This window comes from Hyperolius riggenbachi, chromosome 7 (genome assembly GCF_040937935.1).
Source record: "Hyperolius riggenbachi isolate aHypRig1 chromosome 7, aHypRig1.pri, whole genome shotgun sequence".
NCBI lineage: Eukaryota > Metazoa > Chordata > Amphibia > Anura > Hyperoliidae > Hyperolius > Hyperolius riggenbachi.
The window spans coordinates 245195619-245339797 of NC_090652.1; the positions used below are offsets into that span (position 1 = coordinate 245195619).

Consider the following 144179-nt stretch of genomic DNA (forward strand, 5'->3'; position numbering starts at 1 on the left):
TCGCCGCCGCTCCAGGAGGATGTTCGCCGCTGCCGTGGGACCGATGAGGACGGGGGAAGCCTAAATAGGCTTCCGAGGTGAGTACCCCCTAGGGGAGTTTTTTACGTTACAGCTTTTCTTTAAAAGAACAGGCAAATGTTTGTGATTTCATAGGGGCAGCCATCTTTTTCATGGAGGCATCCATCTTTTTGTTTGAAAGGAGGTGACAGGGAGCATGAGACACAGTTCCAACTGTCCTGTGTCCTGATCAATCCTCCCAGCTGCATGCATTAGGCTTCAAATCTCAAATTTAAAAAAAAATGCGGTAAAGCAGCAAAAGGAGAACATCAAAAATCCCATCATGCTTTGCACAGCATCAGGGGAAAAATGCCCGGGCAGTTTACTTCTGTGCAGCTAAAAATGAGGTTTGGGTAAGAAAAACAAAGTTCTGATGCTGTGAAACTGTTAAAGAAACACCAAGCCTTTTCAGTGCTGCTGAGTAGATTTTTAGTCTGGAGTTTCTCTTTAAAATATTCCTCACCCGTTCTCCTCGCTCGTTTCGCACCGGCACTTAAAAGGTTAAGAATTTGGGCGTGGCGCAGAAGTGGGGGCGACTCCTGGCTCCTCACGCCCACATCGTGATGTCTTGCGTAATCCCTGCGGGGCGTGATCCAGAGTGCTCTCGTCTTCCGATTGGCTGCGGTGGGGCAGTGACAGCTGACGGGGCGTGGTTCGGAGTGCTCTCGCCTTCCCATTGGCTGCGAGGGGCCAGTGACAGCTGACTCTCGCAGTGTTGCGCTGGACTTTCCCGTCAGATCGCTTAGGACGGTCCTGTGATCGGAAGGATAGTTGCCGGCCGGGGAACAGAAGCGGAACACGGGAGGATCGTCACACAGAGAATAGCAGACTGCGATCATTACAATCAGGGGACGCCCGGCCGGGTTCAGGGGCCACCATGATGGAAATAGAGTTACCACCACCCGCTAAACAGTCCCAGCAGGTGAGGGAGGGGGCGGGGCTGTGCTGTGCTGTTGGAGGGGGAGGGGTTCTGTCACCTATAGAATGTCATTGCTGAAGTTGTCCCTCAGACTGAGGATCACGTGATCTATGGCTTTTACATAGGGGGTGTGTGTGAGTTATTCTTTTCATGTCAGGTGCAAAGAAAACTGAAGCAGTTGCCTAGAGCAGCCAATAAGGTTTCCTCTGTTACCTCTGTTAATACAATAAGTCTGCTGCTCTGCTTCTTTTCCAGCTCTTGCGTCACCTGCCAATAGAAAAGTCAAGATATTGTACTGATGATAACTTTTACTAGTTAACTTTAAAAAGTTTCACAATGCAGGTTTTGGGTGAATTACTCCCTCTTTTGGACATTAGCTTACCTCTGAAAATAAGCCTTACAAATGGACCAGTTTTCTGAAAACCAGAACCCTGGAACTTTTTTCTTTTTAGCTGTTAAAAAGGTATCAGTTTTTTGTTTTTACCTATATAATTGTCTTTGCTCACTGGTTACATAAACCTGTTCCCCTGGCTTCTTATTGCTTGTCTTAAAGGGATACTGTAGGGGGGTCGAAAGAAAATTAGTTGAAGTTTCCCGGGTCTTCTAATGGTCCCCCGCTGGCATCCTGTGCCCGTGCAGCCACTCACCGATGCTCCGGCCCCGCCTCCGGTTCACTTCTGGAATTTCAGACTTTAAAGTCTGAAAACCACTGTGCCTGTGTTGCCGTGTCCTCGCTTCCCCTGATGTCACCAGAAGCGCACGGTGCAGGCACAGACCATACTGGGCATGCGCAGTACGCTCCTGGTGCCATCAGCGGGAGTGAGGACACGGCAATGCAGACGCAGTGGTTTTCAGACTTTAAAGTCTGAAATTCCAGAAGTGAACCGGAGGCGGCGTCGGAGCATTGGTGAGTGGCTGCGCGAGCACAGGACGTCTGAGGGGGACCATTAGAAGCCCCGGGTAACTTCAACTCATTTTCCCCCGACCCCCCCCCCCCCCCTACAGTGTCACTTTAATAAACTGGACCATGCTGGTGTTAAAACAGGATCTTATGATCTCTACATGACTGCCGGTCATACATTGGACAGACAGTCCATCCGACGACTCGCTCACAAAGTTTTGAAAATCCTTATTGTGCTAAATTTGTTTGAGTGCATTAATGAGCCAGTCTGGAAAACTTTAACAAAGCTGACTATTGTGTGATTTGCTGTGGTCTAGAGGCTAATGGACTCTGCTTAATATGGGCCTGGACAGTTAAATATGTTCTAGACATTGCAGTTGACAGTAGCTGGACCGTAGCGTATAAATGGAATTTGTTTAGAATTAAGAGTTTTAGGTCACTTGTTGTTGTCAGAGGATGACATTCTCCAAAGCTGCCAAGGTTTGAAAATCATCTTTTTCACTTTTTCCCAGTAACAGGAAAGAAAAAGTGCCACGTGCAAAACCTCTATGCATGAAAGTTAAAATTGTGGATTGCTGTCATTAAGGGACAAATATTGGTGAATGATTGGCTGTTGAGTTACATTTGTTAATACTTTTATGGTTCCAAACAGTATAGGTTTTTTTTTTCCATCTAACAAAAGATGTCAAGTTCACTTGGAGGAATTTTTTTAATTTTTTTTTTTTTTTACAATATGTAATTCCATATATAGTGCATTTTGTACAGGATATATTGACTACTGTACTGGTTCCTGCACTTCCAGCCACTTGGGAAGTAACAGCTGGAGGCAGCCATTTGGAAGGCCCTGAAGCTTAGCTGAATCTTTGGGGTTAGTAGGACATCTTGAGAACTTCTCGTTCCTGCTTTTGTAAGGCCTCATTAATGTGTCTGCAGGCTTTCGTTGTCTGACTATTTCTGTGCTGTGTGGAGAAACAAATTGTACTTTATGCTCTGTTTTATCATGTTGTGATCTTTCCAAGGTTAGTTTACTCCAAGCTGAGTGTTGAGCTCTTGGTTTATTCAGAAGTGTTCACCCAGTTAATTTTTTTTTATTTTTTGGGACCTTCAGTGTTTAGGTCATTGTACAAATTCCTCATATCTAGGAAAAGGCCCCATTCTCCTTGCCAGATTTTGAATGTATAATCTAGTACAGGCATGGGCAAACTTGGCCCTCCAGCTGTTAAGGAACTACAAGTCCCACAATGCATTGCAGGAGTCTGACACCACATGACTTATAAAGGCAAATGCATTGTGGGACTTGTAGTTCCGTAACAGCTGGAGGGCCAAGTTTGCCCATGCCTGGTCTAGTATGTAAAGTGTGCAAGGAGGGGTGAGGGTTACCCTAAATGGGCAGCAGTGGATGTTCGATTAATCTGTATGTTGTACATGCAGAATATGTGTTTTTAATTGAACAATCTCTCTGAGCTCAGTTAAACTGATTGAAATTCCCATCCACTTAGGAACTGTAACCGAGGATTGAACTTCATCCCAGTCAGTAGCTGATATACCCCCTTTCCCATGAGACATCTTTACCTTTTTCTCAAATAGATCATCAAGGACATCTGTGTGGCTTATATTGTGGTGAAACCCTTCCCACAGTGTGATGTCAGGGCCTAGGTCCTGACATCACACTGAGGGAACCTTGTTGCATTATGGGAAATAACAGCTGTTTCCAACTGCCAAGCAAACGGTTTATCTCTCTGTGCATATGTATATCTAGATAAAAAAAACAACCTTTCAGTCTATTGCATTGTTTGTGGGGGTGGTTATAAATAATGGCAGTTGGCGCTGGCTAGTTTTGTTTGTTTTTGTTTTTTTGTCGTGCAGGCGGAATATGGATCAAACAATTGGAACAAATTACACGGCAAATATCAATTATTTCTTGATTTCTTACTTTTTTTTTTTTTTTTAACTTCTTACTTTGAAATGTATTGATTTATTTTTTTTCCCCCTTTTCACTAAAGTTCCTCGTTTTTTTTTTTTTAAATAAAGAAAAACAATTTACAATCCTCTATATAGTTTCTTTTACCTACTAGTGTCACCATTTCTATGTCTGTGGCCACTATGGCCACCTGAGTTTACTGATTTTACTGGCTACAGTAGGAAAACACCCCCTCCTTTCCCCAGTACTCTGCAGGAGTTGATGGGATGTTACATCAGAAGGTTTCAGTTTGTTTCGCTGTTCATCTACTGCAATGGGCAACACCCACCTCCTCCAAAACACTGCAGCATTTAATAGGGCGTTCCATCACAAATAAGTAACTTAAGAACTTGTGAGCCAACTTCTCTCTGCCCCCACAACTTTACAGGTCACTTAGTAGAGTATTGGCAATGTCATTACCAGTACTTTGCAGTTTTATTTTTGTAAAGTTATTTCCATCAGTGTTTTGATACCCTTACTCCTGTCAATCTTCTAATCCCAAAATGCACTTCCCAATGCCTAAACCTAACCCCACCCCAAACAATCTCTCCCTGAATCCTAGCTGCAACCTTCTCCCTTTTTACCACTTTGTGACACTTTATTGCAGTATAGCTATCCCCAAACTCCCCAACCCCTCCCCCCTCTTCCACCTGTTAACATTTTCCTAACATTTAACTCCTTTCTGATACCTAAACCTACCTACCTAACCCAAAGCGCCTGCTTCCATACAGTGCCGGCATGAGTCTTGCGGGACACGACGCTGACACAGCTTGTGCGGCAAGACGCATCTGATCTGAGCATAATGAATAAAATTGCGTTTTTTCTTCAATATTCATCTATGGATTATTTAGCCAGGGTTTGTCCATTGTAAAATCTTCCCCCTCCCTGATTTACATTCTGAATTTTGCTACCGGTGGTGACCTCTTTAGTTCTGCCACGTGATCTGCACGGAATGTTCGTTACTGAGAGTTCTATGTACAGAAGGAGATATTGCTTGCTTGGCAGTTGGAAAAAGTCGTTTTTTCCCACAAAGTAACAAGGTTCACAGACAGCGAACGGTCAGGATCATGGTCATGACATCACGCTGTGGGAGGGGTTTCACCACGATATCAGCCATACATACCTCCTGATGATCTATTATATTAGTGAAAAGATAAAGATTTTTCATGGGAAAGGTGGTTTCAGCTACTGATTGGAATGAAGTTCAATCCTTAGTTAAAGTTCTCCTTTAAACTAACTTACCTTCTACCATCTTCACATACTTTTCACATCCACCAGTTTTGGATAGTGTAGCCACATCCAGAAATCTGGATCCCGACCAGCTGATGCAGAACTAGTGGAAATAGGCCCGAAGGTATTAGAATCTGTCCTGGATTTGTATTGCTTTCCTGTGTTCCCAGAATTTCTGTCACGTCCTGTCCTTACAGGAAATCTTTTCAAATGTAACACACGAGGAAACAAAGCACTTTTTCCCCTCAATTTTTAAATCCCTGACTAGTTTTAGGGCTCAAACTCACTAGAGCAATTTTCTGGGCATATAGGGAGCGATTCAGACTGCTAGCAATTTCCCTAAACGCTCAGCTGATAATGTATGGGCCAAATTCCACTGGAGCGATTGCGATTACCAAATCGCACAACACAGGACATGCAGCATTTTTCACATTAGCGTTAGTGTTTCTGCAATGTAAAGTTTATAAACACTGGCGTAATCGCTCATCAACACCTGCACAGAGTGATTTTGCTAGCGTTTTCAAGGCACTGCACACTGTAACAAAATTAAAATTAATTGAAAGGACCAATCAGAATTAAATCGCTAATCGCTACACAACCGCTGGCAAATTGAATACACTTTTTAAAATCGCTCCTGAAAATGCTCATGAAATCGCTTGCAAACCACTCATACAAAACGCTAGCGATTGCGATTAGCGATAGCATTTTGTAGTGGATTCCAGGCCTTAGTGTAGTACACGGTGGTGCTTTACAGCTTTTGCTAAATCCTAGGATAATGTAATGCCACTTTATTAAATAAGACCACTTGACACTAGAAGCCTGGACCTGGCTGGCTTTTTTGAGAATTCTGTGGTGCTGAAAAGTGATTTTGAGTTCCATAGGAGGACAGTGGAAAATGCCAGTGCCTTCCAGGGGTAGTGAAATCACCAGCAAGCACACCTCAGCACTTGCTAAACACCCAGGCAACCTCTGTGACGCACCGGTGGGCACTACGGCTTCCTATTGTGAAATTACACTTTATAATGCGAGTGGCAGTAATGTAATGCATGTGGTATCCCTGGAAGCCAATCAGATTGCAGTTTATTGAAGTTGGCTAAGTCAAAGGTGAATTTTGTTTGGTTGCAGTGCACTGTTGTCGTTTTCACACAGATCATCGTTAGTCCAGGACTGTGTTTTGTTGGTTTTCTTTTCTCTAAGTGATTTCCTAACAATTTCATATTTTTTTCATTTCTGGCCAGAGTATCCTGACTATGAGATTCCCTCAAGCCAGCATTTGTCTCTATACTGCTGCTATACTGGGCAGAGTTTGCATGCTCTCTCGCTCGCTCTCTCTCCTTGACAACTGAATGTGCACCGTCACCCAGGGGCTCTGTAGGGGGTTCAGGAAACCTGTCAAGGACTGCAGTTCCCATGTTATTTTATGGAGTAACACTGTAACCTATTTGTGTATGCAAAGTTTGTGTGTTTCTTAAAGCGAAACACTGCTTTTTGCTAAGAATAAAATCATTATTTCCGGATTGCCTTTGTGCTTCAGAAGGATTTTTAGAAAACTTCATTGCAGATTATCCGATTCTTATTTTGTAACTTTCTTATGGTGCATTCCTGACAAGAAGTGCTAAGTGGGAGGATCTGTCTGTTATATTCATATTGATCAGTACCAGTTTTGTAAACAGAACAAAAAGTTCAATCAACATCTCTCGTGGTCAGGATGCTGCATTTCTTAGTACAGTGGGATGCGAACGTTTTTTGGCAACCTTGTTAATCGGCATGATTTTCCTGTATAAATCCCTGATTGTGACGATAAAAAATGTCCGTTAAATATATCATATAGAAGGCACACACAGTGATATTTGAGAAGTGAAATGAAGTTTATTGGATTTACAGAAGGTATTTTGGACCATTCCCAAACTTTCGCATTCCCGATGTATTTCAGCATAGTGGGAAAGTCTATAGATGTTAATGAAAGCATTAAAAATTCTTCAAACGTTTTGCTTAATCCATGTGATGTTTTATGAAGCAATATGAATGAACAAACCTAAATGGCATTTTTTTCTTGCATGCTTATATGTGATTGTGGTTGGTTAAAGAGGAGTAGCTACAGTGCCATGGGCCCCAGTGCAAAATTTACACTGCCCTCCTTTCCACACACACTGTATTTGTAATAATTGCAGGCTATAGAGCATTAAAATCAGCTTTCAAAGAACAGAGGTGTAAGCACAGAAAAAAGATTGGGGTGTCAATGATTACCGCTGTTTAACGCACATATAGAGGTGATTAGTGATTGTCATGTCTAGGAGAACTCATGGAGGAGCATGTGATTTGTTTGATCAGCTGATAGATTTGCAAACCTCTGATTTGCTATAACATCCTGCACATGACCATGACTATCAAATCAGATACTTACATATCTATCACTTGACCAAACTGATCACATGCTTCTCCATTAGTCTTCCTAGACATGGCTATCGCGAAATTTGATCATCTCCACTATAGCACTACAGAGAACTAACGCTGCAACTGGAGCAGCTTTGGCATCCCATATTGCTACCCCACTGACCCTCCTTATGTGGGTGCTAAGATTTCCTCCCACATCTCCAAAACACACCCATGAGCTTCCTGGCTTCCTACCAAAATCTTCGACTATGTTAGGAAAATCTGGCTATGGTAAGGATTAGATTGTGACCTCCTCTGATGGACAGGTAGTGACACAACTCTATATTTTGTAAAAGGCACTGTAGAAAATGTCAGTACTAAATAAATGCATCGTAAAGTTTTGCAATAATTATTGTGGTAACATGTACGTTTAGAGAGGAAGTAAACTATAAAACCGCATTGAATATATTGCACAGACAGCATTAATGCTACTAAACCTCACCCACTGTTGAAAATGTCTGATAAATGGGTTGCTGCATCAAATTCAGATTACCACCATCTAACGCATGGGATTTTTCTGTGTTGTTTCCGGTAGCCTCCTGAACAGGTGTTCCCAGGAGCACTTGCGGTATTGCTAATCGGAACACTGTGCCGCTTTGAGAGATGGGGGAGAGGGTAAATTACCTACTAAGGTAATAGGGATAAAAAGAAACAAAATACTTTGACCATTAGTAGTGACCCCACATTTTATCTCGTATTCACTTTAAAGGAAATCCAAGGTAAACAACATAAGTGCAGCTTTACTTACAGGGACTTCTTCCGGCCCCTGGAAGTCTATCAGGTCCCAGTTCTGCTGTGCTCCAGGTTTCCGCTGTCCCCTCAAAAATGATCTGGAGCCGGGTTGTGGGCTCCTGTGCATGCGCGGACACGCCTCTCATGATCACTCTCCCGTGGCTGGGAGCATTCTGCACATGAGCAGTTCAAGTCAGACTGCATGCGCAGAAGCCATGATCTGGCCGGGGTCGGCGCTCTTATGGGGGGGACAGCGGCAGCCTGGCAGACAGTGGAACTGCGGCATGGGCGTGGGACTCGATAGACTTTGAGGGGCTGGAAGAAGCCCCAGGTAAGTAAAGCTACACTTGTGGTGTTTACCTTGGATTTCCTTTAGACATTAATTATGCTTTGTTATAATGCTGTTTAGCAGCTTTGTCAGTTTATAGTGTTTACCTTGGCAGTTAGTGGCATTCAGCTCTATACTGTACAGCTCCAGGGACTCGTGCTTATTATTTTATTATGTATTTATATAGTGCTGACATTTAGGAGTATATAGATGGTTACATCCTCTGCATAAAGGCTCCTTCATACTATGCCCTTTACTTGATTTGAGATTTTTAGCGCACGTTTCCCAGTGAATACAGTGGTGCTGTTTGTTAATTTTAGGCATAAAAACACAAATGTGTAGTGAGAACAAGCCCACAAAGAGCTCACAATCTAATCCGTACCATAGTTATAGTTTGATGTCCCTCCATAGTCTAAGTACAACTTTTTTGGGGACCAAATAGCTTATCAGCACGTTTTTCGAATGTGGGAGGTAACCACAGGGGCCAGAGGAAAGCCATGGAAATACAGGGAGAACTACTGTGCCACCCTATCTATAGTACTAGTCTAGAACTGTATTCTGTACTATAGGAATAGGACAAATCAATATTACCTACTGCTTTATAATTCTGAAGGCTATCCCATGAATATTGCATTCTACATGAAGGGAAACGGTTTTCATTTTCAGAGTTTGGTTCTCACTTTGAATTTATTGGACTGAGCGGAGGGAGCCATAGTGTTTTCGGTACTTCACAGGAAGGGCCATAACATTGAGTACTGTTTTCAAATAACATATGCTGAATCTTTAAGTGTATGGACAACAGTGACGTCACTAGGGGGTGCGGTAGCGGCGGACCGCACCAGGTGTCACCACCAGGCTAAGGTAGAGTGGAGTGGGCTATGTAAATACAGACCAGGCTAGTACCTGATGTAATTCTCCCTTCTGGCTGCTTAGTGTTGATCTGATCCACTTAACATCCCACCATAACAAGCAATGTTACTACCTGGTGAGGTTGGAGGTTCAGGGAGTTTCCGCACCGGGTGACACCAACCCTAGTGACACCTCTGATGGACAGGAAAGGAGATTGGCGGCACCTTCATCCAATCCCTGTTGTTGGGCAGCATACAGGCCATTTTATTACTGTGGTACTCTACAGTCTACACTTAGAACTGTTCTACACTTAGAACAGTTCTATCTGTTTTATGACTATACTTTCATACAATAATGAGGCTTACTGGTTCATGACCACTGTGGTACCCAGGATCTTTAGGAGTGCTAAAGCATCCAATTGGAGAGTGCGTGCTACACAACCTTATAATGTGGGTTGTCATTGGCTCGTAAGCCTTGATTTTGCCGTATTGGTGATCACATTAATCCATGAACATGAGAGCCACTGAACTGTGGATTCCATGATATCTCATGTTACACCTATGAACAGTTTCGATCTGTGAGTCCTGCTCTGATCTCATGTATATGGTTGATTTGGACTTTGGATTCTGTCTACTCTCAGCAGCAGCCTATTTGTTTCTTGGTGCTGATTTTAACTCTGTTCATTATATTATGTTTTAGCGCTTCCAAGTCACAGTTACTTGATATCAGCAGATTCAGAAAACAGCCGTGTGGCAGCGTACTCTTATATATGCTGCAGCTTGTTGTAGAATGTCAGTGTGGCTTGAGTCATCCCTGTGGATGGGGCTGCTGCACCATTGGCTCTCCATGCTGTTCAGACTGCAGAAAATGACCATTGGACAGGATCTTTTTGGACCATTATGCTGTCCATAGAATCTTGATTGTACAGCCTTGCCTAATTTTACCACTTTGAAATAATTGAAGAACAATTATTTCCAGTATATTGTTTCTTAGATGGGGTAAAATTGTATGGCCCGGTTCACATTGGCAGTAAAATTGGTCAGTTTAGCGGATCGTACTGGAATGGATCGTATGTTAATCAATAGGATCAGTTTGGCCTGTTACGCTGAAAGGACCGCAAGTTTGGGGAGGGAGCAATTTTTCCTGAATGGAAAAAACGATGCGCTATAAAAACGGATGCGTTTCACTTTCACATATCATTTTCTGATCTGTCCAGTGTGAACCGTCTCTATGAGATTGCTCGGCCAAGATTGTGTGGTGTATAAGCAACGTAATGGTGACCACTAATCGTCCAATCTTTTTCAGCCAATCTTACCATTTTTATGTAATATAAGGTAACTGCCTACATTATATATTCAATATATTCACTCAATTCACCCTTATACTAGATAGATTTGGTAAAATTGGATGACCAAGATTGGATCATTAGCGACCACCTTTAGAATAATTTGTTCTATTAATGACTACATGTACTGACGTGAAGATTTGTCATCCAAGTTGGTTTACATTGTCTTTGGGATGTGTGTTTTTTTTTTTTTTTTTTCTTTTGCTTGTTAAAAACTGTTTGTTGCTGCACTTTACGTTTTGTCTTGTTGCCTTTTTCACTGGAATGATCTGCTTAAAGTGTAGCAGAGCTGTTCTAAATAAAACTTTTTTATACATGCCTGGGGCTGCCTCCAGCTCCATCCGCCTGGATCGCTCCCACGCCGCCGTCCTCCGCTGCCTGCAGCTTCATGAACCGGGTCCCTGCACTTCAGTCAGTTGGAGCCAGTCTAACGTAAGTGAAGGGCGCTGGAGAGATACGTAGAGGGCGCACTTCTCCTGCGTAGACTGGCCCAAGTGACAGTGCGGGGACCTGGTATCTGATCTGCGAGAAGACTGAGGACGGCGGCGTGGGAGCGATCCGTGGGTGGGTGGCTGGAGGAAGCCCCAGGTATGTATAAAACATTTTATTTAGAACAGCTCTGGTTTCCTTTAAGTAATTCCTGGTTTAAAGGTAGTGAAAACCACCTTGGTGAGTCCCAGATTTCCTAAAGAACTTGTTTAACCAGAAATTGCACCAGTGCCAAGAGAAGCAGCAGAATAAAATTGTTTCCTCTTCAGAATTTGCATGTGTAAAACGGAATTCCTGGAAAATTGGCACACTCCCACTGTTATACAGCTTTATGTAAGGGGGTGTGTCCTGGACTGCTATGTTGCTGGTCTTTGCCTAGAGGTCTGGTTAAGAGGAACGGAAGTTATATTAATATGATGATTAGGCCTCAAATAAGGTGTTTGCAGACTTTGCTAAGTAGACACTGTTATAACATTGCAATATTTGGGTAAAGGGATGGATGCAAGCAGTTTGCTAAATTCCAACAATTGTGTTTTGTACTGGAAATCGTATATTTAACCCCCATTTGTAATCCCTCTGGTGATATATTGTGCATACTGCCTAAGGGCTGGGACCCACTAAGCACGCTTTGCCGACCATAAAATGGATTTGCCAGTGGATCCAAATGGGGTGGTCCAACTATCAGATTGCAAATGGCTGCAGTTTGGTAGCGTTCCCGCGTCAATCGCAACAGTGGCTACAGTAGCCAAATAGCACTTTGGAAAATTGTGGCACTTCTGCAATTATGCAAAGCACCTGCCATGAGAAGCAAGCAGACTTGTGCACCACATGTGTGGATCCTGGGTTACTTTTTGCCTAGAAACCACTAAACCATCAACTAATTTATGTAGGAGAAAGTAGGAACACCCATAGGTATCCCACATAGGTCAGTACCTAAATTCCATGATTAAGATAGCCTTTCATGTAACTGATTCCACAATGTCAGTGCTGGAATTGCAGATGTCAAGCTACAGGTGACAACCTAGTGTTTTGTCACCTGAAATGATCATTAGTGTGTTTACAGGAGTCCCCTTCTGTCCTATGAGAGAGCAAGTGGGAAAATCCTCTGCTGACATTATTTGATCTCACAACGATCCCTTCCTTTACCATAGTACAGAACAGGCTGCTCTGCAGATAACCCAGCAGCGTGTTTATATAGATCGGTAGTTAGTTTTGGTTGAAAAAAGACATCCGTCCAAGTTCAACCAGATAAAAAACAAAAACAATGACCTGTACAGATCTCTGTTGATCCAGGGATAGGTGAAAAACCTTACAAGGCCAGGGCCAATTAGCCTTAAAAGGGAAAAAATTCCTTCCCAACTCCAGATGGCACTCAGATTAATCCCTGGATCAACTCACCCGTGAATAACCTAATAATTATAGCCGCACATGTCTTTCAATGCAAGGAAAGCATCTAAGCCCTCTTTAAATGCAGATATAGGGTTTAGCATAACTACCGTACTTCCCGAGGTAAGATATTCCAGATTTTAACCACTTTTACCTCGATGGACCCTTTCTAAATAGATGGCAAAACCAGTTTTTCTTCATACGCAGATCATGTCCCCTTGTACTTTGTACAACCCTAGTGACAAAAAGCTCATCTGCCATGCTTTTGTATTGCCCTCTGATGTATTTATACATGGTAATCAGGTCACCTCTCAGTCACCCTTTCTTTTTTTTTTTTTTTTTTTTATACAAGCTAAATAAGCCCAGTTTGTCCAACCTTTCTTGCTAAGCGAGACCTTCCACCCCTCTAATTCATTTAGTTGCCTGTCTTTGTACCCGTTCTGGAAGATCAATGTCCTTTCTATAGTGTGGTGCCCAAAACTGTATCACATACTGCAGATGTGGCCTCACAATGATTCGTACAAAGGTTGTAGTATACTAGCATCTCGAGATTTTATTCAGGGCTGTGGAGTTGGAGTCTGAGCCATTTTGGGTACTTGGAGTCGGTGGTTTCATAAAATGAGGAGTCTGAGTCGGATGATTTTTGTACAAAATCCACAGCCCTGGTAAGTATTAGGCTAAGGAGTCGGAGTCGAGATACATTTTGCGGAGTCAGAGTTGGTGGTTTCATAAACTGAGGAGTTGGAGTCGGATGATTTTTGTATGGACTCCATAGCCCTGATTTTATTTCCTGTTTTATGCATCCCAGAATTTGCTTTAGCTACTGCTGCTTGTACAACAAGAGTTTTTAGCTCTCTCTCAAAATGATCAGGGACTATCGCTTTAATGATTATTCTAGGTGTGTTTGTAGCTTTAGAGATAGAATTTGTCAGTGTACAGATAATATATTGTTACCTTGTAAAGAAACGATAATTACAATACACTAAATGGTTCTCTCCCATTAGTAAACCAGACTAGGCTGAATTGTGGTGTTTGTGAATTGCAGGGTTTCTTGTAACCATAGTTCATGTTGTCCCCTTTTTTTTTTTTTTTTTTGCCTTATATTCCCTTAGTGGAAAGACTTAACTTAGATGACAGGATATAGGTTAATTAGTATACCTCCAAGAATTGAGTCACATGAGCAGCATTGTGTTGCTGTGGCAACTGATGGATCTATATACCACGGTTCGCTGTCACTTGCGTTGCTTAATTGGCCCTGGTAGCAGTGGAAAGTCAGGTGTGTAGCTGGAGACACCAGTGTGAATAGGCCAGCTGCTTTGATAGTCTCATTATCAGCCGGTGCTGTAAAAGAGAATTGGCCAAGGTAGAAAGGAGAGAGCTTGCTTTCCTAACTTGTTCTACAACAGATCAGATGAGTAGTTAGTGCTTTGCACACAGCAGAAGGCTTTACTGGGGGACACTGAGGCAGAGGTGAAGGGAATATGGAAGTTAAGCAGGCAGCACTACAGCAGTGCTCAGCGTACCCAGGGCTGGGCAGAGGCGAGAGAGGCTCCAGCCTCAGGGCACAGTGTAGGAGGGGGCACACAACTCACTCAGCTATCATTCCCCTATTGTGTTTGAAGCAGAGAGAAATAAGAAAAGGGGATACATGGCAGAGACTGCAAGCCAGATAACTAGAGATTAAGGTAATGGGGGCCCTGGGGCACCTTAATCTAATGGCAATCAGTGTGTGACAGCTGGGGTGGGATGGAGGGGCGCACCTTGGTGTCTGTCTTGGGTGCTGAAGGACCTTGTCCTGGCTTTGAGCGTACCTGTCTGTACAGAAGACTATTGAATGGTGGCTCATGTAAACGATATGCAGCCAGGGGACCGTCCGCCTGTCCCTCAACTTGGATTGCCCTCATTCCAAACTGCATACAACTTGTAATAAATGTTTATTCAGGCCAGACTGTGATGATCACCATTCTACTGACTATCTCTAGTAGCGGTCATGTGACCTTCTAAACGGAAGGAGTATGTGCAGTGTTATTGCTAATTAGTTTGAAATCTCGTACATGATGGAGGGAGGAATCAGTTTAATAAACCTTAATTTAAAAAATCTGAAACGGAACAGACACATCTGTCAGTTAGCTATGTTTACCCTCCAGGGCGATAGTGGATCTTCCATTTCAAGTAACGAACCAAGAGGCATGCACCTTCCATTGCTGAGGTTTTATTTGTGCCGTGGTAACCGATCACACGAGTTTAGAAAAATCAAGCTGATCATTTTCCTTGTATGTTACTAAAATAAAGGCAAGCTTAACCATTTAAAGACCAGCAGTCTCTGGGCACTTAAAGACCAGAGACCGCTCGTCCAATCCCGACGAATCGCCACACATACCCGCCGTCATCGCCGCTCGCTGAGACCCCCAGGACATAGACTCTGCCGTCTCTATGACGGCAGAGTCATGTGAGCAGGTCAGGAGCCGCTTTCATTGGCTCCTGACCCTGTTTTTCAATGTAAGCCAATGGGGACGGCTTACATTGAAAGACAGGGTCAGGAGCCAATGAAATCGGCTCCTGACCCGCTCACATGACTCTGCCGTCATAGAGACAGGCAGAGCCTGTGAGATGCGGCGAGAATCGTCGGGTTTGAGCGGCGCGATCGGCGTGGAGCAGCAGAAACGGCGGATGCGTGCTGCGGACAGTGATTGAGATCTACGCCCTGCCAGCCAGGAGCCCACCAATACAGGGCGTAGATCTCAATCACTGCGGTCCTTAAATGGTTAAGATCGTTATATCAACCAGCTCTGTGTTCTCCCCAGAAATTATTTCCAGCCGGGTGGCATGAAAAAGTAGCCGGGTGGGGCGAGATGAATGTAGGGCCGGTGCTTCTGTGCGCAACTCTGCTCACAGCATAGGAGGTGGTGAGCCGCTGACAGCCGGGTGCTAACCAAAACTTGCTGGGTGGAGCACCCGGCTAAAAGAGCCTGGGGAGAACACTGCAGCTTCAGCGTGTGCAAGGTACCATGAATGCTCTTCAGTACCAGGAGATATTGGATGAAAATGTGATGCAGTCCGTCACAAACCTGAGGCTTGGGCGACGCTGGACCTTTCAACAGGACAATGATCCCAAGCATACCTCCCAAGTCCACTAGACTAGAGCATGGTTGAAGATTAAAGGCTGGAACATTTTGGAGTGGCCATCGCAGTCACCAGGCTTAAATCTGATTGAGAACCTCTGGTGGGACTTAAAGAAAGCAGTTGCAGCGTGCAAGCCTAAGAATGTGACTGAACTGGAGGCTTTTGCCCATGAAGAATGGGCTAAGATACCCGTAGATCGCAGCAAGACACTTGTGTCAAGCTATGCTTCACGTTTAAAAGCTGTTATAACTGGAAAAGGATGTTGTACAAGAAGAATGACTGTCACTTGGGGGTTGAATAAAACTGATAATGATGTGAGCACAGAAAAGACATTTGTGATTATTTCATTATAAATGTTGTTATATTTGTCCGACTTGCCTCTATGATTTAATTGTAAACAAGATGACTGAAATGATCAAAATCAATGTCAAACTGGCCAAAACACTCAATTTCAGTGGTAGTTGAATAATTTTGAACACAACTGTAGCAGTGGCCGTGTTTATATGAATTGATACACATATAATTTATTACATATAAAGTTAACATTAAAAGTAATGTTTTAGGGCTCGTTTCCACTATCGCGAATCCGCATGCGTCCAACGCATGCGGATTCGCACATGGTATGCAAGTGAATGGGCCTGTTTCCACTGTTGCGTTGGTGATGTGCGTTTTTTTGAGCGGTGAAAAAACGCACAAAAGAGCCAACAAATTCGCCTGAGAGTGGAATGCATGCGAATCGCATGCAATGTATTTAATAAGGAAATCGCATGCGTTTTCCCCATGCGTTTTTTGCCGCGAATTCGCATGCGAATTCGCATAGGTACGGATGTAAATTCACACAGGCAGTGACATGGTTAAAATCGCATATACCCTCACCTATGCGAAATCGCATGCGAATTCGCGGCAAAAAACGCATGGGGAATTGCATCCGCATGCGATTTCATCAGCGGTGGAATCCAGGCGATTCCGCACCGCAATAGTGGAAACGAGCCCTAAACCTTTATCTGTTGCCTCCATTGAAACCCCTAATCTGTTTTTTTTCACTATGAATTAAGAAATGGCAAACATTGAGAGAAAAGATGATCTTTGGTTGACTTTATCAACACATTTCTACATGTGCCCAAAATGCTGAAGCTCCTGGGTGTGTGTTTGCTGGTTTTTGCTTGCTCTCTTCTAAAACCATATCACATAGGGAAGAAAAAAGTAAGTGAACTGATATTAAAAGGGAGATTTTAACTTTCCAAATCCGTGTTTTTTTTTTTTTTTGGTTTTGTTTTGTTTTGTTTGTTTTGTTTTAGAGTTCTGTTGGAACTGATTGGATATTTGACATAAAAGTAAACTAAATAAAAATGTATGCTCATTGCATCAGAGCTGAGCTAACTCCTGATAAAAGCTTCATGCATCACTGCCAATGCTCTCATCCTTTTGTGGGTCACTATCTATTTTTACTCCACCTGGTAATTTTTCAGTGAATGCACCTGACTGGGACAGGCTTCCCGCATCAGGCCAGAAAAGGTTGGACCATCATATTTTGGTAAACACGGTCAGAAACATTGTAAATAAAGCTTTCACTGTACATAATTAGCAGTGATCTGTGCCTTGCTTTCTTCAGGGGACTTGTGTGACTGATATTGTGGTGAAACCCCTGCCACAGTGTAGGCCATGCCACAGCTTCCTTGTGGGGAATAAAGCATGTTTCCAGCTGGTTAAGTGATCTGCCTCTGACTCAGGAGACCTGGGTTTACATCTTGGCTCTTCTTGTACCTATTTAGTATGGATGCCTTGGGCAAGACTCCCTAACACTGCTACTGAGTGCGCTCTAGTGGATGCGTCGCAAGCGCTTTGAGTCCGAGAGAAAAGCTGTATACAAATCCTGAGGGATTATTATCTATATCTATTTAAAAATAAAAAAAACCTTTAGCCTATCAAAGAGAGTGTGTGTGTGTGTGTGTGTGTGTGTGTGTGTGTGTGTGTGTGTGTGTGTGTGTGTGTGTGTGTGTGTGTGTGTGTGTGTGTCTCTTAATGGATAACAGTTGGTGCTGTCTGTTTTCTTTCTTGTCTGCCAGTAGTAAAGATGATGACCCTCATGATCATTGTGGATCAAACAACATGAACGAATTACATGGCAAATGTCAATAATTTCTTGATCTCTCTTCTATTAACTTCTCACTTTGCAGTGTTTTTTTTTGTTTTTTTTTAATTTTTTTTTTTACCCCTAATATTATTTTTCAGTAAGGTTCATCTTTAAGTCCCAGACTCCACAGCAGGCACTGCATGGACTTTAGAGCGCTGCAGATAAATAATCAATATGGCCAAGGCTTAAAGTGGATCCGAGATGAACTTTTACTCATTGCATAATTGTGTTCCTTACATATAGTTTATAGAGCATTCCTCAAGCCAACTACTGTTTTTGTTTTAATACTCTAATTCCCTATAAACTAAACAAGCCACACCCACAGGTTTTTAGAGAGCCAAGGCACTTTCAAACAGTAGCAAGGGCTCATGGGAGCTCAGTCTGGGTAGGAGGAGGGGGAGGTATTACTAGCCAGAGGTTTCAGAGGCAGAGGGGAGGGGGGAGGAGGAGAGAGGAGGAGGGGGAATTAGGTTTTTTTGCTCAAGATGCAGATAAGCCTGCCTCTGTGTAATGTTTACAAACAACATGGCTGCTGTCATTGTATCACAGGAAGAAAGAATCATATTCTATTAAAGCTGTTTGCAGCTAGATTTGCTGTGTAAACTATCTAAACTTTAGATAAGATATATAGACACGTTACTTGTTATAGTTAGTTTTTCATCTCAGATCAGCTTTAAATGGTTTAGAATTACCCTGTATCATTAATCTCAATATTGATAAACCTAGCAGAAAGGTGTTACTTCTAATCCTTTCCTCCTTTTCATTTACTTGATTCCTTCTATCAGACAAGATCTTGTTTGGATTTTGAGACTTTAGTGGCCACAAAAGTGGAAAACTAGGTGGCCCATGTCGGGTAGCAATGGTCATGTCTAGGAGAACTCATGGAGAAGCAATGGGATTGATTTGATAAGCTGCAAAGTTCTGATTTGCTGTGATCACATCCTGCTTTAGCACATGATCATTACTAGCAAATCAGAGACGTGCATATCGATCACCTGACCAAATTGATCACATGCTTCTCTGTGTTCTCCTAGACAGGACCATCATTAAAGAGACCCTGTAACATCAAAAACATCCCCTGGGGGGTACTCACCTCGGGTGGGAGAAGCCTCTGGATTCTAATGAGGCTTCCCACGCTGTCCTCTGTCCCACGGGGGTCTCGCTGCAGCCTTCCGAACAGCCGGCGACAGACCCGACTGTCAATTCAATATTTACCTTTGCAGGCTCCAGCGGGGGAGCTGTGGCTGCTTTCGGCTCCGAAGTAGACAGAAATACCCGATCTCAGTCGGGTCCGCTCTACTGCGCAGGCGCCGGAGACTTGTGCCTGCGCAGTAGAGCAGACCAGACGGCGATCGGGTATTTCCGCCTTTTTCGAAGCCGACAGCCGTCAGAGCGCCTGCGCAGGAGCCGGGAAGGTAAATATTGATGTCATCTTGTACGGAGGGCTGCAGCGAGACCCCTGAGGGACGGAGCATGGCGTGGGAAGCCTCATTAGGATCCTGAGGCTTCCCCCACCCGAGGTGAGTACCCCCCAGGGGACGTTCTGACATTACAGAGTCTCTTTAATGTCAAGGAAAACTATAATCCACATGTTCTTAGTGGTTCTTACACCCCCCCCCCCCTCCACCTTTTTCATCTGCCAGCAACTGTCTGCAGTATTGTATACTTAGTTCAGGGTTCCTGTTGGCCCCTTTCACGACGGAGGCTGAGGGTTATGAATTTACTGCCATTCAGCTGCTCCTGTGCACCGACTGGGTGCTTGGTTGTGGCTGAACTGCCTGACAAGTGCACAGATCAAGACTACCTCTTGAAGCTCATCAAGAGAATGCCAAGCGTGTGCAAAGCGGTAATCAAAGCAAAAGGTGGCTACTTTGAAGAACCTTGAATATGACATTTTCAGCTGTTTCACACTTTTTGGTTATGTACTATACTTCCACATGTGTTAATTCATAGTTTGGATGCCTTCAGTGTGAATCTACAATGTTCGTGGTCATAAAAATGAATAAAACTCTGTGAGTGAATGTGTGTGTGTGTGGATAGAGCTATATAAACTTATTTATTTTTTCTCCTTTTCAATTTGGACTTGTAGTTTTTGAGAAAATCTATTTTAAAAAAAATTCTAACAAAAAATGCCTTCCTTTTAAACTTGTGTAAGCGTGTACAGAGGGCAGAGGTGACACAGAGGGGGACACTGGAGGCACACGGGACAGAGATGGCACAATGTTCCGACTCATGAACACATTCAGGTTAAGAACGAACCTACAGTCCCTGTCTCGTTTGTTAAATACCAGTAGGTATGTATGTGTTTTTCATGTGAAACTTTTTTTTTTTCTTTAAATGCCAAAATTCCCTCAGGACTCTTTGTCATGAAGTGCTTCTGACACTCGTTATCTGTCAGATCTCTGCTGTCTGGAAAGCTGAGGAAGCGAGGCAGCGCGTGGCCTGTGTGTCGTTGCAGGTTGGCTGTCTGTAGTCCCCTTGAAGGCTCCCTGTTCCTGTGCGTGTGAGCTCTGGTACTCCCTGAGCACAGCGGGGAGTTGTTGGGACGGCTGAGGCTGTTGCGCAAGCAGCCTCTGCACTTCCCTTCCACTCCCTCCTCTTACAGACCAGTTTTTTTTTTTTTTTTCCTTCTCTACATCTGGCTTCTGCAACTTTCATAAAGCCTACCCACTGTTACGTTAAATAGAGATTGCATAACTTTTTCTTTTTAAGTAGATGGGATTGACGTTGACATGAGGAAACCACACTTGTGCTGAGCATAGACTGTGTGGTACAGCACTACGGTGACATCGAGGGCTTTGCAGAGCTCCCCCTATTACCCTCTGTTGCTGGTGCCTTCATGACTCTTCCTTCATGTGAAGAGACTCTGCCAAGAACTCCTTCGGTGTAGAAAGAGGCCTCCATAGTATCCATGTACAGCACTGTGACCACTCGTGTTGTGGGCGTGAAATGGAAACCTCTTCTGATTTGTCATAAAAGTGATTATTCCATTAAAGTAATAGCTGCAGCGTTTCCTGTCATTTCTGTGTTAATGCAGCAGTGTGCTGTGTCTAGTGTGAGAAGCTTTGAACTGTATGAAGCCTCATTGATTAAAGTGTGTGCAACATAGGAGAAAAGTAATTTATGGCTTATTTTACTCTGGAAGAAACGTACTTCTTATTTGTATATGCTTGCATCTGTTTTAAATTTTAAGATTTTTGTGACAGAGGTCCTTTAAGCTCTTTACTTTGATTCTATTGGCATAACAATCTGTAATCTAGTACTACTTACTACTTAAACAGGCTGTGATGGATATGTTAATTCATCTGAAAGTGAGAAGCATTCAGCTACACTCTCAAGAAAACTGCAAGGTGGGACAGCTGTAATATTGCCTCTGGCAGGTAAATGGAATGGTGGCCACTTGGGCCCCTTACTGGTTGTGTGTGTGTGTGTGTGTGTGTGTGTGTGTGTGTGTTCCCAAGTGGTTCATCTTGTGACGCCCACAAAAAAGACTTGATTATTAGATTCCATGGTAGAATATAGGAAGCCAGGTTTATTTCAAGTATTGGGAAAGTTAGAAACCAGGGGTGTGTACACACGATAGATGGAACATGGCCATTCATTGCTACCTCGGGTGAGAATCTAGCCAGTGTACAGAAGTCCACTGAACTTGTATAAAAATCTGGAACACTATCTTTTAAGAGTACCTGTGTGTTTAAAAAGAGAAAAAGTTAGATCCTCACCTTGCTGGAGGAAAGCCTGTGGATAAGGCTTCAGCATGAGGCTTCACTCATCACCCTTGAGCTCGCCGTTCCAGTGTGGGGATCCTCTGAGCCTATTTAACAAACATAGGTTCAAATGGCTGCTCTCCCATCTGTGAATGAGCACAACTGCACTGTGCGGGTGACCTGCGCAGCAGCGTGGAGTGGCTCATCCATGGCTTTTTCCTCTAATAATAATTATTGCAAATTCTTTCTGTTGTAAGAAAGCAAACTCTTGTGTTCCTTAGTATTTTAGTAAGGGGGCTTTTAGGACCATTGTAGCTCCTCACACACTCCAATGAGTTCTGGGTCACCATGAGCTTGCTGGTTAGTCTGTACCTCTTGGTACAATACTTTACTGCTCAGTTTGCCCAAGTTTAGGCCAAAATCATAATGTGGGTTCTTTTTCTTTGGATCAATTAAATTCAAAAGCATATATTTGCATAAAGTGTAATTCTCAATGCAGGTTCAATCTACTACTGCTGCATTGAGCGTCACTTAAGAAAACCAGGCGTTTGACTGTGTATATCAACCCATGAGGCACTTTAAATGTATATGATTGTAGGTAATGGAAGATGGTCCGCGTAATAAAGTCCTCATAAGACATGATTTAATGAGTACACTACAGTGTGGAATTAGCCTCTGAAGGCGTACATTAAAAAAGGGTGGTACTACATGTGGTCCTAGGGTGAAGCCAAAAGCCGGTTTACCCTGCTGTAGCAATTCTCCGACCTATTTTCTAAACTCTTCCCCCTACCAACTACATAATTTGTCAGTGTAGTCAGTGAGTGGCGTGATTCACTTTACGGCCTATGGTGGTGCCCGAATCCCAGCCGCAGCACTGCGCCAAAATTGGCTGTTTTACTTCTGAAGGAGCATCCTTGAGTAGTGAAACGTGCATCAGGCTTAAACAAAGTTGATGCATACATATGATATGCATGTTGTGTATATTTTAAGTGCTAAGATGTACCTATCTACCAATTATATGAGCAAAGGGACTTTTTAATTTTTAATTTTTTTTAAAGTTCAATTTTTATGCAAATGTGTGCATTTGAATATCGCTGCTGAAAAAAACCCCATGTAAATTCAGATCTGTTATAGTTTGGGGCGGAGGGAAAAGCTTTGTTGTATCATATGGTATTCATTGGTACTTTTCCACTGTTTTCTTAAGAATCTTACCTAAGAATATAGAAATTTTAGCATTTTCCGTGTTGTGTTTTCACTTCTGTACGCTGGAAGCCCATGACACGTCACTGGCCTGGTTTGAAGAAGGAAATTGCAGAACTCGAGCCCTGCCAGTTTCACAGATAGCCATAAACAAATCATAAAGCAGTCCGTCCATAGCACCGTGCTAGATAAGGAGCAGGATGACGCTGTGCATTGTGCTGGGAACTGATTGACGGGCAAGTTCTGAAACCATAATGATGCAATATCTCTGCCTGGTGTTATTAAAGATGGGGAGATGTCCTCTTTTGCTCCAGTGTTAGAATTGGGGACAGTACAGCCGGCACTGTGGCCATGTTAGAAATCCATTGTTTATACTGGATCCTGCAACTCATGTCCACAGTTACGGCCAGAACCCGTAGTGTGCGCAGCGGCCAATGTTAGAAATGTTATGTTTACGCCGTCTCGCTGCGGCCAAATTTATGACAACCTTGCTTAATTTAATTAAATATAGCCGGCGGCAATGTAATAGATGAAGCCGCCAGCTTTCGCACTGCCTCTCTCCTCCTCCCCCGCCTCTCTCCTCTCCCCGCCTCCCATACAATAAGTACAGCCGGCGGGGACATGCAGCCGGAGAGTCGTTCGTCGCGGCAGGGGCAGCAGAGCGGGGAGGCTGCAGACATTGCTTCTGCCAGCACCTGCTCTGCAGGAACGGCAGGATTCCCCTGTCGCGATGAACGACTCTCGGAGACATGCGTGTCCCCGCCGGCTGCTACTTATTGTATGGGAGGCGGGGAGAGGAGAGAGGCGGGGGGGGGGGGAGGAGAGAGGCAGTGCGAAAGCCGGGGGGCTTCACATTGCCGCCGGCTATATTTAATTCAATTAAGCAAGTTGTCATAAATTTGGCCGCAGCGAGACGGCATAAACATAACATTTGTAACATTGGCCGCTGCGCTGCGGCCACTTCGCACATTGGCCGGCCAGAACGCGAAGTGGCCACACTTCGGGTTCTGGCCGTAACATATATAAATATCTATAAAGATGCGCTATTAGTGTTGCCCAGAAAAAAATAGAAATTATTTTAAATGACAGTTTAAGAATGACCTCAGTACAGATGTTGCTTGGCTATAGCCGAACAGCCAATTCTATTCTTGGGCGGGGGGGGGAGTACATGGCGTCTTGGCGCCAGGCAGTTTGGTGCAGGAAGAGCGAGGTGGCGTTAAATAGTATTTCTCCTCCGAGTTGTCGCAACTTGGAGGGAGATGTAATTCTGGGTCTGGCAGCCACCAGAGCCTTGAATTACCGATAGGCGGTAGCATAGCATTGCGCCAAAATAACCTAATTCAGGAGGGGGGGGGCAGTGACAGAGGCAAAATGATGGTGCTTGTTTACTGGTTGTTTGGTGATCCGCACAATGGCAAGCTCACTTCCTGCAGTGTCTCCCTGCCTGTTAGCACAATAAGAACTTTGCCCTTGCCCTGGGGCCCCTAGACACTCACTAGGCCCCAGGCACCTGCTGTGGATGACCCTGGGGGTTTCAACGTAGGTATTTGGGCATTACTTATCCAACTAAACACCTTGGAAACTGTAAATATACTTTGTGAAAAAATGGGCAAGAGTCATGTGACCACTATATTCAAGCTAAAGATGTTTTTGAGCTCTTTTAACTTAGAAACATATGTACTACATACCTTATGTACACAGGGAGGGATGCGGATGTGTGACCTTTTTGAACTGTCTGTATCCATTGTAATGTCAGTCGCTAGTGAACTGATAATGGGGTGTGCTGGCTAAACCTGGAGGTTTGTTATCTCTGCTGGGTGTGAACATACTTTAAAAGTTTTTTTTCTTTGTTCTGTAACTCTGAAATTGTTCCAAAAGAATGTGTTTTTGTTGCTAATAGACAGTTTTTAGGCTTTCAACAAGGGGGGAGGGGGGGGGGGGGGGTAGAGATGGGAAGTTCGGATCTTTTCAATGATTCGAATGGATCATTGAAAAGATCCGGATCTTTGATCCGAATCTCGGATCATTTTACTAGGGAAGCATTCGGGGGTGAAATGACTAGCCAGACAGGACTTTCCCTGCAGTGGACAGAGAAGGGGAGGGGGGGGTGGACACACAGAGAAGGGGAGAAGATGGACAGAGGGCAGGGAGTGGACAGAGAAGGGAGGAGGGACGAGCAGAGATCAGAAATGTTTGTTTGCACACAATACCCACATGCTGCAATCATATGCTTTACATATATTTCACCTAGATTTTCATCTGTATACTTTGAATACAAACGTCGCACAGTGAAAGAAAGCATTCCCCAAAGCATTCCCAGAAGTGAAGTGCAGCTGTTTAGAGCAGTGCAGGAGGATCATCTTGCCCTGAAATCACAGTGCCTGCCCTTCTAGCCCAGCACGCTGTCTACAAAGTTACTGAGCTGTGCCAAAAGTTTCCAATTTGTTCAACGTGCACAACTACGGAACAGACAGCCTATAGTGAGCAGCACATTATAGCCAGTATGTGTGCGCTACACATATCTGGCAGTGGCACCCATGTCCCCTCTCTCCCATCTACCTGTCCCTGCAAGGCTGGCTCCCCTCCAATAGAGCGATCCATCTCTGCTCTGCTTCCAGGACCTCGCTGCCCTCTGAAAGGGGGGTGTGCCGCTCCTGGCCCCGCCCCCTTTGTGATCCGAATCACTCATTTTGATGATTCGGATGATTCGACTCACAAAAGAGATTCGGATCAAAGATCCGAATCGTTCATGATCCAGACAACACTAGAGGGGGGGAATGCAGAGAGAAGAATATGGTGTGTGTGTGTGTGTGTGTGTGTGTGTGTGTGTGTGTGTGTGTGTGTGTGTGTGTGTGTGTGTATATGTATGTGGGGGTGTTTTGGAGTTTGACAGCATGTGAGTGGCAGCGGCAACCGCAACTTCTGCGAATGCTGCCAGGGAATGGCATCATAGAATTTCCGTGGCATTCATAGTCCCCTCTTCTTGGAATGGCAGTAGTAGGCTGTGAAGACATATTTTCACTTCCCATTTTTTAACTTAAAGGGTTTTTCCAGACTCAACAGTGTGTAGTGCATGATATGTAAACAGATTGTAATGTCCTCCAGTAGGACGTGCAGCCTATGGACTGGATAAAGCATATTTAAATAATGCATTGTCTGCCATGATTCTGGTGGTAGGCAGCCATAGGAATGCATTGGCAGACTGGAAGCTGGCTTAGTGTGTGTGATATCAAGGTTGAGGCAGACAGTGCTTTACATACATTTAAAGCAAAACTAAATTCACTAGTATAAATGGATCCTGTAGTGACCCTAAATTTAAAGTGCACCTAAGGTGGCATCTTGACCTTTACTCAAAGTTTTTTTTTTTTTTTTTTTTTTTCCTCTGGGCGTAAAACAGATTATCCGGCTATGATTGGAAAAGTCAGAACACTTGACTGTTAGGCCCAGTGCACACCGAGCGGTTTTAGCAGCGATCCAACAACCGCATCCGCCCGTGAAAATGCTTAGCTAATGTATTTCAATGAGATGGTGCACACCAGCGGTTTGAGGTTTTTAGCAAACCGCAAACGTGCCTCCTGCTGCACATTTGCGGTTTGCAGAAGCGTTTCTGCCTCAGTGTAAAGTATAGGAAAAACGCAAACCGCTCTGGAAAACGCTACATCAGTGCGGTTTTCCAGGCATTTTTGTTACAGAAGCTGTTCAGTAACAGCTTTTTTTATAACAATACTTATAATCTGCTACACAAAAACTCTCCCAAAAACGCTAGGCATGTTTAGAAAAGTCTCTAAACATGCCATGAATCGCTCTGAAATCTGCTTCAAAAACCGCTAGCGTTTTGAGGATGTGCTAGCGGTTTTGATGTGCACTGGGCCTTATTCTTGCTCCTGGAGAATACTTTAGGAAGTAGTATTATAGCAGGAAAAGTTTTTTTTTTTTGTTTTTTTGTTTTTTTTCCTTAGGAGGTAGACATAATTCTGTACAGCACCACAGAAGATCATATTAGGGTTTGCTTTGCAATGATTATCCCCATGTCGGTACTGAAAATTGTGATCGGCATCACTGACACATGCATGGCATTGCGTTTTTCTTTTTATACTGCAGGCGAGGAAATGTTTCTGACACACTGAGATTATGCTGATTTCCAATGGAAAAAAAAAATTTGACCAAATTGCAAGCGCAGAGTATATGCTGAATTCAGTGCATGTGCAACTGGCCAAAAATCAAATCGCACCTGTGGAAAAATACAGGGCTGTGGAGTCGGAGTCGTGGAGTCGGGCAATTTTGGGTGCCTGGAGTCGGAGTCGGGAAAAAATGCACCGACTCCGACTCCTAATGAATTTGTAACTGTAATTAAAATAGAAAATATGATAAAATGTTCTATTTCTCAGATAATAGTCATTAAAAATAATGTATATATACAGTAATAGCTGTGCTTAGTCCACAAAAATGAAATAAACCAGTCAAAATTAGTTACTTGTGCTGCTTCAATAAAGCAGTACCCCGTATTTTTAAGGTCAGATATACATATCTGATTGTGACTGTATATATGATATGTACACAGGAATCTCTTATATATACTAAATAACATCTATGCTGTAAGAATAAAGCCAGATGTGTAGCTGTGTCACTAATAGAGATGGTCAACGAGATGGAAATAATTCTGCATTGATGCTGATTTATGCAAATGTATGCACTCCCTTTGCTGATGAAATCAAATAATGTGATATGTTATTAAAATTTGGTTTTGTGACTACAAATTAAAGGGTAACTGAAACGGATGAAAAGTAAAGTTTTATACATACCTGGGGCTTCCTCCAGCCCCCTTCAGGCTAATCAGTCCCTCGCTGTCCTCCACCACCCGGATCTTCTGCTATGAGTCCTGGTAATTCAGCCAGTCAGCGCTGTCCGGCCGCATGCCGCTCCCACAGCCAGGAACATTCTGCACCTGCGCAATAGTGCTGCACAGGTGTAGTATGCTCCTGGCGGCAGATTGTGTGCATGCGCACTACGCCTGACTGGCTCAAGTACCTGGACTCATAGCAGAAGATCCAGGTGGTGGAGGAGGACATACAGGGACTGATTATCCTGAAGGCGGCTGGAGGAAGCCCCAGGTATGTATAAAACTTTAATTTCATCTGTCTCAGGTTTACTTTGTTACACAGTAGTACTATACTCTACATATGCACTCCCCACAGAGCTGCAGGAATCCACTGAGAATGATGTCCACATTGAACACAGAGGTGTTGTCTGTTTACAATCTCCTCATTCCCCTGCAGAGTACCTGCACATCATTCTTACATGTACCCACACTTACATTGCCTAGGGCCTGATAGATGTTCTTTGTTCCGGTTTGTACCTTTTACAAGTACTCTTACCAAGGACTAGTTTTAGTCTAAAGGGAATAAATATAGTAGTCTATATATCCTTCTCACTTCAGTTGTCTTGTAAAATTCCTAAGCGTTGGCAGTTAAGAGACGAATTTCATGTTACATACTTTTAATCAACAAAATTGTAATATGCAAATTAGAGGAGTCGGAGTCGTGGAGTCGGAGTCGGTGGAATCCTAAACTGAGGAGTCGGAGTCGGTGGATTTTTGGACCGACTCCACAGCCCTGGAAAAATAGCATAGTGATTACTTTGTTAAACCTTGTACCCTAATGCTGGAAATACACCATGAGATATTTTGGCAGATAGATGGTTCAATAGATCATTTCTGACAGGTCCGATCTTATATTCGATCGTTTTTCTGATTGATTTCTCATAGAAGCGAATGGAAATTGATAAGAAAAACAATCGGAAAATCAATTGGACAGTAAATCTGTTGAAAAATCTCATTGTGTATTACCAGCATTACACTTGGCAAAATGTGTGCAATCTAAAAATCAGATCAAAACGCAGCCAGCGAAAAACAGTCCTCAGTATCTTCATATTTCTTACTGTCCTATACATGAAGTGTGGTGTGTGTGTGTGTGTGTGTGTGTGTGTGTGTGTGTGTGTGTGTGTGTGTGTGTGTGTGTGTGTGTGTGTGTGTGTGTGTGTGTGTGTGTGTGTGTGTGTGTGTGTGTGTGTGTGTGTGTGTGTGTGTGTGTGTGTGTGTGTGTGTGGTGTGTGTGTGGTGTGTGTGTGGGGTGTGTGTGGTGTGTGTAGTGTGTGTGTCAGACCAGGTTCATAATCTGTCAGTAAATTCTTTTATAGCTCTCTAGATCTCCTCCTATCTATTTCCACAACTGAATGTATACAAAGCAAACAGACATGAGAACATGTGTTTACTACAACTTGTATAAGAAACGTGGCGTTGGTTCCTTCTCTAATAACACAAGACTTTTTGTGCAGTTTAGTCCGGTTTGACCGGAGGAGGTTTCCTGCTTTGTGTGGCACTTCATCTTTTGTTTAAAACGGTAATATTTTTATTTTGTAGTTTGTGTAATTGGGGTGGTATTATGCTGAGAGGGGTTATCAACCATTAGCGTGTGACTGTGTGTGTGTTTAGCACAAGGGTGATCACGTGCGCGGGATGTAAGATAATGGCAATGCTACTTAGAATCTCCTGCTGCTTTAGGTTTAAACTTACGTGGCTTTAGTGCATTCCATAAGGTTCTCTGTCTCCTTGTAACTATTTCTACTCAAGGGTTTGAGTTTGACAAATTAACTTTAAGAATTCTGTCAGGAACTGTGCAGGTCATGAATTAAAGGGTGATTTACCCCCCTTGCCCCGCCCCCTAGAAAAAAAGGCATATTTCTGATTTTGGTAGATGTTTAGCCATAGTCTTCCACATGTTTCTTACAGCTTTTTGATATTTTCTTATATAGTGGCCCCTCTATACAAATAACTAGACTTGTAGAAACAAAGGGCCCGATCCAATTCACTTTTTCTCCTATAATTTCTCTGAGGTGATATTTTACAGCTTATCAATAAAAGGCTTTTTTTAAGCCACCAGCAAGCAAGAAAATATTCAGAGCATTTGTGACAGTATTTTTCCACCTACTTTTTGTTGCTTTTTCAATCGCAGAGTACTGAAAAGTTATTTTAAACAGAAGATGAAAATGACCTAGGAGAAAACTAAAGAGAAAAAGTTAATTGGATCAACGTGTTTGGACTTGTGTATTAGAGAGGGAAGGAAAATAGGACTGATTGCATTGGCTGTTTTGTGTGTTGCACATGCCGTCTGTCCTGTGGTGGAAAAGTGAAAGCTAGAAACTGATTGGCTGTTGTGGTCACACCGCAGCGTACGTTTATCTATTCCAAAGGCTCTTTGGTGTAAAGTCACAGTGATAAGGAAATATGTGGCTGCACATAAATTACATGTATAATTTTTATAGACTAGGGTCGTCCAGTCTTTTTGCAGAAGGGATTACTTTTGTGGTATAGCATTAGCGCTTGTGAAATGGGTGAAGACCATCTCTGTAGACAGCAAACCCATGACCACAACCCCTCCCACTAGTTTTACTTTCAAGCCCCTTTCACACTGGCACACTGCGTTACCATTTTGCAGTAGGGTTACGCTAAACCAATGCAAGTCTATGGGGCATTTCATACTTGGCGCAATGCACCGGTAGTCTTCAATTTGACAGGTGGGCAACAGCGCGTTAGGGGCCAGCATGTGCGGTGACATGCGGCAACCGGAAATCATGTAAGTTTATGGCGACACAGCTTTCTTTAAACTGTTCGGTGTTTGTGTTGCGGCACGCATGTGCGGAAGTGTATTTTTTCTAATTGTGGCCACAGGAAGTGAGCACTAGAGAGCCTCACTTCCTGCGTGGCTTGAAGAGAGGTTACCACGGTAATTGCCACGGTCATCTCTGAAGTCTATCTTTAACGCCAGTTAGTAGTCTGAAACCGGCCTCAGGCTGTTCAGAGTGCAGTTTATAGCTGCTGAATTTTCTGAAAAACAGCAGAACGGGTAACTGCTGCAGTGTTCTGAGTAGCTCAGTGGCTCCATTGCTATGTTACACCAGCATAGTACATCAGTTTATCTGTTACTTCTGCCATGTACAGGAAACTGAGTGTTGTAATTTTGGAGGAAACTGACTGGCCTAGCTCTCAAGTTTGGTTGAAACTTCCTCTGCTATATTGTAACAGGAAAATGTGAATTACTCATCTGCAATGTTATAGGATTCTGTAAGATCCCCAACTGCCATGTTCCAGTAGTGTGCGAGTGGGCAAGCTGCCATGTTTCTATGCTTCTGTAGTATGTGAGTTGCCAAGCTCCCATGTTACAGGAGTGTGTGAGTGGCAAATCTGCCAGGTTCCATTAGTGTGTGAGTGGCCAAGCTACCATGTTCCAGTATTCTGTGAGTGTATTAGCTGCCATGTTCCACTAGTGTGTGAGTGGTCAGGCTGCCATGTTACAGGAGTGTGTGAGTGGCCAAGCTGCCATGTTCCAGTATTCTGTGAGTGGCCAAGCTGCCATATTCCACTAGTGTGTGAGTGGCCAAGCTGCCATGCCCCACTAGTGTGTGAGTGGCCAAGCTGCCATGCCCCACTAGTGTGTGAGTGGCCAAGCTGCCATGCCCCACTAGTGTGTGTGAGTGGCCAAGCTGCCATGCCCCACTAGTGTGTGTGAGTGGCCAAGCTGCCATGCCCCACTAGTGTGTGTGAGTGGCCAAGCTGCCATGCCCCACTAGTGTGTGTGAGTGGCCAAGCTGCCATGCCCCACTAGTGTGTGTGAGTGGCCAAGCTGCCATGCCCCACTAGTGTGTGTGAGTGGCCAAGCTGCCATGCCCCACTAGTGTGTGTGAGTGGCCAAGCTGCCATGCCCCACTAGTGTGTGTGAGTGGCCAAGCTGCCATGCCCCACTAGTGTGTGTGAGTGGCCAAGCTGCCATGCCCCACTAGTGTGTGTGAGTGGCCAAGCTGCCATGCCCCACTAGTGTGTGTGAGTGGCCAAGCTGCCATGCCCCACTAGTGTGTGTGTGTGTGTGTGAGTGGCCAAGCTGCCATGCCCCACTAGTGTGTGTGTGTGTGAGTGGCCAAGCTGCCATGCCCCACTAGTGTGTGTGTGAGTGGCCAAGCTGCCATGCCCCACTAGTGTGTGTGTGTGTGTGTGAGTGGCCAAGCTGCCATGCCCCACTAGTGTGTGAGTGGCCAAGCTGCCATGTCCCACTAGTATGTGAGTGGTCAGTCTGCCATGTTACAGGAGGGTGTGAGTGGCCAAGCTGCCATGTTCCAGTATTCTGTGAGTGGATTAGCTGCCATGTTCCACTAGTGTGTGAGTGGGCAAGCTGCCATGCCCCACTAGTGTGTGAGTGGCCAAGCTGCCATGTTACAGGAGTGTGTGAGCAGGGCTGTGGAGTCGGTCCAAAAATCCACCAACTCCGACTCCTCAGTTTAGGATTCCACCGACTGACTCCTCTAATTTGCATATTACAATTTTGTTAATTAAAAGTTTGTAACGTGAAATTCGTCTCTAACTGCCAACGCTTAGGAATTTTACAAGACAACTGAAGTGAGAAGGATATGTAGACTACTATATTTATTTCCTTTAGACTAAAACTAGTCCTTGGTAAGAGTACTTGTAAAAGGTACAAACCAGAACAAAGAACATCTATCAGGCCCTAGGCAATGTAACTGTGGGTACATGTAAGAATGATGTGCAGGTACTCTGCAGGGGAATGAGGAGATTATTCCTCTATTACACATTCTTCATGCACAATCTGAACAAGGTTTATGGGTGACAGACAACACCTCTGTGTTTAATGTGCACAACATTCTCAGTGGATTCCCTGCAGCTCTGTGGAGAGTGCATATGTAGAGTATAGTACTACTGTGTAACAAAGTAAACCTGAGACAGATGAAATTAAAGTTTTATACATACCAGGGCTTCCTCCAGCCGCCTTCAGGATAATCAGTCCCTCGTTGTCCTCCTCCACCACCTGGATCTTCTGCTATGAGTCCAGGTACTTAAGCCAGTCGGGCGTAGTGCACATGAACACACTCCACCGCCAGGGCATACTACACCTCTGCAGCACTATTGCGCAGGTGCAGAATGTTCCTGGCTGTGGGAGCGGCACGTGGCTGGACTGCGCTGATTGGCTGAATTACCAGGACTCATAGCAGAAGATCCAGGTGGTGGAGGACAGCGAGGGACTGATTGGCCTGAAGGGGGCTGGAGGAAGCCCCAGGTATGTATAAAACTTTACTTTTCATCTGTCTCAGGTACCCTTTAATTTGTAGTCACCAAACCAAATTTTAACATATCAAATTATTTGATTTCATGAGCAAAGGGAGTGCATACATTTGCATAAATCGGCATCAATGCAGAATTATTTCCATTTCATTGACCATCTCCTATTAGTGACACAGCTACACATCAGGCTTTATTCTTACAGCATAGATGTTATTTAGTATATATAAGAGATTCCTGTGTACACATCATATATACTGTACAGTCACAATCAGATATGTATATCTGACCTTAAAAATACGGGGACTGCTTTAGTGAAGCAGCACAAGTAACTAATTTTGATTGGTTTATTTCATTTTTGTGGACTAAGCACAGCTATTACTGTATATATACTGTATATATACATTATTTTTAATGACTATTATCTGAGAAATAAAACATTTTATCATATTTTCTATTTTAATTACAGTTACAAATTCATTAGGAGTCGGAGTCGGTGCATTTTTTCCCGACTCCGACTCCAGGCACCCAAAATTGCCCCGACACCGACTCCACGACTTCGACTCCACAGCCCTGTGTGTGAGTGGCCAAGATGCCATGACCCACTAGTGTGTGAGTGGTCAGGCTGCCATGTTACAGGAGTGTGCGAGTGGCCAAGCTGCCATGTTCCAGTATTCTGTGAGTGGTCAGGCTGCCATGTTCCACTAGTGTGTGAGTGGCCAAGCTCTAACCTGCCATCTCTATTGGGACTGTTACCATGGTGATTGTCTTTTTATTCTGTTATCTGGTAACCAACTGTCTCAGTTGAATTCGCAGGATAATCTTCGCCATACTACTGTCTATAACTCTACCACAGATTGAGGCTGTTTTATTGGGGAGGAGAACTTATTGGTACATTTTTGGGGGGTGTATAGGCTCTGTATGATTTACAGTACTGAATACAAGCAGAGGAGTGAATAGTTGTTGGGTTTAGGTTCCTTGCTGTGTATCTGGTTGCTAAAATAAAACATTTCTATGTTCTGAACTTTCCATGATTACCATGTGATGTGACTGCTGGGTTGTGTGGGGAAAAACCTGAAATTGAGTGGAATTATTGATAAAAATGCTTTCAGGTAAGTCTCATATGGAGTCTGACCCTTTCAGGGGTCTTGGCAAGTGACTGTTGCATTTTGCATGTTCACTTATAGAACAAAAAAGTTACTGTAGATTGTGTACTGTGGGACAGAGAGGTCAGGAGGAGAGTGTCCTAGAATGTAATGGGCCAGCAGAATGGGGCATTATAGTCTCGCCACAACAGCATGTGAGGAGTCCCAGATAGATTTATCTGGGAAAGAACAATTCTTTCCAGTTGCAAACAAACTAGTCCATGTTGCACTAGCAGCCCTGATGGACGGCCTCTCAAGACAGCTGGATATGAGACTCACAACTTTAATAATGACTGTACATGAAGATGGCATGTTATCACTGCTTTCAATGGCTTTTTTTTTGGGTGCTTCTGACTTCCTCACAGAGGAAATAGATTAGGTTGTAGCCCAACTGCAGCTTAAATCTTAAAAACTAATTCAAAATCCATTGCATTTTTGTTACCATGCTGGGGAGAGATTTCCACATGGTCTGCACAGTAAGTGGGTATAATAGTCCATTTTTTTTTTTTTTTTTTTTTTTTTTTTTGTTATAATAGTTTTTTGTTTAAGGTTTAGAACATGTCCAATATTAAAGTTGACCTCCTAATCATGTATAAAGTTTGTTAGGTCCATTTTTATCCCCAGATGACAATGGGTGGAAAATGTGTATGGAGAAAAGGCGATTTTACCACCAGTGTAGAAAGGGATTTTTCACAATAAAACCTTGTACACAAATCCGATCTTGATTGGCCAATTTTACTGCCTCCATGTAGAATGAGAGCTTATCTACCCAATCTGTTTTTGGTATTCAGAATCTGTTTACACTCATACTACATGGAAGTTGTAAAATCGGCCAATCTAAATTGGGTATATGTATGCACCTTTAGAGTGGATAAGATGTGGAATACCTTACCCCAGGAAGTAAGAAGGGGGGAGGGTGATATGGCATGTAGAACAGTACTAACCTGGTAAGGCAACCAGGGTTCCAATATTGTCTCTTCCCGTTCAGTAAGCCTGCACCTATTCAGTGAAGTGACCTTGGATAAGACTACCGAACACTATAGATCGCATGGTGGCTGCAGCTCTGGTGATTTGAGTCCACCAGGAGAAAAGTGCAATATAAATGTTCTGTGTCTTGTCTTGTCTCTACCCTATAACTTTGCCTGAAGTTTAGTCTTCCTTTATGTTTGTGTGTCTCAGGGATTCAGTCGAACTACCTATAATTAAAATATTTTCCTAGAATTGGGCTTTAGTTACTCACGTGACCACATTTTTGTACAAGGATGTGATGTTGAGGAGAATCACCAGAACAGGAAGTGAGGGAACCTCCCCAGTAGGAATATGACCTTTTTAATCCTTACCCACTTCCACCTAAATTCTAAGAAGGCAAGTCTAGGCTGGAGTTACACTTTAAGTGATGCTACAGCGCTTATATTTACGCTGGTGAAATACAACTGAAACCTTGTACTGTAGTCTGCACAAAATGTCCTGAACGTATTGGAGAAGGCTCCTTGTAGGGTTAGTGTGCTAATGTATGTTTTGTTGAGCCTGACACTGGATATATAGGTTACTAGGAAGCCGCGTCTGTAGTGTTAGATCTCCTTACAGGCCACTGCCTTCTGTTTAATTACTCTCCGCTCTTCTGATGGGCAGCAGCTGCGGCTTTCATGTCTCTTATGTAATGTTAATGCTCTGCTGTAAAGTTGTTTACTTGGAATACTGTATCAGTTATCTGCTGTTATCTGCGCTGTGCAGGCTGAAATCTGGAGGTGTTCGGATCCAAAGGTGACCTTGTAAAGCAGTGGGAGGGAAACGGGATGTCTGCATAAACCACTCCCACAATATCTGATTTTCTTGTAAAGCTTTTTGCAGACATTGGACATTTTAACGAGGACTTTCTATTACGGCCAGGAAATGGTTGTTCGTAAAGATCTTACCAGGACCATACATGCTTAGATGGGCTGAGCATGTTCATTCATGCCTATGGAGGAGGGAGACTGACACTATAGAGATAAACACAGCCAGCTCTGACAAGCTGTTTGTCAGCAGCGTGGCTGTGATTTATGGGGGATTGCAGAGTGCAGGGGGACCTTAGGGGGGTTTGGGATAGCAACAGAGGCTGGGCTGTATAGGCAGATCCAGCCTCTGTATGCAGATAATATCCTTCAAACCCACCTCGGGTTCTCTTTAACACACCAATGTACCTTGTTAAATGCATCCTCCCGACACCCCCACCACTAATTGCAGTCTCCTGACACCCCATACCCCCTCTCCCCTGTGCGCACACCTCCAGAAATGCAACTTCCTAACACATTTCCATGTTTGTTTGTTTTTTGCTAGAGGGGGTAGTAGCCACAATGGGAGGCTGCGGTCACACCCCCACCCCCCCCTTGCTCACCTGGGTGCCCCCCATCCCCGCTCCCCCTCCAGCTCGCCCATAATGTAATAAACTGTACCTAAGGAAGTTCGGCGAGCCGGGCACTTCCGCCCACACCGCTCAAGTCACTTCCTGCAATGCCGCCCTCTGTATTTCAGTGGGCGGCATCGCAGAAAGTGACTCGAGCGGTGTGGGCGGAAGTGCCCGGCTCGCCGAACTTCCTTAGGTACAATTTATTACATTATGGGCGAGCTGGAGGGGGAGCGGGGACGGGGGGCACCCAGGTGAGCAAGAGGGGGGGGGGTGATTTCCCCCCCCCCCCCCCCCCCCCCGGCCGCCGCTTCGCCCGCAGCCCCCTGTCCTGGCTGCTACCCCCTCCAGCATGGCGGCCCCATCCTTCACCAAGGGACACTGGAAACTGATCCGTTTCCAGTGTCCCAAAATGTCAATGAAGAGGGAGGCCCGTTTCTCCATTGATTTTTCACTACCCGTACGTGTATACGGGTCCGTGAAAAATGCTGCAAGTCCGGACTCTGCGTTCCGGGTTTAAAAACGTATTCCGCGGATCGCACGTGGATACGTTTTTAACTTGTGTGTACTGTTCCTATTTTTAACATTGGTATCCGTGGCTCAGTTTTTTGTCCGGGACAAAAAACGTAGCTATGGATACGTTTTTAAAGCAAGTGTGAACCAGCCCTAAGTGTAAAAGGGACACTAAGGCTTCCCTGCACACTTCATGCGATTCTGATATCGGTTTTTACATCCGATTCATATTCCGATTTTTAATCTTTACTGCATGCTGTATTTTTTTATCAGTTTTTCTGTTGAATGTATTCAGGGAAAATCGGAAACGGAATTGGAAAACGGATTTGCAGGGAGCCTTAATTGTGCACATTGTTCCAGCAAAGACTGTGTGCGGACTCCTCTTTTGGATTACTGTATTGAGCAGCCTTGGAGTTCAGCACCAGCACCTATACAGCATGGCGTGCGGTTCTATCTTTTGAATATTCCCAGCATTAGACACATAGCTGAATATCAGCTAGACAAGCACAGCCTGTATCAGTTGTTTGCTCAGTAGTAATGCTGTTTATAGCACCATAATGGCTGCCTCTGCTAGCTGTGAACAGGTCTTGTAAAAACAACTGGAAACATCATGCAACTAACTTGCTATTCATTCTTAGCTTTGTCACAACAAGTTTCTAGATCTCCTTACATAAGAGACAGCTCTGTTTATTAGCAGTAGTTATCCTGTCACGGTAATGAAGTGTGCCTGTCATGTTCAGTACGAAAAGCACACTCCCTTTTCTGCCTTATGAGGCTCTGTACTCTTTGCAGTCTATAGATTTGGACATGGATGTTGAACTGATATTGTAGTCCTGTATGGTTGTGGTCATCACATCATAATGCTGCTATTTGTATGATCTGTATTTCTCCATCAAATATGGGATTGTGATACAAGAGTCCCTCTATGGGAAATATAAAACCACGTGGAAGGAATTTGTGTGTTGATCTCGCCTTTTACATTATTTGTGCTCCTGATTGCAGCATAATAAATGTCATCCTCTAATATTGGAGTGATGGCTCCACAAATGGACTCCTCTCACCTTAAAGGGGCACTATGGCGAAAAAAAATGTAAAATTTAAAATATGTGCAAACATAGACAAATCAGAAGTATGTTTGTTTTTTGCTAGAGTAAAATGAGCCATAAATGAATTTTTCTCCTGTGTTGCTGTCACTTTTATTCTTTATAAAGATTTTCCCTAAAAAGGATTTAAACAATGATGCTGGCCAGCCTCCCTGCTCGCTACACAGGTTTTTTGGCAGTTGGACAGAGCAACTGCCATTCACCAAGTGCTTTTGAAAATAAATAAATCCCTGAGAATCCCCTATGAAGAGATGGACTAGTCCAAAACCTGTCGCTTCTGTCAAATTTCTACTACCTGCTGTAAGTAACAGCAACATAGGAGAAAAGTAATTTATGGCTCATTTTACTCTGGAAAAAACGTACTTCTTATTTGTATATGTTTGCACATATTTTAAATGGTACAATTTTTCGCCATAGTGCCCCTTTAAGGTCTTCACCTACAGTTTATGCAAACATCAGCTGTCTGAAAGTCCATATTTGCATGGTTATTAGCATTCGGTGGGTGTAAAAAATTGCTTAGATAAAATGTATTCCTTTAAATTGTTAGATCAAGCATCGCTTACCAGTTTAGGCTATTATTAGGCTACTTAGAGATTAACATTAGAATTTGGTATAATTTCAAGGGGTAAGCTTAGGGAAAAGGGTGACTATTGGTGTTGGGCTTTGGGATAGGAAGAGAGGTTTGCTTTTTTTGGTTGTTGCATAGTGGTGTTAAAAATACTTATAAACATTTAGAAACGGATCTGGCTTCATAGTGCCCTTGGCCCTGGAACAAGCATGAGCTCATTAGCTGCGTCCCCCATTCTTAGATGATGATGATGATGATGCTAGAGCCTTGTCATAGATGCAGACACATTGAACATGGCTCTGCTTGACATGGAAGCTGTGAATGTTTTGAATGTCAGCAAGTCACAATGTACAAAACCTAACTGTGATAGGCAATGTACCCTTCCAGGCACAGGTCCAGTCAGAATGTAGGTGTTCTCTCGCAGTCCGAGCATTCTGTCAGCAGTCACAAGCAGGCAGAGCTCAGGTGCACCTGTGTGTAACGAGATACAGAATTGTGCAGTTGTGGAATCCAGTTGGGAATGCACACTGTCCGGTCCCCCCGAGCCCAGCCCACAGTATGTCTGTTTAGTCACTAACTACAGCAACATCTGAATGCTAACGAGCTTGTACAAGAAAATTGGTGCTGTGGTTTGGATAAAGCAGAAATGTGTTTTTTTTTTTTTTTTGTTTTTGTTTTTTTTATAACCACAAAATACTAGTTGCGTAATCTGAAGTCTACTTTCTTTAAGCAATGTATAGTACACACGACGCACCCTTTTCTCCTGAAGACATCTACACTGACTTCATTTCAATAAAACTTGTTCAGTATCACACATGCACTAGTAGTTTGGTAATTTACCAAAAAAATGGCTTCAATTCACTAAGACCTATTCGGTAAAAGTAGAATTCAGCCACTTTCAGCAGTGGCTGAATGGAGTAATGGTTAAGGGCTCTGCCTCTGACACAGGAGACCAGGGTTCGAATCTCAGCTCTGCCTGTTCAGTAAGCCAGCAGCTATTCAGTACCTTGGGCCAGTCTTCCTAACACTGCTACTGCCTATAGAGCGCGTCCTAGTGGCTGCAGCTCTGGCGCTTTGAGTCTGCCAGGAGAAAAGCGCGATATAAGTGTTCTGTGTTTGTTTGTTGTTAACCAACTGTGGAGTAGGTCTTTGCAGCAAGCTGTGTTCTGCTAGTGGTCTAGCACAACAAGTGGTCTGCCTTAGGCTCCCTGCACACTAGGGTTGCCGCGGTATACCGGTATGACGGTATACCACGGTTTCAAAATGCATGATAACCATACCATGCACTTTTTGAAAATACCGGTTTACCCAAGATGGCGCTGTAAGACATTTGCCCGGCACACAGAGCTCCAACCATTCTCCCCCGACGGCCTCACCGCATCTGTGGGAAAGATTCCCCCTGCCTCCAGGAATCCAGGGACGCTTTGCGGAGTGTCCAGGGACCCAGGGCTCGCTGCAGTCGGACTCCGGAAATCTTAACTACGTGGCCGCCCCAGCTCCATACACGCCGCTGCCGCCGTCACTTCCTGCTGATTAGCTTCCTACTGATCAGAGCTCCCCATGGCTGACCGTGCCGATCGCCCGCGCGCTAAGCCCCAGGACCACCACAGCTCTGCGGCCCCCACTTCTGGGTCTCACTGAGCAGCCGCCACTGATCGTCACTCCAGCCGCCTCTGCTTCCGGACCGCACGGCCACCCATGCAGGGGTGCCCTCTTCTTCCAAGCCGCCTCACATTGCCTGCCTTCCTCGCATCCACCACCACCAGGCACGGAAGACACCCCCAGCAAGAGGCCTCCACACCACCTGCAGATGCCGCTGCTCAAGTGACAGACTAGGCCACCCATGTAGAGGAGCACCTACTACATATGCTGCAGGCACCTATCCTGGCTACACCTATCCCTGGCTACCTGTGCTGCAGGAACCTATCCTGGCTACCTATGCTGCAGGCACCTATCCTGGCTACATCTATCCCTGGCTACACCTATTCCTAGCTACCTAAGCTGCAGGCACCTATCCCTGGCTACCTATGCTGCAGCCACCTACTGCTGGCTACACCTATCCCTTGCTACCTATGCTGCAGGTACCTATCCTGGCTACACCTATGCTGCAGGCACCTATCCCTGGCTACCTATGCTGCAGCCACCTACCCCTGGCTACCTATGCTGCAGCCACCTACTGCTGGCTACACCTATCCCTGGCTACCTATGCTGCAGGCACCTATCCCTGGCTACCTATGCTGCGGCCACCTATTACTGGCTACACCTATCTCTAACACCACCTGGACTTCTGCAGGAGCAGGGTAAGCCTTTTTTCAGTTTTACCTGGGGCCCCAAATCTCCCAGGGGCTTAATCATATATATACTGAAGGAGTAGCGCACCCCACACTGGGGTGGGGGTGGGGTGTAAGGGTGCTCAGGGTCCAAATAATTCTATTATAATTGTATTCAACCGTATACCGCAATACCGTCATACCGTGGTATTTTTTTTGACGGTTATCATACCGTGGAATTTCATACCGTTGCAACCCTACTGCACACTGCAAATCCGTTTTGCGATTCAGATTCCGATTGGCAATTCTAATTTTCCCTGAATACAACCAACAGAAAAAAGGAGGAAAAAACGCAGCATGCAGTAACGGTTAAAAATTGGACTCGGGTGTAAAAACCGATAAAAAAAAATCGGAATCGCGTGTAGGTAGCCTAAAACATGAGTTGTTCCTTTGCAAGTTACTGCTTCTGTCCTACATGAGTAAAAGCTATCCCCCGGCTTCCCTTTAGATCTACATGCCATTTCTAGTCCCTCTGATTCAATGTAGCACTACAGTATTTCTCTGTTCATGTCTAAAGTAGGGGAAACCTCTGTGAATGTGCCCTGTTCCTGCATATTGTGTTTTCTTTCTTTTCTGATGTCCCGCCCGGCAGTAAATCGGAACCAATGGAGTGAGTAGTTAGACAGGGTGGCTCCTCCTATTGGCTGTCTCCTTTGCCTTTCTATTTTACTGAATGGTTGTTCGTTACGTACCGCTCCAAGCTGGGGTACCAAACATCTCACCTGTTTTAATGCATGCTCTAATCTTTGTGAATTGACATTTTATTTAGGTATGACCACACAAAGTTAGTAGTTTACCTCACTGGTCTGTAATCTATGGCAGGAGTGGTGCCATCCATAGACCATAGAGCCGGTTTCATATTTAGAGACTAAATTCAAGGATCTCTATCATGGAAAATTTTAAAAGTTTCAAATACATGTACCGTATATGCATTCATATAAGATGTCCCTAGAGTAAAATCCACTATGAATTACTTTTTCCTATGTTGCTGCCGCTTTATACAAAAGAAGTAGTACAAATCTGACAGGTTTCAGACCATTTGACTTTTTCATGGGGGACTGTCAGTATTTACCTTATTCCTTGTGAAAGCACTCCATGAAAAGGATGTCAACAAAGATGTTGGGTAGCCTACTTACTGGTTAGATGCTATTTTGGCCTGTAACCCACTAGGAATGCTTTTCTGAGCGCTTTGTGATTTGAAAAGCTCTTGCTAATGTCATGCTATGGGTGTCATCCCACTAGGGATCTGATTTCATAAAAATCCCCCATAGCTTTGCATTAGCTAGAGATTTTCAAATCACTAGCGCTTAGAAAAGGCTGCTAGTGGGGTTGAGCCCTTTGGCTGTTACACTAAGCTACTGCCTTTTACTAAGTGCATTTAAAATGGAGAAAACCTGAGAATCCCACATGAGGCAAGTCCTAGTTCTGCCAGAGCTGTCAAATTTTTAGCTCTATGTGGAATAAAAAAAAAATTTGTTTTTGTTTTTTTATCCACCCCACCCCCCAAATAAAAACATTCAGGATCTGCCCAGGAGCCCTCTAAAGTGTACCTGAGATGAGAATTTTTTTTTTTTTTACACATACCTGGGGCTTCCTCCAGCCCCCTTCAGGCTAATCGGTCCCTCTCCATCTTCCCAGAGCATCGGAATCCTCTGCTAGCTGGCCCAGTAATTTTTCCAGTTTGGGCCAATCCGCATGTCTCCCCGGGCCGGCAGCGTTCTGCACCTGCGCAGTAGTATGAGTGCATATCTACAAAATCTACATTGTATTCACAATCTGCATTGTATTCACATTCTGTTGGCCCTCATACTACATGTAAAATTGACCAATTACATGTACAATTGGATGTGTGTACCAGCCTTCAGTCAATCTGGAAAGTGCTGATCATGCTGATTGCCCTTTGCCGAAATGTCAATCTCCACGTTTCGATGTCTTCTAAGAGGAGCAATCATTAAAGCTAATTGTTTGGTTATATAAAGCTATCCGTGGCTGGATAATGTACTGGATGAGGGCTCTGCCTCTGACACAGGAGACCAAGGTTTGAATCTCAGCTCTTCCTGTTCAGAAAGCCAACGCCTATTCAGTAGGAGACCTTGGGCAAGACTCCCTAACGTCTACTGCCTATGGAGCGCGCACTAGTGGCTGCAGCTCTGGCGCTTTGAGTCCGCCAGGAGAAAAGCACAATATAAATGTTCTGTGTCTCGTCTAATAAGGAGTTATTTTAGGTGTGTGTGTGTGTGTGTGTGTGTGTGTGTGTGTACATTCTTGCAGAGGACACAGACATAATGCAGGGGTAACACTTGCGCGGCCGCGGAAATACAGTGATCACCATCAGTTCTTGTAAGGCAGAGACAGCCCATTGTGTCCCTCGGAATATTATTGGACAGGAAATGAAATGAGCACAGTTCTCTATTGTTAGCGGATTCTCATGTGACCAGGCTTGTGACTGTAGCACACAAGGCAGAAAGATATTTTTTCCTGGCTGCCGAGACGAGATGCTGAGTATTTACTCCACATCAGTAGTGTGGAAATCGCTGCCAAAACATTTGCTTCATGGATGATCTGATTTATGTATACTTTACTGACATAATAAAATACAAATGCATAGATTAGTCTACGGCAGGCAGGCAGCCTTAGAATGAATGTATTCAAGCCCCACGTTCAGACACTGTGTTTTTATATACATTTATTAAAACCTTATTTTACATGAATTGTGCATAGACGAGTTTTGTATAATAATAAGTTTATGCACCAGTTTTATAGCCAATTTTCCCCTCCACAATTCCCAGCTGCCTGCTCACTCACCAGTACTAGAAAACGCCAACACGAAGGCCTCATTTACACTATATGGGGAAAAACTGATGCGTTTTAACGTTCCATAGCCGTGCATTGTGAAAAAGCTTTCAGTTAAAATGCGTATAGTGTGAACTGAGCCATGGGAAAACATGGACATTTGAAAAGAAGTTGCCCTTTCAGTTATAACGGAGAGCAACTGCAATATTGTAAAAGGACCCTTAGGGCTGATTCATGCTACAAGAGCTTTTCTAAGCGCTTGTGATTTGCAAAGTTCTTGCTAATGTAATGCTTTGTGTGTGTTCTCACTTGAGGGATGTGACTTTATAAAAATCACATGAAGCATTGCAATGTTAACCAGAGACCATTCAGTGTAAAATAAACTCTACCGATATCCTTCTTATGGCCCATACTCACGAGTGACATTTGTCGCCGCAACACGCGGCGCGCGCGTGTTGCGGCGACAGGTCGCCCGTGAGTATGGGCCGCCGCACGCGCGCGCACCCCGAACTGTCGCCCGTGGCTCATGTCGCCAGGCGATTGAAACTTTCAATCGCATGGCGACAGTCGCCGCTGCCCCCCTGCCGCAACTGTCGCTAGTCCGCGTGAGTACGCGGACTAGCGACAGCAACCTCCATGTAGGTACATGGAGCTTCCGGCGGGGGGAGGAGGAACGTCAGTGACAGCTTCCGCCTTGCCGCTGGTCCCTCTTCCGCGTGTGTACGCGGAGGGACCTGGCGAGAAGCTGTCGCCGGCCTGTCGCCCACACGCTCACGTGTGCTGGCGACAGGCCATATTTCTCGCCCGTGAGTATGGGCCTTTAGAGAGTGCCATGGAAGCGCCGCAGCATGTCTCTGAAAGGGGGCGGGGCTTTGTCTGGAAGCCGGCACACACGGGCTCGGAGTACATTAGGGGAAATGGACCTGGCAAGTGATTATAACTTTATCAGAGAAGATGGGTTTAATGTTTATTTGACACTCAATAGACTAGAGAGAAAATTTGTAACCGGAAAATTCTCACAGATTTTTAGTTGCCAGGAATGTTCACAAACATCAAAGACTGACCCAGCTTGATGCTTTTGTGTTATTGGTCACTCTTTTGGATAAAATCCATTCTATTGAGTAGCAGTATTTCAAGAAGGTGTCTGAGGACTGGACATCAAGGATGATGAAGAGACTCCTAATGGAACTAAGACAGTTAAGGGACCACTATTGCAAAAACAGTCACAGCAGGTAGTAAAAAGCTGACAGATCTGACAGGTTTTGGACTAATCCATCTCCTTAGGAGGATTCTCAGTATTCCCTTTATTCTTTACAAAAGCACTCTCTGAAAATCATCTATACAAAGCTGCAAGCCCGCTTCCCTACTCGATTGCACACTATTTTGAAAGTCGGACTGAGAAAGAAACTTCAGTTCAGCAAGTGCTTATGTAAAAAAGAAAACCCTGAGAATCTCCCAAGAGGAGATGGACTAGTCCATAACCTGACAGATCTGTCAAATTTTCACTGCCTACTGTAACTGACCTCAACATAGCAAAAAAGTAATATATAATCATTTTATTCTGGGAGAAATGTATGTATGTATGCATGCATGCATACATACATACATACATACATACATACATACATACATACATACATACATACATACATTTTAAATGTTACATTTCGCAATAGTTGTCCTTTAAAAATTGGAGAACTTAAAATTCTGAGAATGTAAGCATATCTCTTTGGCATCACCAGAGCTAAAAAAGCCAATTAAACCAGTGAAACCTCATTATGAAGTTTGGGTGTTTTTTGCTTACACATGATTTTTGAAGATTCACTAGAGCTAAGTATTTCGTTTTCATTGGACACCTCTTCACATCACCCCTGTTGTCTACATACATTATGAAGGATGAGAGTTGGTTGCCCTTAGAAGCAGCAGGTCCTCCTTCACATGGTTTTTATGGATGAAGCTTTGTGTTCTGTAAGTCATTTACTTCTGTTTTTCACCAATGCCATGTTATACGTTTTTGGTTCTCAGGACATGGACCTCATCGACATCCTGTGGAAACAAGACATTGATCTTGGTGTTGGGCGAGAAGTTTTTGATTATAACCAAAGACAGAAGGAGTATGAATTGGAGAAACAGAAGAAGCTCGAAAAAGAGCATCAGGAACAACTTCTGAAAGAACAGGAAAAAGCCTTCTACGCCCATCTGCAGCTAGATGAGGAGACAGGGGAATTCATCCCTGTTCAGCAGCCGCCACCTATGGAGGCCGCCGTTGTTGTCACACAGGCAAACACCAGCTCCTTTCAGGTAATTAGCCCAGGTCTTGTTTATTGAAGCAGTGTGTCACAGACCGCCTCTTCCCACGCCATAATGAGGATGTGTTTTCTCTCTTTCTAGAATAAGCAGGAGATGGTCCCGGGCCTGTCCTTCGATGAATGCATCAAAATTTTGTCTGATACATTCCAGTTTGAGGTAAATATTGGGAGAGTCGAACTTTTACAGATTGCACTAGTCTATTTCTTGCATGTATAATGATTATATAGTATAAAGCCTTATACACACATACAAGGTTTTTTTTTGGTCCACAGGGGCTAATTTGGGGTGACAGTTCAGGGACAAATTCTGTACAGAAGCGTCACTTGCCTGAAACTTCTGCTGCTATATGAAGAAGGGGAGGAGGGATAACAGCATGGCACATAACGGGGCTGGCGGGGTTAAAAAGGAGATCAATGCCCTCGGCCTGTGGTCAATCACTGCTATTCCAGCACAGGAGATTTGGGCGCAGCCGGCGCCTCCATAGGCTGTAATAGGAATTACGGCCATAGCTGCACAGTGAGTAACTTCGGTGACTTCAGAAGACGGAGCTGAAGTTCCTTTTTAAACACTATAATTCGGCCTCCAGCAATTGCTGGAAGCCAATTACATTATTCCCCCTCTATCCACGTGGACCTAGAGGGGGAATAGTATTTAACCTCGCCGGGAACTTGTGGAGAAGCAGGATAAGCCATACTGGCTGTATCCTGCGCCCAAGTCTCCCGGTAGCGATTCCTCTCGTACGCGTCTGTGGTTGGCCAAAATGATTCGACCAGGCTGATCTCTTACTGAAGCATCGAGGGGGACCATGGCTGATGTACACATGCTAGATTCTTAACAAGGGGGCCCCTAAACAGCCGCCGCGGTCAACAACCATCTAGTATGCGTACAAGGCTCAAAGGGAACCCGACAGACATTTGGAGGCTGACATATTTATACAATGCACCTTGCCCTGCTGTCCTGATGATCCTCTGCCTCCTAACACTTTTAGCAATAGATCCTGAACAAGAATGTAGATCAGATGTCTCTGACAAGATTAGCTGTGTATGCTTGTTCCTGTTGTGTGATTCAGACACTTGTGACAAGAAATGTCCACAGGACTGCCAGGCAACAGGTATTGTTTAAAAGTTTAAAAATAGATAAATATGGCACCTACCATATGTCTCTCACCTTGGATTCCTTTTAAGTGGGGGCTAACCAACATCCTCCTAGCTGTTCATAAACCACATATAACAGCATATCCACTTTCCGAGAGGAGAGGTGTAGCAGAAAATCTGTCTCGGTTTTCGGTGCTTAATGACATTACTGGGTAGGGCCATATGTCACCGTGGCTGCTCAACCAAGTTTGTCATAGCTTAGATATTTTCTTACTTGCTTTTATTTTCAAAATAGCAGGTGTACATTGAAGCGAGGCCTTGTCTTTTGACCTGGAGCTCTGTCATCCACAAACCAGTCTGAAGACTTTAGCCTGCCAAAACCTGCCTTATTGGTTTCTGGACAGTGGAAATGGATTGGACAGAGCTTCAGGTCAGGGCCGCGCTCATATGTGACATGATGCATTCTTTTGCTGCTTTGTAACCACACCGTGGGCTTGATCCACTAAACCGTGATAACTCAAATATCACACCTTATGAAAGATATCACAAAGTTAACACGCCTTATCAGAGTAGCATAGCGAGCGCTACGAACCCGCAGGGGCTCAGGGCAGGACGAGTGTCATTGCCAATTAGCAGGCATAAGTTCATAGCGCTCTCTATGCTACTCTGATAAGGCGTGTTAACTTTGATAAGGTGTGATATCTTTCATAAGGTGTGATAACTTTGATATGGTAAGGTGTGATATTTGAGTTATCACGGTTTAGTGAATCAAGCCCCATGTGTCAAATGCTGACACACAAGGATATACAAACACTGCCGGAACTCTGGGGTGTATGCACTAAACTGCGTTAAGCAGAATAACGGGTGTAAAGTCTTACGGCATGATACGTAGATCAGAATGCAATGCATTACGCTTTACTCATCGTACATAAGACCTGCAGACAGGAGGCTAAACTACCCGACAAGTGCATTGTTTAGCCTCTTATGTGAAAGAGGCCTAACTTTATTTTTTCTTCCCTGTGGTTAGGTTGCCTGCACCTCTGACTTTTGTCATTCATCCCGAATGAAAAATGTTTTATCATGAGGCCACTTTAGCTAATGTTTGATGGATTTCTTCCTCCTCCTACCAGATACATTCCCATCAAAACTCTGCTATATCCAAGCAGTATGTCTGTACAGTGATCATGCCCCAAAATGTCACCTTAAAGGATACCCGAAGTGACATGTCACATGATGGGATAAACATGAGTATGTACAGTGCCTAGCACACAAATAACTATGCTGTTCCTTTTTTTTTTCTTTCTCTGCCTGAAAGAGTTAAATATCAGGTATGTAAGTGGCTGACTCAGTCCTGACTCAGACAAGAAGTGACTACAATGTGACCCTCACTGATGAGAAATTCCCCTTCTTACCTCTTCCTTGCTCTCAGAAGCCATTTTCTGCTAGGAAAGTGTTTTATAGTTGGAATTTCTTATCAGTGAGGGTCACACTGTAGTCACTTCCAGTCAGCCACTTACATACCTGATATTTAACTCTTTCAGGCAGAGAAAGCAAAAAAGGAACACAGCATAGTTATTTGTGTGCTAGGCACTGTACATACCCATGTCTATCTTATCATGTCACATGTCACTTCGGGTATCCTTTAAAGGGAATCTAAAGCGAGGTTTGCATATTTATTTACTTTTAAGCAACACCAGTTGCCTGGCAGCCCTGCTGATCTCTTTTTCGCTGCAATAGTGTCTGAATTACACACCTGAAACAAGCATGACGCTAATGCAGGCTTTCTCAGGGTCTATGGCTAAAAGTAATAAAGGCAGAGGATCAGCAGGCCAGCCAGGCGATCTGCATTGTTTAAAAGGAAATAAGTATGGCAACCTCTTTATCCCTCTCGCTTTGGGTTCCCTTTAATGATCAAACAACTATAGTTAAGGGCAATAATTATTTATAGGAATGAACAATGAGTTGCAAATTCTGCATGCAAATCTTTGCAGCTTGAAAATGGACCAATAGTATATCGCCAAAGGTGGAAGAGTATAGCGCCAAGGTGGAAGAGTATAGCGCCAAGGTGGAAGAGTATAGCGCCAAGGTGGAAGAGTATAGCGCCAAGGTGGAAGAGTATAGCGCCAAGGTGGAAGAGTATAGCGCCAAGGTGGAAGAGTATAGCGCCAAGGTGGAAGAGTATAGCGCCAAGGTGGAAGAGTATAGCGCCAAGGTGGAAGAGTATAGCGCCAAGGTGGAAGAGTATAGCGCCAAGGTGGAAGAGTATAGCGCCAAGGTGGAAGAGTATAGCGCCAAGGTGGAAGAGTATAGCGCCAAGGTGGAAGAGTATAGCGCCAAGGTGGAAGAGTATAGCGCCAAGGTGGAAGAGTATAGCGCCAAGGTGGAAGAGTATAGCGCCAAGGTGGAAGAGTATAGCGCCAAGGTGGAAGAGTATAGCGCCAAGGTGGAAGAGTATAGCGCCAAGGTGGAAGAGTATAGCGCCAAGGTGGAAGAGTATAGCGCCAAGGTGGAAGAGTATAGCGCCAAGGTGGAATAGTTTGCATCTCATTGATCATCATTGCATGTATGTGGGGCTTAAAGCAAACTCCAGGGCGAGAGGGATATGGAGATTACCATTTTTATTTCCTTTTAAATAATGGTAGTTGCCTGGCTGTCCTGCTGATCCTGTGTCTCTAATACTTTTAGCCATCGACCCTGAACAAGCATGCAGATCAGGTGCTATGACTCAAGTCTGACTGGATTACCACATGCTTGATTCAGGGTTGTGGCTTAGACACTACTAATGCCAGAAGACCAACAGGAGATCCTTGGCAACTTGTATTGTTTAAAGGTAAATAAATATGGAAGCCTTAATATCGCTCTCACCTCGGGTTCACATTAACAGTGGTGATAATGTTATCCAATAGAGCTGCTGTTACTTCAGCTGCCATTTGAAGCTCCGTAGACTTGTGCATGTAGCAGGTGTAGTAGAATTTACAGTAGGAGTCTATGTAGATTCAAGTTGCTGATATGACATATTTAGCAGCCTATGTTGATGGATATTAGCAGATACTTTGGTAGATATTTTATAATGGATGTTCTGTACAAATGTCTGTGGTATAGTTTATCTCCCTCCGATGTGCTATTAAACATAATAATTTTGTTTCTTCTTCTGTTTTTGTCTAGGCTCCTGCGATGACCTATCAGATAGCAATGGCACCCAGTGCTCCAGTAGAGATCAGTCAGATCTTCTTCCCTGCAGAGCAGCTTCCTGCGGGAGACACTCTGCAGACCACAGCAACCAATGCAGATGCCATGCAGCAGGTGGAGCAGGCATGGGAGGAGCTATTGTCTCTCCCTGAACTACAGGTAGGTGGCATTCTGCTGTGACATTTGTCAGGCATCAAACAAGAGTGGTTCTGACATTGGCCTTTTTATAAATAGAAGCAGAAGTTGAAAGGCTTGTACAAACGTGCAGCTTTTCCACCCAACTATTGTCCAAACGTGTTGGGCGTGTGAACGTGCGACTGATAACAGGCTTTTTGCCCGATCCACGAGGCTGTCACACAACTGTTGGTATCGTGCAGTTGGCCGCGTGTGTACAAGTAGTTTGAATGACTGGTACTTGTTTTGAATGCGGCCATATCATGCAGTCCATTGTTCTCTTGTGTGCGCATTATGCAAACGAGTTGGTCTTTCAGTTGTTTATTATCCTGTATTTCAAAAGTTGGAAATGGGTCAAGTCCAATGCACTCCCTGCTGTTGTCTTTACAGAGGAACTGCAGTGAAAATAATGTAATGAAAAAAGTGCTTAGATTAAATAATTATTTATAAATGATTACTTCAGTGTTTGCCCATTGTAAAGTCTTTCGTCTCGCTGATTTAAATTCTGAAATGTATTACATGGGGACATTTTTACTGTTGGCAGGTTATGTCTGTGGAAGGAGATGCTGCTTTTTTGGCAGTTGGAAACCACTGTTATTTCCCACAATGCAGCAAGGTTCCCACAGAGTGATGTCAGTATCTAGGTGATGACATCACACTGTGGGAGAGGTTTCACCACGATATCAGCCATACAGACCCCCCTGATCTATTTGAGAAAAGGTAAAGATTTCTCCTGGGAAAGGAGGTATCAGCTACTGATTAGGATGAAGTTCAATCTTTGGCCACAGTTCCTCTTAACCTTTTCGGGACCGCATGCATTAGATTCTACGCCGCACTTGTGGCTGTTCTAGCCTGATGCGGCGTAGAATCTACGCCGGCCCGCAGTTTCCGCTCCCGACGCGATCGTGCGCACCCGGAGGGGGAGATTAAGCTGTCATATGACAGCCGACATCTCCCCCGAGTGATCAGCAGCCATCGCGTATGGCTGCTGATCACATGATCACTACGATCGCCGTCCGATCATAGTGATCAGTTTGACAGCTGCGGCGGCGGCAGGGGGGAAAAGAGGAGGATCCACTCACCTCCCTGCCGTTCCCGCGACGATCGGCGCCCCCCTTCGCTCTGGCCGGCATCTCCGCTCCGTCTGACGTCAGCCCTGGGTCCCGGCTTGACGTCATCAAGCCGCGACCCGGAACTGATCGTCAGACAGAATGGAGATGCCGGCCCGAGAAGAGGGTCCCGTGCGGCTCATCGCTGGAGCCTGGAAGGTGAGTGAAGGCTGCTTGCAGAAGGGGGGGCACAGGCCACTATGAGGGGGGACACAAATCCAGCCAGCCACAGACGGGATCCGGCCGCCTGACCCCCCCCCCCCCCAAACGTGCGCACCCCCCTCCCGCGCAAAATGCCTGGTCCTTAAGGGGGGGTAGGCGGCCGGTCCCGAAAAGGTTAAATTGACCCATTTCCAAGCTGTGCACAAATTTGCATGCAAGACTGAATTATTATGATCTCATTGACTGACTGTGCTTACTGATAACTTTAACCTCCTTAGCGGTAACCTCGAGTCAGGCTAGGGATGGAAAACTGCAGCTGGACCCATGGGAGGTGTGTACTGTGCAGGACTGCTTCAGGTCTATCTAGCAGTATGATTTTTAGGGTCTAAATGATTTGTGAAGAAATTGCACTGCTTTTAGACGATAAACTCTGGAAATAATCATACCGCTGGGGAGGTTAAAGGATCACGAAAAATCTGAATTTTCTTTTTTTAAGTGTACCCGAGGTGACATGTGACTTGATGAGAGAAACATGTGTATGTACAGTACTAAACATAGTAATAACCAGGGTGTTTTACTTGTTTTATTTTGCTGCCTGAAATAGTTAATTTTTAAGGCTGGAAATGACAGCTTCTGTCTTGTCAGAACCTTGTCAGGAACGTAGTAAACATCACTGATAAACAAATTACAACCACAAACGTTTTTTGTGGCAAAATACATTTTCTACATATTTCTGAGAGCAGATGGAGAGAGAAAGGGTCAATATAGTTCATGTATTTTCATTTAGGGACACTTAATAGACTGCAACTGAGCAGAGACAACAAAACATTCAATCTACTTTCTAAATGTTTAAATATAAAATAAAATCCTGGGATGTCTTTAAAAGTCATTTTTAGGAGTAGGAGGATAAATATAATTGTTTATCTCATCAGTTTATTTTCACCTCGGGTTCACTTTAAAGAGAATCTGTATTGTAGAATTCTTACAATAAAAAGCATACCATTCTATTCATTATGTTCTCCTGGACCCCTCTGTGCTGTTTCTGCCACTCCCTGCTGCAAACCTGGCTTGTAATTGCCAGTTTTAGGCAGTGTTTACAAACAAGACATAGCAAGTGATAGGCTGAGAGTAGCTCAGTGTGTGAGTCATACAGAGTGCACAGGGGGCCTGGAGAGGGTGTGTATAGCTTCGATCCAATCACAACCAGCACAGCACATTCCAGCCTGACTGCCTGAGCCTGACAGACCCGACAGAGGAGAGTAGATTAGATCATATAACAGAGATAATACAGCCACTGTGCAACTAGGAAAGGCTGCAGTTAGACAGACACATTAGAACAGGTATAGGAACTTGTAGGATAGAAGAAATAAGGATGAACATTTTGTTACAGAGTCTCTTTAAATACAGCGGAACCTTGGTTTACGAGCATAATCGGTTCCATGCTTGTGATGACATGATGAATGTAAAAGTTCTGTTTGTATATCAAGACATTGCTTGCTTATCAATGCAATTTTTTTTTTAAACATTTTTGCTGGTCTTGCAAGCCAAGTTTCTCTATATCCAAGGCTTTATTGCACATACATATAAAATGTACATTTCTCCCAGAGTAAAATGTATAATAAATTACTTTTTTTCCTATGGAGCGGTCACTTATAGTAGGCAGATTTTGGACTAATCTCCATGGGAGATTGTTTGTATTAACTTTTTATTTTCTACTAAAGCACTTCCTGGAAAGGATTTACTGTGTACAAAGATGTCAGCCAGCTTTCCTACTCACTTGCACACAATTTTGGACAACTACAGTACAGTAAGTGCTTTTGTTAGCAAAAAATAATGCTCCATCAGGAAATGGACTAGTCCGAACCCTGACAGATCTGTTAGATTTTCACTGCCTACTCTCACAGTGACCTAGGAAAAAAGACATTTATAGTACATTTTTTTTTTCTCTGGTGGGAATGTACATTTATGTGTGTATATTTTAAATTTTACAATGTTTCGCAATAGATGCCCTTTGTCAAACCACCATTTAAAGTACATGGTTGTCTGTCGTCCTCATCAGACACAGACTGATAATATGACTACAGTCCGAGAACAGGAAGTACCAGATGCCGAGGAATCCTGAACTGCCTGAAACCCCAAAATAGTAGAAACTCCATGTAGTGGCCACTGTGCTGACAAGTTGTCTATACATTTAAGTTTGGGGTTTGCACTCAGTGATACAGCTCCAAATGTTAACAGAAACTTGTAACTTCTGAAATACAGGATTACAGCAATGAAGTGTGTGTGCGTCGGGCTGCTGATTTTATTTTAAAAGCGAACCGGAACACAGAACTTCCTCTCTGCTCTAAAAGATACACAACAGTATATTAACCTTCAAAGAAAAACATTTCTTTGTTACAGCTGACACAATCCTACAATAAATCTGCATACTTTCTACTTCCTGCTTTCATGGAAGCAGACATGGGGTTAACACCCTGTGCTTTCAGATAAGCTTATCTGCCGTGGCAGTCAGGTGACACGGGGAGAGATCAAATGACCACTTGTGATTAGACACCAATGAGGGGATATTAGTCAGGCTAAACTCTCTAAAAACATACAGGGTGCATTTTTCTAGGCTTTCCTACTGTCCTGTGTAAGAGTTTAGGTCCATTTTAAAGACCCATTTTTTTTATTTTTTTTTATTTTCGGATTGAATAACGGAATTAATACTGAGATGTATTTGTAATTAAGTAATCTGTCATTTCTGAAATGGCTGATGAATCTTTCCTTTGAGGTGAAACTACCAGCCTTAACTACTTCAATGATCCCCAAATGCCACTAATCTTTGTCAAATCAATCGCTGGCTGCTTAAACCTAAGCTATTAAACCCTCACCAGTGTATTCCCTTCATATATATCTACTCAAAAACTTGTAACCAAAAAAAAAAATAACTCTGCACTTTGCACATAGACTTATCATCTGATCCACTGAAATCACCTTCTCACCCTCTCATATGCAGGATTTCTCATGATCCTCTCCCCTTCTCTGAATTCCCTTCCAAATCGCATTCATCACTCTTCAACTCCTAAAACTTCAGGACCTTTACGCTTAAAACATACCTCTTCTATTAAAGTTGCAATATAACCTAGAATTTTCATTTTATAAAGCAAATGCTGTTTTGAAGTCTGATGTCTAACTTGCACTTTCCCTTTTTTTTTTTTTTTATATGCAGTGTCTTGGCAACCAGATTGACAGTTTTGCTGACCTGAGCATGTATTCCAGTCCGGAACAGATGGCCGAGACTGCACACAATTATATATTCCCCACTCCTTTGCCAGTAATGGAAAAGCCAGTTGAAAATACTGCACCCATGTTCTCTAATGACTTTGCAGGTTCTTTTGCACCCAGTGTTCCAACAGCAAACGCAAATCCAACATTTAACGTGGAATCGTTTTGTGATGATATATTTACCCTTATTGACCCCAAAGTGACCAACGTGCCTTCAACAGACAATTCCGGCCAGTCTCTCACTGAACTTTTAAATGAATCTGCCGATATTACAGACTTATCAATGTGTAAAGCATTCAATGGGAACAATCCATCAGATTACAATGACTCTGATTCAGGAATTTCAGTGAACACAAGTCCTTGTGCTACATCGCCTGGGCAGTCTATGGGCTCCTCCATATATGGAGATACTCCATGTGGCTACAGTGACTCGGAAATCGAAGACATGGACAACACAACAGAAACCGTACAACAGCATCCCACAGAAAATGTTCCCATGTCATTCACAGAGGATGCATTCTTTTCACTTTCACCTTTTGTACCACTTGATGCATCCTTTGAAACAGAACCTCAGTCTCCCTCACCAAAGGAGCTGCCTGCTAGGCCAAGCCCAAGTAAGTCCCCATTCATGAAAGACAAATCCATAAGTCGACTGGAGGCTCGTTTCACTAGAGACGAGCAAAAAGCAAAAGCACTCAACTTGCCCTTTACTGTCGACAAAATTGTTAACCTCCCTGTGGATGATTTCAACGTTTTGATGTCCAAACATCAGTTTAATGATGCCCAGCTTGCTCTGGTCAGAGATATACGCAGGCGTGGGAAAAATAAGGTAGCGGCCCAAAATTGCCGCAAGAGGAAAATGGAGAACATTGTGGAGTTGGAGACTGATCTTGATAAGCTGAAGTATGAGAAAGAGAAGTTACTTGCTGAGAAGGGTGAATATAACCAAAACCTTCGTCTCCTGAAGGAGCAGCTTGGAAGCTTGTACATGGACATCTTCAGCAAGCTACGTGATGAGGATGGAAAACCATACTCACACCAAGAATATTCCCTTCAACACACAAAAGATGGGAGCATCTTCCTGGTACCTAAAGCCAAGAAAATTGAAATAAAGAAAGAACGGATCTAAAAGTCTAATCTCTGTGGTCTAACTTGTATGCTTCTGTAGAGTGGGTGGATGGGACTGTGCTTAAAGGGTAGCTTTACTAGAGCTAGTATTTTTGTACTGTAGAGCCTAAGCCCACAAAATAAAGAATATTAAATATATTTTTAAACTCTTGAGAACTTAGTTCACATGCTACTAAAAATCACTATGTATATCACATGCCTCAGGATTTAAGATAGCTTTTAAGGACTGTTTACTGACCAGGCATATATCTCCAGCCAAATATAAAAAGAAACTTATCTCCAGCTATCCTGATCTCTTCCAGGCCTGCTGTTCCCAATTTGCGTCTTATTTCGGCACCGGTCAGCTTGGCGCAGGGCGAGCCGAATGACGGCTTACCCAAAGTCTAAGGAACTTGGAGAAGTAATTCAGGGTCTGGCGATTACTGGAACCCCGAATTACCTGTGTGCTTGGGCCACAGTCTATAGCATTGCTGCTATAGCCGTGTCAAACTCTGGCGCTACGTGCCGAGAAGAGTTGTCCTGCCCATATCAGGTTAGTGAACTCTGGAGAAATTGTCTCTATTGAATGATGTATGAATCCTCAGACACCACTCTTGTGATTGTGTAGTAGCCCTGATAGTCAAAGCATTGTGATGCAGCAGAGTACCAGAAGAGCAGGGCTAGTGGCCATCTTGACTTCTGGCACTGAGGAAACTGCAGACCTGGAAGAGAAGAAAAGTAGTGGAGGCTGGAAATGCCTTTTCCGTGGAGGAAAGTGTCACCTTTTCTCCTCAAGGGTTAGTTTATCATCACTCAGAGTTCCACTTTAGAGAATAACTGGGCCAAGTGGTTGGTTGACAGAATGGCTGCCTGTGGCTTGTGTTGGTGAGAGCTTTGTTTTACTAATACTTGGAAAAACTATAAGCACAGTTTACTTAGTACATTTTTACCAACCCTCTGAAATAAATTGAGAATGCTTTGCAATATGTCCTCCATATTGCACAGGTGACAGTAAGCACCTCACTAGTCTTTGTGAACAGCCATAAAACCAGAACTTGCTGGGACTCCAGAATAGGTTTGGGAAAACACTGGCTCAAGCTTCCAAACAATTTGCCTGGTCCAGCTTAAACCAGAGATGGGCATTTTGAGAGAATTCTTGTTACTTTTTATTTTACTTTTCTGATCGTGTGTTCTTCATTTATATGTGAGTCTGCTCTTGTAATCTGATCTGATTTTTAGAAGATTTCACACCTGAAGGCTTTCTTTCTGATAGTAGACAATGGGTAGCATATGCTGAAGGTCACACCCTTGTGTGTCCTGTTTGTAAAGATGGCAGCTCTGTTGCTGGCTCGGCTAATGATGAAAGAGAGCAGAGCCAGCTGGGCAGCTTATTATAGAGGGGCTGGACTCCCATTTGACATAGAGATACAGGAGTTTCAGTGCATTGAAAGCAAAGCTTTCTTCAATAGATGCACCCACGTATTCCTTAATTTTTTAACTGTAAATACTGCAATACATCATATTTATATAAATATATAAAATGGCCTATTTTGTTTAACAAATATAGCTAAAGAAAACAATTTATTACACTAATCTTAATTAGTTCCAAGCCATATTTAATGCCTCGTCATCAACTTTTATTGAAATATCTTTTGACTTTACCTCTGCAAGGTTTACCGTAATTTGGATGTTTTTTTATATATGTTTTCATTAGGTAAGTCCAATGACCATCAATAAAACATTTAACATCTATTATGTTGATTTGTTTTCATTTGTAATTTGGCTTTGTTGTAGTGTAGTAGATCATCATCTTCCTCATTACTGCGGTAACGCAACATGAACTTGCTTTATTTAAAGGACCGCAAGCACTAAAATGTGTAAAATGTAAAGTACATGTAACACATAAAAATAAGTATGCTTCTTCCAGAGTCAAATGAACTTTAAATTACTTTTCTCCTAAGTTGCCGTCCCTTATAGTAGTTAGTAGAAATCTGTTTGGAACTGACAGGTTTTTGACTATTCCATCTCTTTATGGGGGTTCCTCGTGTTCTCATGATTTAATTTACTCTTTACAAACACAATCCCTTGAAAGAATCTATATAAAGATCCAGGCTGCCCCCCCCCCCCCCCCATCCCCACGCACACACAGCTGTTTGCACACTATTCTGGCAGTTGGACTGAGAAACTGCCGTTCACTGAGTGCTTTTAAATATAAAGAAAACCCCGGGAATCCCCCAGGAGATGGACCAGTCCAAAACCTGTCAGATTTATGCTACCTATTCTAGTTACAGCAACATAGGAGAAGAGTAATCTATAGCACATTTTACTTTGGGAGGAATGTATGTTTTCATTTGTATTTGTGTATTTAAATTTTTCGTGATAGTGGTCCTTTAAATATTACTTAATAGAGCTTTAAAGGATACCATGGCCTCAATTCACTAAGCTTTATCAAACGTTTGATAATTTACCTCATGGGTAAAATCTAATATTGAATTCACTAAGGTGTTATAAATTTATTGAATGTTTTATCAATAAAACGTTCAATAAATTTATAACACTTTAGTTAAAGGGGCACTACGGCGAAAAATTGTAAAATTTAAAATATGTGCAAACATCGACAAATAAGGACGTTTTTTCCAGAGTAAAATGAGCCATAAATTACTTTTCTCCTATGTTGCTGTCACTTACAGTAGGAAGTAGAAATCGAACATTACCGACAGGTTTTGGGTTAGTCCATCTCTTCATAGGGGATTCTCAGCAAGGCTTTTATTCTTTGTATAAATCATTTTTAGGGAATATCTTTATAAAGATGCTGGTCGACTTCCCTGCTCCCTACAGGTTTTTTTTTTTTTTGGCAGTTGGACAGAGCAACTGCCATTCACTAAGTGTTTTTGAAAATAAATATATCCCTGAGAATCTCCTATAAAGAGATGGACTAGTCCAAAACCTCTCACTTCTGTCAGATTTCTAATACCTACTGTAAGTGACAGCAACATAGGAGAAAAGTAATTTATGGCTCATTTTACTCTGGAAAAATGTACTTCTTATTTTTATGTTTGTACATATTTTAAATTTTAGTTTTTCACTGTAGTGCCCCTTTAATTCAAAATTAGATTTTACTCATGAGGTAAATTATCAAACGTTCGATAAAGTGTTTGATAAAGCTTAGTGAATTGAGGCACATATGTGAAATAACCTATAGAAATGGGGGGAGCAGGCATATACTGTTACCTGTCCTGATACCTACCGTTCCCCCCCCCCCTCCCCCTCTTCTCTCTGCCCCCACAGTCTACCTAAATGCCCCTCTGGCAGCCTATTCCTGGTTGCCGGAAGTCGGGCACTACTGCGCTGGCCGGGTTGCGCGCGTCGTATAGTGTGTGGCCGGGAGCGCACTGCGCATGACTAAAGGTGGCCATACACTCGTTAGATTAGCAGCAGATAGATCATCAGGTAGATTTCTGATCTATCTGATGTGTTTAGGGACATTTTTTACTAGGAACAGATTTCCCAAAAATTTTCAGTTTGAAATCTATTGAAAATCGATCTGATGGCATTTTTTTGCCATCAGATTTCAATTGGGGCCAATGCAAAATAAGCAATCTCAACAGATCGACCTAGATTTTCCACCCTGCCATATCGATTGAAATCGGCTACAAATCGATCGATTTGGGAATTTGAAAGAATCTATTTCTGATCGATCGATTCTATAGAATCGATTGATGGCTGAAATCGACCAGTGTATGGGCCCCTTTAGTGATGTCACGCATACATAGAGCTCAATCACCCAGGGGTGCATACTGTATGATGCGGCCAGCGCCTGCGCAGTATTGCCAGACTCCGGTGACCCAGAATAGCCTGCTGGAGGGGCATTTAGGTAGACTGCGTAGGCAGAGAGGAGAACGGGGGGGAGCGGTAGGCATCAGGACAGGTAACAGTATATGCCTGCGCCCCCCTCCCCAGATAACATCGGGTTATCACACACCTGAACTGAGAAAGATATGGAGGCTGCCATTTGTTTCCTTTTAAACAATGCAAATTGCCTGGCTGTCCTACTGAGCCCCATTTCTAATGCTCTTAGATAATATCAGTAAGGTCTGGTAGACGTACAACAGGCAAATCAAGCATGTGGCTGCAGCCCATGGCCATGCCACTTGATGCAATGTGAGGTTTTGATTGTGTGCGGACACCCTGCTCTAGCTGTTCTCTTGCCTAACTTTAAAACTATTCACCTTCTGATAACCTAACTTTTGTTACCTGCATAATTTGGGCTCAAGCCAACCCCACATACATGCTTGGGGCACTGCTTCTGACAGTTGTATGGCCAGTGATTTAACATGTGGTATTATTGCACAACACATCATGCATAGTGCAAACACAGCCCAAAGGTGCGTACACATCCCCAATCTTGATTGGCCAATTTTATGACTTCTATATAGTATGAGGGCTTACCTACACAATCTGCTCAAAGTATTCACCTACTGGCTCTCATTCTACTTTGAAGTGGTAAAATTGTCCAACCTCGATTGAATGTGTGTACACACCGTTACACTTGAGATTCTTGACTCTCCCTTTAAGCTGGCAAATTATGGTCTGATCAGAAGCTGGTCATCAGACTTATAGAAAGCTTAAGCCCCCCCCCCCCCCCTTAAAGGGCAAATGTCAGATATTATCATCCAATCCATCCATGACTAGTAGACCTGCAAATTCCACAAATTTTTTTTCACAACCTTTCTGAATTCTTGAAACCTTAGCATATTTCACATGGCATCTGGAAGTGTGTATGTGTTGATGATAAACTGTTTTAAAAAAATAAATAAACCAGGAAGCACTTGTAATGCAGTGAATTAGACATATAAGGAGAAATAGTTGTGAAATATGGGGTACTCACAAGACTGGGTCACCTGAAGTGCAACAACACTCTGAGCTGGTGGAGAAAGCTGTCCCCACTCCAGGCTCCTGGCCATAATGAGTGATACATCCCCTTATTTTGATAATTGGTACCCAAAAGTGAGCTCAACCTGCAGACATTACGTCAAAAACACTTAACCTCTCCAGGGGAGTCTCAGGGCCATAAACAATCTTTTAATGATGCCTAACAACTATAATAGACCAATGTCCCACGAACCCCTCCTAAAAACAAAAGTATGGCAGCCATAAGCACCAATGAACTGGATTGACCACACAGCTGACTGGTGAACACACACCCATCGTACAGCATATCACTCAATCCTACACCTCTCAATAAGTGAGGTGCATGATTGAGTGTTGTGCTGTACCATGGCTTTGTGTTCACCAGCTAGCTGTGGGGGTCAGTCCACTTCATTGATAGTTACACTGTAGCTGCCCCTGGCTAGTGGAAAACATTTCCCATATGTAATATCATTTGTATATGCCAATAGGTCTTCAAGATTAGGTTGAACAGCTAACATTTGCAACTCTACAGTGGGAAACTCAAGAAGACTCAACTAGAGGTCTACACAAGAGAAAAGAAAAGCCATGTCCCCAAACATTGGGAGAAGGTATAGTTACCTGCCATTGTGGGCTGCACTGCCTCTTCTTCTAGCCATCTTCACTTCCCTCTCATCAGTCTTAATTATGACAGGAATTCAGATAGTCAATGAGATGTGAATAATTCAGACTTGCATTGTTTTTAGCCCTTTTTTTAATGGTTGGATGCTGCAAAGGTCTTTCCACTTCTGAATTAAGCGGAGATGTAAATTGTGCCATTGTCCCAAAACAATATTATTTCCCTGGCTTGGACCTTTTCACACTCACATTTTTGTAGATTTTAAATAAAATCAAAAACCACAAACTCTGATAAACAGGCTTTAGTGAGGAATAAGTTACATTAGTAGTTTTAAAGCCTGCTTGGAGTCACAACCCACACAAAATTAGAAATCGGATGAAATCAACACATTTAAAGGACAACTGTAATGAGAAGGATATGGAGGCTGCCATATTTATTTCCTTTCAAACAATACCAGTTACCTGGCAGCCCTGCTGGTCTATTTGGCTTCAGTAGTGTCCGAATCACACCAGAAACAAGCATGCAGCTAATCCTGTCAAATCTGACAATGGCAGAAACGCATGATCTGCAGCATGCTTGCTCGGGGTCTATGGCTGAAGGCATTAGAGGCAAAGGATCAGCAGGATAGCCAGGCAACTGGTATTGTTTAAAAGGACAAATATGGCAGCCTCCATATTCCTAGATACACACAAAGGGAGGGTGCACCCATGAATAAAGGACATGTGGCGTGCCAATGCCTCAAGTCACCGTACCATGTAACCTACAAGCAGCAAAGGCAGGCACCACCGAGTAGAATATAGCTCTTTATTCAAAAATCTTCCATAAAAAATGGCCCCAGAACCAGCCTGCTGTTTCAAGCTTCCATGCTCTTTCTCAAGCCGTTTAAGCTTGAAACAACGGGCTGTCGCTGGGGCCATTTTTTAACGGAAGATTTTTGAATAAAGAGCTATATTTTATTTGGTGGTGTTTGCCTTTGTGGACTTTCCTCCATATCCCTCTCAATTCAGTTGTCCTTTAGAGCCCATTTCCTTGGGCTGTTGAACTGTGTGCTTAGCTAGAGAGGCTGTTCACTGCCTATCAAATGGCCATGGAAAAGGGCCATTTTCCCCTATCAACTGCTCGTGGAAAAGGGCCTTTTTGAACTCTCACAACTGCTTGCTGCTGCCTGGTAACTGCTCCCAGCTGCTTGATAACTGCTCACGGAGTGTGCAGTTCAGTCACCTGTGGAAAATGGCCATTATTGCTAGTAACAAGAAACATTTGAGAATACAATTGCTAAAACGATTCCATGATATGAGATCACGCCACGAATGCTGGCCTATCTCAGGTTGCGCTATTCAGAATGTGTAATGTTGACATGCACATTAGTAAGTGAATTCCAATGAAGGTGATTTTATAAATAGGCAATACTGTGAATAAATAAAAAATTTTTTTACAATATACCATCTGTTCAACTTGATCATCAAGAGAGTGAGTGGTAAGTGCCCAGACCACTGCCAGAATGTGTCCATCACGTGAGCACAACAAATGGAAGAGGAAGAAAAACACCGGGTGACACAATGAGGAAATGTTTCATTGGAAAATGAAATAAGGTGACAGTAAGTAGTAAGGTTTGCCACTGAATAGCAGAGCTAGCCCTGGTGATAAAGATTGCATCAATGTGCATTAATCACCTCCCTACCCCATACACCAATAAGTGACCTAATATAAATGATCTCTTTCGTGAATTTTTTTTTTAATAAATGGTTTCATCAATACAACGTAATGTAAACACTAAACAGTGATGGATGATGGACTGTGCGGCTGGTCCATTTGTTAGGGGTGTTTTTTTTTTTTACTTTAACAAATATAACTGCTGCCTACCTAGTTTTCATTGGTGTAATCCATTGCTGGCAGGAATCGCCATTACAGCTGTTATAATAATGGCTTCATATGTGTTTACATTGTTGCCTGGCAACCAGACTCAGGTCTGTGCAGAGAGTCATCTGTTAATGTCCGAATTGATTCATTGATTCAACCTGACATGTCCGATTCATGATTCGATTAAATTTGAATTGATAAATCAAATCGGATAAAGAATCGTATGGTGTAGATGAGGCTGATTCTCCCAGCAGCTGATAACAGATGACTCTCTGCAGACAGGGAGTCTGGTTGCCAGGCAACAATGTAAACACATACAAAGCCATTATTGTAACAGCGATTCCTGCCAGCAATGGATTACACCAATGAAAACTAGGTAGGCAGCAGTTATATTTGTGAAATTAAAGTAAAAAAAAAACACCCCTAACAAATGGATCAGCCTCACAGTCCCTCATCCGTCACTGTTTACATTACATGTTGTATTGATGAAACCATTCATTTTATTAAAAAAAAAAAAACTTTACACTATTTTAGTAGGATGTTTAATTGTTTATGCATAAACCACTTTTTATTTTTTTTCCTCATTCACAAAAGAGGTCCTTTAACCAGCCGGGCGGTATGGACGAGCTCAGCTCGTCCATCACCGCCGGAGGCTGCCGCTCAGGCCCTGCTGGGCCGATTTTCATCAAATAAAGAGCAGCACACGCAGCCGGCACTTTGCCAGCCGCGTGTGCTGCCCGATCGCCGCCGCTCTGCGGCGATCCGCCGCGAGCAGCGGCGAAAGAGGGTCCCCCCAGCCGCCTGAGCCCAGCGTAGCCGGAACAAAAAGTTCCGGCCAGCGCTAAGGGCTGGATCGGAGGCGGCTGACGTCCATGACGTCACTCCGCTCGTCGCTATGGCGACGATGTAAGCAAACCAAGGAAGGCCGCTCATTGCGGCCTTCCTTGTTTATTCTGGGCGCCGGAGGCGATCGGAAGAACGCCTCCAGAGCGCCCTCTAGTGGGCTTTCATGCAGCCAACTGAAAGTTGGCTGCATGAAATAGTTTTTTTTTTATTTAAAAAAAACCCTCCCGCAGCCGCCCTGGTGATCTTAATAGAACGCCAGGGTGGTTAAATATACCTGAAATTGTAAATGGAGTGAGAAAATAAACGGGTAGGGCTTGATCATACTGCAGGCAGTTTTGTTATTTTTCAAAATCGCCCTGAATGCACTTACACAATGATTCTGTATGGCCTGGTGCACACCAAAAACCGCTAGCAGATCTGCAAAATGCTAGCAGATTTTGAAATGCTTTTTCTTATTTTTCTGTAGCGTTTCAGCTAGCATTTTACGGTTTTGTGAAGCGTTTTTGGTGTAGTAGATTTCATGTATTGTTACAGTAAAGCTGTTACTGAACAGCTTCTGTAACAAAAACACCTGCAAAACCGCTCTGAACTGCCGTTTTTCAGAGCGGTTTGCGTTTTGCCTATACTTAACATTGAGACAAACGCTTCCGCAATCCAAAATCTGCAGCAGCCCAGGAGTATGCGTTTCTGCAAAACGCCTCCCGCTCTGGTGTGCACCAGCCCATTGAAATATATTACCCAAGCGTATCCGCAGCCGCAAGCGGATCGCAAAACGCAGCCGAACCGCTCTGGTGTGCACTAGGCCTATGAGAGTTTACATGAGTGGCTTGTTTGCATTCTGCTTTGTAAAGTGGTGCTTGAGCCATTTTTGAGGCAGCTTCGCCTCAATGGAAGGTATAGAAAAACCGCAAAACACTCACAAAACTGCTTTGTGGGGCGATTGCATTCATATTTTAAGAATAAATACATTGTAAATTACTTAAAGGGATACTGTGGGGGTGGGGGGGGTCGGGGGAAAAGGAGTTGAACTTACCCGGGGCTTCTAACGGTCCCCCGCAGACATCCCGTGCCCACGCAGCCACTCACCGATGCTCTGGCCCCACCTCCGGTTCACTTCTAGAATTTCAGACTTTAAAGTCTGAAAACCACTGTGCCTGCATTGCTGTGTCCTTGTTCCCGCTGATGTCACCAGGAGCGTACTGTGCAGACACAGACAATACTAGGCCTGCATAGTACGCTCCTGGTGACATCAGCGGGGTCGAGGACACGGCAACGCAGGCGCAGTGGTTTTCAGACTTTAAAGTCTGAAATTGCAGAAGTGAACGGGAGGCGGGGCCGGAGCATTGGGGAGTGGCTGCGTGGGCACAGGATGTCTGTGGGGGACCATTAGAAGCCCCGGGTAAGTTGAACTCATTTTACCCCGACCCCCTACAGTATCCCTTTAACCTCCCTGGCGGTTAATTTTTTTTTTTTTTTCAAATGATGAAAAAAAAATTTTTTTATAATTTTTTTTGTTTGTTTCATGTAAAGCTACCAGAGTGGTAGCTACATGAAACACCACTAGAGGGCGCATGTGGCCCTCTAGTCCAACCGCCGCCAACAATAGCAAACAGGGGAACGCGTATATAACGCGTTCCCGTTTGGCTTCTCCTGTCGCCATGGCGACGATCGGCATGACGTCAGCCGACGTCCTGACGTCAGGCACACTCGATCCAGCCCATAGCGCTGCCAGGAACTCATTGGTCCGGGCAGCGCAGGGCTCTGGCGGGGGGCCTCTTCTGCCGCTGCGTGCGTGCGATCGCCGCAGAGCGGCGGCGATCAAGCTGTGCGCGCAGCTAGCAAAGTGCTAGCTGCGCACACAGCACTTTACATTGTGAAAATCGCCCCACCAGGGGCTGAGTTATCTCCCTGTGCGGCATAGCCCGTGCTCAGCTCAGGCTTACCGCCAGGGAGGTTAAAGATAAATACCTTTCTGTAGCTTGTGCTCTCTTTCATCTGATGCCTGAATCGCCGTTCTACACCAAATAGTTTTCATTTGCTTTCAATTTAGAAATCGCAGCTGCCATCTCGGCTGTTAAAACTTCTGGGTCACCCGTCTTCTCTGTTAGAGAAGTGCATCACTGAATGAAGCAGGAAGAGGAAGTGACATGCATGGCCATTGCAAGATGGAAGTCATCTGGCCCCATGCATTTTTTAGCAGCAATACCAGGGGGAGTTTGGATAAAACAAGTGGCTGGTAAGTGTGCTGACACACTCAATTGTTCGTGGGTATGCTTAAAGGCATACCCATGAGAGGTGCTTGGAGTCCCTTTGAATTTCATTGACCATCCAGGGCAGGTGCTTCTATAGGGGCAAATTGGGCATTTGCCCAGGATCCCAGAGCTGGATGTTTGAGCCCCACCATGTCTTAGCCCCCTTAAGTGAATGGTTGTCCCCCAAGCCCCAATAAGCTGCAGAGTTTACACTGCAGTGCTCTCACCTGTCCAGCTGGTGTGCTACAGTCACCTGAAAAAAATACATATCAAATCCTATCTGCAGATCTCAGTGAAATGATTCCAGTGTAAACAAGCACCATACCTAGAGGTGCAAATACCAATGGTCAAAATGTAAATTCTAGTTTGCTGCACATTTAAAACAGACTATGCAGCATGGAAGTTACTCAATGCAGTGGTTAGCTCTTTACTAATAATTATGTCTATTCAAATGCAAGGATTCATTTATTATTGGAAAAACTAACATTATACAGTACATCCAGCTGAATAGTGTACTGTTAAGGGCTCTGCCTCGACACATACCTGGGTACAAATCTCAGCTCTTCCTGTTCAGTAAGCCAGCACCTATTCAATAGACCTTAGGCAAGGCTCCCCAACACTGCTACTGCCTATAGAGCGCATCCTAGTAGCTGCAGCTCTGGTGCTTTGAGTCTACCAGGAAAAAAAGCGTACATTTTCTGTGTAAGTTTGCCATTAATATATGAATCCTTTCATGTCAATGGGCTGGTGAAGAGCAATATTTTTTTGAGAGAGCCTTATAAGGTTTATGGCATCCTATCCGGCACCACCAAGCCTCATTTTGGCCTCATACTGGCATCTGCATCAGACTGTCCTGAGCAGTTGCCTGCATTGTGCTAATAATTCTGTCTTGTGTGCAATGTAGCTTAGAAATGGACCAATCAAAATGAGGAAGTGTATTTAAGTGTTCCAGTTTCAAATCTGAATAAAGTCAGAACTGATTTAGTTTCATGGACTGTAAGGCAGCAGACTGCTTTAGATGCCTCATAACTCCTACAAAATACTTAGAGAAGTGCTAGATGTGGTATTGAAATACTGGCATTTGGGGTCCCGATATAGTGCGCTAAGGTTGGCTATAGGGGTGGGTGATTAACCTCTCTGGCAGTATGATTACTTCCAGATTTTAGGATCTAAATGCGGTGCAAGTTTTTAGCACGCTTTCAGATCCCAAAAAGCGGAAATCATACTGCAGAGAGTTCTGCAGCAGCCCCTGCACCAACTCACCTCCCTGGGATCCACTGCTGCAGTTCTCCCTTCGTAATCCAGGTGGTGCTTTAACCCTACGGTGAGATCACCGGCTGTCACCAGAACAGGCGACAATCTCACCAGGGGGATGCAGTGTCTCAGAACAAGAAGAAGAATGGCTTCCAAGGGAAGCGAGTCAAAACGCGCGCTGCACGCCATTGCTCTGCATAGACCTCGCAGCTCAGTGTTACCACTCTGAGCTGTGGATTTCCAACCCAGAGCCTGATCTGGGCTTACCACCAGGGATGTTAAGGGTGTGTGGTTAAAGCTATGAACCAATAGTAGGAGGGTTCAGTGTGAGAATAGGGTTATGTTTAGCTATAGTATATCATATTTCTGATATTTTACTATCATTATTTTCACTATAATAGAATAAAGGTAAATTTACTGATTCTAATTCAAAACTTAAATCCTACATTTAAAGTACTCCTGAACTGAAAATTATAGGAGGTTGCCATACTTGGGGCTTCAGTGTCCCTATAATCTCAGTGGCCCTTCAGTTTGCCCCCTGTACTTGCTTGAAGGGCCCATTGCTCTGTCTACACTCACACTCTTCATGCATACTCCCCGACAGCTGTGTACAGGAGCCTCGGCCAGGAACAAATGTTTCCCAACCACACGACTGGACCGCTCACTGCCACAGTGCACAACTGTTCAGGAGCTGCAGTGAGTGGAGGATACTCAGCCAGGGTTGTTCAGGACAGGAATTCTTCAAAGCTTTCTGTAAAGTGCTATATAAAGTGCTTAATACCCATAATGAATGTCAACAATGAGCCAAGTGTCAATACCATTCATATATCAGTAGTAATGGTCCTCCTCCGATGGCGCTACAACCCAATTTGAGTCTTGGCCTCCTTCAGTTTTCTGCCCCATCCATTAGAGGTGATCAATGAGATGCAAATACAGTAAATCATTGCATGCAGATTGTATGCAGCTTAAGGTGGCCACACAATACAAAAAATTAGCCACTTATATGGTAATTCAATAAAAACTTGTACAGAAAAATTGAAAGCTTTTATTCACTAAAGAAACCTGTTTGAATTGTGTGTGATGGTGGTGGGGATAGGTTTAGATAAAAGATTGGGAGTGGTGGATTTTTAAGATCAATTTTTATGAAAGTTTTTTTTCATAATTGGAGGGGGGGGGGTTGGGGAGCAAACGTGATATATTGGTCAGGTTTTAAAATGTTACTATCAGAAACGAAACAGAAAAAAAAAAAAAAAAGGATTTAAACATATGGTGTGTGAGGCTACATTTAGAATTGACCTAATCAAAACTGAACGTGTATTAAGCTTGGCCCAATTCCAGTTTGCATCTCATTGATTATCTACCACCCAGCAAGCCATGTTATTTTCTAGCATTGACCCTCAAGAAACTGACAGGACAGCAGAGCAATGCATGCTGGGTGATTACAAGGTGTGAAGTTACTGTTCATGTCAAATATTATTATGTATTTATATAGCGCCGACATCTTCCGCAGCACTGTAGAGTATATATTGTCTTGTCACTAACTGTCCCTCAGAGGGGCTCACAATCTAATCCCTACCATAGTGATATGTCTAGTGTAGTGTATGTATTGTAGTCTAGGGCCAATTTTGGGGGAAGCCAATGAACCTATCTGTATGTTTATGGGGATGTGGGAGGAAACCGGAGTGCCTGGAGGAAACCCACGCAGACATGGGGAAAACAAACTCCTTGCAGATGTTGACCTGGCTGGGATTCAAACTGGGGACCCAGCGCTTGCAAGGCAAGAGCGCTAACCACTACACCACCGTGCTGCTATCCAATCAGAAGCTTGCATTCCACCTGAAGAGGTAATGGGAAAATGCATTCAGCTTACAGAAATTTACAGAAACCAGAAATGAACCACTAGGATGATTTTTTTAAGAAGTTTATTTTTATTTACAGTATTTACAAGATGCAGTAATGTTCTTAATACAAAAAAAAAAAAAAAAAAAAAATTCCAAAGACGTTTCTCTTGTGCAGCTCATCTCACTTTAATTTTTTGGATACAAACCTAGAAGAGAAAATTGAAGAAAAAGGTTAATCAAATATTGGCATTAGTGCATCTTGATCATGGTTTTTGAATTACTATAAAGGAGCATAGTCTAAAATGGCATCAGTTTAATACCAAAGCATAAAAAAATGCCACTGCATTTGATTGGTCTATTTTCAAAATCCATATATTTTAGCTTACAAAATAGCATCAGCTCAATTATTTGCATTTAATTCACCAAGTCCTACTCCACAGAACCATAGTACCGTAATGCCATGTATTGATGAGAATCAACCAATCTGAAACAGTCTGTATGCATGTTGGATTAGTTTGGCTCTACAATATTAACTAGCTGGCACATTGCATTCCAGCGGTTCTGTAGGTGTGGTTAGCTTTTAGGGAAACAAAGGATGATTTGCATATTCAGCAGTGATGCATTGTGGGACACCTGCACTCACTCCAACCCGAATAATCGCAAATACCTTCTGTTTAAGACAGGGTTGTGAATGAGTCTGTACAAAAATCATCCGACAAAGTCTGAAGCGAGAATAAATCTCACTTCAGACCTCATAGTCAGCAGGGGCATGTGTGCCCCTGCTAAAACGCCGCTATCCCGCAGCTAAACAGGGGTCCCTTACCCCCCAAAATCCCCTCCGAGCAGCGCATCCCCTCTTCCGGATTGAGGCAGGGCTAACCGCCGCAGCCCTGCCTCACCAGCAGCAAAATCTACAACCAAGTTGGTCGCAGATTTTGCGGGGGGGGGGGGGGGGGGGTGTCAGGGACTCTCGTTTAGCCGCGGGATAGAGGCGTTTTAGCAGGGGCACACATGCCCCTGCTGACAGACAAGAAGCGAGATTTATTCTCGCTTCAGTGTCTCTTTAAGACTCAGTTTACTGAAACCACACACTGACTCCAAGTACCCAAAAATGCTCCAACTTCACAGCCCTGGTTTAAGGCGGCAAACTTCTGCTTTTCATACCATCCCTAATTGTAAGACTGAAGCTTAACTAAGCCCTATTTCATACAGCCTTATCAATCCCTACCATGTACTGATGAGAACCAAAAGTCCGAAACAGGCTGTCTACATGTGGGTTTGATATGGCTGTGTAAAACTTAAAGCTATAGGCTTGCATTTGCATATTTAGTAGGTGTGCATTGTGGGTAACCACAAATGTTCATTTATAACTGAATTATTGCAAATTTCCTTCTGTTTTAAGAAGGCAATTACACCAAACTTTGCTTTTTTAGTAGGAGGGCTTTTTGGTTCCTTTTATCCCCCTATACATTCCTAGTAGTTTGGGTCACCCTGTGCTGCTTGGTTACTCTGTTAAGAAAATAAGTAACTGTGTGTATATATAAACAAGGGGTTTAAAAAGATGACCGACCACCATGTCAATCTGCAGGAAGCACCTTGGTAATTTTGCTGCACACTGCAATATTTGTGGCCGAGTTGCTCTTTGCAATAAAATCAGGCTGCAACACTGACAAGCCATTCATTAAATCAGCAGTTCAAAGTCAATTTCCACTGGATGCATTTGCATTTTTTAAAACCGCATTCTGCAGCAATTCTCATTCACTTGATTGAGAATTGCAGCAAACTCGCAACCATTTTGAAAAATCACAGCAAAATAGACTGCAGCGATTTTTACGGGATTTTTGGAAATTGTGGTAATTTTGCCACATTTCTAATTCAAGTAAGTGAGAATTGCTGCAGAATGCGCTTTTAGAAATGCAAATGCAGCCAGTGGAAATGGGCCCTAAAGGAGATATTTTCAGACTTAGACCGGAGACTGCTGGTACCAAAAAAAAAACCAAACCAAAACAAAACAAAAACCCCAGGAACTAACAATGTCTCACCGCAGGGACACGTCTCTGCTGGCCGCTTGCTCTGCCTGGAAACTATGCCTCACAGTATGGTTGGGTAAAAATAAAAAAAAAACGCAGTTACTATTACATCACGACTGGAGCAGCACACGCGCCATGTTCAATGCGTTAGCCCCATAGGTCTATCACTGCCTCTGCGACGGGATGAGTGTTGGTGCAATGTGATGGACCGCGGTGAAAGGGCCCTTGAACAAAGCTGATCTCTCTGGCTGCAGTGTATCTGGATTAGCCACACACTGTTTTGTGTGTGATCCAGTCAAACATCTGATCTGCATGCTTGTCTATGGCTAAAAGTATTAGGGGCAGATGCTCAGCAGGACAGCCAGGCAATCTGCATCATTTAAAAGTAAACCTTGGGTCTGCCTCCATTTTCCTCAGTTCAGGTGTATTTTAACTTCAAGTACTGAACTTTTTAACAGGCATGAAACAAAATGCCAACCTTTAGGATTTGAAGCAACTTTCATGTTAAGAAATCCATCTCTGAAGCTCCATGAAGTAACTGTCTGAGGGAATCCTTTCTGTGCATCACTGGCAATTCAATGTAACACCTAAATAAAAATACAAAAATTCACATGCAAGAAAATCACAATCAGGACATAGCTCTAAACACTAAATAGAATGGAAAGCAGTTTGTAGGCCGATAGCATCATACATCTACTATTCCAGCACAGATCCCTGCCGTAGGTACTGCCTATGAATAGCTTTAGAGCCGGTTCAACTATGAAGCTATTGCAGCAGATGCAGGAAACTGCCCACACATCTGCTGTTTTGCATTCCCCCCCCCCCCCCCCATTTGTGTAGCCACCTATCTACCAGTTCTCCTCCCAAAACCCATCTGAGCCTGGCAGAAGCACAGGGGCTGCTTATTGCATTGTTCAGAAAAATCAAATGGAGTTCTACCTAGCAACAGGGAGGATTCTCATTGGTCCACCATGAACCAATGAGAATTTTTCCTGTTGAAACAGGATTCCCCATCGATTGAACGATTTAGGGTCTGTCTCACTAACGTGTGGTAACATAAGAGCAAGTGAATTTAGCACAACTGCTGCTGGCTAACTTCCTCTTTTCCACGGACAGCTGAACTGCTCGTTTGTCAAGCAGTTCAGCTGCTAACCACAAGTGTCGCTCGACTGCAATTACAAACAGCTGAATGGCAGCGTTCAGTAACTCCACACGTGTCATGTTTGACACCCTGCAATTGAAAAATGTCTCTTGGTGCAGTTACGTGGGGGAGTTGCGTCGATCCACCTCCTGTGCCAAGCATTGGCAAGCAAACGGCTCGTGGGCAGGAGCACCTACAGGCGGTGAATTCACCACCTTCAGCTGCTCCTGGAAAAAGAGACCTTGAGGTGTGTACACACCTGATTTCTCACCTGTCAGAAATTGGGACCCGGATCTACTTGGGTGACATCCCTGGGCCGGCCATTATAGATGCATGTCAGTTATGTAGTTCATGCATTCTGTCGCTATAGGGACACGATGTGCCAGCATGTGCGGGACGTCGAGATCAATGAATTTGGCAGTTGGTTGGGTGAGTTGATATGCCGGGGAGCAGTTGTGTTAATTTGATAGATTTGCATGCCATGGCACTAAATTGCAATATCCAGGTCACTTCTAGTCTCCAGCTGAGCATTACTACCGCAGCATAGTTGTTTTTTTTCCTTCCAACCCTACTAAAAACACTTAACACACCAACCAGCCACAGTGTGCATCTTATGCATTAGTAAACACTGGGGTCGAGTTTCTACTCACTTGAGAAAAACAGTGTCCTGAGAACTACTGCCATGCTTCCCGGTCAACATAAGGCGTCACCCGAGTGTTCCTGCCAAGCAAGAGGTAAATTAGTACAACTGCCATTAAATATACATTCGATAGGCTAGAGAATGAAAGCACACCTTACCTAGTCTTATGGCCCTTGCTTTCAGGTCTCACTGCTAGACCTATTGGCTTTTTGTCACACCTGCAGTAGCTAGCATTCTAGTAGGCTCCAAAAGATGTTGCACTCTTGCTAGACTGTCTTCTTTATTTCAGCTGTAACTAGTCTTGGGGAAGTTTCTTACTAATCAGCACAGTAAATCCTGCTTTTTGGCACTTCTTGGAAACGTGCAGCTCTTGCTCCTGCTGTAACTCCTTTATTAATGCTGACTGAGTCCATACTGTAAAGGCTGTAGAGGTTCTGTGCTAGAGGTTCTCATGTAATCCACTGGTCTACAAAGAGGGATGGCTCGCAATTTTCTAGTACAAAAGACAATGCTTAACGCCAAACACAAACGGTATCAGGCTAGTTATTGCTTTAAATGTCTGCATACAAAAGACTACCCGTGTATCGAACAGTGAAAGACTATTTTATACTTTTGTGTCTTGATTAAAGGATGCCTGAAGTGAGAGGGACATGGAGGGCAACATTTCTTTTTCAACAATACACATTGCCTGGCTGTCCTACTGATCCTCTAAGGCTCTGTTCCCACTTGAGCAGATGCAAAAACAGGCACTGTAAGCTCCATCCATTTTGCTTTGTGCTGCCCAGGCCTTCTGTCCAAAGTGATCACCATCTCTGTTCAGCCTAGAGGTCAGCAGGCGCATGGGGCTTTCCATAGGTTGCAAAAGACCCAAATCTCCCTAGCAACAGGGAGAATTTTCATTGGTCCACCGTGAATCAATGAGAATTCTCCAGGTTGCTGAGGATTTCCATTGGTCTTTTGCAGCCCAGTGGAGATCCCCCACACTTCTGATGGCTACTGGGCTGTGTACAGGGACCAAGCAGCAGCAATAGGACATGTAGCCTGGGGCAGATGTATTAGGCCAGGGGTAGGGAACCTATGGCTCGGGAGCCAGATGTGACTCTTGATGGCTGCATCTGGCTCACAGACAAATAAGTAGGGGTTCATTCACTAAGCTACACTGCTCAAGCAGCTCAGCTTAGTGTGGCAGCACAAGTAAAATTTTCTGCTGTAGCATGCACTACCCCAAAACGAATGACTGCTCCAATTGTTTCACTCTGGACCCTGTCGGTTCCAGTGACTTTGTAGAACAAGATCCCTACACTTTGATTGGCCCAATAGGCTGCCTGTCACTTGACAGGCAGCCTATTGGGCCATAGTGCGGGGATCTCGTCCTACAAAGCGAATCAACCCCCAAGTCAGCTAGCTAATTGTACAAGCTGTTAGTCGGTATTTCTCCTGTCTGGCTCTCGGGGAAATTGCTGATACCCAAGAGAAGCTGAAGACGTGTCTCATGCTTACGCTGTCCAGCGGGTCAACTGTATACACATCACCATGGCAACAGGTATGTGAGCCCTACTGTCCCAGTTTAAAACATTGTATGGCTCTCACGGAATTACACTGAATGTAGCGTTTATGGCTCTCAGCCAAAAAGGTTCCTGACCCCTGTATTAGGCTATATGGAGGAACGCATCCACCTGCCCGGGATTATCACAGACGGCATAGAAGTGCAGGCCACTTACAGCAATGCGGATCCATTACAGAGTGACAAGGGTGAACTGCTCACAATTATAAAATAGGAGCCGTTCACTGTCAGTTTAGCAATAAGAAGAGGGGCGGGGGATGTCCATTCTCTGCTCAAGTGGGAACACAGCCTAATGCTTTTAGCCATATACCTTTAAAAAAAAGCATACAGATCGGGTGTTTGACAAAAATTAGCTGCATGCTTGCTTCAGACACTACTGCAGCCAAGGAGATCAGCAGGACTGTCAGGCAACTGGTATTTAAAAGGAAATAAATATGACAGACACCATATGCCTCAGTTCAGGTGTCCTTTTAATTCTTTTGAGAATCCTTTGAGTGAAAGATGCAAATGCTCTAATGCTCAATTTACTGAACCTTGAGGATAAAATATATTTTCTCCAATATGTTAATTAACATACCTGAGGCTTAGTTCACATGGTTGGTTTTGAGGGTGGAAGAACGTGTCCATGCCACTGCTCTCATAACTGCACAAAGCTGTCTGTGGAGGGTTCTGAGATGGCCTGCTTCTGCTGGTCACTTCCATAAGGGCCTGAGCCAACTGACTGAGTTGTGTGCGCTTTTCACTTGCACATGAATGTAACAGATGCTGAAAAGCAGATACAACTGTGTCAGCGGGGCCTGTTTCCACTACACACAGATTGGATGCAGAAAAACTGACTCCAATGAATGCCTATGCGAAAATCTGCATCAAAAAAATTGTGTTTAGTGGAAACAGGCCCATAGACATTCATTCGAGTCAGTTTTTCTGCCCTTAGCCACAATTAAACTGACATGGCCAAGTATAACCATGCACAAATGTACCTGGGTTTAGGCCATCTTAATCTTCCCAGACTTATTTTTTTAAATCACCTGCAACGAAACCATCCATCTACCATGTATGTGTGGGTGGGTTCTGTGGTTTGTACTGTATAGTTATGAGGGCTGTAAAACAACCATGGTTTACCACATTCACACCCTCCAAAACCAGTCTGTGGAACGAAGCCTAAAAGTGAACTCCATGTTCTCAGCCTTTGTAAACTGACATCGCTACATTTGTGAAGGTACAAAAGTAGTAAACTTTTGCTGCAATCCAAATCCATTCTAATGAATCAATAGTCTCAAAATGTCAAGCTATTGACTACTTCCGATTTGGAAATTTCGCCACACCCATTCTTGCCAATGACCAACTCAAGTCAGAACCTCCACACACTGAAGGGACTGGTTATTAACACTATAGGCCCTGAAATAATAGTCGGTGCACGATCAGATGATTGTGTGTGATGGGACAACAAGTTATACTTACTGACAATACTGTGTAAGGATCCATACTTTGGACTTGAGAGGGGGAAGAGAACGGCAGGGGAGTGATCAGGCCAAAGGGGGCTGGAGGAAGCCCCAGGTAATTTTTGTTTCATCTCAGGTACACTTTAAGGCCGCACACCTTTACTTCTAACTCTAGGTGGGCTTATTTGGATCAGTTTTAGGCTACGTTGCCCGTTTAAAAATGCTGAGAACACAGATATACTTAGGAGGAAAACTTGAGACATGGTTATCTGTGCATAGTTTAAGAAGCCCTACAATGCTACCTCCCAAAAGCTGAGGCGCTCCAATATACAGATCTCTGTATCTGCTTCAGGAATTAAGCCCACCCTTCCATCAATGACTTGACAGATACTTAATAAACCCAAGTAGAACGGGCTGGGGCTGATTAACATTTCAGAACCATGAGAAATGCCCTCTGTTGGGAAATACTGCAGTTACCGTAAACTTGTACCTGAAGAATTAAAGTCTACAGCAATCTCCATTTGGCCTATACATTTTATATTGGCAGCTTTCTCTAGACTAACAAGCATCTTCCTTTTGTGCAGTTTCATTTCTCTGGACCCCATCGCTCATGGTTTACCCACATCATTCATTTTAGTACCCTTGAAAGACTGTACCCTGCCCCCCCCCCCCACACACACACAATACACTGAAAAATATGGGATTAAGGGCTCGTTTCCACTATTGCGGTGCAGAATCGCCTGGATTCCACCGCTATTGAAATTCCATGAAATAGCATGCTGATGCGAATTTTTGTGCGTTTTTGCCGCGAATTCGCATGCGAATTCGCATAGGTGAGGGTATATGCGAATTCAACCATGTCACTGCCTGTTTGAATTACATTGGTACCTATGCGAATTCGCATGAAAATTCGCATACCATAGCCGCATGCGAATTTCCTATTAAAAACATTAGCGGCGATTCGCATGCATTCCACTCGCAGGCGAATTCGTTGGCTCTTTTGTGCGTTTTTTTACCGCTGAAAAAAACGCACCTTAACAACGCTACAGTGGAAACAGGCCCATCCACTTGCATTACATGTGCGAATCCGCATGCGTTGGACGCATGCGGATTCGCGATAGTGGAAACGAGCCCTAAAAGATGTTCCATACTTTTGCTTTTTCTAGGGTGCGATGCACAGGTCACCACAGTAGCCTCACTTTTCCTGGACCAACAGCCAGGACTGTGTACTCTGAGTGCTCCCACAAAAGGGTTCAGCATGTAGTTAAAGGATACCCGAAGTGGCATGATAGACATGTGTATGTATAGTGCCTGGCACACAAATAACTGTGTTTTTTTTCTCTGTCTGAAAGAGTTAAATATCAGGTATGTAAGTGGCTGACTCAGACAGGAAGTGACTACAGTGTGACCCTCACTGATAAGAAATTCCAACAATAAAATACTTTCCTAGCAGAAAATGGCTTCTGAGAGCAAGAAAGAGAAAAAAAATGGGAATTTCTTATCAGTGAGGGTCACACTGTAGTGTAGTCACTTCCTGTCAGGACAGCTGTAATAAAGAGGCAAATTGCTCAATAGAAAATCCATGAAAGACATGGACTTGGGAACAACCTTAGCTCAACTATGGAGTTCCAGTTAAGTCTTTTATTCCCTTAACCTTCCTGGCGGTGCCGCCGGAAGGCACCGCTCAGGCCCCGCTGGGCCGATTTGCATAATTTTTTTTGCTGCACGCAGCTAGCACTTTGCTAGCTGCGTGCAGTGCCCGATCGCCGCTGCTACCCGCCGATCCGCCGCTATTCGTCGCGCCGCAGCCGCCCCCCCCCCCCCCAGACCCCGTGCGCTGCCTGGCCAATCAGTGCCAAGCAGCTCTATGGGGTGGATCGGAATCCCCATTGACGTCACGACGTCGATGAACAGGACGGGAACGTTCTTTGAACGGGATCTCCTGATCGCCGGCGGCGATCGGAGGGGCTGGGGGGATGCCGCTGACCAGCGGCTATCATGTAGCGAGACTTTGTCTCGCTACATGAAAAAAGAAAAAAAAAAAGAAAAAAAAAAAGATTTGCTGCCCCCTGGCGATTTTTTAGCAAACCGCCAGGAGGGTTAAGCAGGGGTGACCCTTACTAAAACCGAAGTCATTTTCCCGCCCGCAAAAAAGTACATAATGCTTCCCAATACACAATCGCAGTGCACTGAGCAACGTGCATTTTTCCACAGCAGGGAGAAAAAAAGTATGAACGGTTCTTTTTATCGCACAACATGTACGATTCCATATTACCGACAGTCAGCTGCTCTCAGCCAACACTGCAGCTTTAGCCACAGAAACATGCTTCTATTTTTCCACCTACTCAAGTGTAACTGCTTAACTTTCAAAGATGAAAAAAAAATAAGTTGCAAAAACCTTTAAAGGGAACCTGAAGTGAGAGGAATACGGAGGCTGCCATATTTATTTTTCTTGTTAATGCCAGTTGCCTGGCAGCCCCGTCGATCTTCTGGCATAAGCAGCATCTGAGTCAAACCCCTGGGACAAGCATATGGCTAATCCAGTAAAACCTGAGTCAGCGTACTCGATATGCTGCATGCTTGTTCAGGATCTATGGCTAAAAGTATTAGAGACAGAAGATCAGCAGGACTGCTAGGCAATTGGTTAAAAGGAAATAAAATAGCAGCCGCCATATATCCCTCTTACAACAGGCTCCCTTTAAATGTGTCAAATGGAGTCTTACAGGCTAAAATGGAGGGCTTTTATCCAGACTCGTGGTCCCATGACTATACCTCAGCGTATCTTTGCTATGTCTTGTGTCAGGTTTCCTTCAAGCAGATGTACTAAGTTCCCCACTGGATCCCCACTTAGCTTTGGAAAGCCAAACTAAGCCAAAACTGTGTTCAATGCAAACAAGAACTTACTCTAGTGCAAATGTGCTAAAATGAAATTGAAATGCGAGTACCTTACATTCTCCAGTATACTGGTGACAGCACACCACAGGTAAAGTATACCAAGGACTACCTACAAATCTATTCAAGTCACAAGAGATTCCTGGTAAAATACTACCTGGGGCTTCTGATGGTCCCCCGCAGACTCCCTGTGCCCGTGCAGCCACTCACCGATGCTCCGGTCCCCAACTCCGGTTCACAGACGGAATTTGCAACTTTAAAGTCTGAAAACCACTGCGCCTGCTCGGCCGTGTCCTAGCGCCCACCGACGTCACCAGGAGCGTACATACGGTCTGCGGAATAAACTGTGGGTGACGTCAGTGGGAGAGGGAACTGCAGTGCCTGCAGTGTGGGGTTGCGACATTAAAGTCGCAAATTCCAGAATGAACCGGAGCATTGGTGAGTGCCTGCGTGGGCAAAGGACGTCTGCAGGGGTCTGTTAGAAGCCCAAAGGTAACTTTTTCACCCCCCTACAGTTCTCCTTTAAGATTTTCACACTGTAAATAAAAAATATAAAAATGCACTTTGTAAATGGATACAAACTTAAATAAGTCAATGTTAGGGCTCTATATAACAAGACATAAGAAAAAATTATCCATTATGATATTCCAGCTGCAACATTTCTTCAAAAGCAGGCCAACCTTCCATCTGCATGCAAATCTCCTGGCTGTACTGAGTCTCTAAAGGTGCCCATACATCAGAGTAGTATGGGCAGATTGACCAAGACAGATCTCTCCCTGAACGAATCTGGAGATATGTTGCCTGCCCATACACAAGCAGACCGATTCCTGAGAGATTTCAGCATGAAATCTCTTGCTAATTGGCTTTGTGATGCTGCATCTACTGCCACCATCCCCCCCTGGTGTGCAGTAACACTTTACCTCTCCACCACTGTGCCCGGACTCTTTGGGTTTGCACACCACATGGTTGCTGGCCAACGTCAGGCACGGATCCGGAACAGGGTCACGGGTGCCAGAGATATAAAGTTTTAAAGATAGTGCGGGTGGGTGGGGTGATATGAGAGAATGCAGGGGCTGGTGTGTGAGCGCATCTCTGCTTACATTATAGGAGGGGAGCCGGTGGTAGCCAGGTGTTCACCAAAACTAGCCGGGCAGAGCACCCGACTAAGGATCCCTGCACACTGCAAATCCGTTTTTTGATTCAGATTTTCCCTGAATACATTCAACAGAAAAACTGATAAAAAATTCAGCATGCAGTAAAGATTAAAAATCTGAATTGGATGTAAAAACCGATTAAAAAGTGGAATCGGAAGTGCAGGGAGCCTAAAAGAGCCTAAGGAAACCCTGGACTAGATTAGCCACATATGCTTGCTTCAGGTGTGCAATTCAGACACTACTGCAGCTAAAGAGATCAGCAGGACTGCCAGGCAACTTGCACTGTTTAAACATGTCAGTCTATATACCTCTTGATTTGGGTTGCCTTTAAAATGAAATGCAGCCACCATATGCTTCTCACCTCATGTTTCCTTTATACAGTGCCAAAATTTGTAATAGAAGATACTCCTGCCATTAAAAATCAGGTCTTGTGACCCAAAGGAACTGAGAATTCTGGCTTTGTACAGAAAAGAAACAAACGAATGAAGATCACAGGTTCTGTGGGCGTGGCTAAAGCATCAACCTACTGCTGAGACTCCAAAGGTGCTGGGCACAGATCAGTCTCAGGAAATCACACTCTGCAGATGTAGGCATCTGTGCCTCAGGAAGTGCAAGCACAACATTTTCCCCCCTTTTTAGTGATTGACTTGACAGGTAATCAAGCAGCTTGCATATAAAAAAAATTGAAAAACTGACCATCTTGAAATATTTTCTCCATCCCACAACACTTTATAAAGTATAAATGGTTTCTTATGTAATGCAAGTGTCCTAGATAACGTTTTGTTTTGAAACAGAAGAAAACCTATGCTGAAGTGAACTCGAGCCGAAGCTCGGGTACAAAATAACAGATACTTGCTTACGGAGAGGGAAGGCTCAGGATCCTGTTGAGGCTTCCCTCGGTGCTCTGATGTCCCGTTGCTGAGCACGGCCCCCCATAAGATTAGCGACAAGTTACTAATCATATTAGGGCCACACAGCTCCTCGTAGCTACGCGAGCCCGCATGCGCAGTAAGGGGGAGCCACTGGGCAGCACAGTGGCATAGTGGTTAGCGCTCTCGCTTTGCAGCGCCCCGGTTCGAATCCCAGCCAGGTCAACATCTGCAAGGAGTTTGTATGCTCTCCTCGTGCCTGCATGGGTTTCCTCCGGGCACTCCAGTTTCCTCCCACGTCCCAAAAACATACAGATAGGTTAATTGGCTTCCTCCTAAATTGTCCCTAGACTACAATACAAACACTACATACATAGATATACAACTATGGTAGGGATTAGATTGTGGGCCCCTCTAAGGGACACTTACGTGACAATATACTCTGTACAGCGCTGTGTAAGATGTCAGCGCTATATAAATACTAAATAATACTGTACAGCCACGTTGCAAAAAGGATCTGCGCAGCTCCAATGTGGAGAGGGGTGATACTAAGACTGGGGACATCTGACCACCGAGGGAAGCCTTAATAGGATCCTGGACTTCCCTCTTCAGGTTAACATCTTATTTTCACCCCAAGCTTTGGCTCGGGATAGCTCTAATAACATTCTCGGTAAATAATACCATTTATCATTGCAAAATGACCAACAAACCTTATGTGTATCAGTCTACAGTTAATAGCACAGTAAAGTGTGAAAGGAAATGTTTTTTCTGGGTCAGTGACCGATCAGCAGAACCACCAGGCAGATCTGCATTGGCTTCTAGGTTTCTCCCGGGTCAGTTTGTAAAACCAACCAGCGCTCAGTTTTTAAAATAACATATCTTTGCTGTAGGAAGTTGCAAAGGAAGTCACATCCTCATTCATGCCCCACTCCCTTTTCAGTCAGTAGGAAGGCGTGGCCTTAGCTTTTAGAACAATCACCCTCTTCATACCTTAACTATGTGACTAAAGTGAGGAGCGTCTTTGGGCCCCTTTCCACTGTAAATAAAAATGCATGCAATTGCACTTTCAAATCATTTTTGCCTGCGATTTGGAAGTTGGAAGCGCTAGAACAAGCTTAAGTGTAATCTGCGCCTTTCATTTTACAATGGCTACCTGAACTTTGTGGATGGCAGCTAGTAGAAAAGGGCCCTTATATCAGGGATCTGGAACTCCGGTGCTCAAGGGCTGAGGTCCTCACACATTTTCAGAACAGCTCAAATAAAAAAAAAACAAAAAACAAAACTGATGGGACTGAATCAGCAAAGGTGTGGTTCATAGAGTAGAACACATTTCGTCATGGCATGGATATGGCCCTCAAGGACTGGAGTTTGACACCTGTGGGTAATCTCTAAATTAAAGCGTACCCAAGATTAGTTAATAGGCTGTATTTATACTTACCTGGGGTGTGTGGGGTCCTGCACTGTCCTCTCAGTTCTGCCGCGATCTCACTCAATCTGGCCAGACGTGCTCTTCAGCATATGCGCGGATCAGCCGCACGTGTTTAGTGCCTGGGTAGTACTACAAGGAAGACGCAGATTGCATCTGGCTGCGGGAGTGCGGGTGAGATAGCGGCAGAGCGAAGTGGATGGAGAGGGACCCCACAAGTACAATAATCCTAGCCCGTGCACACTGCAGACATTTCAGCAGTGTATGCCGAAAACTGGCTGGAAGGTATGACAATACCACAGCAAATGCAGTTTCTTCGTTCAATGATGAACAACCAAAGATCAATGTTCATTTGGCTTGCAGTTTGGAAGATTTTACTCTATGGGTACCTTACAATGCAATCGGCATTCTTCTTTCCCAGAAGTAGACAACATGCAAAGCAGTGCTACAACCGAGTTTCACCCACAACTATGGAATTTCCCATTCCTCTAATAGTAGAATTACAGCTCATGCAATGAACTGCTCTGTGCCCAGTTACCACAGTAATAGAAGAAAGCACAACTGATGGACTACATTTCTTACCGAATAAAGAAAAAAAAATTGGTCTTTTTTTCCTCTCTTTAAAGTCTACCTGAGATGTAACTAGTTGGTGTATTTAATACTTACCTGGGGCATCCTCCAGTCCCATGAGGTGCATGGGCTCCCTCGCCAGCCTTTTGATTATCACTCCCAATAATCCTACCAGTTATGCCCATCTGCGCATGCACTGCCTGGCCACGCAACCATATTTAGGAGAGTCCTGCGCAGGCACGATGGGTGGGTTTTTGAGTGTGTGGCCAAGCCGTGCTTGCACAGAACAGGTAATCGAGGGGTGGGGGAAATATCTAAACAACGGAGCACCCGGAAAGGACGGCGAGGGAGCCCACGCACCTCATGGGGCTGGAGGAAGCACCACGTAAGTATAAATACATCACTAAGTTACATCTATGGTTTCCTTTAAGGTTAGTTTCACTTAAGACGGCCAGCATTTACCAGACGGAAACTGGCTTCCTGGGTTTAAACCATATCAGAATGGTATGGTATAATAACAGAGGCATATTTACAGATACAAGCCAGTTTTTATTAGAAAACATACATGGGGAAATAAATCTCAAGCTGGAATAGAACGTAAACATTCAATTTTAGCTAAACAAGGGCATACAAAGGCATCTGGCTACTTCTAGGTGGCAAGCTACATTGCCTTGGCAAGTAATGTCAAAATAAATTTCGGCAGGGAGGTGCCCACACAGTAAAACACTAAACAAGATACTTATTTCAGTACATTACTGGATCAGTTCGGTTACGGCAAAGTAGTAACTACCATGATTACTTTAGAAAAATGGTAAACGAGATTTAATTCTACGGGTTGTGCTGGATACACGACAAGACAGAGGACGTCTGAGGAGAAAAATGAACCTGTCACAACACAGGGACCAAACTAAATATTGTACACAATCTCCTGTCATCTGCATTGGTCACTAATGCGTTTTGGATGGATTATCTGTACGGCTTCCTCATCCTCTACAAGCGACCATTGCTCAGGGGAACTGTATTTCAAAGAATTTGAACTCTTCCCTTGGCCACTAGGCTGGGCAACTGAAGTTGGCTGGATCCTGCATAACATCTAGTCTATGCACAACTGCGTGCATTGGTCTTACTCAACAGACCCCCCTCAGCGGCGCCCCTAAATCATATGCATATTTTAGAAATGGGTATGGACTCCACTTTGGCAATTGTTGATGTGGCCAATAGCTGACATGACAGGCTCACTTTGAAGCACCTCTTACTATCCTAGTGAATCCAAAGAAAAAGCATACGTAGGTTTGTAATGCGTGCTCTTAAAACTCCAGAGATCAAAGGTTGTGATCTCTGCAGCCCAGCCTGAATGCCAAGCTGCAGAGATCAGCGCTAAGATTCTGCCTGTGTCCGTTGGAAGTGCACATTTCACTAATTGTATGTGTGCCCCTGCTTTGGGAACATTAAGATGGTGACAGGTTGTTTAAGGCTATAAACGTGCAGCAGAAAGAAAAAAAGGGACTAATGCCTGACTTCAGGTCTCCGTTTGCTTGGACCAAACAATAGAAACCAAAAAAACCCTCTGAATAATTCAGAATCTGATGGTCCTTCATTTTACCATTAGGCTTATTTAAACTTCTACCCCCCCCAAATCACTGCTGTTTAGTTTCTAGCTCATCAAATAATGGAAATGCTTATTTTTGCTGAGCAATAGTTCAGCCCCATTTAACATTACTGAACAGGGCCACTGGGCTAAATAAGAAAAAAAGTGTTTAAAAGTTAAAAATTCCTCATTTATTCCTGGTTTCACTAGCACAACCATTAGGGCTATACACCCAACATCATGGGGAAGATGGGAGACACTACAACAGATAAAAAGACCTCAGGAATGTACATCTAAATCAACACTACATTGCAAAAACTGTGGCTATTACAGTCCTGAACAAGAAATGCCTCCTGTATAAGCTGCGGTAACTTATTTTCTGACTATGGATCCTCGCTGCTCCTGTAGTAGATTATAAAGTTCCTCTAATGCACATGGACGACTGTCTCAAAGTAACCTGCAGCTTTCCTGACAAATCCTCGCTCTCTTGCTAAGAACTGTAGCCTGTTGAATGATATAGGACAAGAAGATTGTTACTCAGGTGATCTGCCAGCCAAGACTGATTCATCAGCACAAAACACATCCAAGTGATTACCTGTATCTATTGTAGACTCAAAACCTTCTGCTTCCATATCCTCCGCCGCCTCCACCACCACCTCCACCACCACCAGATCCATAGCCACCTATGATAGAAACATAAGAGGTAAAGCTAAACCCTTGCAGTGCCTATGAGTGGTTGTAAGGACTCATTCACACCGATGCATGAATTTATACTGCATGTTTACTTTCTGAAAGCAGAAGTCAAAGTCAAACAGAATATCTTTCCATAGCTACTCCATTTAGAAATTGACATGTCTGAATGACAAGCACTGAAAAGCATGCTTAAAGAGGAACGGTCGCGAAAATCTTAAAAAAATGTAAAACATATACAAAGAAGTACATTTCTCCCAGAGTAAAATGAGCCATAAATTACTTTTCTCCTATGTTGCTGTCATTTACAGTAGGCAGTTGAAATCTGACATTACCGACAGGTTTTGGGCTAGTCCATCTCTGCATAGGGGATTCTCAACATGGCCTTTATTCTTTATAAAGACATTCCCTGCAAATGATTAATACAAAGATGCTGGCCATCCTCCCTGCTTGCTGCACACTATTTTGGCATCTGGACTGAGCAACTGCCACTCACAACGTGCTTTTCAAAAAACAAACAAAAAAACCCCATGAGAACCCCCCTATGAGAAGATGGGCTAGTCAAAAATCTGTCAGTAATGTCAGATTTCTACTACTTACTGTAAGTGACAGCAACATAAGAGAAAAGTAATTTATGGCTCATTTTACTCTGGGAGAAATGTTCTGATTTGTTTTAAATTTTAAGATTTTCGTGACAGTTCCTCTAAGTGTAAATGTTAAAACAGCGATGGAACACGTACCTGCAGTTTGTATACCTTAAAAATGGACCTACACACTTTTTCCCCATACAGGTTATAGGAGTGCTGGAGGCTCAGGCTGGAGCAATGCCAGAGACACCATCTATAGGGAATTTATTGTGTCTCATGTCCTAAAAATATGCCAGCAAGTACATCGGCTTCTAACAAACTGGCCTTAAAGGGGGACTTAGGCCCAGTGCACACCAAAACCGCTAACAGATCCAGAAAACGCTAGCAGTTTTTGGTGCGGATGTCAGATTTGGCCCAGTGCAAACCGAGAGGATTTGGATGCGATCAGCCGGCCGCATCCGCCTGTAAATCCACATGGCTTTTGAATTTCAATGGGCTTGTGCACACCGGGGGTTTAAGGTTTTTAGCAAAACGCAAACGTGCAGCAGGAGGCACGTTTACGGTTTGCTAAAAACCTCAAACCACCGATGTGCACAAGCCCATTAAAATACAATAGCCATGCGGATTTACAGGCGGATCCGCTTAGTGTGCACTGGGCTCAACTTACCTGTGGCTTCTTGCAGTCCCCTACAGTCTAAGTCCCGCCGGCCAGCAGGACCGACACCCCCCAACCCGATGTGGCCAGTCGGCGGCTACTGTGCATGTGTGGCCCCGAGCTGTGCACACCCTGATCGCGCTCTGTGCAGCAACGATTTCTCCAAACTGAGCATAATGTTCCCGGCTCAGGAGCACGTGGCCAGCCAGCTTAGCAGGCTGATTGCGGTGCTGGCCGGAGAGACTTGGACTGTCGTCATGGGCACAGGAGGACTCCAGGGGGCTGCAAGAAGCCCCAGGTAAGTTAAACTTTTTGACTTCAGATTTCACTAGAGAGGTTTTCTGTACTAAAGTATGAGGGCCAACCCATTTTGAGTACCATTATTCTTAATGGTGGCTAAAAGAGTGTTTTATTGAAAATGTTCCAAACCTCACTTGTGTGATAAAAAGTTAGCAGAATTGAGCCGAAAAAACGCACCGTGTATTCCCAGCATTACGAAATACACAAGCTTATTACGTACAGGTCACTTATTCTAATTAAAAAAAAAAAAACAGTCTTATAATTGGTGATCAAAAGGCGTTTCTTAGACTGTCAGCTGGTGTACTTTATAAGGCACTGCAGACAATGTGCCATGTTATAGGTGTAGCAGTTATAAATATTAGCATAGTTTTGGGTTACTCATTGCCATACATATCCAGGTTCCACCTCATAGCTGTATACCTAGTGCTCATCAGGACTGAACGCAGGAATTCCTGGGCTGAGGAGTTGGTACATAAATTATTTGGACTCCTGTTTTCAAATATACCACTGTACTTTCCATATTAATTGAAAGAATGCAACTTACAAGGCATTTCATCACTGCCAGAGCTCAATCATTTTAAAGCTATATAAAGACATCTCAGTTGGGGACAAACCAACATAACTACTTGGCAGGACACTGATACACCACAATATAGGACAGTCAAGCCTCCCACTGAGAATGGAAGTTTGGGCCTAAACTAGGGCCGTGGGGAGCAGAAACATGCTGCTAAATCTGCAGAGGGAAATTAGAGGAATCTTCCCATGTTATGTATACTGCTCATGCAGTTTATCTGAACTTGTGGGCAACAATAACTGTACAATGTGCATGACATTCTTGGGTGGATCTGCAGAGATTGCAGACAAGACTCGGAACATTTATATTGCGCCTTTCTTCTGGCGGACTCCAAGCACCAGAGCTGCAGCCAATAGGACGCGGTCTATAGACAGTAGCAGTGTTAGGGAGTCTAGCCCAAGGTCTCCTGGTAGGTTACTGAACAGGAAGAGCTTTGAACCCAGCTCTTAACCACTACCCAGCCACTGCTCTGGATGTACATGTAGAATATAGTAGTTCAAAATTCATATGGAATTGGTCCTAAAGCTAGCAACACCTGCTACATTCAATTCAAACATGTTTGAACACATTACAGCTCATAAAAAAAAAATTATCTTTGTTAAGTACTGTAATCCAAATTGATGTTATGTATGCATGTAAAGTTGCTGGACTTCACACAAGTAAAACTATATACTGGGCTTTATTCCCACAGTAGACAAGTATTTGCTGACTTCTGTTAAATAGGACATTTTAAAATTGCATTTTATTACATTTTGAAAATTATCAGAAACTGGTAATTTTTTTTTTTTGCTGGCTCCAACTCCGGCACCCAATAATTGCTCCCGACTGCAGAGCCCTGCTTCCTGCTGCAGAGAACAAAAAAAACAACCCCCAAGCTTCTGGTAGCCAGAGACTACGTTTTGAATAGGCTGTGGGGGAGAAACTTTTTTGTAAACTGGCAAAAAGATACTTAAAAAGGAACCTAAACTGAGAAGGATATGGACTTTTCCTTTTAAAATAACAGTTGCCTGACTCTCCTCAACCTGTCTAATACTTTTAGCCATAGCATCTCAAGCATGCAGATCAGGTGCTCTGACTGAACTCAGTGGATTAGCTGCATGCTTATTTCAGGTGTGTGATTCAGCCACTATTTCAGCCAAAGAGAACAGGACTGCCAGGCAACTAGCATAGTTTAAAAGGAAACATCCATATCCCCCAGTTAAGGTTGCCTTTAAACTTCAGTGCAGCACATAGGTGTGAATAGGGCCTTAAATAACCACACTACCCACCACCATAGGGGCCGCCTCCACTTCCAGAGCTTCTTCCGCTGTAGCTGCCGCCTCCTCCTCCTCCCTTCATGGGGCCATAACTGGACTGCTGTTGCCCACCATAGTTTCCAAAGTCATTGTAGCTACCTGAAAAGGGATGAGATGTACAAAAAAGGACACTTAAAAACTAGAGCAATAAAGATGAATGTTGTGTTCACCAATTCTAATGAGATCTGAGATAACAGCAAAATGATTTCCAGTCAGAATGCAAAACGGAACTGTTAATTGTAGAGATTGTGATTGCAGCGATTGCCCTTTTAGTTCACTGGCGATGCGATTCTCGTTCTCAGATCAGCAAAACGCTGCAGAAAAGCACCCCAGTCCTTAAAGAGAATCTGTAACATCAAAAATTCCCCTGGGGGTACTCACCTCAGGAGGGGGAAGCCTCAGGATCCTAATGAGGCTTCCCACCCCAGTCCTCCGCCCCTCGGGGCTCTCGCTGCAGCCCTCCATACAGCGACGATGTAAATATTTACCTTCCCGGCTCCAGCGCAGGCGCTCTGGCGGCTCCAAAGTAGGCGGAAATACCAGATCGTCGTCGGGTCTGCTCTACTGCGCAGGCGCAAGTCTCCGGTGCCTGCGCAGTAGAGCAGACCCGACAGATCGGATATTTACGTCTACTTCGGAGCCGAAAGCAGCCACAGCGCCCCCGCTGGAACCTAGAAAGGTAAATATTGGAATTAAAACAGTCGGGTCTGCCGGCAGCTGTTCGGAGGGCTGCAGCGAGACCCCCGTGGGACAGAGGACGACATGGGAAGCCTCATTGGGATCCTGAGGCTTCCCCCACCCGAGGCGAAAACTCCCCCAGGGGATTTTTTTGAGGTTACAGTGTCTCTTTAACCTGGTCGACTGTATGCAATTAGCCTGTTGTATGTATCCTTATCTGAACCAATTACACGTGGTCCCCTACTTACAAACTAGTTCTGTTCCAGGAGGTTGTTTGCAAATGTAATCACGCGTTATAATATTAAAGCACTGATACATTTAAATTGATATAAACTGCAATAGTTTAGGTTTTTAATGCTTTAAACTACTTACAACAGTTAAGACAAAATGTAATAAAAACAGTATTCGATAAGTATGAAACGTTAAAGAGTTGTTTGTGAGTAGGGGACTGTCCACAAACTAATTTTAGAATGTAAAAAATATAACAAAATCAAAACTTACCACCAAAGTTGCCTCCTTCATTGTAGCCATCATATCCACCACCGCTACCACCGCCATATCCTCCACCTTGGCTTCCATACCCTGGGCTACCTCCATAACCCCTGCCACCATAACCAGGGCCGCCACCACCATAGCTACCGCCACCTAGGTTATAAAACATTGAAGAAAATAGTCTGAGTCCACCCCCAAAACTCCACAGGTATGAGATCGGGATTATTTAAAAACAGTCATGACAGGACAGGTACAAACAGAACTTTGAGACTATCGCAAGGTGTACGGACTATATATAGAGCTCCCCAACTTATAAACACAATAGGTTTTTATGGCTATAGCGGTGCAGTGTGATTAACTTCAGCGCAGTCAGAAGTCGGAGCTGAAGTTACTTTTAAAACACTAATTCGGCCTCCAGCAATAGCTGGAAGGCAAATTACATTCCCCACCATACATGTGGACCTAGAGGGGGGGGAATAGTAATTAGTTGTGCAGCAGCAGGATAAGCCATACCGGCTGTATCCTGCACCAAAGTCTCCCGATGGCGAATCCTCTCATACTCCGACTTAAAGGACTTACGAGGCGAAATGCTTAAAAAAAAGTTATGTACCTCATTGCTAAAGCAGACCTCAGGGCAGACGAACAGCACCTTCCTTTTCACGATCAGGTGCTTTATCAGGCTAATCCAGGTTACATTGCAGCTCCCGACCCTCCACAGGGTCGCCCTAGCAGAATCGCCGCTTTAAAAATCCAACTCCTGCGCAGCTCGCATAGCCGTGGCCGCGCAGGATTATAGCCCCGCTCGTGTCCGCCCTCACTCCGTGCGCTCTACTATACGTCATGTGGGCGGCTCCACATGACCACCCACATGACGAACTACACTGCCAGCCAGCCGCGCCCCCTCAGCAGAGAATACAAGCTCTGAACGAGCAGGTACTCACTCGTTCAGCGCTTGTATTCTCTGCTGAGGGGGCGCGGCTGGCTGGCAGTGTAGTTCGTCATGTGGGTGGTCATGTGGAGCCGCCCACATGACGTATAGTAGAGCGCACGGAGTGAGGGCGGACACGAGCGGGGCTATAATCCTGCGCGGCCACGGCTATGCGAGCTGCGCAGGAGTTGGATTTTTAAAGCGGCGATTCTGCTAGGGCGACCCTGTGGAGGGTCGGGAGCTGCAATGTAACCTGGATTAGCCTGATAAAGCACCTGATCGTGAAAAGGAAGGTGCTGTTCGTCTGCCCTGAGGTCTGCTTTAGCAATGAGGTACATAACATTTTTTAAGCAATTTGCCTCGTAAGTCCTTTAAGCCTTCAAAGGGAAGGTTCAGAGACTATCGAAAAAAAATAAAAATCCAAATCCACTTACCTGGGGCTTCCCCCAGCCCGTGGCAGGCAGGAGGTGCCCTCGGCGCCGCTCCGCAGGCTCCCGGTGGTCTCCGGTGGCGCGCCCGACCTGGCTTCTTCTACGCTCCAATCTGCGTGTCACTGGTGCGCGCTGACGTCATCGGACGTCCTCCGGGCTGTACTGTGCAGGCGCAGTAGTTCTGAGCCTGTGCAGTACCGCCCGGAGGACGTCCGATGACGTCAGTGCGCACCAGTGACATGCAGATTGGAGCGCAGAAGAAGCCCGACCTGGCAGCCGGCCTGGCCAGGCGCGCCACCGGAGACCACCGGGAGCCTACGGAGCAGCGCTGAGGGCACCCCCTGCCTGCCACGGGCTGGAGGAAGCCCCAGGTAAATGGATTTAGATTTTTTTTTCGATAGTCCCTGAACCTTCCCTTTAAAGAGACTCAGATGAGTCTTCCTGCTGTTAACTTACCCGGTGCTTCCTCCAGCCCCAAAAGCATGGATGTGTCCCTCGCCATCCTCCAGCAGTCCTCCACTCAGCCGTAGTCAACTCCCGGTACGCGGCTCAGTCTGGCTAAGTGATGTCACTGAGAAGCTTACCGGAGAAGATTGTGGCTAAATTGAGGCGCCGAGGGACACATCCATGCTTATGGGGCTGGAGGAAGCCCCGGGTAAGTAAAAAAAACACAGCAGGAAGACTCAGTTCTTAGTCTCTAAAGTTGCCTGAAATAAAAACTAACCAAAACCTCACAAAACATTACACCCCCTCCTGACACCAATATCCACCAAATGTTAAAGTGGATCCGAGATGAACTTTTATTCATTGCATAATTGTGTTCCTTTCCTATTTATAGGACATTCCTCGAGCCAAATACTTTGTTTTAATACTCTTATTCCCTATAAACTAAACAAGCCACGCCCACACGTTTTCAGAGAGTCAAGGCACTTTAAGACATTATCAAGGGCTCATGGGAGCTCAGTCTGGGCAGGAGGAGGGGGGAGGTATTACTAGCCAGAGATTTCAGAGGCGAGGGATTAGGTTTTTTTCACAGGCGGAGTGCTCAAGATGCAGATAAAATTGCCCATTTGTAATGTTTACAAACATGGCTGCTGTCATTGTATCACAGGAATAATTCTATTGAAGCTGTTTGCAGCTAGATTTGCTGAGTAAACTAGCTAAACCTTTAGATAAGATATATAGACAAGTTACTTGTTAGAGTTCGTTTTTTATCTCAGATCTGCTTTAAAGCAGACCTAAGCTCTTGTACGGGAGACCAGGAAAACTCAGAGAAATCCACCCTGTGTGTGTATTACAGAGAACAGCCTGTCTAATACTCCCTTCTCTGCATTAGAGCGTAAATGCTGTAATAAATACATTTTTATCAGGTTATGCTGAGTTTAGGTCGGCTCAATTTTGTAGATACACATTTCTAGATTTATCTGCTAGCAGTTTCATCTAAAAAGCACAAATGTAGTAAAAAAGATTCATGAACATTTTCTCTTGTGAAATTTAAAAAAAAACAAAAAATACATGCATTTCACAGTTATGACTGATACAGGATCCAGGCACTATTCAGATAGTTATTCTATTACAGTGCACACATCAGCTGCACTGGTTGCTGCGGATGAGTGCAGTGCAGTTTTGCAATCCTCTAAATTACTAAGCATAGTACGTATCATAAGGGTCACCTAAAGAAAAAACTACCTACAGCAGCACAGCTAGTGTTCAAAAATACATCTAGACAAAAAACAAACACTTACCATCTCCACCACTGAAGCCATTGTAGCCATCTCCACCACCATAGCCACCTCTTCCTCCGCCGCCACCACCACCACCATAACCACCTGATGAGCAAAAGTGTGGACAAAATACTTAGAATCTCTAAGTCAGTCTTGTGCATGAGAAAAATCACTAGGCAAGAGCTCCTCCCCATTTTGTTCCAGTAAAAAGGCATTATACATTACCCATTACATTGCCTGCATAAAAAGAACACTAATATCGCCGCAAAAGCACCAGATTCTAAGCACAACAGTGTTCTACCCAGCCCTGCTTGACAGGCGCTCAACCTGGCTAATTTTCCTGACCACCCAGCTATCAATGCACTGGCCCAATCGGTCAGCAATCACAGGTTGTCTTAATGTGCTCATTGACAGTACAATATTTTCCTCACATGCCATCAGATTTGTGGGATCTTAAGTAATCGGAAAGTCGTTGACTGTTCCAAAAAATAAGTAGATTAGGGCCCTTTCTTCAGATACAATCATAAAATCAAACACTCCAATCAACAAAATTCTGTATTCCAATTATCCATAGAATCTTTTCACATGGATTTTTTCCACATACTGTGTTGATTCCTGCACAATTGTCTAACTAGGCACGGGAAAACAGTATAGGGAGCACAGGAAAGATTTACCACACAAATGAAACTACTGAAACTTTGGCACACTAAATATACATCAGTTACGCCTACACCCACTATTGGCCACACCTACAGCTTTAGCCCACCCAACTAATACATTTCTGGCAATTACATTTTAGAAACCACTATTTGCATAGGTCCAGCCTCTGGAAAAGGTACGGACAATGAAATATGCACAGCCTATATCACAGACAGAGTAAAACAGGTTATGTATAGCCTTGCTGGATACAGTATAGTGGGAGCTGATACCTGGTGATTTTTCACTGAGGGGCAGAACTTTAGACAGTTGGCACACCAAATAATACACAACCCTCCCACCCAAAATGTATTATCTCTGAATGCTTGTGACCCCCATGGACTTGCTAATTAGTGACTAGAGATGGTCAATGAAGTGTGAATGCAAGCTTGCAGGCAAAACGTAATGCAAATAGCATGCAGTATAGCAATTGGCTAGTCCATTTAACTGGCTTAATTCCAAGCTGCATACAATTAGGATGCAAGCCAAACTATTAGCATCGCTGACTATTTCTGAGATCTTGCAGAGATATGTTCATAAATCTATCCATCCAGCTGCTCCTCCCCCCCCATACATTCTGCAGCCCCCATAAACCCCACCTGACAAAGCCCAAGCCCACTGGGTTTACTACATGTACTAGGCCACCTGATGCAGCTATATCAATATACTAGTTGATGAGCAGTCCTTTCATCACTTGTACAAATGTCAAATATGAAGGATCTTACCTCTGCTCCCAAAGCCACCGCCGCTGCCACCACCACCACCACCTCTTCCTCCAAAGCTTCCTCCGCCGCCGCTACTGAAATTACCACCTCTACCCATGAAGCTACTTCCACCCCCTCCGCGGCCTAAAACAAGCAGTAAAACCATTAAGATTGAAGTCTCCTAAAACAACTGACCAGTCAAAGTCTTATCACTTGGCAAAGCAACTTACCTCTCTGGGTGGTGGCCGTCTGCATCTCTTGCTTAGAAAGGGCCTTTTTAACTTCACAGTTATGATTGTTGATTGTGTGATATTTCTGAACTAAAAAAAACGAAACAAATAGAATCAGTAAAGGTCTTAAAGGACCACTATTACAAAAATGTGTAAAATCTGAAATACTTGTTAACATACGAAAAAGTAGTATGTTCCTTCCAGAGTAAAATGAGCCATAAATGATGTTTCTCCTATGTTGCTGTCACTTACAGTAGTTAGTAGAAATCTGACAAAAATTACACGTTTTTGACTAGTCCACGAGTTACAGGCACAAATGTTCAAGTTAAAGTGCGGCACAGTGTGGCTGACAGCAGCGCAAAGAGCACACAGGCAGGTCCTTCAGATGGGAGCATGCCTCTGTGTCCCCTTTTTTTACATTAAGAACCACACCGAGTACACTTTAATCTCTCACCAGCAGAGGAAGTGGGTAGGCTGGATAAAGTGATCTGTGTTCCCCTAGTTCTCCGCCGTCCCACAGCGACAGCGATAGAGCTCCACGAACGGCAGGGATGTTAAGATTTACATTCCCGGCTCCAGCATAATAGTTGCACTCTGCTCAAAAATAGGCGCCTGCGCAGTAGAGCAGACCCGACTGAGATCGGCTATTTCCGAGTGGAGAGCTGCAACAGCCCCCCACTAGAACAGGGAAAGGTAAATATTGCACAGCCTGACAAATTGCCGGCTGCACATTCAGTGGGCTGCAGCGAGACCACCGTGGGATGGCGGAAGCCTCGATTGGATCCAGAGGCTTGCCGCCCACAACCTTGGGCATTTTTTTCCAATACAAAGTCTCTAGGGGATGGGATTAGGGAGGAGTTCTGTAGTAAGGCTATGTTTCCACTTGTGCGTTGTGTCAGTTTTTCTGCTCAGAAAATGTGCATAGATTTTAAAAGTAATGTTAGTCAATGCAGCTGTTTCCACTATGCAAATTTTCATACGCGTGAAAAAAATCTTTGTATAGGCAATGCGAATTTTCGCGTTATTTGCGCGAAAATTCGCATTAGATCCATGGTTACAGGAAGTTGTCAGCAGTCATGACTAAGCTGTTACTAGGCAGATTATGTATATTTAACTAATGTGAATTTTCACGTATGAAAATTTGCATAAAACGCGTACAAATTTAAATGCGAATTTCCACCAATCAGAAAAATCTTATGCGATTTTTTGCAGGCGAAAATGTAACGCTATATTGGGAACATAGCCTTAGAGTCCAGTACAGAATGCTTCCAACCATTTCTAAAGCAAATAACCTCCATTTAGTGCAATCAAATACAATTTACATTCAAGTTGTTTTTAGCATTACTAGAGTTTCAGCTTGTTCAGTTTGAGGTTAATGATTGGTTCACATTTAACATCTTCTAAATTACAAAGACAAAACTACCAAATTACTCACCAACAATTTTATCAACTGTATCATGGTCATCAAAAGTCACAAAAGCAAATCCCCTTTTCTTCCCAGTGCCGCGGTCTTCCATAACTTCAATTGTCTCAATTTTTCCATAGCCTTCAAAGTAGTCTCTCAAATGATATTCCTCTGTGTCTTCTTTAATGCCACCAACAAAGATTTTCTTTACAGTGAGGTGGGCACCGGGCCTGGCAGAGTCCTGTGTTAGGAACAGGGAAAATATTACACACCAGGGAAGAAAGAGGGATAAAAACCACTACATGGAGAGCACAGCTCAGCACGACTCACCTCGCGGGAAACTGCTCTTTTAGGCTCAACAACACGACCGTCCACTTTATGAGGACGAGCAGCCATTGAGGCATCAACCTCTTCCACACATGAGTAGGTCACAAAGCCAAAGCCCCTTGAGCGCTTTGTCTGGGGATCTCTCATGACCTGCAAGAACAGCCACACATAGAATGAGCATCAGACTACAAGAAATATCTATACAGTACATATATAAAACTGGGTCCGACTGGACAAGGGAATGTAAGAAGTAATAAGGGTAGGCTGTGTGTAATGTTACTGCACAGTATGTCTCACTAACATAAGGATAAATGAAAGAATGGACATTTCTATCCAGTTATCAGTATAGGGCAGGGGTCTCAAATGCAATTTACCTGGGGGCCGCAGGAGGCAAAGTCAGGATGAGGCTGGGCCGCATAAGGGATTTCACAAAAAAAAGTCAATCAGCAGCTCCTGCCTATGTACCCCCCCCCCCCCCCCCTCATTGATTTTTATTTCAATATCAAATTCACACTGAAGCGAGCTATTTTGCCTATTTTACCTTATAGTTCGTTTCAGTGCTCCCATTACAAGTAATCCGTCGTGTCCCCGCCTCTCTCTGTGAAGGAAGAGTGAGAGGGGCGGGCAGAGGCGGTTGACGTCAGCTCTGCCCCTTACAGGAAATACCGGCGGATTGCCCCCCCCCCCCCCGGGCGATTTTGAGGCTCTGCACCACTCGTTTAGCGGCGGTGATGCGGCTGATTACTTGGGAGCACTGAAGCGGACTATAAGGAAGCTTTTGCCGGCGTGGGCCACAAAATATTGCATCGAGGGCCGCAAATGGCCCACGAGTTTGAGACCCCTGGTATAGGGAGTTTCCAATTTAGGCAAGATAGGTCATCTTTCTACAATTATATTTGAATGAAAGGTAATGAGAAGACTTGGTGACATGAACCGAACATTGTTTATCAATACAGATCAAACAGAAGATTAGAAGGCATTGTAAAGTACAGGACCAATTCACATCTCTGTAGAGAACCAAAGCATAGGAATTTTTTAAAGCAATATAAAAAAACATAGGTTCATGAGACAAAACCTTGATCACTTGTCAACTACTGCTTCCATCAATACAACTGCACAATTCAGCAGCAGCAGATTGTGTCATTTCAAAGCAAAGGTCACTTGAACCTAGAACTGCTGGTTTGACTAGAAGCCTTGCAGATAAGGGAGTATCTTTGCTTCACTGCTGCAATAAAGAGGAGCTGTACTGAAAATATATATATATATATATATATATATATATATATATATATATATATATATATATATATATATATATATATATATATATATATATATATATATATATATATATATATATATATATATATATATATATATATATATATATATATATATATATATATATATATATATATATACACACACACACACACCTGCATATAAGCCGACCCGTGTATAAGCCGAGGTACCCACTTTTCACTCAGAAACCAGGAAAAGTGATTGACTCCCATATAAGTACCCCCCCACCAATATAGCCCCTCCACAGTAGCCAGATGTTCCCCCAGTACAAGTCAGCCCCCCTCCCCATAGCCAGATATGCCCAAGAATCATACAGCTGTCTCAAGAAGCCACTAGATTGCGTCAGATATGAGATACAGCTATTGCCACACAGAATAAATCTCCGATCATTGCACCGCTGATATTGCTTGCACGCTTCGCTCCACAACCCAGCTGACACAGGTAGTCTAGTCTTGAGCAGCACTCTGCACACCACGTTGCAGGGATGGGGGCACGGACACCACAGGGAGCCAGCTGTAAGTGCAGGATCACTAGTGCACCAGCCTTACACTCCTCCGCCATTAACAAAACCTGCTCCACCATCTGTTCTGCTCCAATGACTCGCATACAAGCCGAGGTGGTAACTTTTCAGCACATTTTTTTATGCCGAAAAATTGGCTTATACACAAGTATTGTACAGTAAGTGCTTTTTCACAATACCCATTAATATTAGTTTTTGCCCACTTAAAGAAAAAAAAAAAAATCTTCCCTCATCCTGATTTACATTTTTAAATATATCACAGGGGGTAACATCTTTTGTACCGTCAACATGCATCGATGAGGAATGGTTGTGCGATTTGAGCCAAACAGCGAAAAACAAAACACTGGCCTCCTGAAGTGCACTGGGAGAAGAAGGGGGCATAGGTAATTTGTATAGGCTTGACATAATGGAGGACAAAGCTACACACCACTATACATATAGGAAGGGTTTGAAACTGAAACCAGGAAAATTACTGTAAAAGTAGGCATCCTGAAAAATGTACTGTATGCTACTATGTCGCTACAGGGCGGTCTAAGCATTTCTCTAACATTAGAAAAGCCAAGACTCCAGAGCTCATTAGACCCATTTTACATGGATTTATTTTCATTACATATTAGTAAAGAAAAATATTCAGTTCCTCAAAAAAGGATTTTTAAATGTAGAGATTTTCTAATCAAAAACGCAAATTGTTAATCTTTAAACAGTAATACCTAGTACACACGGTGAGATTTTCAAGCAGATTTCCTGCCAGATCGATTACATGTCTGATCAAATTTTGATCGATTTTCTGTAGAGGTGAACAGAAAAATCGATCAAAATCAGATTAGACATGTTGAAAATAATCGCTATGGCAGGAAATCTGCCAGAAAATCTTATTGTGTGTACTAGGCATTAGATGTACAGAACACAAAAGTACTTACCACACAGTCTGTAAGCTTGCCCCATTGTTCAAAGTGTTCCCTCAGACTATCGTCTGTTGTCTCAAAACTCAGCCCACCAATAAACAGCTTCCTTAGCTGTTCTGGCTCCTTGGGCTCTCCCTGCAGGAGAGAGAAAGATTGAAATGGCTCGTACCATGCACTTTACTTACAGCAAGACAAATTACAATTATATTATACACTTTTTTTTTTTTAACACTAAAGTAAATCTGAGACTCAAAAAAAGATTTGATACTTACCCAGGGCTTCCCCCAGCCCAGAGTCCCTCGCTGTCCTCCTGAGTGCCTCTGTTTGGCTGCAATCAGCCCTGGTAACTGGCTCAGCTACGCCTGTCAGGCTCTTCTGCACATGTGCGGAGGACAGCACATAAGACCCCAACTGAGCAAAATTACTGGGACCGATAGCCAGAAAATGGACGCACTCGGGGGGACAGTAAGGGACTCAGTGGTGCTTATGAGGCTGGAGGAAGCCCTGGGTAGTATAAAATCTCTATTGGTGTCAAGTACACTTTAAATCATCTTGCAACATTCAATGGAGTATTGCTCATGCGGACAATGTAATTCTAACATTTAAGGTAGCCATAAATCTAGCGATGTATGGGCAGATTTGACCAAGAAACATAGCTCATCGAATCTGATGAGAGCTGTCAGCTGCCCATACACCACAAGCCTATTACCGATCAATTTAAGCATGAAATCTCTCTGGAATTGCCCTTGTGCGATGTATACATCCGCCTCACTGCTGTACCTCCCTAATGCAAATGTCCCCCGTTGCCCTGTGTGAAGTGTGCACATTACCTCTCCGTGGCCTCCGGGATTCCATCTCTGCATACATGCCCCACTCGGTATCCTAGCAAGTTTTCCCTTACTAGGAAACCATGTGGGGTGTGCGTGTATGTAGAGGGAAATGTGCCCAGAGCAGCGTAGGGACAAGCGCAGGCCACAGACAGGTAATGTATACACTTTACACTGGGCATTTGCATTCAGGGTACAGTATTTAGCGTTTCGTCGCATTCATTGGGAAATTGCACACAGTTACCGGCATGCACCTGATCGAGCAATATCTTGCAGCATGCACGGTCGAGAAGGCGACCAATTTTCGTCCCGAAATCGGCGGCACAGATTTTCATCCAATTTGATTATAATAATTGAATTGGATGGTCGATCGGCCACCAAGTCGTCTGATGCATGTCCCCTCAGTAAAGCTTAATATTTAAATTTTACTTGGAGCAAAATTCCTTCATCTGTTTAAATACTGAAAAGGACAATTTTTTCTTCAAGCAAGAGCTATACCGGGTCCTCTGCCCCCCCCCCCCCCCAATTGCCTCAAACGCATGAGAGAACTGGAACTGGCCCGACCCTCCCCTGGGCCGCTATGTTTGCCCTGGAAGTAGTAATCCACAATAGTAGCCACGCGCAATTCGGAAGTCCTTTGCTACTGTGTCCGCACTCCCGGCGGTCTCCTAATTATCGCTTGCAGCAGAGGACATCCAACTGTGCAGGGACGGCGACTATTGCAGATTACTGCTTCCAGGCCAAAGATGGCGACCCAAGGGATGTAAGAAAAAATTAAAAAAGATAAATACTACAGTAGAGAGAACACTGAACGCTCCAGAGGCTTCTTATGTCCTCCAGGACCCCACTGTGGCAAGGTTTAAACCCTCTTACTCATGGCTGTGATTCCATACATGTTTGAGTTGGGTTGAGTTTAACCCACTCATGCACGGAAAGAAAAAGCCCTACATGAGCAGCTTTGTTTTACTGCACACACCCGTAGTACGTTCTGTACATGGAGAGGAGCGCAGCCACGAGAACATATGTCTTAGGCTCCCTGCAAATCCGTTTTCCGATTCTGATTTTCAATTCCGATTTTCCCTGAATACATTCAACAGAAAAACGGATCAAAAAACGCAGCATGCAGTAAAGATAAAAAATCTGAATCGGATGTAAAAACCGATTAAAAAGCGGCTTCGGAAATGTCTGCAGTGTGCAAGAGGCCTTAAACTGTTGTCAGATATGGTCAGAGGAACCTTGCGTGGTAACAGTGGGCATCACAATGATCCTTCTTCCCTCTACTGAGGTAAGCATCCCTTTATTTTCGTCAGTACAGGTTCACATTAAATGAATTTAGGGATTTAATGTAACAATACTTACAGAATCGTCTGAGGTGGTCCACCGTTCCTAAAAAAAAAAGAAAATATGTTTCACAATTCAAGTTCTAAACTTCAACACTAACAATACATTGACATGTGAAGCTCTTGAAGCCTGCGAAAGCAGGCATTTCCTCCCAGCCACAATCCAAAAATCACACTGGTTAATTCTATGACTAACAAAAGGCCATAGTGTACCCAGTATAACCCAATCCAGGACATTCTTTTGAGGGGGAGAGACTCAGATCATGTGACCAGATCAATAGTCAGCATTGGTGCGAGATATTTCTCCCTTGGCTGGATTGTGGATTTAAACCAAACATTGACTAAAAGTGATCACGTTTCACAGCAGAGCCAATTTTCAAGGCTGACTGTGATACCAGGTGAATGAAATATAAAGGTAGCCATACACTAGTCGATTTGCCATCAGATTCGACCAACTGACAGATCCCTATCTGATCGAATCTGATCAGAGAGGGATCGTATCGCTACCTTTACTGCAATCAGATTGTGAACCGATTTCAGCCTGAAACCGTTCACAATCTGTTGTGGTGGTGGTGCTGCCGCCGCCCCCCCCCCCCACCCGCATACATTACCTGCTCCGCTGGCGCGACTCCAGTCCCCAGGTCACCGCTGCTCCGTCTCCGCTCTGGTCTCCGGCCCCGGCATGCTTTACTTCCTGCCCGGCAGGAAGTTTAAACAGTAGAGCGCCCTCTACTGTTTAAACTTCCTGCCAGGCCGGAGGAACTGAAGCATGCCGGAGACCAGCGCGGACACGGAGCAGCGGTGGCCGGGCGTAGACGTGCCGGCGGAGCAGGTAATGTATGCGGCTCTATTGCGTCGGCTCCCTACCCACGGGCGATCAACGCTAATTTTCCGCATGGAGCGATCGGACGAAAAGGATCGAAATTCAGCGAGTAGCGCGAACGATTGGCAGCAGATTCGATCCCAGTGATCGAATCTGCTGTTGAAACGGCGGTGAATCGGGCCAGTGTATGGCCACCTTAACTTTGGGCAAACATTTCAGTTTGCACAGCATGGGATGGATTGTCTCTGACCCTGCCAGGTTTGAATTGTTAGCCACATTTTCATTGAAATTGTAGTGCTTTGTACAACTGCATTCATATCTATAAGCTGTTCTCAGAATCAGATCTAAAGCCCAATCTACACGATACAATTCTTTGTACGATCCGATTAAATCCAACATGTCCGATCGGGATTCGATTCAATTCAATTTGCCATGACAAATCGTATTGAATCCCGATTGGACATGTTGGAGTTAATCGGATCGTAAATAGAATCGTACAACGAATCGTATCGTGTAGATTGGGCTTTACTGCTTCCCTGCCCCTCAACTGTCCATCTGACCTAGTTATTAGTTCCCAAAGTACACAGTAAAGCAGAGACAAATATTGAGAACTCAGTAAGGTTATAAGCACCAGCTCTACCTTGAAGTCAAGAACAGAAAGCATTTTTTAACAAGGAAGCAGTAAAAAAAAACAACTTACAATTAAAACTTTGACATAAAATCTTATGTACTGTATATTCCTGCGTATAAGACTACTTTTGAACCCTTGAAAATCTTCTGAAAAGTTGGGGGCCATCTTATACGCCGGGTGTCATTGATGCCAGGTAATACGCCCGATCCTGTTACCGTCTTTCAGATCTCCCTGCTGAGGGAGCGCAAACTATTCTTCCATACCGCTCTGATAAACAGGTAGACAAGGAGAGCTGACCAATTCGCTTAAGGAGAGTTAACCAATGCAACAAGTCAATTGACTATATACTGTTATACACTGGGTAACATACAGTACAGCACCAGTATCTGTTCATACACAGCACCAGTATATATATATATTTATTTTGTGTGTTGGAAGAAGGGTAGTCTTATACGGCGAATATATCCCAAACTCTATATTTTAACTGGAAAAGTACTGGGGCCGTCTTATACGCCGGAATATACGGTATTTTAGTTTTGTAGTAGTCAAATCACTACTTGCAGCAAGTCACAGTACCTCATCTCTAGTTTATGTGCTGCTCCCTGACATGTACACATGCTGCTAAATTAAAGTTGGCTAGGGCCGATAATCACCGCCTCTGCTCATAACCTGGCGCGTGTACACAGCAGCCTCCGATCCGCCAGCCGGTTCAATTTGCCTGAGCGACGGCCAATAGCTTTGCTCACCTTGCACACCCTGTGACTTCGCATATGTGCAACTCCTTTGGCCCTTCGCATTGCAACAGAACGTGTCGTCAGTATGTAAGCTGACTACACGTCTATACAGCCTCAGACAAGCGATGTCGCCCAAGGAATCAGATCACTATCTCCATCGGACAACTTTGAATTTAGCACTTAGATTTAGCCTTTAGAACCACACACTCCCATTCACATGCATCACAACTGAGAGGGAAAGTCGCATTGCGTGTTGTAAGTGCATTGTAAGCCGTACAGTTCGTAGTACAATAGCGGTTTTCAATAAAAGGGAAAAATGTGTAGTAAATATTTTTAAAGGACACTTGAAAATAAAGGCCATATTTATACTTACCTGGGGCCTCCTCCAGCACCAGGAGGTGCGTGGGCTCCCTCACTGTCTTCCAATCAGCCCCGGTTATCTGGCCAGTCTGGCCCCACTGCACTCCAGTGACCGGGAGCGTTCTGTGCATGTGCAGTACTACCGCACAGACGCAGACCGCTCCCGACAGCGAGGCATGATCACATGGCTAGCCCATTACCAGGGCTGCTAACAAGACAACAGAGCGGCTGACGAAGACGGACGATGGAGCCCACGCACCTCCTGGGGCTGGAGGAAGACCCAAGTATAAATATAGCTTTTTCTCTCTTTACTTACTAGATTGCAAAAGAAAAAAAAATTGCACAGCAGCACCATTGCTGCACAAGCACTTCAAAAAAATGCAGTGCGACCATGTTTCCAATGAGGCAACGTTGGATCAAAACACACTAACTGAAACGTACCAGCAGATTTAGAAAGCCAGTATTCTTCCACAAAACAGTGGAAAACAGTGATTTTCCCACTTGCTATTTGGACAGGAAGTGGCCAAAACTCAGATGGGGACATAAAAGCAGCCAAAAAAAAAAAGAATCCAAGAGGCATCAACCTCTTACCATTATTTAAAATAACAATTCTGTTATCAGACTTTCAAAGGAAACAAGAGGTGAGAGCGATATGGAGGCTGAAGTATTTCCTTTTAAGTAATGCAGCACGGTGGCATAATGGTTAGTGCTCTTGCCTTGCAGTGCTGGGTCCCTGGGCCGAGTCCCAGCCAGGTCAACCTCTGCAAAGAGTTTGCATGTTCTCCCCGTGTTTCCTCCACATCCCAAAACATAGATAAGTTAATTGGCTTCCCCCTAGATTATGATACATGCACTACACTATATAGACATTTGACTATGGCAGGGGCAAGATTATGAGCTCCTCTAATGCTGGGAATACACGGCTTGTTTTTGAGCCAGCTTTGATAGACAATTTCCAACATGTCCGATTTCCCATTTGATTGTTTTGTCGCTCGATTTCTGATAGAAGTGAATGGAAAAAGATAAGAATCAACTGCAGAACAGAGCGACAAAAACGATTGAACAGAGAATCAAGCACCAGAAACAAACAGCGTATTCCCAGCATTAGGGAGTTAGCGACAAGACAATATACTCTGCACAGCGCGGTGTAATAGGTTGGCGCTATATAAAAATTTAAAATAAATAAGTGCACATTGCCTGGCTATCCTGCTGATCCTCTGCCTCTAATACTTTTAGCTATAGCCCCTGAACAAGCATGCATATTGGGGGTTCTGACTCAGGTCAGACTGGATTCGCCACATACTTGTTCCAGGGTGTTATTTAAACACTACTAATGCCAGAAGATGACCAAGACATCCAGACATTGATTTTTTTTATAAACTAAGTCAACATAGCAGCCTCCATATACCTCCCACCTCGGGTTCTCTTTAAAAATCAAAGGGGAAAATGGAGGGAAAATTATCCCAATCGCGGCCAGTGGCAACAATAAAAGCCAAAAACATATTTTAGGCTCTTTCCACACTATAGTGAATGGAGATCCATCTTCCTGGTAACAAGGTTACCAGCAGTGACTGCGATGATGCAAAGCAGATGCGACATGCTGGGAGCCGTTGGGTACTATGCAGCCTAAATAACCCGGATCACAGTGCATGCTGGGCCTTGTGGTCACACGGCCCCAGGACACGGCGACATCACAATGCGAGCAACTGCGCGCCTTCCAGCACCGCCACCCGCCATTCCGCGGGCGGCCTTGTCTGCCCTTGTGAAGGCCTCCCCCTTTCCCCGGCTAATATCGCCCCGATTACGCAGCCGAGCTCCGACCCGCGCCCACTCAGCCCTCCCTGCAGCAGCCCCGCGCGAGGTACACGGCACGTGAGGCGGCGGCCGGGCCGCCATTTCCCGCCACTCACCTCCATTCCAGGCCGAGGCATGGCGCCGAGCTCCTCCACTACCGAAAAGAAGAGAAAGAGGAGGGGGAGGAGGACGCAGAGGCACGTCGTCTGCTCACGTGACGGACGTTCCAGTGCGGCATTTCCTCGCCCCGCCTCCTGTTACCTTTCAGCAGCTGCAGAGGGAAGGGATGACGTGTCCAGTGCTGGGGGGTGGGCAGGACTATAGACGCTAGGAAGTACATTATGGCTGCTTGTTATGATCAGGAGTCTTGTGCTGGCCATTGAAGCCAGTGGGCAAACATCCACTGTAAAAAAAATAAATGGGGGGGAGGAGTGTTGCATTGTGTTTGGAGTTGGACCACTAGAAAAATACAGATTTGGTTCTCTGTAACTACTTATAAATGTTCTGTGACTTGGTCCAACTTTTATGTTCTCTTGTGTTTCTGCTTTTACAGGGAATGCAACACCCACTGTGAACGTAGCCTAAGGGCTGGGGTCCGCAGGCGTTATTTCAGCCGTGCTTTAGAATTGCCAAGGATTCCAATAGTGCTAGGCTAATAAAAGTGAATGAAGATGGTTCGCAAGGAGCGATAGCGATTTCTTCAGATCGCAATTGCGGTTCCTGCAGCATTTTCGGAGCAATTGCGCCCCAATGCAAAGTAAAGAGTTGCTGCAAAATCGTTTTTTGATAGCTCATACAAATCGATTTTGCACTGATTTTTACTACCGTATATACTCGTGTATAAGCCGACCCGAGTATAAGCCGACCCCCCAACTTTTACCTGAAGAACCTGGGAAAAATTATTGACCGGGGGTATAAGCCGGGGGTAGAAAATGCAGTGGCCTTATGGCGCAGAACAAAGCATAGTTTGAAGAAGTCAGGTGATTGGAGAGAGTAGAAGGGGCATATACAGTGAAAACTGACAGTTTTTCAGAACAAGGGCAAACAAACATTGTGAAATGCAAATTAAAATATCCATGGCAAATGCAGAGCCCGCCCCTCATGCATATGTATACACTCAGCATAAACAGTAGAGCAAATCATCATTATATAAAGAATACAGTGCCAGGTCACTGTATATGTAAACTAGCATTGGTATGTACCATATGCAGGCTGGTAGCAAGTGGTGCCCCCTCCCAACCCATACAGCATACCTGGTGTCTAGTGGTTGCCCCTCCCCCATGCAGTGTACTTGGTGTCTAGTGGTCTCCCTCCCTTATGCAGCGTATCTGGTGTCTAATGGTCACTCCTCATACAGCGTACCTGGTGTACACTGGTACCCCCTCCCTACCCCATACAGTGTACCTGGTGTCTATTGGTCCTCCTTTCCTACCCCATACAGCGTACCTGGTGTCTAGTGACCCCTCTCCTCCACCATACAGCATTCCTGGTGCTAAACTTATATAATTCAGATGGTGTGAAGTATGTGTGGTGGCAACCAGGTGAGGAATACAAACACAAGCATGTCTTGCCTACAGTCAAGCATCATGGTGGGAGTGTCATGGTTTGGGGCTGCATGAGTGCTGCCAGCACTGTGGAGCTACAGTTCATTAAAGGAACCATGAATGCCAACACACATTGAAGCAGAGCTTATTTCCCTACCTTCAGAAATGGGGCCACAGAGCAGTAACATTATAACCTCCCCAAATACACCTCACAGATGACCACTACCTTGCTAAAGAAACTGAGGGTAAAGGTGCTGGACTGGCCAAGCATGTGTCCAGACCGCAACCTTATTGTGCATCTGTGTGGCATCCTCAAACAGAAGGTGGAGGAGCGCAAGGTCTATAACATCCACCAGCTTTGTGATGTCATCATAGTGGAGCAGAGGAGGATTCCCGCAGGAACCTGTGAAGTTCTAGTGAACTCCATGCCCAAGACAGTTAAGGCAGAGCTTGAAAATAATGGTGGGCAAAAAAATATTGACTTTGGGCACAATTTTGACATTTTTCACTAAAGCAAAAATATACAGTATATATATTGTATAATGAATTGTATGTGTAGTACAAATAATTAATAGAACATAAGAACGTGGTGCAATACAGCGCGCATGCGTGGACCGACAGGAGCCCCAATGACGTACTTCCTGCCCAGCGGTGAGTACGTCACTAGCCGGGGGCAGTGCTATGCAGGTGACACCGTCACCTCACCATGGCACAGGGTCATACGAAGGCTTATTTCTGCAATGTGATGCAGTGCTTGCAATTAATGGTGTGCAACTGGCCTATATATTATCCATGCATGTTATATCCTGCTCTGTAACTCTCCATGGAAAATAATAACTGTTAATAAATTGTACCTCTCAATTAGAAAATGGTGGCCTTCTATCAGTAATAATTTAGGGCTGGTGCACACCGAGCGGCTTTTTGGGCGTTTTCAGATCCGCTTGCGGCTGCGGATCTGCTTGGTCAATGTATCTCAATGGGGTGGTGCACACCAGAGTGGGGGGCGTTTTGCAGAAACGAAAAATGCCTGGGTGAGGCATTTTTTGGATTGCGGGTGCGTTTCTGCCTCAATGTTAAGTATAGGAAAAACGCAAACCGCTCTGAAAAACGGCACTTCAGAGCGGTTTTGCAGGCGTTTTTGTTACAGAAGCTGTTCAGTAACAGCTTTACTGTAACAATATATGAAATCTACTATACTGAAAACCGCAGCAGCAATCCGCAAAACGCTAGCAAAACGCCTCATAAAAATAAAAAAAAGCGTTTAAAAATCTGCTAGCATTTTGCGGATCTGCTAGCGGGTTTTGGTGTGCACCAGCCCTAAGAACATGTTATGTCCCTTTATATACCTATGTAAATGAAACGACCCACAGATCATACAATGGGGCAACCTAAGGTGAACTCTCTTGAGCTTCATATATTTTGTATAAAAACTGAATCATGATAATAGAACAGTGTTTTTTGATTCATGTGTGTAATTGTATAGTTTGAAGCGGAAATAGAAAAATGCATGGCTGGCAGGATCCAGAGGATGCTTAGCTCAGCTTTCTAGTGTGTCTTCCTGCAGATTACCCATCTGTAGCTACTCAGAGCATTTCTGGAATTCAATATGGATCCAGTCATGCTCGTGATGAAGGGTGGAGGCAGAAAAATATGACATTCTGAATCTGTTCCCATAAGGGGAGGCAAAATGTATATATATATATATATATATATATATATATATATATATATATATATATATATATATATATATATATATATATATTTTTTTTTTTTTTTTTTTTATTTTTTTAAATAAAGGAAACTGCTTTCTGTTTGGCCAGATAGTCCCCAGCATGACAAACATTTCTGGTCAATTCTGATTTTCTCAATTTTATGTGTGAAAAACAAAGAAAAACCAAATAAGAGAACATTATTGTGTATTTTGTGTATTGTGTATTGTATAAAACATTGTCACTTTGTTCAATATTTAAATCGATTTGTGGCTAGGTTCACAGTGGGATGTTGCATTGTGTTCCCTGTATACAGGCCCGGATTTACCTCGGGGGAGCCTATAGACACAGATGTCCTGGCACCCCCAAACTTTGCCCTCCATGAACCTACAAACACGCACCGAACCACACTGCAAGTGTGCTGGCTGGCCCAGTTGTCATCCCCCCCTTAGGTAGCCAGAAGTACCCTTAATATTAAGTAGCTAGAGGTGCCCCTTAGTATTAGGTAGCTAGAGGAACCTCAGTATTAAGTTGCTAGAGGTGCCCCCGACTGAAAGGAGATCTCATCAGTGGAATGCAGAGAGCAGTGTTAGTAACCTCTCATTTACACTCCGCTCAGGACTCTGCATAGGGAAGGAGGGAGGGAGGCACTAGGGGAGGGAAGTGAGCGGCCTTTCCATCATCAGGCGCCTGTAGGCACATGCCTACAGTGCCTTATGGTAAATCTGGCCTTGCCTGTATAACAGGATCGCAATGGAATGAAAAATTTGCACTGCATGTTATGTGACCTTTAGGTGGCATGCGGTAAAGCATACAGTCAATGAAAAGTATGCTTCACTGCCTCTGCTATTGCTTACGTTATACAGTATCTCAATGCAGGACATGCACTGTGAATGTTCCATAGACTTACTATTGCAGTGTGACTTTCTGCTTTAAGATGCCTCCATGAAGTCACACCACAATGCCCCACTGTGAATGTAGCGTTCGTTATATTTGATGTACATTATAAAGCAATTTTTTTTTTGCAGAATATGAAGTGAATGTATGTGGTTCCTCCTTTTATATTGAAGTTGTTTAAAATAGTCCACTAGTCATGAGAGTATAATATCCACTGCTGTAAATCATCCATAGATTGGGCCTGATCCAATTCACATTTTCTATTAAAGGACCACTGTCCCAGAAATCTTAAAATTATGTAAACATATACAAAGAAGAAGTACATTTCTTCCTGAGAAAAATGACCCATAAATTACCTTTCTCCTATGTTGTTGCCACGTACAGTAAGTAGTAGAAATCTGGCAGAACTGGACTAGCCCAAGCTCAGGGGGGGGGGGGGGGGGGGGGGTTCTGAGTGTTTTCTTTATTTTCAAAAGCACTTAGTGAATGGCAATTGCTCTGTCCAACTGCCAGGAAAGTGTACGGGGAGCAGGCAGGTTGGCCAGCATCTTTCTACTGTATAAATCTTTTCAAGGAGTGTCTCTTTATAAAGAATAAAGGCCATGCTGAAAATTCTTTATGGAGAAATGGACTAGCCCTGTCGGTTCTGTCAGATTTCTACTACTTACTGTAAGTGACAGCAACATTGGAGGAAAAGTAATTTATGGCTCATTTTACTCTGGAAGAAATGCACTTCTTATTTGTATGTGTTTACATATATTTTAAATATTAAGAATTTTTGCAACAGTGGTCCTTTAAGTTCTCACCTAGGAGATAATTTTTCATCTTTTGTTTAAAATAACTTTCCTGCATTCTCCAATTGAAAAAGTATCACAAAGTAGATGAAATGAACTGTGAAAATTATTCTGAGTATTTTCTGACTTGCTGGTGGCTTAAAAGGCATATTATTCATAAGGTGTAAAAATATCACCTAGGAGAAAACTTAGGAGAAAAAAATATTGGTAATGGAATCGGGCTCAGTGTCTTCACGTTTATAATATATAACTCAGTATGATGTGAAAGTGGGGTACCCTGTATGTCTTGGCTTAAAGAGACTCTGTAACAAAATGTTGAGCCTTATTTCTTCTATCCTATAAGTGCGTATAGCTGTTCTAATGTGCTCTGTCTTACTGCAGCCTTTCCTAGTTGCACAGTGGCTGTGTTATCTCTGTTATATGATCTAATCTTCTTTCCTCTGTCGGCTCTGTCGGGCTTAGGCAGTCAGGCTGGAATGTGCTGTGCTGCTTGTGATTGGATAGAAGCTATGCACACCCTCTCCAGGCCCCCAGCACACTCTGTATGACTCACACACTGAGCTACTCTCAGTGTATCACTTGCTATGTCTTGTTTGTAAACACTGCATAAAAATGGCAATTACAAGCCAGGATTGCAGCAGGGAGTGGCAGAAACAGCACAGAGGGGCCCATGAGAACATAATGAATAGAATGGTAAGCTTTTTATTGTAAGAATTTTACAGTACAGATTCTCTAGTGCAATGTGTAATACAGCATAAATAGGGTCTAATTCAGTGCTAAAGCAGACACATACGGGCCCATATTCAATTTGCTTTTTCTCCTAAGTTTTCTCTTAGGTGATACTTTGTAAAGCTCTGTGGAAGATGTTGGTACTATATAAAATACTAAATAATAAAAATACTTCATACCTCATCAATTAAATGCTTGTTAAGCCACCAGCAAGTAAGAATAATTTTGGCAGTACTTTTTCACTTACTTTGTGGTAATTTTTCAATTGCAGAATGCTGAAAGGCTTTTTTAAACAGAAGATGAAAAGTTATCTCTTAGAAGAAAACGTAGGAAAATAAGTGAAGTGAATAAGGGCCACAGTAGGTTCACAGAGGAAAGCTTTGGGCCAAGATAGTCATAGGAGTATTTTAGTAAGCTCCATCTCTAGTTATCCATAGTAGTAATTAGATTACTCTGTTTCTGTGATGTCCAGGCAGGAGGAGGTAAAACATTTTTTAAAGTGAACCTCCGGACTAAAAATCGACTCAGCAGCACTGAAAAGACCTTTCTTTAACAGTTTCACAGCATCAGAACTTTGTTTCTCTTATCCAAGCCTCATTTTTAGCTGCACAGAAGAAAACTGCCCGGGCTTTTTTCCCCTGATGCTGTGCAAAGCATGATGGGATTTCTGATGTTGTTGTTCTCGTTCTGCTGCTTTGGTGCAATTTTTTTTTTTTTACATTTTGAATTTGACATTTGAAGCCCAGCGTGTGCAGCTGGGAGGGGTTATCAGGGCACAGGACAGTTGGAACTGTGTCTCCTGCTCCTTGTCACCTCCTTTCAACCAAAAAGATGGCTGCCCCCATGACAAAGATGGCAGCCCCTATGAATCACAAACATTTGCCTGTTCTTTTAAAACAGGGTGGGTAAAAAATTATATTACCTATCTATTCTAATTAACATAACTAATGTAACTTAATGACAGTATGTTTGTTTAGGCTGAAGTTCCCCTTTAAGACAAAATTAACATCATGGCAAATTATAAAGATTGCTATAAATACAGTACTTTTTTATTTTATTTACAGTAGGTTTAGAATCCATGTGAATAAGACATATATGGCTTCTGCTATATAGATATTCAAGTACCTGTGGCTGCTGCTGCTGGAGAACTTTATAATGTGTACCAAAAGAATTTTATAATGTCTACCATTGAAATGAACATGTAGAAGTTTGGGGGAGCCAAGCCTGATGTTATATGACTGGTACATCTACTGGTAATTTTTACAATACTCAATATTTAGTTTCAAAACAATTTTTATTGAAAAAAAAATATTATTATTATTTAAGTATTTATATAGCGCCAACATATTACACAGTGCTGTACAGCGTATATATAGTCTTGTCACTAACTGTCCCTCAGAGGGGCTCACAATCTAATCCCTACCATAGTAATATCTATATGTATGTATCATGTATCATAGTCTAGGGCCAATTTAGGGGGAAGCCAATTAACTTATCTGTATGTTTTGGGATGTGGGAGGAAACCGGAGTGCCCGGAGGAAACCCATGTAGACACGGGAAGAAGATGCAAACTCCTTGAAGATGTTGACCTGGCTGGAATTCAAACCGGGGACCCAGCGCTGCAAGGCGAGACAAAACTGTTTCTCTATAAATTACTGTTATATTGATTAAAAGTTTTATCTATTAACTGCCACCTATCACAAAATATTGCAAAATGTAAAATACATACATATAAAATGTAGATTTCTTACATAGTAGAATGCTCTATAAATTACTTTTTCTTATGGTACTGTCTTTTACAGTATATAGTGCAAATCTGACAGGTTTTGAACTAGTCCATCTCCTCATGGAGAATTCTCAGTTGTTTATTTACAAAAGCACTTCTTGAAAATCAGTTTCTCAGTCTAACTGCCAGGGAATAGTGTGTAAAATTATAGGTAGGCTGGTCGGAATCTTTGTATTGATCCTTTCCAATGCTTTTGTTAAGAATAAAGGTGATACTAAGAATGGACTACTGTAAATGACAGCAACATAGGACAAAGGTAATTTATAGTGCATTTTACTCTGTGAGAAGTGTACATTTTATATGTATTTATTTAAACTTTTACAATTATTGCGATAGTGGTCCTTTAAGAGCTATCTTGCTCCATGGTTTAACACCTCCTTCCTTTGTCCACTCAAATCTAACAGAAATTTAAGCTGGCCATACACTAGGCCGATTACCCGCCGAGATCGAATCTGCTGTCTAATCGTTCACGCTAAACGCTAAATTTCGATCGATCTCGTCTCGAAATAGACCCGTCCCGCCGATCGCTCCGTGCGGGAAATTACCGTCGATCGCCCGCGGGTAGGGAGCGCATCGCTAGCGGCGTACGATCAACGCAGGTATACATTACCTGATGCTGGCTCCTGGCATCTTCTCCGCATCACCTCCCGGCTGGCATCTTCTCCGCATCACCTTCTGCATCACGGCATCCGGCGGCATCCATGTATAACTTCCTGTGTCACTGCAGTGACAGCGGAAGTACAAATAAAGGGCGCTCTATTTGAACTTCCGCTGATGCCCGGGACCAGGCTTCAGGTAATGTATGCGGGGGGGGGGGGGGGGACAGCGGCAGCTCAGCAGATGGTGAATCGGTTTCAGGCTGAAATCGATTGCAGTAAAGGCAGCCATACGATCCCTCTCTGATCAGATTCGATCAGGGAGGGATCTATCTGCTGGTCTAATCTGATGGCAAATCGACCAGTGTATGGCTACCTTTAAAGTCTTTTTCTTGAATTGCTAGTTCACAAACTGTACACTTCCAGTAAAGACTGGCTGGCGTACTACAGGCTCAGACAGGAGCAGCATGTCTCTCTAGAGTATTACTTGGCTGTAGGAGGGGATTGAAAATGATAGGTGCTTTCACAGTAGTTAGCTCTACTATGCTTTAATTGTTTCCATATCAAAATGTTCTCACATATTCATCAGCAAACATGTAGGGCAAACACACACATTTTGGAAATAAAAGATAGCCTAAGAAAACTGAATGGTTGCTACGGGTTACCAGACGTTGTACATCATAATTGCTCTTGAGCAGGAGTGAATGATATTGGAGGTGTAAAGTGTAGACCTGCGTGTCGGTTTTAGAATGATTTGGCTAACACAGCATTGTTTTGAAAAAGAGAAAAAAAATTCCCTTAGTGCATTCGATCATTTTTATCATCTAGGTCAAATTGCGAGAGGTTTTGTAGGAAAAAAATGCTGAACATTACAGATACTTGTGGCAATATATAATGAGATGACATGTTTGCCTTAAGGATACACATCATTTGAGTTTGCCATAATTTTGTGTCTCTACAATTAATCATGCCCCATGCTCAATGCTAGGTCCCTTGTAATAAATGAATTAATGTACATTCTACAGCTAGATTAAATATATATATATACAGGTTATATATAGGACTAAAAGCTTACCCTGACAGGTAAATCTCCACTGTTTGAAGGGAATATACAGACATTTTTATATGTATTTATTTAAGCTTAGCCTAGTCCTACAATTAATTTAGACATTGAAAAAATCTTACCCAAGGTAATAACATAAAATACTATTTTCCCCAACAATGTTAAAAACTATTCCTCCCCTATGTCTTATACCCCTCTAATGTAAATTAGTGGGAGGTAGTTAACTGGTTAGTTATTAAGTTACAGTACTTTTATGCAGTATTAATATGATTATAAATAAAAATCATTGATTAGCTTGAACATTAAAGAGGAACGGTTGCGAAAATCTTAAAATTTAAAACATATACAAATAAGAAGTACATTTCTTCCAGAGTAAAATCAGCCATAAATTACTTTTCTCCTATGTTGCTGTCACTTACAGTAGGTAGTAGAAATATGACATTTCCGACAGGTTTTGGGTTAGTCCATCTCTTCATGGGGCATTCTCAGCATGGCCTTTATTATTTATGGAGACATTCTCTGAAAAATATTTATACAAAGATGCTGGCCAGCCTCCCTGCTTGCTGCACACTTATTTGGCAGTGGGACGGAGCAACTGCCATTCACTAAGTGCTTTTAAAAATAAAGAAATTTCAGAGAACTCCCTATGAGAAGATGGGCTAGTCCAAAATCTGTTGGTGATGTCAGATTTCTATTACTTACTGTGAGTGACAGCAAGATAGGAGAAAAGTAATTTGTGCCTCATTTTTCTCTTGAAGAAACATACTTCTTATTTGTACATGTTTACATATATTTTACATTTTAAGATTTTCGCCACAGAGGTCCTTTAAGGAGCAGTTATTTAACCTAGACTAGTAAACAGTTTGAAATTCAACAAGAGCACATCTAGGTCTTTCCAGAAGAGCGTGAAGATTAGTGCGCACACAGCAACAGCACTTGAAGATGGACAAAGAAGTATCAGTCTACCTCCCCAGTGATTATTATTGATGATCTCTTCAGACTGTGCCAGCTGCCCTTCATTCACCACATAATGATGCCTCACTTGTATGGAATACGACCTATCCAGTGTTTTGTTCCAAGATCAATGGGTCTGTTCAGGCTTTTAGGGCAATAAGCCACCTTCTGCTGTACGCTCTTCCTCTGTGAAGTCTCATTAACTTCTCTCTTGATGGCCTCTTAACTCAATGACCATACAGTGGCACGTAGCATAAAAATGCTTTTTGGTAGAAAATAAAAACATCCAATGCTCTTACACCTGGAGGCATGGCATCTGAGTGTAGAGTTTTACACGGGCTCTTCCCTGACTGGGAATGTGGACTCATTCTTTTGTTAATCTTTGAGTGCTATTGCTGTGATCATCTAGATTCGACCAAGAGACAAATCTCTCTCTTAATCGAAACTGATTAGAGAGAGATCTGTCGGCTGCCCTTACACCACAGGCCGATTCCTGATCTCTTGGGAATCGGCCAAGCCCGCCGTGTCCGCCACCTCGCCGCTATGTGTGTGTGTGTGTGTATGTAATGTATATGTGCTGTAATGTGCACGTTTATACATTACCTGTCCTGAGTCGTGGTGCCATCTCCCGTCTCTCGCGTGAACTATCTTCTGGAAAGAGTTACATGAGCACTTGAGGAATATGACCTGTTTACTGAAAGGAACACACCACCGAGAGACTTTTATTTTCTTTAAAGTCCGAAACAGGCTGTCTACATGTGGGGTTGATGTGGCTGTGTAAAATTTAAAGCTGAAGGCTTGCTGTACACCAGCGGTTCTGGATGCTAGCCTAGCTTACAGGGGCAAAAATAGTTAATTTGCATATTCAGTAGTGGTGCATTGTGGGTAACCACAAATGTTCACTTATAGCTGAATTATTGCAAATGTCCTCCTGTTTTAACAAGGCAAATTACACCACACAAGAAAAATTGCTTAATATGGCAACTTGGGGACTTATAGGATAATAGTACCTGGTATAATTAAATACTAATAACTGAAATAAGAAAAATAACACCAAGCACTGCTTATTAGTAGGAGGGCTTTTCGGTCTCTTTTATCCCCCTATACATTCCTAGTGGTTTGCGTCACCCTGAGCTGCTTGGTTACTCTGTTTTATTTGTTGTAATGCAATTCCATTATCATTCACATGACCGTTGTGTATCTTCAAGAGAGGTAGGCAAACAATACCTGTTTTTAATTACTTTATAGACTTTGGATGCTTCTGTACATTATTAATTACCGGTATTCCTTAATAGTGAGGATTGTTAAAGTGTAAGGCCCGGTTCACATTAGCGTTCGCTGTCCGGATTCGCCGGGTCGGATCCGGACCGTATATTGTACAAACGGAACGGACGTTCCGCATAGCAATGCAAAGTCTATGCGGCCATTCACACGTGTCCGTTCCGTACGGAACGGAGCCGGATCGGATCCGAACTCCGGACACTTTTCCAACATGCTCTATTTTTGGGTCCGGATCATCCGGCCGACGCACCCGGACCGGAGCCTGACTGCACTGTCCGGCAATAGAAACCAATGGGAAACGGAAAGCACTGAACACACTGGCTATAAAAACCTGACGTTCTACCCCACTTCCTATGCGTTTTCTAGCGGCCATTTTGGATGGGGACACATGGGCCTAGCATTTCTGGAGTGGAGCAGCAGTGACTTTGTGCTGGAGATGTTTGGCAGTATATGTCGGACGTGGAGGTGACGCCCTACACAGCGGAGGACCTGATTCTACATGTGCACCTTCTGCTGACCTCCCAGACCCCAACAATATTTATATCGTTTGTATCTCTTTTAACAAACGAATCCGGATCGCAGCCGTATCAATACATATACAAACGGACCAGATCCGGATCGGATCCGGTCCGGTCATCCGGTCCGTTCTTTACAGAAACGCAAGTGTGAACGGGGCCTAACTGTCGGGCATAAAATCAAAAATCAATTCTTTATTTTCATCTGGTAAACAAGTAATAAGGATGCTAACCAGGCAATCCAAAAGTTAAAATCACTATTACTTTTCTTATTTATAGATGATCATTCCCCAGTTTACCTGACTCTTATTTGGTACATCTGCCGCACAAAGGAAGTTGCAGGGCATGCTGGGTTGTCTTTTTTGCTTCTTTATTTCCCCTCAGACTTATTTAATGTACAGAAGTAAAAAAAAGGACAACCCAGCATGTCCTGCAACTTCCTTTGTGCGGCAACGTACCAAATAAGAGTTAGGTAAACTGGGGAATGATAATTTATAAACAAGAAAAGTAACAGAGATTTTAACTTTTGGATTGCCTGGTTAGCATCCTTATTACTTGTTTACCAGATAAAAATAAAGAATTGATTTTTGATTTTATGCCCGACAGTTACACTTGAAAATCACAAATTTCTATTTGTGACAGGTAAACATTAATAATCACAGTTTTATACATTCAGTTATATAAATGATGGGATATGGCTAAAGACGCATTGTGCTTTTAGAAAGTTCTTGTTTTAATTTGCTAGGCCAAGAGAATTATGAAATAATTACATGAAGGTCTTGCTACCTCTTTGAGTAAAGCTTTAATCTTTCACATCCAAGCATCAAGTTCCTGCCCTGAAGCATTTACAAAATGGGAACATCTTTGGGAGGCAATCTTTCTGACGTTCATTAAGTATTTACTGAAGTGGAAGTTGGGGAGGCCTGTTGAATGCAAATTGGGATCTGTTCATTATTTATGCACATTCAACAGTACATCATTAAAGAGTATGCTGCGTCCTCCAGTTATAACTCCTAGAGAGTTATTGAAGTTTTTTAAGCCAGAGTTGGCAAGTAGCATAACTGTGAAATACATTTCAGTTTAATAATTGTTAATGTTAAAATACTGTATAGCAGACCTTAAACCATGTTCACAAATTAAAGGGGAACTTCAGCCTAAACAAACATACTGTCATTAAGTTGCATTAGTTATGTTAATTAGAATAGATAGGTAATATAATTTTTTACTCACCCTGTTTTAAAAGAACAGGCAAATGTTTGTGATTCATGGGGGCTGCCATCTTTGCCATGGGGGCAGCCATCTTTTTGGTTGAAAGGAGGTGACAGGGAGCATAAGACAGAGTTCCAACTGTCCTTTGTCCTGATAACCCCTCCCAGCTGGGCGCGCTAGGCTTCAAATGTCAAATTCAAAATGTAAAAAAAAAACAACTGCACCAAAACAGCAGAACGAGAACAACAACATCAGAAATCCCATCATGCTTTGCACAGCATCAGGGGAAAAATGCCCGGGCAGTTTTCTTCTGTGCAGCTAAAAATGAAGCTTGTATAAGATAAACAAAGTTCTGATGCTACGAAACTGTTAAAGAAACACCACGCCTTTTCAGTGCCGCTGAGTTGATTTTTAGTCTGGAGGTTCACTTTAATGTTATTTTCTCCTGCCCCATAACCTTTTCCCCCATCTAAAGGATTGGCCCAGAACAACCCTGTACACTCAGTAACTTCAGTCTCAGGAAGCCACTCACATTGGATGTCCAGATGCTGCCTTATCCCTGCACCAAACATCCTTCCTGTAGGGAAGAACAAGTGGAAAAAAATTAAGAGTGGTAGGACAACTCTTCTTATAACAGTCACAAGCCTTTCCAGTATACAGAAAAAGTAGTTACCACAGTAACAATGAATATAAAACAGTAAAAAAAATGGTCTAATGTCACTTGAAGGCATACTTACACTTCTCTAAAGCTAATTGATAAACTTGCTAGTTGCAGGACAAATTGTCAGATTATCTTGTAATGAAGTAATTGCTGTGCAGTTATCCCTGGATACAACATAAGCTTGTATCCATTGTTTACTCAGTTTAGTATAGCTCAAAGCAATCTGATAATTTTGGACATCAACTGCAATCTTATCAATAAGCTTCTGAGTGAAGTGGAAGTTTGAATTATTTACCCTTACGGTAACTTGGAAACCAATAATTATTTATTTTCCTATAGTGGCATAGTTAAGGAGCTATGGACCTCTGTGTTTTGGCGTCTCTGAATTCCTTATTCCTATTTCACTACAGGCAACTTTAGAGGCATTTCCTGTTGGAGTGCCCTGCAGAGCAAGGTAGGTTGTGGCCAGGGATAGGGGGAGGGGAGACTGAAATGGACATTTTAAGATTTTAGGGCAGGATATAATCTTGTCATAACAACATTTTAGGTATATACTGTATATTGTGTCAGGTAAATGTACTTACATTTACAATGTAATTTACTTATAATTATGACATGTTATACTGTGCCACCACCTGCTGGTTTGACTGGTAAGCTTTGTAGTAAAGATAATATAGCTTCATAAAGAGCAGCAGGGATTAATTGTCAGTCACTCACCAATTCAAGAGACTTTTGTAATGTTAAAGGGAATCTGAAGTGAAACTAAACTCATGATGTAATGATTTGTATGTGTAGTACAGCTAAGAAATAGAACATTATTAGCGCAGATATGAGTCTCATATTGTTTCCAGTACAGAAAGAGTTAAGAAACTTCAGTTGTTAACTTTGCAAAAGAGCTTCTCTGAGACCAAACTTTGTTTGCAGACAGCACTGTCTTCTGAAGCACTTATCTCAACTGTCTCTCACTGTTTCTTGTTTATTTAAAGTTTTACTGCAGAGGAAAGTTCAAAGGGAGCTCTGCTCTGTTTCATCATCTAAAATGCTGAGTGTATTGTGTAAACTGCGGTTATTAGAGAATGATGCAATGGTATAAAAAAAAAGCTACGTATATACCTGAAAATAAAAATATGAAACTATTTTCTTTGCTACTAATGTTCTATTGATTATCCGTACTACTCAACCAATCCATATATCATGTTTTTTTTCTTCAGTGTTACTTTAAAGACCTGTTTACCGTAGCAGTAAAGCAAGGCCCCTTTCTGATCATAACTCTTTACTGGGTAAGCCAGGCGATCCTCTTCAGAATAAAACTTTTATTATTTGTATTATATATATATATATATATATATATATATATATATACGCATCAGTACGAGGGTCATCCAAAAAGCGAACAATAGTCTGTACACACGCCCGATTTAGCGGGCGAACGACGGAACGACGGGACGTTCAAACGACCCATCGTTCACAGAAATCCGACGTGTGTATGGGCCTTACCTCTCCTATTTTTAATCAAACTTGCTTAAAGAGACACTAAAGCGATAAATAAAATTATGATATCATGAATTGGTTGTGTAGTAGGGGTAATTACTAGAACATTGGTAGCAAAAAAAAATATTCTCATATTTTTATTTTCAGTTATACAACTTTTTATTATAACATTGCATCATTCTCTAAAGGGGCCCATACACCTACGATTTTCCCGCCGATATACGGCCGATTCGATCACCACCACCATGCCACCACCATATTTGACAGTGGGGATGGTGTGTTCAGAGTGATGTGCAGTGTTAGTTTTCTGCCACACATAGCGTTTTGCATTTTGGCCAAAAAGTTCCATTTTGGTCTCATCTGACCAGAGCACCTTCTTCCACATGGATTCTGTGTCCCCCACATGGCTTGTGGCAAACTGCAAACGGGACTTCTTATGCTTTCTGTTAACAATGCCTTTCTTCTTGCCACTCTTCCATAAAGGCCAACTTTGTACAGTGCATGACTATGGACAGAGTCTCCCACCTGAGCTGTAGATCTCTGCAGCTCGCCCAGAGTCACCATGGGCCTCTTGACTGCATTTTTGATCAGTGCTCTCCTTGTTCGGCCTATGAGTTTGGGTGGATGGCCTTGTCTTGGTAGGTTTACAGTTGTGCCATACTCCTTCCATTTCTGAATGATCGCTTGAACAGTGCTCCGTGGGATGTTCAAGGCTTTGGAAATCTTTTTGTAGCCTAAGCCTGTTTTAAATTTCTCAAGAACTTGATCCCTGACCTGCCTTGTGTGTTCTTTGGACTTCACGGTGTTGTTGCTCCCAATATTCTCTTAGACAACCTCTGAGGCCCTTACAGAGCAGCTGTATTTTATACTGACATTAGATTACACACAGGTGCACTCTATTTAGTCATTAGCACTCATCAAGCAATGTCTATGGGCAACTAACTGCACTCAGATCAAAGGGGGCCGAATAATTATGCACACACCACTTTGCAGTTATTTGTTTGTAAAAAAATGTTTGGAATCATGTATGATTTTCGTTCCACTTCTCATGTGTACACCACTTTGTGTTGGTCTTTCATGTGGAATTCCAATAAAATTGATTCATGTTTGTGGCAGTAATATGACAAAATGTGGAAAACTTCAAGGAGGCTGAATACTTTTGCAACCCACTGTGTGTATATATATATGTATATATATATATATATATATATATATATATATATATATATATACTTTTTTTCCAGAGGGAGAATACTGCTTGCTTGGCAGTTATCCCCCCCCCCCCCCAATGCGATGAGGTTCATGGCAATGACATCACAAAGTGGGAGGGGTTTCACCCCAATACCAGCCACACAGATGTTTCTGATGCTCTATTTGAGAAAAGTTAAGGCTTTCTTATTGGAAAGGGAGTACCGGCTGCTGATTGGGTTGAAGTTCATTTCTAGGTTAAAGTTCCTCTGTATAGTGACCCTGAGGTGAGAGTGATATGGAGGCTGCCATATTTGGGGGGGGGGGGGTGTTAGGCTTTGGAAGTGATTCATTCTATTTATTTCTAATTATAATTTACGGTGTGTGTGTAATTTTACTTTGTCACCATTAGATGGCACTGCAAACACTATCCTGTTTACCATGAAGTGTTCACTTTTTTTTACATTTTACTAGCTTCTTACTACTTCTTGTATTATGAATGGACATGGTCCCTGATGCGGTTCCCTGATCGGGGATTTTGATTGGTTAGGGGAATGCTTGTTCCCCTTCCCCAACCGCTGATCTCCATGTCCCCACGGGTACGAGCGGCGGGGGCGTGCGCGTGTGTACGGCGGCTGGGGGCGAGCGATGGATTAAAAATGTCCAGGAACCGTTAAGAGGCTCCAGCAGGACATTTTAATGGGGCAGCTGGCCGCTAAGGGGTTAAAAGGAAATAAATATGGCAGCCTCCTTGCAACTCTCACCTTGGGTTCACTTTAAATGTCCACATATGTTTCTTTTACCTCACCTTAAATGAAGGAGTTATTTCCTGTAAAACAGTTTAAATACCACAAAAGATGTCCATTTGAAGCTACACTTCTTCTTTCTTTGGACTCAGCGTTGTAATTTATGAGTTTTCATCCATTACAGCAGCCAGAGACTGTCATAGTGGGGCTGTGCAGCTGCACTGATGTGAATGAAATATAGAAGGATATTTCATTAACATACGATGCTTCCTGCATTGAATAAGGCTGTTAGAGTCCCAAGTCAGAGGCATAGTACACTGTTGTCATTCCATTATTCCCACAATTCCCCACTGTGTCATGGTGTCCGCTAAAGGCTTCAAACATGAAGAGACAGGTTTGGTTTGCTAAAATGATCTAATTTTGGCAGTTTTTGTACCGCTGTTGTCACAGTATCTGAAATGTATTTTTTCATATGATAAATGCTTCTTGCAGACCCCCGGTATAAAGTATATTTTTATACAGATTATTTCATGTCCTCTTCAGTGCAACTTGTGCTGAGTGTGTTGAAATTGGATATTCCAAGGGCATATACAGTTTTTATGAAGCATGATTGGTTATACATAAATATTGTATTCCCTTCAGGTTTTTACAGGAGTGCAACATCTAGTATTAGTCAAAATGTGCTGACTATCCGATCTAACCACTGTTCTGGTGGGAAAACAGAAAAAAAGCACAACCTACAAAATATCCTTTTCTTTGCATCTACCCAATAGTGATCCTTGGGAAAAAAAAAAAGACAAACCAAAACTTGTATGAGGGTGGTAATTAATTATCCACTGAACTAAAAAGAAAAATACACAGATGGTAAACGCTCAAAGAGACCTTGTTGGGTTATGCAGAACCTGTGTGCCCAACTGGCCCTAAAAAGGGCAGAGAAGAGGCATTTAGACAGATGATCTTGATGGCATTTGCTGCAGGATGTTTTCCAGGTTGAAATCCTCTCGAAACCTCAGCTTGTAGTCAGAACGAGAAATCTGAGTGATGTTAAAGTGAACCTGAATGACAAGTCAGCAGTGAGAGACAGCCTTAGACAAGGTTTTACTGCAGGAACGTTCAAAGGGTCATTACTTCTGCTTCTTTTACAGCTTTAAAGCCAGAATGTGGATTCTAAACTGCAATTATGACAATATTATGCAATTTTATAAATAAAGCTATAACAAAAAAATTAAAATATGACACTATTTTCTTTGCTCATGATGTTCGATTTATTGTCCCTACTACACATACAATTCATTATCGCCTACGTTTATTTTCACTTCACGTTCACTTTAAATAAACAAAAATAGTATTGTTTGGGAACAATAATTAGGAACCTACAGCAGAACTTCTGCTGTGGCTTGCGGGACAGGAAGTGCAGAACATCTGCTGTGGCTTGCGGGACAGGAAGTGCTCGGGGAGACATGCTCATGTTATTTGCTTGATTTTATGGAATGCTTGTGAGTAGTACTACCTTTTATAATTTTAATAAATGGATGGTTTTACGCTATAAAGAGTCTGTTTAGTTGGCAGACTGGAACATATCGGTTTCTGAAGCAATACCAGAGGCCATAGAGGGAACGCAGAGAGGATAGCTGTGTGTACCAGGGCTGTGCTGACAAGCATGTTGAGCTGTCTGTCAATCAGGGCAGTGACAGTTTCAGGTAAGCACAGTTCCTGGAGGTGGGGAGCACTTGGGGTAGCCCAATGTTAATGTTATATCACGCAGCAGGGCATTGAATATCTGGTGCTCGGGAATCCTCCATTTATGTAACAGTCTGCGCTATGATATTATCATTGCTTATGTCCCCTATGTGGTGTAGATGAGTTGATAGCATTCCAGTGAAGCAGAGTGAAGCAAGAGCCGTGGCTAGCCCATTCACATTTGTGGTGCTGTCTGTGGGTCTGGGCAGCTACCACATAAGGTGAGCAGGACCTGAATGGTGGTGGAGGGCTCACACACTGATGAGGTGTTACCTGTTAATAGCTGGCACGGTGACCGTATACCATTAGTTGGTGGTGAACATTATAAGAACAAACAGTCTGCGCAATGAAAGTTTTATCTGGTTTTATTTCCTGAGGTATTGTTGGAAGTCAAGAAGTTGGAAGAACTTGATGCATCTGGCATGGATTAAATTGTCAATTCCGTAAGGACTATTGGCTTGATCTGAGTAGCGCACTTCCTACTGTTGAAATACAGTATATGTGGATGTAAAAGTGGCATTATCTGAGGTGCAGCAAGCCAGAGTGTAGTTAGTGGTGAGGTTGGGGAGAGCGCACCAATACCTTTGTACAATACAGCAGAACATCATACTCCTTTGTTCAGGTGCATTGCCTGCCCTGTGGTTCTGACTCTGAGCACCCATTCACACTAAAATACATAATGTCATTGGAATACTTTTATCTCTGTGCTCAGTTTGTTATGTCTACATCGGTATGTAAACATGAGGATCCAGTTCAAACTCTTAACCATAACCTACAAAGATCTCCCCAATCTGTCTCCCCTGTACATCTCCTCACTAGTTTCCAGATACCAACCCAACCGCAATCTCAGATCTTCACATTAGCTTCTATTATCCTCTTCTACAATTACCTCCTCACATTCACGTGTACAAGACTTCTCACGTGCTTCACCCCTCCTCTGGAATGTCCTTCCACAGCACATCGGCCACTCTCCCACCTTTGAAATCTTGAAACGCTCCCTCAAAACCCACCTTTTCCGACAAGCATATGCTCTATCTTAGGCCATGCACCCTTCAACCTCGCGTCTAGTTTTACTCCTTACTAAATAACTTAATCACGCACTGCCTGTATATATACTGTATACTTCCCCACCTCTTGTTTCCACCCCATTCCTTTAAATTGTAAGCTCACAAGGGCAGGGCTCTCTCTCCCTTTTGTGTCTTGCAATGTTATTCATTTAATAGCTTGCACTCTGTTATACATCTTATTCATCATGCTACATCTGCTATTGTATTCATCACCAGTTCTATATTTTATACCAGTGTCCATATTTGATTTATATCATTGTCTGTATCATTATGTATCCTTTGTTTGTTTTCCTACTCTGTACAGCGCCACGTAATATGTTGGTGCTTTATAAATAAATAAATAATAATAATAATATTTGTGTAGCAGATTTAACTCTAGCCATGGTGCACAAGAGTCCTGGGTTGGAATCTTGGCCTGGACAGAGAGTACAGACTAAATTTCTAAAACTTTTATATAATGTATCCCCAAAACACCTATAGTCACATTTACTGTATTGCATAAGGTGCAACATACAGAAGGGAGAGCAGCAGTATCACTCAGTGATATAAAGGGTCCATGTGGAATGTGTGATTACTGTAGTTAATGATGTTACACAGTTCTCTTCCATCATCTCCATCCAGATCTGCAGTTTCAAGCTTGTGGCTTCAGCTTCAAATTGAGGGGGGGGGGGCACAAAGGGAGAGCGATGGCTGGCTGTTGGGACCAGGCCCGCCATCAGGGGGGGACATCCGTGACTCCCGTCACGGGCCCGGGCCTGCAGGGGGGCCCCATCCCCGCCGCGGCCCTAGCGGGTGCCGCCCGACCGCCGCTCAACCTCCCCTGGCCGCTGCTCCCTCCCTCCATCCCTCTAGCCGCCGCCTCCGCCGCCGCGTCAGACCCCGATCAGGCGGCGACAATAGTGCGGGCGCTAGGACCCAGCGCCCGCACTGATATGCGGAAGTGACGTCACTTCCGCATATAGAGCGGGTGCGTCCAGCGCCCGCTCTTACTGGTCGGGTCGCCGCTGATCTTGAGGTCTGACGCTGCTGGCAGCCTGGCAAGGTAGGGGAAGCAGCGGTGGCGGCTGGGGGGGACTCCCTGTCACTCACTCACTAGCTAAAGGGCCTCCCTGTCACTCACTCCCTAGCTAAAGGGCCTCCCTGTCACTCACTCACTGCCTAATGGGGCTCCCTGTCACTCACTCACTAGCTAAAGGGCCTCCCTGTCACTCACTCACTAGCTAAAGGGCCTCCCTGTCACTCACTCACTAGCTAAAGGGGCTCCCTGTCACTCACTCACTAGCTAAAAGGGCTCCCTGTCACTCACTCACTAGCTAAAGGGGCTCCCTGTCACTCACTCACTAGCTAAAGGGGCTCCCTGTCACTCACTCACTAGCTAAAGGGGCTCCCTGTCACTCACTCACTAGCTAAAGGGCCTCCCTGTCACTCACTCACTAGCTAAAGGGGCTCCCTGTCACTCACTCACTAGCTAAAGGGCCTCCCTGTCACTCACTCACTAGCTAAAGGGGCTCCCTGTCACTCACTCACTAGCTAAAGGGGCTCCCTGTCACTCACTCACTAGCTAAAGGGGCTCCCTGTCACTCACTCACTAGCTAAAGGGGCTCCCTGTCACTCACTCACTAGCTAAAGGGGCTCCCTGTCACTCACTCACTAGCTAAAGGGCCTCCCTGTCACTCACTCACTAGCTAAAGGGGCTCCCTGTCACTCACTCACTAGATAAAGGGCCTCCCTGTCACTCACTCACTAGCTAAAGGGCCTCCCTGTCACTCACTCACTAGCTAAAGGGCCTCCCTGTCACTCACTCACTAGCTAAAGGGCCTCCCTGTCACTCACTCACTAGCTAAAGGGGCTCCCTGTCACTCACTCACTAGCTAAAGGGGCTCCCTGTCACTCACTCACTAGCTAAAGGGGCTCCCTGTCACTCACTCACTAGCTAAAGGGGCTCCCTGTCACTCACTCACTAGCTAAAGGGGCTCCCTGTCACTCACTCACTAGCTAAAGGGGCTCCCTGTCACTCACTCACTAGCTAAAGGGCCTCCCTGTCACTCACTCACTAGCTAAAGGGCCTCCCTGTCACTCACTCACTAGCTAAAGGGGCTCCCTGTCACTCACTAGCTAAATGGGCCCCCTGTCACACTCACTCACTCCCTAAAGGGGCTCCCTGTCACTCACTCACTAGCTAAAGGGGCTCCCTGTCACTCACTCACCAGCTAAAGGTTCTCCCTGTCACTCACTCACTAGCTGAAGGGGCTCCCTGTCACTCACTCACTCCCTAAAGGGGCTCCCTGTCACTCACTCACTCACTCACTCACTCACTCACTCACTCACTCCCTAAAGGGCCTCCCTGTCACTCACTCACTAGCTAAAGGGGCTCCCTGTCACTCACTCACTCCCTAAAGGGGCTCCCTGTCACTCACTCACTCACTCACTCCCTAAAGGGGCTCCCTGTCACTCACTCACTAGCTAAAGGGGCTCCCTGTCACTCACTCACTAGCTAAAGGGGCTCCCTGTCACTCACTCACTAGCTAAAGGGGCTCCCTGTCACTCACTCACTAGCTAAAGGGGCTCCCTGTCACTCACTCACTAGCTAAAGGGCCTCCCTGTCACTCACTCACTAGCTAAAGGGCCTCCCTGTCACTCACTCACTAGCTAAAGGGGCTCCCTGTCACTCACTAGCTAAATGGGCCCCCTGTCACACTCACTCACTCCCTAAAGGGGCTCCCTGTCACTCACTCACTAGCTAAAGGGGCTCCCTGTCACTCACTCACCAGCTAAAGGTTCTCCCTGTCACTCACTCACTAGCTGAAGGGGCTCCCTGTCACTCACTCACTCCCTAAAGGGGCTCCCTGTCACTCACTCACTCACTCACTCCCTAAAGGGCCTCCCTGTCACTCACTCACTAGCTAAAGGGGCTCCCTGTCACTCACTCACTCCCTAAAGGGGCTCCCTGTCACTCACTCACTCACTCCCTAAAGGGGCTCCCTGTCACTCACTCACTCCCTAAAGGGGCTCCCTGTCACTCGCTCACTAGCTAAAGGGGCTCCCTGTCACTCACTCACTCCCTAAAGGGGCTCCCTGTCACTCACTCACTACCTAAAAGGGCTCCATGTCACTCACTACCTAACCTGGGGGTCCCTGTCAGAATCCAGGTGAGAGGTGTCTACCATAATAAGGGGGCATTATGCCTATTTATGTGAAATGCTGTCTATTTATGTGCCTCATGTCTGCTGAATTTGTCTTGTTGGGGGCCTAATGATTGAATTTTTACTTGTTGGGGGCCTCATGATTTGTTGGGAACCTCATTGCCTCAAGATTGCTGAATTTGTCTTGTTGGGGGCCTCATGATTTGTTGGGGACCTCATGATTTGTTGGGGCCTCATGATTGCTGAATTTGTCTTGTTGGGGGTCTCACGATTGCTGAATTTATCTTGTTGGGGGCCTCATGATTGCTGAATTTGTCTTGTTGGGGGTCACATGATTGCTAACTGCGAGACTATGGGAAAAGCTGAATCATTACCATATGAGACAATAGCATTAAACCTACTTTTTTAGTTTTTTTAAACAGAAAATAAAACTGGGAGGTTCTAAAAAAATGATGGAGCACTTCCTCCTTCCGGCTTGAAGGAGGAAGTGCTCGATATCGAGGCTTGCAACGCGTCCATTCGGAAACTTGCACCTCGTTGAAACGCTGGGCGGAGAGCGGCGGTCTGGGTAATTAACCCTGCCGCATCTAGCCGCTCAGCTGTGGCAATTAGAGCTAACTTGAATCACGAGTATCCACCGTGGTTATTCGTGATTAATTTGTGGACAGCAAGCCTCCAACTAGCTCTGCCAACATGTAATGGCTACGCACATTTCTCAGTTTGGGGGGGGAGGGGGGGCCCGGACTGATGATTTGTGAGGGGCCCCAAAATTTCTGATGGCGGCCCTGGTTGGGACCCATCTGGGTGATCAAAATCGATGCTTGTTTGGTGAGCTTTAGCTATTTCTTTGTCTAACTCAGGTGAAATCCTGTGGATTTGGCTCACTATAACTTGTGTTCCCTGTATCAACAAAAGTGGAGTTTCACTTTAATGGGGGCATAAAAATATTTCTAGCGTTATGGGTAGAAAGTGTAATTTAAACTTCAGCAATTGCTTCATTTATTAACATCTCCTACAGCCTGCATTTCATAAAAACAGACTATAAGCTGAAGAAAACACACAACACTCACCACCTCTCAGATAAAACGGATACCTGTTAATATCTGAATTGTGACATTTATTTGATAAAGTATCGTTTTGCTGTCTTCCCTGGATGCAAGAGGTGGTAATTAGAAGAGATATTGTTTTATGCGATAACTATAACATTTTCTGCAAGCTTTTAACAATGATGGTTTGTGACAAGCGGCTGACAGTACAGCTGACAGGTTAATGGCTGGTGAGAAAGTGTTTACTGTCTGTGCCATAAACAGCTTTATTTGCAACTTTATTGCTCACCCTCCTATATGGTTTATACTAAAGTTGTATTTCTGTGTATCAGGCACTGAGAAGGGAGGCGTATCTTAAGTTAGGCATATTTGTTACTCTTTACAGTGAATTGCAGAAGCAACTCAATAGATTTAGGAACTTTATCAATTCTTTCTGAAATAAAACTGATTTGTTTTTCCTATACTTTCCAGTCAGACAGCTCTACCAGTGCAAGTTAGAATAGGAAAAGAAGAATCTCATTGGTTGCTGTGAGCATCACAGATTGCTTTCTACACAACAGGTGTTAAACGCAAGGCCCTTCTGGCCGAATGCGGCCCTCTTTGGCATTTTATGTGGTCCTTTCAGAGCTCCAAATGTGTGTAATTTTAAGCAGTAAATACAACAGCACACTTGCCTTCCCATCAAGAGGAGCTCACCGGGGACAGTTTTTCTAGTTGAAACATTATCAGTTTGAGGTGGGGTGCAGCAACAACCAATAGGACCCCCTAGCGAAATTAGCATGGGACCACCTTTTGGGAACCAAACCCCCTTGTGTGGCTGCTAATCCCACCACTCCCCTTCCCCACCACCTCAGCTTTCCAAAAAGACTATGAAGGCTAGCATCTTGCCTTGGGCCACATTTCACCTTGATCCTTTTCTACCAAAGCAGCACTGGGGCAGGTAAATATTAAACTGTTCCGTTGTGCTACTGTTCAGAAGGGGAGGATCTGCCCCCCCCCCCCATGTTCACTATAGTTAAGCCACTTAGTTTTAATAAATGTTAACTCTTAATAAACAAGTTTGCCCTTGACTTAGACTACGATTTAGATTTTGGCCCCTACGTGATTGAGTTTGACACCCCTGTTCTACACTAATCAGTAAATATATTAAAAACTACCTGCCTAATATTTATAGGTTCCTCCTTGCACTGCTGAAACATCTCTGACCCTTTTAAGCACAGACGGGACTGGGGGCAAATGCAAATTATGGGACCATCCAGCTTAAGTGTGATTGTTCCCCTAGTGTCCATTCCTTTTATCCTCTTGTCCCACACAGCCTAGAGAGTCATCTGCCAGTGGTGATAAAACAAGTGTGGCCATCATGATTCCCGCAAAGCAAAACAAGGGTGGCCACAACAACAGAAGATCTGGAAGATGGACTCCTGTATAGGAGGGTAAGTATTTGTGGCACCCTACAGCCATGGGCCTGCCTGTGACTGCAGTGGCTGTTTCCCCTATAGTACAGCCTCTGCCATGGAATCTATGAGAACTCTGGAGGTATCCTATGGTGTCTACCACCAAGACATTAGCAGCAGATCGTTTAAGTCTTGTTTGTAGGTTGTTAGGTAGGGCCTTCATGGATCAGACTTTTCTTTGAAACACACCCCACAAGTAAATTACACAGGTACAGTAACCACACCTGGGCAACCACGTGGGCCAAAATAAAACTAGGTTTATCAGGTTCATCAGACCAGGCCACATTTTGCCATTTCTATGGGGTTTAGTTGTTATGTCAATTTGCCCATCTAAGGCCCGGTTCACACTTGCGTTTTGTGTAAAAACGGTCCGTTGGAACGGATCCGTTCCGTTCCAAAAATATCCGTTTGCCATCAGGATCCGGTCCGTTTCCGGTCCGTTTCCATCTGGATTTTCATTTATTCTGCACGCGTTTGTAATCCGTTTCCATTTTTTAAAGAGATAAGGGGGGTCTGGAAGGTCTGGAAAGTGCTGGGGTCATTTTTTGAGACAGCCTGCTGTGTGGACATCGTCCTTGGTGAGAGAGAATGCTGTGTGGGCCATGGATCCAGTGATTTTATACAGCTTTTGGATTGGAGTAGCCTCGTTTCTGATATTTACCTACTACTATGTGGGAAGGAAGCGTGCTCCTATGAGGAGATGGTGGGTGCACCCTCTACCAGTGGCGTAGCTAAGGAGCTGTGGGCCCCGGTGCAAGTTTTACATGGGGTCCCCCAAGCACTCTATACATAACAATTGATTTGGCGCACCAAAACCTGGCAAAGACAACCACAGAGTCAGAGTTGCAAGAAGGAGATGGGGAACAGTTTTTTAAGGATTACTACTATTCAAAGCATCTATAAAAGTGATTATTACCAGCACAGGACCAACAGAGAGCTAATACTGTGATGAAGGGTGGACCCGATGCGGTCGCTACCTCTGCACCCCCTATTGCTACGCCCCTGCCCTCTACTATCGAAGAGGCAGAGGAAGGGACAGTTCCAGACCCTGTACCGGGACAATCAGGTCCTCAATGGAGTATTCCCTGAGCTCTGCCATGTTCCCAAACAGCTCTATGAGAAACTGGGAGCTGTCCCACTCACACAACGCTGGGCACATGTGTCACTATCCAAGATGGCCGCCTGTACCATTGAAAACACACAGGAAGTGTGGTAGAACGTCTGGCTTTTATCAGGCAGTGTGTTGTGACACTTCGGTTTTCTATTGGTTCCTGTTGTGCTGTTTTTTTTGTCCGGATCTGTCCCGGCAGTGGAGGATGGAGGTACCGGTCAGGAAAAATGGAGCATGTTGGAAAATTCCAGAACGCAGGCCAGACCGCAAAACGCTTCCGGATCTGGTGGAACGGACGAGTGCGTACGGATCCATTGATTAACATTGGACCCTTTTGCGTCCGTTCCCGTTCTATGCGGTCCGGCTGCGGTCCGCAAAATAACGCCAATGTGAACCAGGCCTTAGACATTTTTGGTGGGGACAGGAGCTTTAAAGGTGCCCATGCGATGTATGTGGGGATCCACCATGAGACTGATCTCTCTCTGATCAAGACACAGCAGACTGATTTCCAAAAGATTTCAGCATAAGGAATCAGCCTAGTGACGCCACCGGCCTGGCTGCTGTCCAAGTCTTAAATGTCCCACCCTTGTCAATGCTCTGATAATTCTCACCTGTCAGTCTGCGCTAGTGCTGTACCACGTGGCGCATGTGTGATGTCATCACATGCACCTGGTGCCATGTGATACAGGCACTCACTGTAACAGGGGTGACAGTGGAGGATGAAGGAAGTCGTGATATTGGGACAAGTGAGAATTTACAGGGCATTTTACACTTTGGGGAAAGCAGGTGAGCGTCCATCCTACAAGCACTTACAACTGAGATTTTCCAGTATGTCCATTCCATCGATTTTCCAGCATGTCCAATCAATGTATTCTGGCATCTTTGTCTCAAAGCCAGCATTACATTTGTTAGGAATTTTGCTACCGCAGCTCTTCTATGGGATCGGAAGAAATATACCAGCCTTTGCTCCCTATGTGCATCAGTGAGCCTTCGATGCTCATGATCTCATTGCTGGTTCACAAATTGTCTTTCCTTGGACCATTGTTCCTTGGTACTAACCACTGCATACAGCGACTACCTCAGAAGACCTGTTACTTTAGAGATGCTCAGACCAGGTCATTTAGCCATTACAATAATTATCATCATCATTACATGCTCCATAGCTTCTATTATAAGGACCTGGAAGTTAACAAACCTAATGCCATAGATAAAAATAAGCCCAATCGATAGCAGCCACAACCAAATCAATAGTTACAAAGCATTTAGGGACCTCTTTCAATCGCTAGCGACTTTCCTAAACGCTCTGCCAATGTAAATGGAGGGGACAGATAACACTAGAGCGATTAGGCAAATCTCAATCGCAGGACATGCAGCATTTTGGGAGCGTTTACATTCTAATGTGTTGTATAGGAGCAAGGAAATAACTTCCAAAACCGCTTGCAAAGCGCTGCTACAAATCGCTAGCGATTGCGCTTTGTGCTTGTAGTGCACCCCAGGCCTCATAGTGTTTAACATGCTATGGCTATTTAGATATTGTCCATAAACATTTTATTGCAGCCTTTGTCCCCTACTACTGGACTTTTGTCTACCTCTTTCTGACTTTTTTAGTAACTTTTTGTTTATTTAGCTTCAACATACTAAACATTGATACTCCAACTCCCAACATTCCCATAGGATATCTCTGGTTAGCTGTTGTTAAAACTGTGCTTTTGTCAATCTCTTTTCCTGGCCTTTGCCGCAAAGGATGTAATGAATTCACTGGGAAGGTTTTCTGTCTCAAAATGAGGACTGACCATCTAGGGAGCAATTTGTATTTAAACAGTTTTAGTCCACTAAAATAGCTCCTTTATTTAATCAACTCTTACCCTAAGTTTACAGTGGGGCGTTGTGTGTTACCTGTAAAAACAAAACAACAGAAAAAGTTACACTGCATGACTGTTGCATTGCCTACAGTGAAGCATACAGTCAATGAAAAGTATACTTCACTGCCACTATTAACGTGCACATTATGCGGTAATGAACTGCATTCTGCACTCTGTTAGATCGCACTGGCTACAGTGTTAACATCGCATAGGTTTTGCATTGGAGTGCAACTTTCCTGCTTTACAATGCAGCCATTACTTCGCACTGCAATTCCACACTGTGAGCGTAGCCTTATTTTTGAACTTGTTTGACCTTGCAGTACAACTTTAACCAGAGACCTTTTATCAGTATGGGTGTTGGAGCGAAAAGTACTGCAGTCTCTGAGGCTCCTGGGTCTCACCCTAGGATATTGCCAGGTAAAGCTTAAAATTACTCTCTGCAGGAAGAGCAAATTCAGCGCCTGAAGCATTTACAAAATGGGAGCATCCTTGATAGACAACCCTTCCTAGCTTAAGTATTAGCATATAAGTTTGGGATTGCTAGCAGAATAGCAAAAAATAACCTCAGGCAACAGCATTTAATTAAGCCATGTGAGTTGTTTATAACTTTGTTAATTACTCGTGCAATCAATTATTGCTAATCTCATATAAAACTTGCTTAATTAAATGCTGGAAGGGAGGACGACAGAACTTAGAAGCAGCTTTTATAAAGTGGTCCCTGCTTCAAAGCTGAACTCCAAATTAAAATATATAGTACTGTGCTTCATTTCCCATTTAGACAGAATCTATATTTAAAGCGAAGCCAAACTCTTGAATAGCACACAATGAAAAGTCTTTATTCCACATATGGTTGCTGAAGAAATCCACTGCTTTGTGTTTCTGTGTTTGTTTATCTACATTAAAATGTCTAACTTGTTCTTAGCAGCAGCAGCAGCTGTGAATAGACTGCAGGTGCACTGCACTGCTCTCTCTCCATACAGTAAACACTGAGGCTTAACCCCTTCAGTGCTCCCTGCAAAGTGAAACCAAGTGCTAAACTTCAGGTTTTTTAGGCTTTCCATAAATTCTATTGAATACATTTTTGTTTGTAAAAGTTATCATGCTACGGCTAATCTTTTAGAACAGAGAGGAAATTCTGAGTTTAGTTCCACTCAGAAATAAATGCACTGAAGACATGTGCTCATTATATAATCAGCGCAGCTCTTTCCCTGATTAGAGAATCCGTTTTTTATGACCACTTCATGTTTGCCATGTACCTCTCAAGATGGATTTCAGAGAATATGGTACTGTTCAAATGAAGCAGGGGTTAAAAGCTAATTGTTTGTAATGCAGGGCGCACACCGGCACTTGCAGTGAAGTGAGTACACATCCGAATCCCCGTGTGTATTCCATGCAGGGCCATAGGGGTTTTGATGCATATCTGCTAAATTGCACCGACAAACAATTCGGACAACAAGCCTATTGATTCCGCATCGGTGGAAATACGCCCTGAGTCTTAACTATTCATGCTGGCAGAAAGCACAGTTGACTGTTCTGTGCATAGTGCTGACTAGGCATGGCCAATGAGATGCAAACCCTTTTGAATTGATGCAGCATTATGCAAATTTTGAAAAATGAACCAATCAAATCCTGCTGAGGTAAAATTTGATTGGTCCATTTTCAAGCTGCATACATTTGCATACAAACTTTGCAAAGCCCTGCATCACCTGAAAATTATTTGCCTCTCATTGACCATCCCTAGTGAAGACATCACAGCAGAAATCAGCTTTTGACTAAGGTAACGTGTAAACGTATTGTGGTAAGCATGTCTGTTAGTTCAAGATGCAGATACATTTATGTAATTGATAAGTAATAAGTAAAAGTTTGTGTTAAAATAAAAAAACTAATTTTACATTCCCATGATGCAACACAAGATTGCAGTTCTCAAACCGCTCTCTTAGGCATGGTTCACACTTATTAAAATGAACATGCGTTTTGAGAATGTGCAAAAATATGTTTGCCTCACCTAATGAAAGTCACTGAAGATTTGTACTTTTGCTAAAATTTGCATCTTCCTTCTTTACTTTTTTACTTTTTGCAGCATTAGTGTACTTCTTGGTTTACTGCTTGCAGCATAAATTTGCATATCATATGCAAATTTCCATTGACTTTCATTACCTGCCTTAATAAAAATTTCATTAGAAAATTCACATATGAATGTGGATTATAAAGCAAAAAAAAACAAACAACACAGTGATAAGTGTGAACCCTGCCTAACTCTATTAGGGGCATTTTAGAGTGTATAGAATGGGCTAGGGTTCAATTAAATACCATACAAAAGTAAGAACATGTGTGCTGGAATTCCCCAAATCTGTATTTACTTAAAGAGAACCCGAGGTGTGTTTAAAGAATGTTATCTGCATACAGAGGCTGGATCTGCCTATACAGCCCAGCCTCTGTTGCTATCCCAAACCCCACTAAGGTCCCCCTGCACTCTGCAATCCCTCATAAATCACAGCCGTGCTGTGAGGCTGTGTTTGCATCTGTAGTGTCAGTCTCAGCTGCTCCCCCACCTCCTGCATAGCTCCGGTCCCTGCCCCCATCCCTTCCCTCCAATCAGCAGGGAGGGAAGGGATGCAGGCGGGGACTGGAGTTCTGCAGGAGGCGGGGAGAGCAACAGACTGACACTATAGAGATAAACACAGCCAGCTCTGACAAGCTGTTTGTCAGCAGCGTGGCTGTGATTTATGAGGGATTGCAGAGTGCAGGGGGACCTTAGGGGGGTTTGGGATAGCAACAGAGGCTGGGCTGTATAGGCAGATCCAGTCTCTGTATGCAGATAATATTCTTCAAACCCACCTCGGGTTCTCTTTAAAGCAAATCTTAATTTAAAGTTATGCCTGAGATCATTGTATACGTAATTCTAATGGTAAGGGTCCATTACACTTGTCCTTGCAGGAAAAGCATGCGTTTTTCCACATTTATGATTCTACGTTTGGTGAGTTTTGTATTCTTTTTTGTATGAAAATTCGGATGGAGGGGAACACTGACAGGCAAAGAAGAAAAATTAGGGTGCCAAGACACAAATCTCAGTGACTCCTGGGGAGAACCAATTTAAAAGAACAAACCGGTCAGGCACCGCAAAAAGTGTAATTAATACTTTTTCTTACAAAGGGCAATCTGGAAATGAGCCCCTGATGCGCTGCACCTACAAATTCCAACACACAACAAAACCAGCAGACCAAATCCAACCAAGTGGTTTGCATAAATAAAAACTATAACCCCCCCCCCCTCTCCCCCTCAAAATTAAAAAAACTTTAAAGAACCAGTCAGAATAGCTTTCATCATCCAGTCAGTGGCAGTGACTGGCAGTCACCGTTCTCACAGATGCATCTGGATCAGTGTAAGTGGTACTGTATCACCATAGACACTCCTTGTGTGCATAGCTGGTTCGCAGCAGTTTGGTTAAATAGCAGTAAATTCTAGAATTGTCCTAATTCCTGCTGTTCTCCTGCTTGTCCTCCACATCTAGTGATATTCCGAATACCTGCATGTACATAAACTCACAATAGTGTAATATCATCTAGTCCTCTTCTCCACCTATTCACCATAGGGATAAGTAACCTGGGAGTTCTGTAGTGAGAGTTATAGCCAAGCCTCCACCTCCACCAGAGATCACTCTAATGGTGGCCATACATGGTACAATTTTTCTCTGATTAGATAATTTAGTTCGATTATTCCGTTAGATTGAATATAAAGATTTTTCCAGCATGTCTGATCGGATTTTTCTCGAAAAAATGGGATAATCGTTCGAATTTCTTGATAAAAAAAATATATTTTCAACTTTCATTCGATTCGATCATTTAGATCGATTAAACGGGATAATCGAACGTTTTTATTGTACCATGTATGGCCACCATAACCTTCGTTACCCCCTCACACACAGAAACCCTCACCTGATTATGTCCACTCTCATGTTGTAGTGGTAATCACACTTTTGGTAACTATTGCCAACCACGGCTCTTCCACTCACTCTGCCCAGAAAGTGGTTCTGAAATATACAAGCTATAATGGCATAGTACTTCTGTTCCCAGCAGGTAAAATGCAATACAGACTAGATGACACTCACCCCACAGTCCCATAAACCAGGGCTGTGTGACTAGGACCACTCAATTTAAGCTCTCTCCAGCCTCTTGCCATGTACACATCCACCCCTTGTATATAGGCAGTGGAAATGCGCTTATTACTTATGCTCAATATGATCAGGTGGCCACTTTTTTGATAACCAAGTTTCTTTATTCCTCCAATAAAAATGACCACCTTAAAATACAAAAAAAATTCCTTAAAGGACAACTGTAGGGAGAGTTATAAGGAGGCTGCCATATTTATTCCTCCTTAAGCAATACCAGTTTCCTGGCAGCCCTGCTAATGTCTTTGGATGCAATAGTGTCTGAATAACACCAGAAACAACCATGCAGCTAATCTTGTCAGTTCCGACAATAATGCCGGAAACACCTGATATGCTACATGCCTGTTCAGGGTCTATGGCTAAATGTATTAGAGACAGAGGAACAGCAAGATAGCCAGGCAACTGGTATTGCACAAAAGGAAAAAAACATGGCAGCCTCCCTACAGTGGTCCTTTAAAACAAGAGTCTTTCCCATAAAACTGAGTCACAGATATCAAAGCAGCCTTATGATACTCTCCCACATGTACAGTATATGTCAGCCAGATTGGAATCAAACTGCTAAAGTGGATTTACTGTTGTGAAACTCTATGGATTTTGTTCAGGCAGCGGTTATACGGCCACACATCTCTTGACTTGGTGACCGATCAACCATTCGGTTATCATCGAATTGGATGAAAACCTGTGCCGACTAGAGCATGCCTGATCAATGATGAGATCAATTTTGGGCCAAAATTGGTTGCATGTATCGATCTAATGAAGTTGAGCATCTCATCTGGCCACCACAATCCACAGACCTCAACATTATTGAGCATTTGTGGTCGTTGTTAGAGATTCAAGTAAGAAGTCGAATTCCGCCGCCATCGTCCCTAAAAGAACTGGAGTGTGTTTTAACTGAAGAATGGGCTAAAATTCATTTGGAAACAATTCACAATTTGTATCAATACCTCGGAGAATTGAGGCTGTAATTGCCGCAAAAGGCGGACCTACACCATATAAAAATATATTTTGTTGATTTTCAAGGTGTTTCCATTATTTTGTCCAACCCCTGTATATTGCACAGATCCACAGTACTATCAGGCTTCTATACACCACATTAGTATGCAGGGGGCATCTGTAAGTTCGCTCCGTCTGTCCGCTCCACGGCGTTCCGCAATGCAGTTCAGACCTTACGCGAACGCCACCGCTGCTGCTCTGTATCACGTGCTGTACTCCTTTCTTACTCATAACCTGTGACATTGGTAGGCTCCGCGGATTTAGTCAGTGTTTGCCACTCCCTGATTTACATTCTGACATTTCTCACATGGCAACATCTTTACTGCTGGCAGGTGGTGTCTGTGGAAGGAGATGCTGCTTTTTTGGCAGTTGGAAACAGCTGTTATTTCCCACAATGCAACAAGGCTCCTACAGTGTGATGTCAGTACCTACAGTAGTTGCTGACATCACACTGTGGGAGAAGTTTTACCACAATATCAGCCATACAGAGCCCCCTGATGATCCGTTTGGCAAAAGATAAAGATTTCTCGCAGGAAAGGGGATATCAGCTACTGATTGGGATGAAGTTCAACTCTTGGTTACAGTTCCTCTTAAAGGTGCCCATACATCTATCGACTTGGATGGCCAATCGACCATCCTATGCTCAGTGCAGTATACATTACCTGTCCATGTCTGCAGCTGGATTCGCGCTCTGTCCTCTGACCATACACACGGCCCACGTGGTTGCCGGCGGACATGTGGGCATTGTGTGACGTCACATACGTGTCCACGGTTCTCCGGCATTGGGGGGGGGGGGGGGCAGCGTTGGCACAGCGAGGTGGCGGATGCGGCATCACAAGGCCGATTCTGGATCGGTTTCAGCATGAAATTGATAGGGAATTGGCCTGCGGGGTATGGGCAGCCGACAGATCTCTCTCTAATCAGATTCGGTTAACGAGAGATTTGTCTCTTGGTCGAATCTGCCCATCATCGCTAGATGTATGACTACGTTTACTTCTAGGCTCTAGCTACAAACCAAATGATTTGCTGGCTGCTAAAAATAAATCGCCTCTGGCGGCTTGAGAACACTTGAATTATGTTGCGTATATCTGAGACCAGACTGAAGAAGCTTGAGGGCCCGTTTCCACCAGAGCGGATCTGCATGCAGATTCGCATAGCCAATAATAGTCAATGGGCCTGTTTCCACTTGTCAGGAAATCTATGCGGTGGACTCTGCAGAAAAAATCTGCACAGCAGAGCCATTAGAATTCGCACAGTGTGCCATTCGCATGTAATGTATTTAATAGGAAATTCGCATGCGTTTTCGCTATGCTAATTTTCCATGTGAATTCACATACGTTTTTGTGTAAAATCAATGTAAAAGCATACAGGCACTGACATCGTTAAAATTGCATACTTACAAAAATACACGAAAACGCATGCTGATTTGCATGGAAATTTGCATACAAATGCATACGAATTCGCATCTGCATGCAAATTCGTTTATGCATTTCCAAAAAGAAATCCCACTGCACTAGTGGAAACGGGCCCTAAAAACTCTGCAAGAAAGAGCATTCTACCTACTTATGGGAATGTTGCTGACAAAAACCAACAGTGCCGCTCCTTGCATTTGGTAATTAAACAAAAACACATCAATTAGCTATCACTACTCCTGCAACAGGATGCGTTTTTTTGGCAAGGCTACAGAGGGCGTATAGTGTAAAAGGGGCCTCAAACCTCCCACTATAATAAACAAAAATTGAAGTTGAGAAGCTATATTTTTATTGCATCTAAACAAACTATTGCGTAAGGGTTGGAAAAAAAACAGTGGTTAAATTTGATAAAGTTAAAATGAGTCTTAACGACACATTAGAAGTTAGTAAGCACATTAACTGACCGTCAAGCACAAATTGAAAAAAATGTTGGCGCTCTTGAAGTGAATATTTGAAGAAGCCATAAAGATGTTTTTCATTAGAGTGTGGGATATGAATGTCTTCTTCAGTGTTATATGGGTAAATCTTTGTTTTTCTCTTTTCTTTCTCTTTCTTTTTTCTATTATTTATTTGGGGTTTTACACCTCTGTAAATCTTCTTCTTTAATGATGAGATTTTTTGGATATTTTTTGTTTAAATGACAGAGATGTGTTCACAAAAAAAAAATATATTGCCTCTAAAAGCTGTGTTTTTATGTATTTTAAGGGTTTGATTATCCTGTTATTTGACAATGTATTTCATGATCATTTTGTCCCATGTTGGTAAGAAACTAATGTAACATTTATTATTATCCCTATTGTATATCTTTGATGTGATTCTTTGTTGAATAAAACTTTTTGAAAAGAGAAAAACATCAATTCTTTGGCAAAATTGTTCTTTTTTTATACTACAGATGACAGGTATATTTGATATATAAAAAAATATTTGTGCTTGGAGATCTGAGGTTATGGAAATTTCCTGGCACTTGTAAGATCAGCAGCTGTCGAGTATGCAGGTATAACAGCAGTTACAGATTGAGAATCTGGTCCAAATACTGAACTTCCTGGCTAGTCAGCTGGAAGTAGTGCGTTTCCTGGCTGACATACTGTATGTGTCTGCTTGCTGTGACACAATACAGCTTTCTGAATGTGAATGAGCTTATACACAGAGCATAAATTGAAATTGATTGAGGCCCTGTTCACAGTGCTCAGTTGCGTTGCAGAATAATTCTCACTCACTGCCCAAACAATTGTATTAAAGTCTATGTCCAGTGTTCATTGCAGTTCACACACATTATAAGGTGTGTTATGCAACTGACCATTGTGAACCTAGCATCAGGGTGTGAGAAAACGCGGAAAAGCCGCCGCGTGTGCTATCAGCAAGGCGGCTAATTCCACGTCCAGTACAGTGGTTTGCACGCGGGGACGTGCACTTACCACCACGAGAGAACGCAGAAAGGCCGCCGCATGTATTGACAGCAAGGCGGCGGTTTCCGCATACAACGCAGCGGTTTGTACGCGACAGCGTGCTGTTGGTGTGGCTGGGTCTGTTAGTTCACATAGGCATGGAGAGCTACGCGCGCGCGTGCCAGAACTCAGGACCTTTATGCTAGCAGGGGATGTGTCAGCTGATCAGGGCGATCAGCTGACTCCTGCTGATTGGCTGAGTGGCTCAGGCAGGGCGGCAGAGAACAGCAACTATATATGCTGCTTGCTTGTCAGTTGCTGGTTGTCTGCCATTGCTAACACTTAGGTGAAGGCACTCAGACCTTAGTCAGATCTCACAGTGTGTTAGAACCAGGTGGACCTGGGAATTCACACTGAGCCAGATTACTATTGCATACTTATTGCTTTGTTATACTCTAGCATAGTTCCAGGGTGTTGATGACCACGGACCTCACACCCCAGACTAGGAATACTGTATATCATCTGTGTATTCTCTAGCATAGTTCCAGGGTGTTGATGACCACGGACCTCACACCCCAGACTAGGAATACTGTATATCATCTGTGTATTCTCTAGCATAGTTCCAGGGTGTTGATGACCACGGACCTCATACCCCAGACTAGGAATACTGTATATCATTTGTGTATTCTCTAGCATAGTTCCAGGGTGTTGAGATCACGGCCCTCACACCCAGACTAGGGACTTGTGTTATCGTGCTGTTATACTTCAAGTCTAGTTCCAGGGTGTTGATGACCACGGACCTCACACCCAGACTAGGGAACTTGCATGATCTTTGTGTTATATTTCAGACTAGTTCCAGGGTGCTGAGACTACGGACCTCGCATCCAAGACTAGGGAATTGTATTATATATGTGTTTACGTTAGCCCAGTTCAGGGCAAGAGCTTTCATATTAGCAGCAGGGCTTCCTGCAACCCAGCCTGGGTCCCTCTCCTAGGGGTCCACAGGCTACAGGAATATTACCCACAGTCAGGGGTGAGTTCCTCAAGAGTCTTAGGCCACCAGCTCCTCTGGTGGTCTCCACTCAAAGTTGTTACTGTTGCACAAAACACTTACACTCTCTCAGGTGTCTAGAGGTTAGACATATCTGATTATTGGCGATTCCGCAGATCCTCAATAATCAGGTATATCTGTATTCTTGGGGATACTGCGGATCGCCAAGGATCAGATTCTCTCTCTGGTTGCTGACACCGATCGTTACACAGGGCCAGTTTACGCTTATTTATCGGGCAGCACAGTGGCGTAGTGGATAGCACTCTCACCTTGCAGCGCTGTGTCCTCGGTTTGGATCCCAGCCAGAGCAACATCTGAACAGAGTTTGTATGTTCTCCCTGTGTCTGCGTGGGTTTCTCCAGGCACTCCAGTTTCCTCCCATATCCCAAAAACATACAGATAGAAACTTCCAGCCCGTCACTGTACTGTAGACCCGAGGATGTGGGCAGGTCCCATGAAATGCGTCATCCTTTCCTGTGTCCAATAACATTATTATATTTCTGTGTG

At 43.7% G+C, this 144179-nt stretch overlaps 2 protein-coding genes and 2 long non-coding RNA genes across 6 annotated transcripts; 2 read left to right on the top strand and 2 right to left on the bottom strand.

The window, feature by feature from the left end:
- Positions 1-734: 734 nt before the first annotated feature.
- NFE2L2 (NFE2 like bZIP transcription factor 2) lies at positions 735-56325 on the top strand. The gene is made up of 5 exons (XM_068245443.1): positions 735-979; positions 45780-46055; positions 46146-46220; positions 50324-50506; positions 55004-56325. Exons 1-5 carry the CDS (start codon positions 935-937, stop codon positions 56186-56188), a joined length of 1764 nt encoding a protein of 587 aa, XP_068101544.1. The 5' UTR covers positions 735-934; the 3' UTR covers positions 56189-56325.
- Positions 56326-63861: 7536 nt separating this feature from the next.
- On the top strand, positions 63862-81302 carry LOC137524928 (uncharacterized). Its single transcript, XR_011022817.1, has 3 exons — positions 63862-63929; positions 66450-66635; positions 80991-81302. It is a non-coding gene; the product is annotated as an uncharacterized lncRNA (long non-coding RNA).
- On the bottom strand, positions 69811-78348 carry LOC137524926 (uncharacterized). The gene is made up of 3 exons (XR_011022816.1): positions 73568-78348; positions 72255-72363; positions 69811-69952 (listed from the first exon to the last, which is right to left on the bottom strand). It is a non-coding gene; the product is annotated as an uncharacterized lncRNA (long non-coding RNA).
- A 2700-nt stretch (positions 81303-84002) lies between the features above and the next one.
- HNRNPA3 (heterogeneous nuclear ribonucleoprotein A3) lies at positions 84003-106211 on the bottom strand. Of its 3 annotated transcripts, XM_068245444.1 has the most exons (12): positions 106131-106211; positions 101692-101718; positions 99521-99640; positions 96782-96928; positions 96482-96692; positions 95047-95136; positions 94838-94960; positions 93438-93521; positions 90343-90486; positions 89137-89262; positions 85658-85745; positions 84003-85566 (listed from the first exon to the last, which is right to left on the bottom strand). In XM_068245444.1, the coding sequence occupies exons 1-11, from the start codon at positions 106149-106151 to the stop codon at positions 85675-85677; spliced, it is 1164 nt and encodes a 387-aa protein (XP_068101545.1). In that variant the 5' UTR covers positions 106152-106211; the 3' UTR covers positions 84003-85566; positions 85658-85674. The 3 variants fall into 3 exon arrangements, with proteins under 3 accessions (XP_068101545.1, XP_068101546.1, XP_068101547.1); XM_068245445.1 differs by lacking the exon at positions 94838-94960; XM_068245446.1 differs by lacking the exons at positions 93438-93521; positions 94838-94960.
- Positions 106212-144179: the final 37968 nt, after the last annotated feature.

Excerpts from the sequence above, each read along its gene's own strand:
- NFE2L2 (XM_068245443.1), top strand. The coding sequence starts at position 935 with ATGATGGAAATAGAGTTACCACCACCCGCTAAACAGTCCCAGCAG. Across the intron at positions 980-45,779 it reads CCGCTAAACAGTCCCAGCAG|GACATGGACCTCATCGACAT; the intron begins GTGAGGGAGGGG and ends TTTGGTTCTCAG. Across the intron at positions 46,056-46,145 it reads CAAACACCAGCTCCTTTCAG|AATAAGCAGGAGATGGTCCC; the intron begins GTAATTAGCCCA and ends CTCTCTTTCTAG.
- HNRNPA3 (XM_068245444.1), bottom strand. The coding sequence starts at position 106,151 with ATGCCTCGGCCTGGAATGGAG. Across the intron at positions 95,137-96,481 it reads TACAGTTGATAAAATTGTTG|TTCAGAAATATCACACAATC; the intron begins GTGAGTAATTTG and ends CGTTTTTTTTAG. Across the intron at positions 94,961-95,046 it reads GACGGCCACCACCCAGAGAG|GCCGCGGAGGGGGTGGAAGT; the intron begins GTAAGTTGCTTT and ends TGCTTGTTTTAG.